The 144179-nt window shown below is 34.1% G+C and overlaps 4 protein-coding genes and 4 long non-coding RNA genes across 12 annotated transcripts in view; 6 read left to right on the top strand and 2 right to left on the bottom strand.

Annotated features, from left to right (window-relative positions):
- The first annotated feature begins 11662 nt into the window (after positions 1 to 11662).
- Positions 11663 to 12914, top strand: LOC140016430 (uncharacterized). Its single transcript, XM_072069943.1, has 2 exons — positions 11663 to 12067; positions 12849 to 12914. Exons 1-2 carry the CDS (start codon positions 11663 to 11665, stop codon positions 12912 to 12914), a joined length of 471 nt encoding a protein of 156 aa, XP_071926044.1.
- An 18681-nt stretch (positions 12915 to 31595) lies between these two features.
- On the top strand, positions 31596 to 32502 carry LOC113715836 (uncharacterized). Its single transcript, XR_011823408.1, has 2 exons — positions 31596 to 31971; positions 32063 to 32502. It is a non-coding gene; the product is annotated as an uncharacterized lncRNA (long non-coding RNA).
- A 148-nt stretch (positions 32503 to 32650) lies between these two features.
- On the bottom strand, positions 32651 to 36322 carry LOC140016709 (uncharacterized). Of its 3 annotated transcripts, none has more exons than XM_072070299.1 (3): positions 33668 to 36322; positions 33489 to 33560; positions 32651 to 33078 (listed from the first exon to the last, which is right to left on the bottom strand). In XM_072070299.1, exons 1-3 carry the CDS (start codon positions 34133 to 34135, stop codon positions 32833 to 32835), a joined length of 786 nt encoding a protein of 261 aa, XP_071926400.1. In that variant the 5' UTR covers positions 34136 to 36322; the 3' UTR covers positions 32651 to 32832. The 3 variants fall into 2 exon arrangements, 1 of the variants encoding a protein (XP_071926400.1); XR_011822913.1 differs by having other exon boundaries at positions 33353 to 33560.
- A 233-nt stretch (positions 36323 to 36555) lies between these two features.
- Positions 36556 to 39861, bottom strand: LOC140016710 (uncharacterized). The gene is made up of 3 exons (XR_011822914.1): positions 39554 to 39861; positions 37286 to 37345; positions 36556 to 36693 (listed from the first exon to the last, which is right to left on the bottom strand). It is a non-coding gene; the product is annotated as an uncharacterized lncRNA (long non-coding RNA).
- A 17867-nt stretch (positions 39862 to 57728) lies between these two features.
- LOC140016368 (uncharacterized) lies at positions 57729 to 64999 on the top strand. Its single transcript, XR_011822752.1, has 2 exons — positions 57729 to 57868; positions 64957 to 64999. It is a non-coding gene; the product is annotated as an uncharacterized lncRNA (long non-coding RNA).
- Positions 65000 to 68675: 3676 nt separating this feature from the next.
- Positions 68676 to 70945, top strand: LOC140016367 (uncharacterized). Its single transcript, XR_011822751.1, has 2 exons — positions 68676 to 69029; positions 70572 to 70945. It is a non-coding gene; the product is annotated as an uncharacterized lncRNA (long non-coding RNA).
- Positions 70946 to 76185: 5240 nt separating this feature from the next.
- Positions 76186 to 104719, top strand: LOC113715712 (TATA-binding protein-associated factor BTAF1-like). 2 transcript variants are annotated; one of them, XM_027240002.2, is made up of 29 exons: positions 76186 to 76321; positions 77019 to 77232; positions 77481 to 77575; positions 80112 to 80329; positions 80439 to 80493; positions 82893 to 82974; positions 84695 to 85026; positions 88048 to 88156; positions 88235 to 88838; positions 89178 to 89310; positions 89407 to 89475; positions 91589 to 91800; positions 92132 to 92372; positions 92545 to 92715; positions 95245 to 95673; positions 95794 to 96228; positions 96343 to 96462; positions 96548 to 97030; positions 97642 to 98180; positions 100357 to 100849; positions 100936 to 101004; positions 101832 to 101936; positions 102061 to 102285; positions 102359 to 102622; positions 102747 to 102796; positions 102989 to 103098; positions 103187 to 103269; positions 103848 to 104057; positions 104179 to 104719. In XM_027240002.2, exons 2-29 carry the CDS (start codon positions 77181 to 77183, stop codon positions 104347 to 104349), a joined length of 6159 nt encoding a protein of 2052 aa, XP_027095803.1. In that variant the 5' UTR covers positions 76186 to 76321; positions 77019 to 77180; the 3' UTR covers positions 104350 to 104719. The 2 variants fall into 2 exon arrangements, with proteins under 2 accessions (XP_027095803.1, XP_027095804.1); XM_027240003.2 differs by having other exon boundaries at positions 88051 to 88156.
- Positions 104720 to 143027: 38308 nt separating this feature from the next.
- The window catches only part of LOC113716848 (aspartate--tRNA ligase 2, cytoplasmic-like), a 4758-nt gene continuing 3606 nt past the window's right edge, over positions 143028 to 144179 (top strand). Inside the window, exons 1-2 of one of the 2 annotated variants that reach the window (XM_072070582.1) lie at positions 143028 to 143817; positions 144089 to 144179. The exon at positions 144089 to 144179 is cut by the window's right edge and continues 20 nt beyond it. In XM_072070582.1, coding sequence (XP_071926683.1) covers positions 143308 to 143817; positions 144089 to 144179 — 601 coding nt within the window. In that variant the 5' untranslated portion in view covers positions 143028 to 143307. The remainder of the gene's footprint in view (positions 143818 to 144088) is intronic. The other variant, XM_027241354.2, reaches the window with a different exon arrangement.

Consider the following 144179-nt stretch of genomic DNA (forward strand, 5'->3'; position numbering starts at 1 on the left):
ACATAATATGTGACGACCCCACCTCCCCCTAAGGCGTACCAAAGGGTTCGGCGGACCGCTTGCCCAACTCTCGCCAGGACTCACTCACTATCTCAATCGAGTCATGTACACACATCCATGAATCATAAATAATATCCGCAATTCAAGCTTATAATTTACATTGACAGAAATCGAAGTACAAAGCCTCAATACACCAAACTAGTTCAAAACGTATACAATCCAAGTACAACATGTTCCATTCGAGGAATAGCGCGAGTACAAGACCAAAAGTCAAAAGTCAAAACAAAAGGCTACGCTAGTCTTTTACAAGTCTCACGCGTCACTCGTACCCCCTGTAAGGAAAACAAATAGCGTGGTGTGAGCTAAAAGCCCAGTGAGGTTCCAAATAGCAAATTGACCATTATTTATAAGTACTAGTTTTCGATATAGCAAAGTAACGAGCATGAAGAGTTCATAAAAGTGAGCAATAACACTTCAAGTAGCAATCTCAAAATGAGCGAGTGTAAAAGTTTTCAGAAGAAACAATAATCCAATAAATAATAATCATTCCAAAGCATAAGGATACGGATGGCTCTCAGGAGCCAACTTCCATTCATCATCAGAGCTTGATCACATAGTAGTTGACACTCCGTCAACTTTCAAGTAAAGGAGCCAATCCAGTAGAACACCACTTACACTACTCTCCGTCCACCATTCACACCCCCTACTGGACCCAAAATCCTCAATAAACACGGGTGGTAATACTCGAGTATACCAATTAGTCGAGGAGATATCACTCCACTCGACAAAGCAAGAGACCCAGGGCTCGTTACCCAACCGACCAAGCCCCTGCCGGCTCGACTAGAGTAACTTGCCACAGGGTTTCTGGAATTCCAGGAAGTGCGCGCATCATAACAAGTATGTCAAGTCAATTGCAACAATAAACAAGTATATATCATGTAAGGGCAAGTGCGATAAAGTACACTCTTGCCCTAACAATTCACGCATGTGGCATGTAATCATATTGGCACGTATCAAGTACAAGTATCAAGTTCAATTCAGTATTTGAAAGCACTCACCAAAAGATATAGTGCTTTTACTGGTCACTTTCAGGTTATACTCCGAGTTCGGAGTCCAAATCTGCGATAAAACTCAATTTGAGAACTTTGAAACATGACTAGAGTTCGAAACTTAGACGTTTCGTTCAATAAGAATCAAGAAATTGAAATTCACTCGGACAGTAGTCGTGAAACACTTGCTCGCCTTTTTAAACAGTAAAACTTTGTAATATTTATACTTGAAATTGTCTTGCGAGTTGAAAGTACAAGGAAAACATACTTCGAGCAATCATTATTTCATTTCTCAAGGGTACAAGTTCGTCCAAGTCCTAACGTATAACACTCAAGAAACATAGTGGCCAAGGTTCTCGCTAGTTCAAGTAATAAGTACTTAACCTTCACTCAAGTCGCTAATATAGTTTTCTAGTCCTCGAGTAAAAATTCGGGCAGCATGCCCTTTGTGTTTACCTAATTTTCCAGCCTTTTAGGCTTCATTGTTTTTCTCAAACACAGCCTAACATTATACATATCAGCAATTCATGTCAAGAGCCGTTCCATAGGCTCACAATATCATAATAACAAGAATCGTATTAAGTACAAGTGCAGAAATTCAATTTAGTTCAAAACAGATTTGACGTACAAATGCGGAAATAACATATCCGAGGCTACGCTTATCGGATTAAAACGAAACCTATGCCGTTTCGAAGCTAAGACACAGAGATACAATATTCATGAAGGTCACTTAGTCCAGTTCCTAATGTAACTTAGTCAAATTCTCGAATTACTAAACCAGAAACCAATTCGTCGGCTGTTTAAACGCAGAACACTGTAATGAACATAACTCAGTGTACACAAGTCCGAATTAGGTGTTCTTAGATGTATTTTAAAGCCAATTCAGAATACTACAACTTTCATGTTTTGACAAAAAGCTAAATCAGAAGGGATCCTAGTCAAAAAATGTGATAAACTGGACTTAACTGATCACACGGACTGCTTAGGAAATACTTAAAATAGTAAGGGTATTTTGGACTTTTCACATCCTACGTTGCTCCGATTGAGCTGAAATTTTGTAGGCACCTATAAAATGCCATTATCTACAACTTTGCTTCTTTGACCTAAGGCCAATTCGGCCTCTATCATACAGATACAAATTCGGACAGAATGTTGAGCAAAATTTCCAGATTCTGAAATTTTGAGTTTCTAATGCAACTTTCCTTAATTTCTTGGTCCAATCACTACCAAAACACCTTATACAACCTCAATTGCAACATATAAGCATTATACAACAATTTGGGCAGAATTTTCACAAGCCCTAGTTCATCAAATAAATTGGGGAAAAACCTCTAAAACATGCTAATCATCCATGATTCCACCACTATAATCAAACTACTAAACTTAATTTAACAAAATTGAAAGCAAAACTTAGAGAGATAAGCTCTCTTACCTTGAATAGAGGTCACAAAGAGTAGCCCAAGCTTCCTCCTTCCAAAAACTTACCACAAATCACCACCTAGTCACTCAAGAACAAGTTTAATCGGTTTACTTTGTTTATTTTCTCACTAAGTTGTTGGATTTGAAGATGAAATGAAGAAATTTCTCTCTTGTCCTTCCCCTCTCTCTCTCTCAGCTCCTTGGCAGAAATATGAAGAGAAATGGAGCTTAGTTGCCTTATAATAAAGCAAGAGGATTAGGACTAATGGTGTCCACAAATTGGGCAAACACTTGGACTAATCTTGGCCACAAAATTTTCTCTTTCTTTCCCCTTGCATATGAACCACAATTTCGGTCAAGCTTGCTGCCAAGAGAGAAGATATTTTGCTCAAGTTCAATAAATTTGTTTGGTAAGCAAAAATGGTGGTCAAGTGGTGCGTTCAAACGGTAGTGCGCGGGACCCGCCGGTTCGCGCCGTTTTTCTTAAAACTCACGTACTAGGGTTTTTACTTCCCATTCACTAACCTTATATCATTGCTACTACTCACATATTATTTCTCACTTAAAAGTCACTTTTAATCACCCAATTTGGTCCTTGCTCCGTACCGAAAATTCATCCGGCGGAAAATCGCGAAAACCCTAATTTTGCTCCAAACTTGAAACCGAAAAATAAAACCCTACTTTCTAGATTCATTTGCACTTATTATGGAATAATTGGATAGTAGGGCTTTAATAAATGATAATTTTCAACTAAAAGGAAATTTTTTAAGAAAACATGAGGAATTTTTTCAATTCCAGTAATTAAAATTAGGGTTTCAATTAAAATAGGTGAGATTTAGGAAAACCGGTTAGTCACAAGTAAACTAGGGTTTTTGACTAAAAAATTAGGGTTTCTAGTCTTTTAAAACAAAATAAGGTTTTAAATCAAACCCCAAAGAAATACACTTTAATATTTTCTTCACAAACAACCTCCTAATATTCGGGATGTTACAATCTCCCCTCCTTAAAAGAATTTCGTTCTCGAAATTCATACATGCACTTCGAATAACGTAGGGTATTTTCCTTATATATTCGTTTCCGGCTCTCAGGTCGCACTATAGCCAAAACTTAGTTAAACAATAGAAATTACGAATCGTACCTTCTACTATCTCTGTTGGTTCAGGTACTGCCTGTTGGTTCAAGGCATACGCTCTAGCCGGCACTCTTGGCTTAGTTCCTCCTACACTTGCTTGTTCAGGGTTTAGGCGTGATCTACGGGGATAGGTTGCAAGTTGGTGCTCGGTGCTACCACACCATAAACATTTTCCCGCTTTTCGCCAACAATCACTCTCCACATGATTGGCCTTCCCACAGTACCCACAAGATACTTGAGGGGCTGAGGTCTGACCTCCTTGTGAGGTACCTCTTGCTTGGCCCCAGCCACGCGAAGCTCCTCTTGGAGTACTTTCCTTAACCGTCCTTGAAATTTTCTCACTACCATCTTCTCGACCTAACTTAGAAGGTGACATATCTAAATCACTTTGTCCTTGCCTTTGACTTCCACCAGGCGCACCTCTCCTTTTTGCATGGAAAGCTCTCACTTGTGCCCTAGCAGTCTCTATCCTCAAGGCTTTCTCCAGAACCTCTGTGAATGTATTAATTTGGACCGCCGCTAAGGCTTCTTGTAACTCCACGTTCAGTCCTTGTATGAACCTCCGTACTTTTCTTTGTTCTGTAGCTATCAGTTCGGGAGCAAATTTGGACAACTTTGTAAACTGAGTCTCATACTCAGTTACACTCAACATCCCCTGACGGAGTTTAATGAATTCGTCCTCTCTCTTCTCCTGGACGATGGGTGGAAGGTTTTTTTCGTTGAAATCCCGTACAAAGTTTAGCCAAGTCCATGCAGTTCCTTCTCTCTCCTACTTGACCCTCACTACATTCCACCAGGCCCTAGCTGGCCCCTCGAACTGAAATACAGCGAATTGGACTTGTCTCTCCTCCGTATAGTTTAGGGCAGCAAAAATATTTATCATGGCCTCCAGCCATTTCTCAGCCTCATACGGGTCTGGCCCTCCTAAAAACTTGGGTGGGGAGAACTTTTGGAATCTCTCCAAAGCTCTATCCTGCCCCATATCGGGGTCCCGAGATTGGTTTACAGGGGCTTGACCCTGTTGTTCCACTAAACGGGCCAGAATATTAGTCATTTGCTGGATAGCAGTTGCCACTTGATCTCCCCCTGTAGCTTGGGGTTCAGGTTGTGGCTCAACCGTTGCCTCTCTTTCCTCTCTCGATTCTCGTACCGGTTCCTGGGCTTGTCTACCCCCACGGCTACGACTAGGACCGCGTCCTCGATTAGTTCCCCTAGCTTGACTTCTTCTACCCTCCATGGTTCGTAGCGAATCAACTATAACAATATAACCAACTAATCAATAATAGAATATAGCCACTAAGTAACTATATAAATATCAACAGCACAAAACAGAATAATGCAAATCATAAACCCCTCTAAATCATAAAACAAGGCAATACAACACATTCGATCAAAACAAGTCACATAACTTATAGACCATTAACCCTAGGTATCGCTCAGGCACTACACTTAATCAAGGCTCGAAACACGTGAATAAGAAGGATCCCAAATCCCATGAATATTTTCAATATTTTTCAAGTCCAGACTACTCGCATTCCCTGTGCCTTTGTTTTCACCATCCAAACTTATCCGAATATTACACGAGATCTCAACTGATCGTAAAGATGTCACTCTTTGGTATTCGGGGACAAGAATCCGAAAATATGATAATTCACCACTCAAGCTGGCCAGGCTCAAGAGCAAATCACCCGTATTAGAGATTCCTACCCAACATACATATCTAAGGTTCCCAACAATAGACAATTGTTCCATACTTAACAAGTCAATCCCCACAGTCCGAGAACCCTCTCCCGGCACGAGCTCAATAGGAGCTCTGATACCATCTGTGACGACCCCACCTCCCCCTAAGGCGTACCAAAGGGTTCGGCGGACCGCCTGCCCAACTCTCGCCAGGACTCACTCACTATTTCAATCGAGTCATGTACACACATCCATGAATCATAAATAATATCCGCAATTCAAGCTTATAATTTACATTGACAGAAATCGAAGTACAAAGCCTCAATACACCAAACTAGTTCAAAACGTATACAATCCAAGTACAACATGTTCCATTCGAGGAATAGCGCGAGTACAAGACCAAAAGTCAAAAGTCAAAACAAAAGGCTACGCTAGTCTTTTACAAGTCTCACGCGTCACTCGTACTCCCTGTAAGGAAAACAAATAGCGTGGTGTGAGCTAAAAGCCCAGTGAGGTTCCAAATAGCAAATTGACCATTATTTATAAGTACTAGTTTTCGATATAGCAAAGTAACGAGCATGAAGAGTTCATAAAAGTGAGCAATAACACTTCAAGTAGCAATCTCAAAATGAGCGAGTGTAAAAGTTTTCAGAAGAAACAATAATCCAATAAACAATAATCATTCCAAAGCATAAGGATACGGATGGCTCTCAGGAGCCAACTTCCATTCATCATCAGAGCTTGATCACATAGTAGTTGACACTCCGTCAACTTTCAAGTAAAGGAGCCAATCCAGTAGAACACCACTTACACTACTCTACGTCCACCATTCACACCCCCTACTGGGCCCAAAATTCTCAATAAACACGGGTGGTAATACTCGAGTATACCAATTAGTCGAGGAGATATCACTCCACTCGACAAAGCAAGAGACCCAGGGCTCGTTACCCAACCGACCAAGCCCCTGCCGGCTCGACTAGAGTAACTTGCCACAGGGTTTCTGGAATTCCAGGAAGTGCGCGCATCATAACAAGTATGTCAAGTCAATTGCAACAATAAACAAGTATATATCATGTAAGGGCAAGTGCGATAAAGTACACTCTTGCCCTAACAATTCACGCATGTGGCATGTAATCATATTGGCACGTATCAAGTACAAGTATCAAGTTCAATTCAGTATTTGAAAGCACTCACCAAAAGATATAGTGCTTTTACTGGTCACTTTCAGGTTATACTCCGAGTTCGGAGTCCAAATCTGCGATAAAACTCAATTTGAGAACTTTGAAACATGACTAGAGTTCGAAACTTAGACGTTTCGTTCAATAAGAATCAAGAAATTGAAATTCACTCGGACAGTAGTCGTGAAACACTTGCTCGCCTTTTTAAACAGTAAAACTTTGTAATATTTATACTTGAAATTGTCTTGCGAGTTGAAAGTACAAGGAAAACATACTTCGAGCAATCATTATTTCATTTCTCAAGGGTACAAGTTCGTCCAAGTCCTAACGTATAACACTCAAGAAACATAGTGGCCAAGGTTCTCGCTAGTTCAAGTAATAAGTACTTAACCTTCACTCAAGTCGCTAATATAGTTTTCTAGTCCTCGAGTAAAAATTCGGGCAGCATGCCCTTTGTGTTTACCTAATTTTCCAGCCTTTTAGGCTTCATTGTTTTTCTCAAACACAACCCAACATTATACATATCAGCAATTCATGTCAAGAGCCGTTCCATAGGCTCACAATATCATAATAACAAGAATCGTATTAAGTACAAGTGCAGAAATTCAATTTAGTTCAAAACAGATTTGACGTACAAATGCGGAAATAACATATCCGAGGCTACGCTTATCGGATTAAAACGAAACCTATGCCGTTTCGAAGCTAAGACACAGAGCTACAATATTCATGAAGGTCACTTAGTCCAGTTCCTAATGTAACTTAGTCAAATTCTCGAATTACTAAACCAGAAACCAATTCGTCGGCTGTTTAAACGCAGAACACTGTAATGAACATAACTCAGTATACACAAGTCCGAATTAGGTGTTCTTAGATGTATTTTAAAGCCAATTCAGAATACTACAACTTTCATGTTTTGACAAAAAGCTAAATCAGAAGGGATCCTAGTAAAAAAATGTGATAAACTGGACTTAACTGATCACACGGACTGCTTAGGAAATACTTAAAACAGTAAGGGTATTTTGGACTTTTCACATCCTACGTTGCTCCGATTGAGCTGAAATTTTGTAGGCACCTATAAAATGCCATTCTCTACAACTTGTCTTCTTTGACCTAAGGCCAATTCGGCCTCTATCATACAGATACAAATTCGGACAGAATGTTGAGCAAAATTTCCAGATTTTGAAATTTTGAGTTTCTAATGCAACTTTCCTTAATTTCTTGGTCCAATCACTACCAAAACACCTTATACAACCTCAATTGCAACATATAAGCATTATACAACAATTTGGGCAGAATTTCCACAAGCCCTAGTTCATCAAATAAATTGGGGAAAAACCTCTAAAACATGCTAATCATCCATGATTCCACCACTATAATCAAACTACTAAACTTAATTTAACAAAATTGAAAGCAAAACTTAGAGAGATAAGCTCTCTTACCTTGAATAGAGGTCACAAAGAGTAGCCCAAGCTTCCTCCTTCCAAAAACTTACCACAAATCACCACCTAGTCACTCAAGAACAAGTTTAATCGGTTTACTTTGTTTATTTTCTCACTAAGTTGTTGGATTTGAAGATGAAATGAAGAAATTTCTCTCTTGTCCTTCCCCTCTCTCTCTCTCAGCTCCTTGGCAGAAACATGAAGAGAAATGGAGCTTAGTTGCCTTATAATAAAGCAAGAGGATTAGGACTAATGGTGTCCACAAATTGGGCAAACACTTGGACTAATCTTGGCCACAAAATTTTCTCTTTCTTTCCCCTTGCATATGAACCACAATTTCGGTCAAGCTTGCTGCCAAGAGAGAAGATATTTTACTCAAGTTCAATAAATTTGTTTGGTAAGCAAAAATGGTGGTCAAGTGGTGCGTTCAAACGGTAGTGCGCGGGACCCGCCGGTTCGTGCCGTTTTTCTTAAAACTCACGTACTAGGGTTTTTACTTCCCATTCACTAACCTTATATCAATGCTACTACTCACATATTATTTCTCACTTAAAAGTCACTTTTAATCACCCAATTTGGTCCTTGCTCCGTACCGAAAATTCATCCGGCGGAAAATCGCGAAAACCCTAATTTTGCTCCAAACTTGAAACCGAAGAATAAAACCCTACTTTCTAGATTCATTTGCACTTATTATGGAATAATTGGATAGTAGGGCTTTAATAAATGATAATTTTCAACTAAAAGGAAATTTTTTAAGAAAACGTGAGGAATTTTTCCAATTCCAGTAATTAAAATTAGGGTTTCAATTAAAATAGGAGAGATTTAGGAAAACCGGTTAGTCACAAGTAAACTAGGGTTTTTGACTAAAAAATTAGGGTTTCTAGTCTTTTAAAACAAAATAAGGTTTTAAATCAAACCCCAAAGAAATACACTTTAATATTTTCTTCACAAACAACCTCCTAATATTCAGGATATTACATAATATATTTTACAGGTTTTAATTTGTTGCACTTGTCCTATGTAGGCATCTGGGCCTGCCCAGGTTTAATTCACCCATCCATTCCCTTGAATCAAGAGACACTTCATCTTGGACATTTCCAGATGAGGTAATTGATGAAATCACTTCATCTGTTTCTCAACTCGAAATAGCCGATATCTCAATAAAAGATATGACTTGTGATTGATGAATTGATGTGACTACCAGCTACCTTATTACTTAGACCTGCATCTAACACCGCTACTCTAGGCTGTCTCATGATGTCTGACAATAGGCAGACCTCATCATTCCATTCACAGACCTCTCCACTATAAATACCCATTCATCACTCACAAATGAGATACGCAATCTCACTCATGCATTCAACTCCCGAACTACTTCTACCTTTAGCATCGAAGTGAGACCAGAGGACAAAGCCCCAACCACTTGGTATTTTACAGGTGAGTTCGTTTATTGATAACTTCGACTCATCCGCCAAGAACTCGCCTCGTCAATTGGCCTCGTTTGTAAAAATGACTTTATTTTTCTTAATCATGATACCTACCTGATCCAAAAGTAGAAGAGCTTCTCAGAGTGACACCGAGGCAGATGCAAATAACCATGGAACTGATTAACAAGTTGAGGAATAGAGACAAGATCCTAGATCCACGAATAAAGAGGCACTCACCAAAATGGTCAAGTTTATGGTCGAGAATCCCAATATCTTTGAAGATTTGGAGCGATACTTTAAGAGGAAGGGAAAGAGAAGGCCGAATAATCCAAATTGAAGCCTGTCGCCTCCCCCGAGATTTTGTGAGAGGAAGAATTAGATAGCCATCATCTAAGATGAAACTACTCCCAGCGTACTCCTTCAAAACCTACCTCTAAATTGGTGTCTATCTTCAAAGTCTTTTTTCAAGTTCTATTCGGAATGCGAGTAGAAAGCATGTCGAAGCACCATGCTGGGTTCACTACTGACTATATGAAGACTCCACCCTTCACCGATAAGATAAACGACAATTTAGTTTCTCCAAACTTTAAACTCCCCATCTTACAACCTTATGATGAATGAGGTGACGATGAGAATTATATTCAAACCTTCATCTCGGCTTTTCGTTTGTATTGTGTACTCGATTGGATCATATGCCGAGCCTTTCCAGTCTTTCTTCAAAGTATTGCCCGAAAATGGTTCTGAAGTCTAAAATCTAGGAGCATATCTCTTTGGAAGAATGAATGGATAGATTTGTGGATAGATTCGTCTCGTTTCATCCAATAATCAAGATGTCGACACATTTGATGAGCATACATCAAGCACCTGATGAATCGTTGCGCTCATACCTTCAGAGGTAGAATGCAGAAAATTTTCAAATTCTTGACTCAGATGAGCAAGTAACCATCGCGGCTTTCACCAATGGGTTGAGAGTTGGGATCTTCAATACCAAAGTATATTAGAAATATCCTCAAACCTTATGCAAACTTTGGAAAAGAGTTGACAAAGGTATCCAAGGAGTTCGATAGAATAGCTAAAGGAAAGTCCCCAATTGCTGAGACTGAACTGACACCTCGCACCACAACTCAATCACATATACTTGCTATTATGGAGCAACATAACCTAGACAGATCTCCATCTAAGATAATTAGGAAGAGAGAGGACAGGAATGCGAATCTCTTTTGTGCCTATCATATTGATATTGGATACAAGACTAAGAATTGTAATGATTTGAATAAGAAAATTCAGAACTCCTAAAACAAGGTTATTTCAAGCAATACGCCAAGAATGGAGCAAAACATCAAGAAAAGACGCGATCAAAGGGAATATGACAAGTCCTCAAGATTATAGGCCTAACGTAATTGATGTAATTGACACTATCTTTGGTGAACCAACTAATAAGGATAGCCAAAATTTTAGGAAGAGAAAATATCGACAATCTGATTCAGACCATGGAGCCGAGTTTCCATCTTACCCAAGTGGTTACTTATGGTCCAAATGACCTAGTGCCAACAACATCAAGTAATCACGAAATATTGGTCATTGATGAACGCATCGATAATTTTATCATTAAAAAGCATATATTGATTCCGAAAATTCGGTAGACGTCTTATATTACCAAACTTTCAAAAGATTGCAATTGAAAAACAAACAGTTAGCCCCAATTCAAGCTCTCTTAGTTGGGTTAGATGAACATGTCATCTATCCTGAAGATATTATTGAAAATCTAGAATATCTTTTCTGTACGGCTATAAATTCTATGTATATCTCATGATTTCTACTATATTTTAGAATAGAATAATTCACTCCTAATGTATTTTTAGGATAGAATAAATTAGTTCCTAATTTTTAGGAGATTACAGATTTCATAGAATTGACAATTGTTAAATTCCATTTGTATAAATATTGTATAGAGTCTAGAACAAAATAGATAACAGAACAATTCAGTTTTCTTTTTGTTCATGGTATCAGAGTTTTTGCTCTTGGGACCTCTTCTTGTCAGTCTTCATTGCTGAGTGCTTTCTTCTTTTCAAGTCTTTATTGCCAAGTGCAATTTCCAGCCTTCATTACTGATTTTTTCGTTAGGTTTTCATTACCAATTTTTTTTGAAACCTCCAACATATCTAAAACTAAAACATCAGAAATCAACTCCAATACCAAATCAGAAGAGACCTCAAATATTTCACAAATATGGGATTTGCAGAGTATCCAGGCAGCTTACAGGCTCAACAAAAAAAACTATTTGAAGTGGTCACAATTTGTTCAAACATTTCTCAAAGGAAAAGGCAAAATCAGCCACATGTTTGGAACAAGACCGAAAAAGGAAGATCCTAAATTCGCTGCTTGGGATGAAAAGGGTTCTATGGTCATGTCATGGCTGTGGAACTCCATGTCACCTAAAATAAGCGATATTTGCATGTTCTTACCAATAGCTAAAGATACATGGACTACTATTCGACGGACATATTCAAAGGCAGGAGATGATGCCCTAATCTATGAGATCAAAACAAAAACCTTAGCCACTAAACAAGGCAACCTTTCTGTTGTTCAATATGCCAATCTTCTGCAAAATATATGGCAGGAACTGGACCAATATCGGTGCGTTCAGATGTTGTGTAGTGAATATGCAGATACCTTGAAAAACTTTATCGAAAAGAATATAGTTTATGACTTTCTTGCAGGTCTGAATATGGAATTTGATCAGGTCAGAGTCCAGATATTAGGGAAGAAAAAATTATCATCTCTGAATGAGACAATATCATTAATCCGAGCTGAAAAGAATAGGCGAGAAGTCATGTTGGAGTCTAAAATATTAGAAGGCTCGGCAATGATTTCTTTAAAGTCAAACAATAAGGAAGCAAAGATAGATAATGGATGTACAGAGTCAAAGAAAGACACAATTTTGTACACATACTGCAAAAAACCACGCCATACGCGAGATGATTGCTTCAAACTCCATGGGAAGAAACAAGTCCTTAGTTGTAAAGAAGGATTCAAAGGAGAAAAACCCTACTTAACTGATGGAGAAGATCAAATCTAAAAAAAATTCAACCAGGCTGGTATAGGGGATTTCAAGAAAGAAGAAATTGAAAAGTTAAGAAACCTTCTAAATTCCCTTGAAAAGTCCTCTAGTATGTGTTCATTAGCTCAATCAGGTACGTACCTTAACTCTTATGCTTTAAGTGCCTCAAGCATGTCTTCTCTAGCCTCTTGGGTCATCGACTCAGGAGTTTCTGACCATATGACTCACAGCCTAATCAGATTTAGAACATACAACGCATGTCCTGGTAATAGAAAAATTACTGTTGCGGATGGATCACCTATAACTGTTGCGGGCCTGGGGGATAGTAAATCTATCAAATTCGTTGTCCCTAAATAATGTGTTGCATGTCCCAAAATTATCCTCCAATCTCATATCCATCCATCAAATTACCAAAGATCTGAACTATCAAGTAACTTTCTATTCTACTCATTGTGTTTTTCAGGATTTGGTTACGGGGAGGACGATTGGGCTTGTTAAGGTGAATGATAGGCTTTATTACCTTGAGTAACTGAGTGGCTACAAAAAGAACAATAATCAGTTATCCCCCACCTGCTCCTCAAATAATAAATTTGAAATTTGGTTTCATCATTTCCGTCTTGGTCATCCATCTTTTATTTTACTTAAAAGCATGTTTGCTTCACTTTTTAAGAATGAAGATGTTAGTAGTTTTCATTGTGTTACATGTGAAATTGCTAAATATGTGAGAACCCGAAAATTTTTATATTTTCTAGACACTATTTTATTTTCTTGTCTACAATTTTATACTTTCTTTCAATATATTAACTTTATATACATTTTTATAAGTGAATATAGTTTTTCAAATTATTTTTCTAGTATGAGTCGGTTCATATTAAGTTTGAAGTGTATTATAGACATGGGACCCGCTAGTGCGGTAAGTGCGATAAAATTTTAGTGATTAGGTGATTTTTGTGTAAAAAGATATTATTTTACAATGTATTAGGAGATAATTAGAGGTTAGTTAGATAGATGAACCATTTGTAGACCAAATGATGAGATTAAACTTAAGAAAGGCCAAGTGTCATGATGCCATTGGATGTTGGACTTTTGACCGAGACTTTCTTACTTTACTAAAACCAAAATTTGACCAAAATTCCTCTCATTTTTCTTCATGCTTGGCCGGCCATTTGAGAGAAAAACCAAGAAAGGAAAACTTCATTTCCAACTTCCAAAATTGCTTGAATCTTGAGTTTTGGCCAATAACTTTGCAAACTACTCCATACAAGCATCCACTAAGGTAGAAGGTGGTATTGGTGGAATTAATTTGGGAGAAAGAAATCTAAGCTACCATTTTTCTTGAGGTTAGAAGGTAAATTTGCTAAGAAATCCCTCTTTACATCTAAAACTAGGATATTTGTGGTTTAGGGTTATAATATTTGTGATTTTATGAGAAATATTGTGGTTTGAGGTAATGATATAGAAATTTTCAGTTTTTATGATGAAATTTCTGCTCACATGTAATGATTGAGGGTTGGCCATGTTTTGCTAGTTTGCTATATGAAAGATTGAAGGATTATGGAGTAGATTAACTTGCCTAAAGAAATTTTCAACTTATGTACTTAAATTTCAGATTTAGGGTTTCGAATTTGACCTTGAAGATGGTTGATGTTGGAGCTATTAATTGGCTTTATATTAAGGGTGTTATGGCCCTAAAAGAGTGTGTTTAATGACTTGTAATTTGTATGTGCAATTGAGATGAAATTGGTGGTTGTTTGTAGGAGGGAAAAATAGAGATTTTAGAGGGAGGTGCTATTGAAATTTTTTCGCATGAACCCTTGAACAGTCTTGGAAAATCTGCTATATCTTGAGGTAAAAAAGTCAAAATTGAGTTCTGTTTCTTGTGTTTGAAACTAGATTCAGAGCAGTTTTTACCGTCCAAATTTCATGATTTTTTTTAATTCCTATGAATATCTGTGATTTTTCAAAGTTAACTGAAATTGCATACCTGTTGTGTCTTTTGCTGGATGAAGTGACAACTTGAGACTCGAATATGACTGACTTGTGTTCTAAATCTTACCATAGTGTCTTCTGGAAAGTTGTCAATCCTTGAATCTATTTTCAATGGTATAAATTTTATCAATTTTGGACTTAAGAAACTTGAGATATGATTTTTCAAATAGTGTTGTGCAAAACTGGAAAATTCTGTTTTCCTAGAATTAGTCTTACTTTCATTTTCCACTTCAAATTTGGAAATGGTGAACCATTGTAGGTAGGGTTTTGGGGAGAGGTGAAGGGTTTTGAGATCGTTCATGTCCCTAGGACCAATTATTACCTTTTCACTCAAAAATCACATTTTATCTCTTTGCATTTGTAGTTCATTTGAATAGGCATATGACTCGTAGTCGAGCCTCACTTGTACATTTCGTTTACTAGGTTTTGGATGTGGAAATCTCAATTGTTTTACCTTGGTTATTTTTAGGGTTTTACGGTGATCAAAACCCTATTTTGGGTGAAAACTTATGAAGTTATTTTTGCTTGAACTGGTGTGTGTACCACTCCCCTGAATTGTTGCTTAATTGGGTCATCTGTACTTGAAATCTGTGATATGAATGGCTATGAACTTTGTTTATTCTAAATGAGACAAGAGTGTATTTTATCACACTCGTTCTCTGGCCTATGTGACTGTTTACTGTATAAACTGGAATCTGTTACTTGTACCTGTTATGAGATTGAATCAGTTACCTGTGCCTGTTATAATGTCATTTGGAAATGTATCCAATGACCTTCCTGTTAAACCTGAGCTCAACCTCATGGGAAGTTAATTGAATCGAACCCATAAGGGCTTGGTCGAGAAAATTGACAATCCGTGGGTGCTTGTTCCTGGGAAATCTATGGGTATTGGAGACTCTGAATTTCCGGTATACTCGAGTATTACCATTCCTGTTTCTGTTGAGGTGTTCGGACCCGGTAAGGGGTATGTTTGATGGACAGAATTTGGTGTTAAGTGATGCTGTATTGAACTAGTTACTTTACTTGAAAGTTGACGGAGTGTCAACTACTACTTGATCAAGATATGGTACTGCAACAGGAATCTGGATCTTGAAAGCCACCTGTATCCTTCCTATTTGAATCACTACGTTTAATTGCTTTACTTTATATCTGGAATGTGTATCTGATTGATTAAACGTGAAATGTCATGATTCTTGACTACTAGTATTTTGGTACCTCATTGAGCGTAAGTTCACCCTCTTCCCGTTATCTTTGTTTTTCTTGCAGGGGCAAACTGTGAAATCATGATTTTTGGAAGAAAGGGTCGAATTAGTGTAAATATTCTTTTGTTAAGTTCCTTTGTAATAGAAAAATCCTAATTGTATTTTGATCTAATATCACATTTTGACTTGTAAAGTTCCAACGTGTGTTTAAAAGTGTTTATTCATGTCTCTTTTGTGTATTTGTTAGTGAATGTACGTTCGATGGATTTATATGAACTTTACATATATCCGTTGGTGATTCAAACGAGTGTGGGATTTGATTAAGAAAAGAAAAATTTTGGCAAAAAATTGTTCGCCGAATCCGGCCGTATATCCAGCCAGTTCTTGGCCGGATACTTAGCCTGGCCAGATATATGGCCGGATTGGCAGGGGAAGTTGAAACAAAAATTGGTTTCGCTACTGCCTTGAACCCGGCCGGATTGTGACGTTGACCACTTTTCGTTTCGTTTTTGGTTCTGTCTTCCTTTTCATTAAAGTGTTTAATCGATGTCCCATTTCACCATATGGTTTGGTAAGTTATATTTTGGCCTGGTGGTCTCCGATTGTTTATTTTCTTTTGATTTTATCGTGCGTTATGCAGGGTTTGTGTGATTTGTTTTCGTTGTCCCGGCGAGAGTTGGACAGGCGGTTCGCCGAACCTTTTGGTTCGCTTTAGGGGAAGGTGAGGCTGTCACAAAACATCATAGACTATAATTTTCATTGAGTAATACAAGATCTACTAGACCTTTTTCTTTGATACATATTGATATTTAGGGGTCTTGTAGAGTTTATAGTATTTTTAAAGCAAAATGATTTGTCATATTCATTGATAATTGTACTAGAACTACTTGGTTATTTCTTATGAAAGAAAAATCAGAAGTAAGCAATATTTTTCCAATGTTTTATAAAATGATTTGTGCACAATTTGGAAGTTTGATTAAAAAAGTAAGATCTGACAATATAAAAGACTATTTTAATCAAATTTTCTCATCTTTTTTCCAAAAGGGGGGTATAATACATGAGTCATCTTGTGTAGACACACCCCAACAAAATAAAATTGCTGAATGAAAAAATAGACATTTACTCAATATGACTCGAGCAATTTTGTTTCAACATAAAGTTTCAAAAACCTTTTGGGGGTGGCTATTTTAACTGCTGCACATTTGATAAATAGAGTACCTTCCAAAGTGTTAAATAATCAGAGTCTCATTGCTGCTCTTTCTATTTTTTACCCTGATTTTAATGTCTTTTGCACATGGTCACCAAAAGTGTTTGGTTGTGTTGCTTTTGTACATGTTCATGCACACCAAAGAGGGAAACTTGATCCAAGAGCTTTAAAATGTATTTTTGTGGAATACTCAAATACAAAGAAAGGATACAAGTGTTATCATCTACCTTCAAAAATATTTTTACCTCCATAGATGTCACATTTGTTGAAAATGAACCTTACTCTCAAAGTAACAATCCTCATCTCCGTGGAGAGAGTTCTTGGGAAGATAAGGAATTTCTTCTTGATTATCAAAGTCCTACACTAAACTTGAAGTCTTTCAAACCTAACCATACACCAAATTTCAAAGAAGAACATGCTAGCAGTGAACCTGAATCTAAATTTGAAGTTGAACATGCCAGTAAAGAAATTGAACCTGATCTTGGAGCTGAGAGAAAAACTGGTTTAAATCCAACTACACCACTCAAGATCTACTCAAGGAAGAAAGTTCATATTTCTGAACCTGTGCAAATCCAAGACTCTGAACCGCAATCAAGTACTGAAAATTCTGTTCTTTTGTATGTTCAATCTGACTCTGCCCCTTGTGAATTTAATGATTTAGACCTGCCTATTGCTGTTCGAAAAGGAATACGAGAATGTACTAAGCATCCAATCTCAAATTTCATGTCTTTCCATAGACTCTCTCCACAACATAAAATTTTTCTTACCACCATCAACTCCATTTCAATCCCACAAACACTACAAGAGGCACTTAGAAATAAGAACTGATTACAAGCTATGAAAGAGGAGATGAATGCCCTATAAGACTTGGGAAATTATAAACATACCTAAAGGAAAGAAAACAGTTGGGTGTAAATGGGTGTTTAATTTGAAATATAGAGCTGATGGTTCATTAGAAAGGCATAAAGCTCGGTTGGTCGCAAAAGAATATACACAGACATATGGGATAGATTACCAAGAGACCTTTGTATCTGTTGCAAAAATGAATATTGTGCATGTTCTTTTGTCTTTAGCCGCTAACTTTGAATAGTGTTTACAACAATTTGATGTTAACAATGTGTTCTTACATGGGGATTTAGAAGAAGAGATGTACATGGAACGTCCACCGGGTTTTAATGAAATGTTTTTTGAAAAGAAAGTGTGTGGGTTAAAGAAAACCTTATATGGATTAAAATAATCGTCAAGGGCTTGGTTCGGAAGATTTACTAAAGTGATACTAGCAATGCAATACAAACAAAATTAAGGAGATCATACCTTGTTCATAAAACATTTAAAAGGAGGTGTTACAGCTCTACTTGTATATGTAGATGACACCATCATCACCAGAAATGATTCAATTGAAAGAGAAACACTCAAAAAGTGCTTAGCAAAAGAATTTGAAATTAAAGAACTAGAGAGCCTAAAGTATTTTTTAGGCATTGAGCCAGCATACTCAAGTAAAGACATCTTTATTTCCCAACAAAAGTATGTCTTAGATTTGTTTAAACAAACAGACAATCTTGGATGCAAGGCAGCAAGCACACCCATTGAGCCCAATTTGAGATTGAATGGAGAGAAGGACGATAGCACAGTAGATAAGGCAAGATATCAGCGGTTGGTTGGAAAACTGATATACTTGTCCCATACAAGGTCGGACATAGCATTTGCCGCAAGTGTAATAAGCCAATATATACATGATCCGAGAGAGAAACACTTGCAGGCTGTCAACAGAATTCTATCCTACATCAAAGGAACATTGGGTAGAGGAATTTTGTTCAAGAAAAATAAAGAATTGCTCATAGAGGCATATACTGATGCTGATTATGCAGGTTCTATAGTAGATCGTAAATCAATTTCATGATATTGTACATTTCTTGGTGGGAACCTAGTGACATGGAGGAGTAAGAAGCAATCGATTGTTGCAAGATCAAGTGCTGAAACAGAGTTTAAAGTTATGGCTCATGAAATTCGTGAATTGCTATGACTCAAAATAATACTTAATGACCTTATAATCAAGTGGGAAGAACCTATGAAACTCTATTGCCACAACAAGTCTGCCATCAGTATTGCACACAATCCAGTGCAATATGATCGCACAAAGCACATCAAAATAGAAAAACATTTTATTGAAGAAAAGCTAGACAGTGGCATGATTTACACTCCATATGTAGCATCAAATAATCAATTGGCAGATGTCTTAACTAGGGGAATACCAACTTTCAACTTTGAAGACATTACATGCAAGATGGGAATGGAAAATATCTATTCACCATCTTAAGGGGGAGTGTTAAAAATATAGAATATCTTTTCTGTATAACTATAAATTCTATTATCTCATGATTTCTGCTCTATTTTAGGATAGAATAATTTACTCCTAATGTATTTTAAGATAGAATAAATTAGCTCCTAATTTTTAGGAGATTATAGATTTCATGGAATTGACAAAAGTCAAATTCCATTTATATAAATGTTTTATAGAGCCTAGAACAAAATAGATAACAGAACAATTCATTTTTCTTTTTGTTCAAGTATGATCACTTTGACAATGACCGTGGGAATGTACCCTCTATGTCAAACTATTCCTGTCAACTTTATCATAATAAAGACAGATATCTCGTACAACATATTTCTTAATCGACCCACATTAAATGTTCTACATACAATCTTTTCTATTTTTTCAATTATCATTGGCCGAGGTACCTTGTAGCCAGTCACATTAACCCATTACTCGCCGAGACCAGATTATAGAAAATCACATGTGTTATCCATTAATGCGATTGAATCTTAAAAAATTGGAAAGCTAAAGAGGTTAGAGATCTAAGATGAGGTAGAAGACATCACATTAGATTTTGAACAACCTGAGTGAACTGTTCGGGTCAGAGTGATTCTATTTTCTTCTATTCAAGAAGCGCTGATAGAATTTCTCAATTAGTTTGAGGACGTTTTTGCTTGGACGATTGAAAAAGTTATCGATATCCCACACAATTTGATGATATACAAGATTGATGTAGATTCACGGGTATGAAACAAAAGAGAGGATATTTGGTTTGGAACGAGTCCAAGCTGTTCTGAAAAAGTTAGATAAACTTCTTCCAACCCGAATGATAAAGAAAGTTCAATGTTCGATTTGACTGTCTAATCCTGTAATGGTCAAAAAAGACGGCGGTGAATGGCGCATTTGTGTAAATTTTACTAATATTAATAAAGTTTATGCAAAAGACTGTTACCCATTACCGAGAATAGATGCTCTGATCAATTCGACTATGGGACATGAGATCCTCTGTTTCCTATAAGATTTAAGGGTTACTATCAAATTAGGATGAATGAAGAAGATCAAGAGAAAATAACCTTTATTACTGATCGAGATGTTTATTGTTATACTACTATACCCTTCAAATTGAAGAATGCTTGAACCACTTATCAACACCTTGTTAATCAGGTCTTTCAAAGACAAATCGGGTGTAATACAGAAGGCTATGTGAATGACATTTTAATAAAGAGTAGGACTTCTGACGTCTTCCTCTCGGACATATAAAAATTTTTTGAGATATTGCGAGAAACTCGGATAATGCTTAATCCCAAAAATTGTGTATTTAGAGTCACATCGAGAAAGTTTTTGCCTACTTAATATCCAGGCGAGACATCGACTCTAATCTTAATAAAGTTAAGACGATTTAACAAATGGTTACCTCGAGTAATATTCGAGATGTGCAAAAGTTGACAGAGTGATTAGCTATACTAAACTAATTTCTCTTCAGATCCATCCAAAGAAAAACGCATTTCTTTAAGGTGTTAAGAAAGGCTGACAAGTTTGCATGGGATGAGAAATACTAGCAAGCTTTCGAATAGATGAAGAACTGCCTTCATCATTTGCTGACGCTCATCTGAGATTAGGAAAAACCTTTTATTTATATATTGCCACGACTGATGAGACTGTCAATGCAGTATTCATATAACAAGATGCGATTGGGTAATGGCCAGTGTATTCTATTAGTAAGGTTTTATGTGGTCCTGAAAGTCGATATCTACACTTTGAGAAACTGGTGTTAAGTTTGGTTCATGTAGCCCAACGATTAAAACCATACTTTCTGGTTCATCAAATTATCATTAGAAACGACAAGCCGATCCTACAAATTCTGGCTTGGCCAGAAGTCTCGGGATGATTAACTAAATGGGCCATTGTAACTCAGAAAGTACGATATCACCTACGAGCCCCGAACAACAATAAAAATACAAGTGCTGACTAATTTCTTGGCTAAACTCATCCCTGGTGTGAGCAAAGACACTTCAAAAAGCACAAAACCGTCACCAATTTGATCCCTCTAGGTCGATGGTTCGTCTGACAACGAGGGTAGTGAAAATAGTCTATTTCTTGTAAGGTTAGATAGATGCTAGTGTTCTTATATGCTGTGTTTCAGTTTCTCTACTTCTAATAACGAGATTGAATATGAGGCACAGATCGCCCGTTTCTGATTGGCTCGAGAATTGGGAGCTCTCCGAGTTCTAATTTACAGTGATCTCAATTAGTAGTCCAGCAGGTTACAAGTCAATATGAAATCCAAGAAGAAAATATGAAGAAATATCTATCTCAAGTGCAACAACTAGTCGAGCATTTCGAGTCGTTTAAGATTTAGAAGATACCCCACTTCTAGCATAAACAAACTGATGCTCTCTTTTGACTAGCGTCCATTTCATTCTTCCAATTGAATAAGATAGTTCTAGAGAAAATCCTTACCGAGCCGAATCACAGATTGGAGGGCGTCTGCTCGGTCCATCAAGGAGAAACTTGGATGGATCTCATACTCAAGTTCCTTGGTTAAGGAATTCTCCCCAAAGATCGATCTAAAGTTAGGAAGGTATAGCGTAGATCAGCGGTACACCCTGCACAACAAATCGTTATACAAGAGATCTTATCTTGGACCATAGTTGAGATGCATTACTGTTGAGTAGGAAAAGCAAGTGCTCAAGGACATCTACAAAAGACTATGTGGAGCCCATATAAGGACTCGAATATTAGTCAAGAAAGCCCTTCTTCTCAGATACTTTTGACCAACGTTTCAACGGGATTCTCAACTCCTAGTATTAAGCTATTTCTTGTACCAATTTCATGCCCATGTACACTATCAACCAACCAATCCGATGGTTCCCATCATGTCCCCTTGGCCATTTGAACAATGAGGTACAGATATAGTTAGACATTTTTTATGAGCACCCAAAAACTACTTTTACTTTGTGATCGCAATTAGAACTGCAAATAAATCAAACTATTTGCAAGCAACTCAAATTTGGTCAACATCAAGTTTGAGTCGAACTCGAGGTGATCAAGTCGAATTTGAGCTCGAATGCGTGCTTAAAGATATTAAATTCATTAGCTCGCGAACTGATTTGATTATACATATATTTTTTTAATTTTAATAGTAAAATTACATATATATCCCTAATATTTTATTATTTATTAAGAAAAATTATGATTTTATTTATTTTTTAAAAAATAAAAATAATTAATTTTTTATTTTCTTAAGTTTGAACTTTACATTGAGAGTTCATTGAGTTCAAATTCGAATTGAGTTTCATAAAATTAAGTTGAGACTCATCTCGATCAGGTCAAAATTCGACTCGATTCACCTCATTTGCACCCTTAGTCACAATTGATTACTTTATTAAGTAGGTAGACACAAACTCATTAACTAGCATAGCTGGTCGAGCCATTCAAAATTCTTTTGAAAAAATATTGTCTATAGGTTCGAAATGTCGAGAATTGTCATCTTAGACAATAAAATCAATTTGCTAATAACCCTTTCAAGAAGTGATGCGAGAATCTCGATATTAAACAGCATTTCACTTTAGTTGGTCACTCCCAAACCAACAAACAACTCAAAAATTTTAACTGTACACTCTTACACAGAATCAAAACATTAGGGGTGGGTGCGGCTCGGGTACCCACCCCATTCACCATTTGGCTGACTCGACCCGCACCTTGCGAGTCAGCCATTTTCTGACCCTTATCCGCCCGTATATTGGGTCGGTCATTTTCTGACCCTTACTCGTCCCGCATATCAGAGGGTACTTAATTATAGGGTATCTACTGAGATAGGGTTGGGTCAGCGGGTACCCGCCCTGTCCCATTTATCATTTAATTTTTTTAAAAAAATAATTTATACCAATTTAATTTTATATTTTAAACATTCATTTACGATTTAATAAATTTTTTTTCTGAAAAAAAGGTTTCCCACCAAGAAACAAGCATATGAAAAGAATATAAGATAAAGGAAAAAATTAAAAGAATTCAAAATCAATAAAAGTTTGAAATAAGTAGCACAATTTTAAATATATATGTTTCACATTAATTAAACTTTTTTCTATAAAATATAAAATTATGACATCTACAAATGAATCTTGTAAATAAACTATAGTCTCTCATATTTGTAATGCAATTTGTTCAATAAAATTACTTATTTAGTTCTATTATAGTGTGTATATAAAAATAAAATATATATATATGTGGGGCGGATCGGGTACTCACGGATTTTTAATTATGTGATTCTAACCCGCCCCACATCTTAGCATCTTAGCGGATACCCGACCCTCTTTTGACTCGATCAAATAATAAAAATCGGATATCCTAATTTTCGGATCGGATATGATGGGTTTCGGGTTAGCTGATAATTTTGTCCACCCCTACAAAACATAGTTTCACCAAGCTAGCACAGCTTGGGTTGATGAGCTACCAAATGTGCTTTGGGTTTATTGCACTATACTAAGATCTACCACTCATGAAATACTATTCTCTTTGATTTACGGAGGTGAAACTATAGTTCCTAATGAATTTATCACTCCAAATCTCATGATGACAACTTATGTGATTGAGACGCATAATGAGGTGTAACAGCCCCACTTTCCCCAAAGGCGAACCAAAGGGGTTAGCAGACTGCCTGCCCAACTCTCGCCAGGACTACGGATCAGTTTACGTCGATCTATTACGTTCCGAAACATGCTAAAGCGCGCCAACAAGTCAAAATCACAAAATAAAAAAAAACGAAAATCGAAGCCGAAGATGAACAGTACCGGCCACTTCAGAATCCAGATACTAGGCCGAGAGTAGCCAAAATTTTTTCTTCTCCGTTGGAAATGCGTATCGCTCCGAAATCCAACCAAACATATATAAACATTAAAATTCAACATTTACAAGCCAAAACGGCATACCAAAATATCCAAAAGTTCATACATGTGCAACTAGCCAATTACAAGCCAACCATTGGTTGAAACCAAACACTTAGGGTTTTCACCCTCAAGGAGTTATTCAAAATATACATTTACATGAGCTCAACTTGCTAGTACAACCTTTCCAAAAGTGATCATTTCCTGTAAGGAAAACAAATGGAACGGAATGAGCTTAAACCCAGTGAGTTACTACCGCATAAGCAACAAAGATCACATAAGCATAATCTTTCATTTCAAGTACACAATTAAGAAGTAAAACAAGTCGGTAAAAGGATACGGACGGCTCTCAAGAGCCCATTTCCACGCTTACATTCTTGATCCAATCTCATTCACCCTCCGTCAATGTTTAAGAATACCCGACCGTAGACCTCACTTCACTCCATTCCTTCCACCAAACATACCCCAACCGGGCCCGCACTCCAATCAGTAACTTTTGGTAATACTCGAGTATACTGGAATCAAGAGTCTCATTACTACAAGATTCCCCAGTACAGTCCCCGTGGCATGACAATTTTCACGATCAAACCCTCGCCGGCTCGATCCAATTGACTACCAAACGGGGTTGAGCTCAGTGATACAGTAAAGCCGTTGGACATTCGTCCAAACGACACCAAATCAGTTTCCATGAATGGAATTCAGTATCTCATATAACAAGTGCAGTATTTCAGTAAAACAGTAAGCAGTCATGAATGAAATCACAAGGGGGTGAGGGCGGTCAAGTACACCCTCACCTCAATCACTTCCAATAGCCAAATAAGCCTTCAAGGCATCAATTTCACATATAACAAAGCCACATTGTAACATTTAAGTGAGTAGTATACTCACCAATCAATTAAGTGCTATTTCATGCACTTCCGTCAGGAGAATGTCGTGAACCACCGTCACGCCCTAGAACACGTAAGCAAGTACAATGAGACTCGATAACGAGTCATAAAGAAATGTCAATCACAACCCCAATAGGGTTTCATATGCATTTTAAGCATAAAAGCAAACCAGAAAATCAGGAAATGTAACTCATTTGGTTCCAACAACAAAAACAGTTTTGACCTCCTAATGCGGTAATGGCACAAAATGCGCTACGCTTATCGGATGGGGGTGTAAGACCCACCGTTTCGAAGCTATGAAACAGGGTTACAACAATGTAGAAGGCCACTCAGTCCAAATCCTAGCACAACTAGGTCAAATATGCCAAATACTACACCAGAACCACCAAAAACAGGTTTACAAATCACCCAATGCTGTAATGAACACAACTCAGTCTATACAAGTCCAAATGCCGAAATCCGAAAGGCATATATTAGCTAAGACATCCAGCTACATTTCATCAGAAGACACCAACTTCAAAATCCAAACCAATTCCAGTCAAAACAAACGATTACAAGCGCAGTTTTCACATTCTGAGCAACCCAGATCAGCAATAGTAAAATCGACATATATCACTCTACACTAATCTAAATAACCTGAAATTTTGCAGGCACTTCAAACTCATCAATACCTACAACTTTCATGTTTTGAGCAAAGTCCAATTCGGCCTCTAACCCTATGATCTAAAACCGGACAGAATTAGGGATTTTCAAACCCTAACTTTTCACAATGAACCTCAAACACAAAATTAGTTGCATTTATCCACATTTCACACCCACTAGAGTCATTATAGGCCATTGCCAACCATCATAAACAACCACACCATCATAATCCAATTAAACCAGAAAATCATCAATAAAATAGAAACTTCACCAAATCACTTCAAACCAAGATAAAAATCAGAAATTTCAGCACTTGAATCACTAATAAGCATAACTTAAGCATCATTAGGTGTAGTAGGGTGTTTCAAGCCTCACTTACCAAGAAACAAGAGAGAGGAAGATGTTGGTCACCTTAGCTCTTCCAAAAAGCTTCACTAATGCACTCACTACCACTAAAAGGAAAGATTGTATGGAACAAAAACTAACTTAAACACTTGATTTGGTGAATTTGGACTAGTTGGAAGCTTGAAAGTTGATGGAGTTCTCTTCCTTGTGGAGCTTGAGAGGGCCGGCTATGGTGAAGAAAGAATGAGGAAATTTTAATGAATTTTGAAGATATTTAACATTTGGTCTAAAAAAAGTCAAAAATGTGAATAGTAAACCATAAAGTCCAACCAACCACAAAGTGACACGTGGCACTCCATTAATGCATGTCAATCCTTTTCTTTTCCTCTCACATCAATCATTTCACACACTCTACTTATCTATTAACACCCGATAAATTTTACACAGTATCCGGAATTTAACCTAATTGGCCGAATTTTTCCGAACTTTTCGCACTAGTGGGTCCCACGTCCAATATATATTCTTAATTTTCTAAAAATTCTTCAATACTAGAAAAATCATCTAAAAACTATAATTACGCATAAAATCTACCAGAAAAATATTTCTGAGCCAGAAAATGCAGAAAACATGTCTTTAAAGGAAATAAAACCCTAGGAAAATGATTAGGATTTTTACGGGTTCTCATAGAAGTGACAAACGGATTTAAACTTATTGAAAAAAGAGAGAGAAGCAGATGCATTGAAAAATGCCTTGTACAACAACATCCTAATTCATTACTACAATATTCGGGTTAAAAATTTTCATTTTAAACCAAGTGATCTAATCCTTTTAAAAATTCAATTAGCCGATCTGAACTCCAGGAGAAGTTAATTCCTCAATTGGAAAGACGTTATCGTATAATTAAAACTAATCTTAATAGCTATTATAAATTGGCTTACTGAGATATCACACTTATACCTCAGACATGGCATGTCGAGAATTTTAAGTTGTGTTATCTTTGGTGATTAAACGTGAATATTGATTTATTTTTAACAAACTTGTCTGTCAAAAATAAGGAGGACAGGGAGGCTAAGTATAGAATGAATAGTTCAAACGAAAAACAAAAGAGTTGATATTGTAAATGAAAAATTACATGGATCAAAGCACAAAAATTCGGAATGATTGAAGTACATAAAATTGAGATCATAGACACCTCTAAGTGTCTCCCGTCTCAGTTGCATCATCTCTCCCCGCCATCTCAGCACCTCCTGTGCCCTCGGTGTCTCTCTAAACCTCTTTATTCCTTTCCACACCCTCGAGCTCTTCCTATAGTTCAAACTCGGCAAGCTATTGATTGAATTATTCCTTCACCTCAACCAGGTTCATTCCCTCTTGCATGCTCACCACCATGCGATCACACAGTTCTATGGCATCTTCATTATAGTTATTACTAGTTTTGATTTTTTTAACTTCTTCCTCCAACAGCAAAGGTTCAACCTGGTTGATAGTCGTGGTAAAGTTGAACATAAAGTTTGGCATCTTGAGCTTGTCGAGATCTTTATTGAATCCCTCGAATTTTAGGAATGCTTCCACTATCGAGACCTGTGTCTTTTCAAGAGCCACCTTGTGAGCCGATCTCTCTTCTTGGATCCTCTTCTGCTCTTCTTCAAAGAATTGGTCTCGGCAATAGCGTGGTCCCTCTTTTGAAGATCACCTTCTCTAAAAATGCCACCTTCTTTTGAAGATCAGCCGTAGATTGGTGAGTATTGAGTAGAAGACCGTAATGCTTGATCAGCTGGGGAAACTACTAAGGAGACCCGACAATGGATAGGTGGTTCGTCAACTAAAAGAGCATTAACTACTTTGCATACTCCACATTTTGAGGTAACACTGAGTGTATGAGCAATTTCTGAGACGGACCCAGACTTGACACCTATCATTAATATTAAGCCTCTAGTCTTGGCAATATTACTCGCCGGAGTGTCGAACCTCGGAACTCGTAGGCCTCAGTAGGGGGACCAAGTACCTATTCTATAGAGAGGCCCCCACAATCACTGAAGGATGAGGAGGAAGGGTCTTTCCTCTCCCATGACCAGCCGAGGCTATAGTTATACCTCAGCTAGTCACCCTTTCATGGATTATGGGTTAGCCGAGATTCTTCCTCGACAATTACCACAAAAGGCTGCTGCGATGCCGAGCTGCTCCTTTATTTCCTTCCAACTTTTCGGGGGTTGGCTATGGCCTTGCATTTTTGCTTCTTGGCAACGCTATCGGTTCCTGAGGTGATTAAATCATATACTTTCATGACTACATATAAGAGATGAATTATTATTCAATAATCAAGATATTCAAAATACTACTCAATGAAATAGAAATTATAAGTTTTCTTGAGTTTAAAAGAGTAATAGGGAGATTTGTTGGGGTTGATAAGAGCTCGACTGATGCCTCCGTCAACCAGAACCATCTTGAAAAAAAAAACTAACTGTTTATCTTGAGATCTGACCCTTTAATTTTCCTGAAATTTATCTCTTCCACGAGCCCAGGAGAGGGGTCAGTAGGAGTGCTATGTGGTCTCCACCAAAACCCCTTTGGAAAATTTTTGGCCAAAACAACGACAAAGTTATTCCTCCACCTCTTAATAAAGTTGGGGGCATCTATCACCTACTTCTCAACATGTCGAGAGTGGGTCTCGAAGTAGAACCATCTCTTTTTGTTTCCACTATTCTTAATTGTATAGAACCTTCAAAAGAGCTTGATAGTGGGAACCATTCCCTATTCTCGGCAAAGCATTTTTAACCCCACTAGAGTTAATGGTGTTTGGAGTAAACTGAGTGATCTGAGTTCCCCAATACCTAAGATTATCTCGGAGAAATCTGGTGGTTGGCATCCTTAAGCCAGCTTCTAACTGCTCAACGTAGATTGTCATTTGACCCTCAGGAGGAAGAGCTGCTGACTGGTGCGTCTCGACTTACTGTATGTCGTAACCTCGGCCTACTGTATGTAAAATAATGTATTAGCATATGGAGTTTGTTAAATTTATTTTCTTCAAGTTTTCATGATAAAGAAAGTAATGTAGGTCTTATTTTGTTAGATTACCATTTTATTACTTTCTTAAGATTGGTTAAACATAAATAGAAGTATTACTAGTGATTGAATCACACCTCATGTGTGTACAAACAATAAACTAGTTATTTGTAAAAATTGTTTTCATAGAAATTGGTTATACACTGTGAAAATTAATTTGTTAAAGAACTTTATGAAAATAAAATCTTATAGATTAATAGATTCTGGTTGTTAGCTACGAATGTGGATAATTACTAACATAATTTAAACTTTTTTATAAAAGATAAATAAGATATGTTTGTAATATGGTTGGACTATTTATCCTTTATTAAAAGGGTAAAACAATCATTCAAAAAGTAATAAAAAGTTGCCCCATAAAAGGGACCACGCTTGATATATGTATTAAGATTTTTATTTTTAAAAAAGATAATTTTTAAATATAATTGAACCATTTTAACCTTTATTGTATAGATTAAAAAATGTAGTTGATAAAGTAACCAAAAAGCTAACACTATTACTCCTTGTTTGGTATGCAAGAATGCTCGGAATGGAAAGGCCTTTCCATCCAGGATACATTTTCATCCAGAATAGCAGGAAAAATTGTATTGTTTTGGGGTTTGGTAGACAAGTCAAAATGGAATGTTTACTCAATTTCCAATATTTGGTATAACCGATATTTACATGTTAGAATAGAATATACTAAAATTTAATTTTAACTTAGTTGCCCTAATTAGTTTATAGGACATAATATATCTTATTACTTTTTTTTTATTTGTTATATAATTGTATTTGTCCATGAAATTTTGATATTTTTACTTTCAAAATAAATGAGGATTGCTATGAAAATTCTTTAATTGTAACACTTGATTTATTTTAATGTATAAATTTTTAAGTTAAAATTTTGCATTTACTAGCAATAGAATTAGTAACATAAAATATAAATTACATGAAATCAAAAATTTATAATTTACTTTTAATCTATTTTCAATTTTGATGTGATTCAAGAAAAAAATTCTTGCACAATTGTTTAAAAGTTAAAGAATAAAGTATCTTAAAACATTTGTTTCCTTGTATAAAAGAAAAAATTATTTTAAATGCAATGAAAATTATTTATTATGAAAAATTACATTCAAACATTAATTGAGCTTACAAATAGTCTAAGATATCATGATGCAATATAATGATTTATAAAGATAAATTTGACATCTTACTTTAGGCATTCTAAAACGAAAGTGTAAGGGCGTTTCCTAAGTTTTTTTTTTTTAAAAAAAAATGGGATTCCAATAAAAAGTTAAAATGAGCATTTTAGGGAAAAAAATGGTTTTCCCATTTAAATGAACCATACCAAATGCAGGAATGAAATGTACAAGTTAAAAAGACCTTTTCATTTTAGGCCATTCCTACATACCACGAGCGGCAAAAATATTTTATCCTCCCATTTCTCTCTCTACTTAAAACTTCCGAACAAAAGAAATGTCATCTTTTTCTCACCCTTTTTCTTTTCTCCATTTCTCTCAATCCTAACAATGAGTTTGTTTGGATAGGAGATTATTTGAAATATTTATTTAAAATAATTATTGTAACACTTTTTGTTATGTGATGTATGTGAGATAAAAAGATGATTAAAAACTGTATTTTTAATGTAAGCAGAAATTTTTTTTTTTCAAATCTTCCTATCCAAACAAACTCAATGTCTTAGAAATTAAACAGTAGCATTATTCAAGAAATAATTTATGAGTAAGTATCAACAAGTGAACTATTAAGAAATTAACCATGTGGGAAAAAATATTTTGTTTTTATGTTAGGTCTTTGTTTTTTCTTTTTAAGCAAAAAATATCTTATTTTTGTTATTCTTTTAATTTTCTTTTTAAGCAAAAAATATGTCATTTTTTATTAATCAAATTTTGTTTTATCTTTTCTTTTGGTGCTAAATCAATCCATGGTAGGTTAAGGTGTTAAGAGTAAGAAGATCACAGGCCAAGGCCCAAGAACGCCAAAGCCCCTGTGGAAAACGAATCATGTTTGTCTCCAAACATCCGTCCAACATATATTTCTTTCCATGTATTTAGCAGTGTTTCTAGTTAAATGAGAAAATGGCAAATAATTATCTTTTTAACTTATTTTTCTATAAACAACTAACCTTTCAATTCTGTGATGTGAAAATACTTATTTTGATAAATTATCATTTGTTGTATTTTTACTCCATGTTACTAAATCGTATTGAGTTTAGGGAAAATATCTCTTGTAGTAACGTTTTTAGACTTTCTAAGTTTCTATTTTTTCTATCACTTGGAGGCCAATTATAAAGTAACTTTATTGGATCACATTCTTATACTTTGCATCATTTTTTGACCATTTGTGTCTAATGTTCAAGTTAACCTTTTATGTTTATGGCCTTAGATTGAAAGCTTCACTAAATGCAATATTATGTCAAATTACTGATCTATACATAGCATGGGAAAAATACCGGTTTTCGTCCCCAAACTTTGGACACAAGACACATTTCGTCCCTCATCTTTCGGGCATGACACATCTGGTGTCTGAATTAAGAATTTTAGACCAAATGTCATCCTCAAACGGCAATTTATCCACCATTTAACGAAACAGGTCACGTGAGATTCACGTACCGTTAAAGCTTCTGTCCGAAAGAACCCAGGTGGAAAAGGACGTTGTCTCCACTTTCCTTGTCCAAAACCGAATCTGAGCTCACACTGTCTCTACAAGTTCACTTTCCCCTTTCCCTTGCCTTTCACTTTCCCTTTTCCTTTCACTTCAACGACTTCCTCTGCAAATTTCCAAGTCTAAGCTCAAGCTCCATCTGAAAATTTTGCCGAGAGCAAATCCCCTCTTCCAAATCAAATTCTGCCAAGAAATAAAGTAGAAACTTGCATAAAGCAACACCCAGCATTGTGGCTGTATTTCCCTAAAATGAGATCTAGAAATCTTGAGTCATCATCATCATCGTTATTAAATAGCAACGCCCGGCTGTGTGGTTGTGGATTGCGGCCAAAAATGGCAACATATTGGCGGGATGATAATCCAGGGAGACAATTTTATGGTTGCTCAAGATGGCCAGTAAGAAATTTTTTAGTTTTGTTCCTATTTCAACTCAAATTGAATTGTGACTGTGCTTTTCTGATGTTTATAAATGGGATTACATTTGTAGAGACCTGACAGGTGTAAATATTTTGAATGGCATGATGAACCAATTTGTACAAGAGGAAGGAATATTATACCGGGTTTGCTGAGAAGGGTGAATCGGATGGAAGAAACAATTGCAAAAAGCCGTAGAAGGGAAAAAATTTTGATTGTGGTCATCATACTGTTGGCTATGCTGCTGATTATATCTGTCACTGTAAAAAGGACTGGGCATGCAATGGAGCAAAAATTAGTACTAAGCTTGGAGTGAGCTATTCCATTGAAGCTATTAAATCTAGTTCATTTCAGTGTTTGTACAATTTTGATTGGATTACCAGCAGCAGTAGTAGTATTGACTGGTTGTTGCAAATGGTGGCATGTTTTAACTTAACTTACCGAGTGAGAATATAGGATTAGGTCTTGATCCTTTGTATCTTTCTTGTTTATGTGGAATGTTGAGCTTCTATATACCTCTTTTGTTTATGTAGCATTAGTTTGGTAATTTGGTTGTTCTTTTTCTTGTTTCGACTACAAATAATCTGTCAATAAGATTGGTTTGAAGATAAAGAAATGTACCAATCACTTGAATATGGACAAGACAAATTTTTTCACCAGACAATTTCCATTAATAAAGTACCAAAACCATGTGTTCACATCGTAGCACTAATTCTGAGGACAACAAACAAAAAAGTGACCACACCAAAATATGATGTCTACTTCAAAAAAGGACCATTGTCAACCTCAGTCCATAATCTACATCAAAACAAAAAAAACCATCTAAGGCTCTACTATCAATATTTATAGTACTTTGTTTTTCCTTTTCATTCTTGAAGAACCAACAACTCTTTTGGTAGCAGCAGCAGCAGCAACTTCCCTGTGGACAGATTTGGTCTTGACAGGCATCTGTACATGCTCTTTCTCTTTTGTTCCATGTACTGGTTGACTGTATTTAACTTGAGCTCTTTTTAGACCGAAAACTTCATACAAATCATGAGAAGTTGGGGCTGAACTTGTAACAGCAACATCTTCTAAATGGTTAGTCTCCTGAGAGGTTAAATGTATTAAAGAACATGTATTAAATTTCTTTCAATCAGGATAAATGACATAAAGAACTTCTTTACATATGGGAAACAACTAGATATAAATAAATTACAAAGAAAAAATCTGTATTGGCACCACCAGAAATGGTATGTGGATAACAAATAAGTGACTAGATCATATAGAAAGGACTTAAGACTCTAAAAGGAAACCCCTCAATGAAGGCAGATGCAATGAACAGAAATTACTCCAATATATAATGAACATCAACAGAAATTACTCCAATATATAATGAACGGTTGGCCATGTGTGGACAAAAACAAATTCCCTGTTACTTTTCATTAGATAGTGCCTGCCTCAACATCAACTTTGCTATGATAAACTTTGCTGCTGTGGTGAGCATGTACAGTACTCACAGTTGAAGTTGCAAGTTTTGTTACATCATGCATTGATCCATCTTGAACTCTACTTTCTGCATGTGAACTTTTCTGCAAAGTAAGAAAAACAACTCAAAGTAATTTAATTTTTATAGACTACTGAATAGAAGGAGATAAAATGAAACTTTAACATCAAAACAATTGTATACAAGACTTACTGCTAGCTTGGTAGACTTATTATTTGGATTCTTGTCGAATATTTGGGGAGTACATGTAACCAGAATCTCAGTGCAATTAACTTCATCGTAGTCTCCACTGTCAACTTCATCAGATCTTGTATTGTAGGCAGCTTCTTTGCTCTTTATACCAGATCCTGAGGCATTGTTTTCATCCTTTTTAAGCTTACAAGATCTCACGTTGTGGCCTTGTTGCAGACAGTATTTGCACCTTATTACCTGCCCCACTCTACTCATTTTCTTGGCCTTTTTTTCCTTTGCTTGTTGTTCCTCATCAGCAGTCCTTCTCCTTTGTTTTTTTGGTCTTCCAGCTATTTTACCATATAAAGGGGGTTTTGGACCATCAACATCAGTCTTCTCCCAATTTCCTTCCCCATTCATTGGACAAATAGCTCCTTCATAGCTCTTTAGGTATGTTTCAACTGTATACCAGCTGGATACATATAACATGGGATCCTTTAGAGCTAACCAAAGTGCAGCAATTGCATGGGGACAAGGAATTCCTGTCAGCTCCCATCTCCTACATGAACAAGTTTGCTCTTTAATGTTCACAGCATAATGATCACCATATGGACAGGAAACTTCATACAAATCATCGTTTGACTTGAAAGGAAAACATTATGTTGCCTTATCCATTCTCTTTTGTACTCTCTCAATGATTCTAGGACAATACATATACTCTTTCCATTTTTGTCTTGCAATGTCTCTATTCTGCTGCATTCGTTGCATCATATACAACCTTAATAATTCCATCATTTCAATGATTGGCTTCTCTCTAGCATCCAAAATCTTGCCATTGAAACATTCACAAATATTATTCAATAGCATATCACATTTCGAATGGGTGCTAAAGTGAGCTCTACTCCATTGAGATGGTGGTTTATCATCAAACCACTTGGCAGCATCCAAGTCAATTGCTGCCATTTCTTCCATTTTCCTAACAAATTCTGCTGGTGTAGTTGCCTTTGCAGCAGCCCACAATGCTCTCCTTAAAGCTTCCCCTTTGAACCCAGCAGTAGAAAAGTTGCTGTGTAAGTGCTTTACACAAAACCTATGAGCTGCATTTGGAAAAACATGAATACAAGCCTGATCTAGTCCCTTTTGCTTGTCACTCATGATTGTCCATTCATAATCTCTTTCAATTTTCAAATCTTCTTTGAGTAACTTGAAGAACCATGTCCATGATTCCTTGTTTTCACCCTCAACTACAGCATATGCAATAGGAAAAATGCCATTATTACCATCTAGTCCAACAGCAATCAATAGAACACCCCCTGCTATTCCTTTCAAAAATGTGCTATCTACCCCAATCAACGTCCTACACCCAACCAAAAATCCTTGTTTCACTCCATGAAAACACATGTAAAGTCTTTGGAATCTTTGTTGCCCTTTTGAAGTGCCATCCACAGTCTTTAATATGATAGAACTACCAGGATTAGATTTCTGAATTTCATGCATGTACGGTCCTAACTTGCTGTATTGGTCACTTTCACTACCATGAATAATGTCCAAAGCCTTTTTTCTAGCCCTATATGTTTGTTTTTTTTTGTGAAGGAGCATTTGTTTTCCTTCATCACTGTTTTTCTAAAATGCTCCACATCTACCTTAGGATTGGATCTAAACTCCTCACAATACTTTCTACCAACCCAACCAGAATTTACAAGTGGATTTTGATATGTAAAGCCACATTTGTGAGTGTCCTCAAATGTCCTAATTTGCACACTTCCTTCTCCATCAAATTTTCTAGCATAAATATGCCAATTGCAGCCTTCACTTCTACATTTTGCCCTCAATCTAACCAAATCCTGCTTCACAAATTTACAAGGCCTCCCCTGTCTTACACTGTAGTTTGTAATAGCTAACTTGCACTCTTTGATGGTACTAAAAAACATCTTTAATTTCAATTTTGGATTATCCATGTCATTGGGATTGAACACAACACACCTATTACTACCATTTTCATCATCAGACCCATGCAAACTCTCAAAATCTGATTCAGAGTCAGGGGCTACATCATTATCCTCAGACTGAACCAAATTAGCTTCAACCTGTCCTTGTTTTGCCAAATTAGTTTTCAATTCCTTATAGTATGAGACTCCAAACCATTCAGCATTTGTATCTATGTTATCGTTGACATCAGTATCATCTTCTTCACTTTGATTATAATCAGAATCTACTGCTGAGAAGAAGGACTCATTGGCTGAATCAGAATCACTGTTATCATTTCCTCTCTCTTCATGATCATGTTTACCATCTTTACCACTAGCAGGACTGTGACGACCCCATCTTCCCCTAAGGCAAACCAGAGGGGTCGACGGACCGCCTGCCCAGCTCTCGCCAGGACTACGGGTCACAAATATTCGAATCGCGTTTAAATTATAAAGGAAAATTCAACAAAGTGAACGATTTATCCCATTAACTTGTTCTTATAACCATAATATCATCATGCAAAAAAGTATAGCGCTCGAGCACTTCAAACGGACAAGAAAATGAAAAACAAAAAAATTTGCCGCGGATGAACAGTGACCTGCTGCGTCACTATCCGGCCAGAATCTGGCCGGATATCCGGCCGGATTCTTGGCCGGATATGAGGCAGTAGCCAAACTCAAAAATTTTCCAAATCCCATGTCAATCCGGCCGGAAATCCGGCCGGAAGTTGGCCGGATTGCTCTGGCCGGATTGTGGCCAGAAGCAAAAGTCGAAATTTTTTTTCTTCTTCCCCTGCATATCTGGCCTTGTATCCGGCCAGAAACTGGCCGGATTCTGGGCAGAGTTTTTGCCAAAATTCTTTCTTCCTTCGTTTGCATCCGGTACTCACACAGACACACCAAATACGTAATGCAGTTTATCCAAGACTTGATAAATCCATATATACAAGAGAAAGGTTCAATTTACACTTCAAAAGTGCTTGGATTCATATACATCAAAGGTCAAGTTTCCGAGGAGCTTTTCAAAATAGTTACTTAACTAGCTCTACTCATTTCAAAACTTGGGGTCCAACGGTGCTCCTGTAAGGAAAACAAAATAACGGGGGTGAGCTTACGCTCGTGAGGTACCAATTTCACAAGTAAGTCATACAATCCAACGAACCCACATAAATGTTTTATGAACTCAACCATGTACAAAAGGATACAGTCGGCCCTCAAGGGCCGTTTTCCGATTTCCATACTTGATCATACCCGTTGACACTCCGTCAACCATTGAAGACAACCAAGAACCGTAGACACCTCTTCTCACCATTTCCTTCCACCATTCACCCCCTATTCGGGCCCGCACACCTCATAGTTTCAAAAGGTAATACTCGAGTATACCACAAGGTCGAGGAGTTAACACTCCACTCGCCTATTAGTGACCCAAAGGCTCGTTAACGAATCGCCCAAGCCCTTGCCGGCTCGACTCGAATAACAGTCTAAGGGAATGAGCTCAATTTTCACAGGAATAATAGGGCATAGCCCTAGCAATTATCAACCCATATACACATGAAATTCAACAGTTCAACAGTAACAGTAATGCACATAAGTGGTCAAGAGCGATAAAGTACACCCTTGACCTATTCAAATCACATAGCAAGTACATTCAACCATTGTATGGTACACTCACCAAGCAATCGAGTAAATCACAAGTTCGAGTCAGGAGTAGGTCCCGGTCCACCGATACGACCTAAAACAAGCAAGCAAACATATTTGAGACTCAATCACGAGTCAACGTACAAGATTACTTACTAATACAAGTTACTCAAAAATAACAAGTAGAACAACGAAGGTGTGGAATGTGAACAAACTCCCCAATACTTCCATTTCTATTCCTTTCCTTCTCAATTCAAGACCACCCATAATTCTAACCAATTGGGCGGCATCTCCCCTTAATATCTTCACTTTTCCACCATAACCAACAACACCCAACTTATAGATATACACCTATGAGTCATAAAGTAGTCCATTCACCTCATTTGAACCACAATACCATCAAATACACATCAATTGCTAGCATGAAAACCATACATGTAAAAGCCCCAATTTCACCAAACCCTAAACCGAAATTTTTCTCACAAATGTTGAAATCTTCTACAATTAACCACCATTAACATATCTAGGCTCCAAATCATGCAATAAAATACCATCACAACCTAGCTAACCATGAGAAATCATATAAAACAGAAAATTCCTTAATAAATGGGAAAATTGACACAACTCAAGTATAAATCATGAAATACTCCATAAAATGGCCTCTTTAACTACTAACCTCTACTAATTTCACATTACCACTAACAAAGAGACAAGTTCTCAACTACTCACCTTACAAGTACTAGAAACAAGATGACTTAGTGTTTCTCCTTGCAACCAACTCCACCAAGCTCTTCAACCCTTCCTAGCAATTGGGTTTTATGGAGGAATTTGAGAAATTAATGGTTGGATTTCAAGATTTTGGTAAGAAATGAAGAACCAAAGTTGGGAACTTTTCTCTCTTTTCTCCCTATGATGGCCGGCCAAGAAGATGCAAAATGAAGAAGAAATTTGGTAAAATTTTGATTTAGTAAAGGTGTAAGACTTAGTCAAAATTCAACCTCCAATAAAAATGTGACATGTGGCCTTCAAGCTTATCCCTTTCTTTTGTCTTACAACCCTTAATTATACTAACTAACATCTAATTAACTCATAACACTAGGTAATAAAGCTTCCGTATATAAAATTTCCAAAAACTACATTTAACTGTACCGATCCTCTTAGTGGGTCCCGCAACCACTGTACACCCTTACTAGCACAGAATATAACCTAAACCCAGAAAATGATGCAAAATTCATATTTTCTCATAAAATTTCCCAGAAAACCCACATATAAAAGAAAACCCTAAAATTAGGCCCAAAAGCCCAAAATAAAGGCTTGGAAAATAAGAAAATTTTCGGGGTCTCACAAGGACCTTCTTCATTCTTATCAACCTTATAAGCATCATTGCCAAGTTGTTGAACCAAAATTTCATGAAATGAGATTTCAAGGTACAAGATAACTTCCCTAATTGAACCACCAGTCTTTAGAATATATCCATGCAATTCTCTACTATTGTCTATCCTTTTAAAGCTATTATTCTCCCAACCATAGTACACTTTGTGACCAAACACACCAGCATCCTCAGTCAATCTATTCATTTCAAAAATACTCAAGCCTATACTCTCAACATAATCCAGGACACATACATCTCCACCCTTATAATGCGGTTGGGGAGTGTAAAATATCAACCCTCCACAATGACATTTTAGTGTAATCAGTGAGCTACCTTTTTCTGATAGTTAAAAAAAAGAATATATCAAATACTGAATAAGCAACCAAACCATTACTTTTATATTTTAACAATATTGGATAAACTTATTATTATAAGCTTAACAATAATTTGAGGACAGCAAAGTGCAATAATTTGGGGACCATAGATTTATAATTCAAACACATATGTTCTAACCATTACAAAAATTAATCTTTTCAAACAATGTCGACTAAACAATAATAAGATTTACACCTGTAAAATAGACATCAAGGACCCTATGTATCATATTAAAAAAAAAAGTTCAAACTTTGTAGTTGGACCTAGCATTAACAATAATATATCACAATGAACCAGCTATGTAGCTACTGGGCAAAGGATAACCGTACTCGAGTATCACTTCATTTGGAATAAACAATGGATCCATGAGATTTGTTTTTACTTTCGGCCGCCTAATTCAAACAATGCTGCTAGTATTTTCAGCTAAAAAAAACAATAATAATATATCACAAACACCCATGTGAAGGACCACATCTACATGGCTTGCCACTAAAAGGTCAACATTTTCATTATTAATACTTTAATCAACAAATTATTAAACCCTGGACAACTTACCATAATTTGGTGGGGCACAATCGTTCAACTCCTTCTTTCGCACCGACATATTTTTTCGCTCTGCTACTTAGTGGATGCCAGCGGGTCAGCTTCTTCTTCTTCGATCTTCGATAATTTTTTGGAATGCGCTTTTGAAAGTGTAAAAATTGAAAGGCAAAGGAAAGGGGAAAAGGGTTTTACACAAATATAAGCGAGCTTGTAGAGAGAGAGAGTTCAGATTTGGAAAGGAAAAGGTAAAGTGGAGACAACGTCCTTTTCCACCTGGGTTCTTTCGGACAGGAGCTTTAACGGTACGTGAATCTCACGTGTCCGGTTTCGTTAAATGGTGGATAAATTGCCGTTTGAGGATAACATTTAATCTAAAATTCTTAATTCAGACACCAGATGTGTCATGCCCGAAAGATGAGGGACGAAATGTGTCTTGTGTCCAAAGTTTGGGGACGAAAACCGGTATTTTTCCCATAGCATGAGCACTTGTTTAGTGAGTGAAAGAATGTTGCTTCATAAATCAAAAAACTTCAGTGCTTTAAAATGTTTGTTGTTGACAATGACTTCAATTATTGTGTAAGTCATTGCAAAATTTCTGTTGTGGTTTCGAAAAGATATAATTACAAAGAAAATCCTCAAGCTTGGAAAATAGTTTAGAAGAAAATGTTTAAATATCGAATCAGCACATGCCAAATAATACTCATTCTTTAAATTGTGCTTGTAAGAAAAATTCAATAATTATTCATAAAAAGTAGAATTATGTATCATTCAACACTTACCGAATTCGACACTAAAGATAGACACTATTATGGAAAGTAAATTTTATTCAAGATATAGGTCTACTGGTTTTTGTTTTTTTTCACTTTAGTTGAGTCAGAATATACTAACATACACACACATTTTAGTGTCGTAATGATATATAACAGCAGTCATTAATACACTAGTTGTCAAGAGAATATTGACACAACTTTGGTAGTATCGGCCATTTATCAATTACTACAATATATTGCAAAAAAAATTTACTCCTTTTATCCTTTGGGATTTTCAATATTTTAAGTCCTAATTTTTCATTTCTCAGTATTATAAGAATTGTGAAACGCAAAAAGAATAAATGAGTATGAGTATAATTTTTGGAATATAGGCAAAGGTTCTATCTATTTACAGTATGGATATTTGACTCTTTTTTTGAATATTTGTCCTTGACACACTACTAGGAACATTTTTGAGGATTTTATCTTGTTAGAAGTTACTACTTAAAATGCAATAGAATTTGCAGACCTCAAGACCATCATAATTATACTCCTTTAAAGTTTTGTGATTAAGAAAGAAATAATTTAGTCAAATTAAATTGGGAGCTAGTGAAAGCAGATATTACTTTAAAAAAAGAAAAGAAAATGAAAAATGGGAGTTACATTTTGTTCTTTTTTATGTGTATACATAATAACAGATTTCTTTTGTATAACTACCAATTTCTTTACTAAAAGACCTCATCAGACGATGACCATTTTAGATAAGCGCTCCCGTTTCTACTGAATTAAGCAATGGAAAAGGAAAAAAGAATGCAATTTCATTTTGCTTTTCAATTATCAAGGGTCATGGATAATTTATACAATTACTATGATAGGAAAACTACATGTCTGTATCCTTCTTGTCCAAAAATTTTATTTTTCTTTTGAAAACCAAAGACCCTTTTTAGGTTTTCATGTTTCTTGTTCTCTTAATTGGGTCTAAATACAGCTGCTAGTTGATATAATACTAAAGCAGCATTGGCAATCAACTTATGTACATCTTTTAGGTCAAAGGATAAGTTAAAGTTTGTCAAAAAACATAAGGAAATAGTATAAAAGGTGCAAGGCAAGGCAAGGCAAATTCTAAGGAAATAATTAAACGTGGTAGCTTAATTATGTAGTTATACACTTAATAAACCCTTTGAGACTAATATGAATAAATACCCAAGTATCTTATCACATACCATTAGTACATCTTATGTAAAAATAATTTTCTCCTCACCTTAATTTTAGCTTAAATGTAGGCCTGTCAATTGGACCATCTGAGTCGGGCTTTCATAAGTTCAGATTCAACTCATTTAATTTGTAACACTTTCGAACTTCGGATCATGAAATTCAGGTTAATAAATATGATGATCATACTCAACTCACAAAATATTCGGGTTTTGAGCCTTATTTGGACTTAACCCAAGTTCACTTATTGTTCCTCAATTTCTTAACATAATTACTGTAACTATTGAGTTGTAAAACTATTTTAATATTCACAGGACTACAACATTAAACTAATTATGAACAAATAATAGTTTTTAAAAAGTACATAAATCAAGAATTTTTCAACGACATTTATATCTAATTCGTTCAAAAAACATGAAAAATAGTAATAAAACATGCTGTCATAAGCCACATCTTCAAAAGTTGGAATTTCTTCATAGCTTTGTGACTTGAATTTAAACATGCTTGATGACTTGTGTTTCTAGACTAAAAAGAAATCAATCAATATTATGCTAATACAAAAATATATACAACCAATAAGAAAAATTAGAGGTTCAGTTATGCATTACCAATATTGACTCTCATGAAAGCTAGTAGAAAAGTCTTCAAATGTATTTTTGTGTTCTATAATTTGTACATATTTAGTATTTAGTGATAATATATTTGGATATATAATTATATATAACATCAAAATATAAATATTATATATATATATATTATTTGTCATCACATGTATAGGTAATTTAATAGTCGGGTCTATATCAGGTTTAAGCCTAATAAGGCCCTAACTCGATTCACACTAAATTCGAGCATAATTTTTAGGTTCAATCTCAAACCGGCTCACTGAAAAGTTGGGTTAATCGAGCTTTTATTGGGTCGAACGAGCAGAGCTCGGACTGGCTCAGGCCCATTGACAATCCTACTCAAGCGTTATCCAACTTTTGTCCATACTCGACAAGTAAAATAAAAGAAACACAAAACAAAGGATAGAGAAAAGGTCAAAAGTTATAGAGTTCTCCTCTTTCTAACTCAATTGAGGAAAGAAAGAAAGAAAGAAAAGCTTAAAAACTTTTCCCTCATTAAAAATAAAGCTATTTTCATTGCTCAAAAACATCTTTTTTTCCCTTCTTAATACTCTTTTACACTTCTCTTCCATGGAGGGAGAAGGAATGAGTAGAAATTTCCTTTATGCAAATAAATACCAAAGGAATCATCACCTTCCCTTTTCCATTCTTAACCCAAAGCCGCACACCTTACCCATATATAGAACTTTATGGGATCAAAAATATTTTTCTCAACCTAAAACTCTGACCAATTTGAAGAACAAAGCAACTCTTGTTCCAATAAATCCTTATTTTATTTCATCTTCATCAAGTAGTCGTGCAATCCATGGCCATCTAGGAGAAGAAGGAGGGCTATTCCCATGGCCAACTACTCTACCTCCTTCTCATGACACAAATAGATTTATCAATGGGGTGGTTTTCTTCAATGAAGAAAGTACTCCAAACTTAAGTCAAGAAAGGAATCTCAAAGGTGGGTTTGGAGAGGAAGAAAATGTGGCATCGAGAATACCTAGAGGAACAGGAAGGAGAGAAAAAGGTGGCTTTTCTGTTGCTTTAATCAAAGGCCTATGGACTGAAGAGGAAGACAAGTAAAATCATGGAATACCCCTTTAGTCTCTTTTGTTTTTATTGTTACTTTTATCTATTCCCTTTCTATGGCAACGGCGCGGGGTTGGGGTGGGGGACCCCTCCCCCATCCCCTGCCCCGGTGCCTACAAACTCCCCCCGCCCCCACCCCATCCCTCGTCCCCCACTCCCCCCGCCCCGCCCCGTTTCTCCCGCGGGTGCCCCCGTGGAGCTAATAAAAATTTGTTATATAATTTTATTATGGTTAAATTTTAGCAAATAATCAAGTACTAAAATATCAACATATCATCAAATTATTATTTATTGTAATTTTACAATTGAAACTTATAAAAAAATCAAACAAAAATTATGTGAATATAATCCAACATGATAAAATAAATATAACTAAAGTAGTCAAGTTTTCACTTTTGACACAAATACAATCACCAATTTATTATTGTGATTGTGCTTTTTTTAAGAAAAAATATTATTGTATTAAGTGTAATTAGGGATTTAGTATAAATGTATTAGTAAATTTAGTATAACCAATTAATAATTTGTATTAGTACACATATATAATTATTAGTATAATTAATAATATCAATTGTATTATATATACTAATAGACATTATATAATACATATAACTAATAATATCATTATCATAAGTTTGTAACTAATTAAATTATATATTATATATATAATTATATACACATATATTTTATATATTTATTTTTTTAAAGCAGGTGGCACGGCGGGGGATGAGCGGGGGGAAAAAAATTCCCCCTGCTCCCGCCCCACCCCCAGCCCCAACCCCAAAAAAAATTCGTCCCCCACAGGGCGGGTGCCCGTGGTCACCCGCCCCCATTGCCATCCCTAGATCTTTATCTTATTTATAACATGCAAAATTAGTTTTATGCTGAAAGCATTGGTTAATTTGTTAGCTTCCTAATTTCCTTTTTTGTTGTTATGCAGTACACTAAGAAGGCTAGTGAAGCATTTTGGAGTGAAAAAATGGGCAGAGAAAATGGTGGGAAGGACTGGTAAGCAATGCCGAGAGAGATGGCATAACCATTTGCGACCCAATATTAAGGTTTTTTTCTACTTACATATTTTATACCTTTTTATCATTTTTTAGAGCCATCTTTTGTCACTTGATAGCTAAAACTTGATTTTCCATGATGTTTGATATTATCTTGGTCCCTTAGTCGTTCTTTCACATGATTCGATTGTTTATTTTCCATCTTCTGCCTTTCCTTTGCCAAGTAAGGTTCATAATTTTAATAGAAAGCAGTAATGGATCTAAGAACTTGGATTCTCTGTAGATTTGGTGCTAAATATTTTCCAAGGTTTGTCTATGAGAACCCCCCCCCCCAAATTTTGATTATGTTATTTTTCTACTTTCTTTTTTCTTTTTTGGAAAAATAATATTCTCCCAATTTCCTTATAAGTAGATTTACAAATTAAAATTTTGATTAATGATGTTTCCAAAACAAACGTAATTATTTGTTCAATTTTTGGATATTGTTTACATCTTTATCATCTATCACTCACATTTAGTATGTACAATAATTCATCATCAATATTATAGTTTGGGGTTTTGCTTGAAATCAAGACTATAAACATACATATGGCCAGTTGTTGGGGTCCAAGATTTTTGCTTTTTTTTCAATCTATAGGGATAGCATCATTTGTCTTTGAAATATGATTTTTTTATGTAAATAAATGTATATAGTTTTCTACCATTATTTTTCTTTTGGGATTTTCTTAATTTTTTAAATCAGCATTTTAACATGTTAACTTGCTAGGGAGGTATATTCTATTGCATTTTGTCATATTTGTCACCTTTCTGATATTGTTCGAGCCCATATTTCATGTGATAGGCGAAACTCTTTTTTGACAAAGGAATCATGATTTGTTATGAAAGATTTTTGTCTATGACAAAGGAATCATGATTTTTTTAATGCAATATTGATTTTTTCTTATAATATTTCTACACTTGTACTAGTCTAATGTTCAACATTTGTTGTTCGTAAATATTTATCTCATTTTAGAAGGACACTTGGAGTCCGGAGGAAGAGAGACTGTTGGTGGAAACTCATATGCAGGTTGGAAATAGATGGGCAGAAATTGCCAAAAGAATTCCAGGAAGGGCCGTGAACTCCATAAAGAATCACTGGAATACCACAAAAAGAAGACAAAATTCAAGGGGAAAGGTCAAGAAACCGAAAGGGGTGCAGAATGAAAGAAATCAGTCAACTATTTTGCAAGAGTATATCAAAAGTACTTATTCCAATAATAATTCCTTAACCACCATTAGCGTAGACCTCAGCTCTACCATCGTGATACCAACCAATAGTGCAACCACTTGCCCAACTTTTCCCAATTCCATCATATCAGAGGACCCCTCATCAACTCATTTCAATCTGCTTTATCCAGAATTATCTCAATCCACCTCTGATGATTCCCTTTTCTATCTCACTCAACACTCTTATGATGATGAGATAAACTTTATGCAAAACTTACTTGGAAACAATAATCTCAACGCCTCCTTAGTTAGTGAGAATGATAAAGGAAAGGCTCCTCTAGACATTGGGATCGATCCAAAAGGCAAGTGTTCTATTTCGTTTAACCCTTTTAGATATAGCAGCTCTAATGATAATAATCAGAATTTTGATAAAAATTGGAATTATGGGCTTTATTCATCTTATATTGAATAAAACTTGTTGACCAAATCCTTTTTAGGTGATCAAGAGAATAATCAATCTGCACATATAATGGATGAAGGTAATGCCTTAACTGCTCCTCCTGAGATCTACCCCAGCAACATGAACATGAAGACAATAACAATGGATCAAACCAGTCCTTCATCAAGAAAGGAGGTTGACTTGTAGAGATGGTCTCAAATTCACAATTTTCTCGCAAGAATGTTGCTAATAGCTTTGTGTTCTAATATTGATTTAGTGAAGTGATACTCAGTTTTTAGTTTCCTAAAGAACTTTTGGAGTTTTACAAGCTTTTAACTAATAATTAGAACCAAAATTTGAGCACCTCTAGTTTAGTTCTAATTTCGGTTAGAATTGGCATATTCTGGGTAATTTGCTCAAGAGTTGTCAAAAAAATTGTGACTAGTGGCAATTATGTTTTATTATATGAATGATTTTCTTGTTTTTATTCTTGAATCTTGTAATATTTTGCTCTCTAGGTGTTAGTTTTGTGGTTTCAGTTACATGCATGGGCATTATCTTTTTTTTCTTGAATCAGTGTATCCTTCTTTTATATTTTTCAATTTTCTATTGTTTCTGCCATCCTACTTTCTCAAATGGCTAGTGTCCTTCTCTGGGTTCTAGTTGATAAAAGTTTTGTTTCCCTATAAAATAGAAAAGTACAATACTAAAGAATGTTCCGCAATCATCCATTAATCCTTGCATTCTGCAAAGTATTGTTTGTATGGTGATGAAAGCATCAGTAAAGTCAAAGACAAAAAATACTTACTATTTTTTTTGTGTCTCAACATAGTTCCATCATGTTGTGATACTAGAATGGACTACAAAAAAGGACACTTCTAATAATGGTAGATTAGTACTACAAGTGTTATTAGATACTTTGTGATGGTTTGCTACAAAAACCAATGTCTATTCTTAGGATTATTAAAATTTTGAATCTTTTTTAAAATTAATATAAACAGTCTTAAATGGTTAATTTTAACTATATATTATCATCATTACTATAATGATAGTTAATGATTTCTCAATAATTTGGACGATGGCAGTTTGAATATCAAACCTTTGTCGACGTAAAAAAATTGATAGGCTAACAAATGTGTTAATTAGCTCCCATCTCAAAATACTAATCAATTCGTTCCACGAATAATGGTGAAACTCAAAAAGCTTTTTTCAACCTATTTTGATAGCAATGGGAGAAAATACATTTGTGTCAACTTGTTTTAGGATAAATAAAATTCTAAAACTTTTGAAAATTAATACTAATAGTAGTAAATGGTTAATTTTAGCAGTATATTATTACCATTACTTTAACAATAATTAACAATTTCTCAATAATTAAAATGATGTTATATTGAATGCCAAAGCTTCATAGACATAAAAAAATTTTGGTAGCATAATAAATTAATCAACACTATCTCTTAAAAAAAATAATTTTGGTCCACCAACAATATTGAAATTCAAAAAACTTTAGTCACTTATTTTCATTACAAAGAGTGATAACGCATTTTTATTTACCAATTTGCAAAAACTCATGGTCACTTTTTAGGATTTGAAACTTTTGAAAATTAATATTAATGGTCTTAGATGGTTAAATTTAATGATGTATTATCTTTATACTTTAAAGATAATCAATGAATTCTCAAAATTTAGAATAGTGTCATCTTGTATGTCAAAGATTCCTTGAGATGAAAAAATTTAAAAGTATAATAAATGCGTTAATCAGCACCATCTCAGAAAATTAATTGGCAGGACCCATTAATGATGTTCAAATTCAAAACATTTTGGTGCACTTATTTTCATATGCAAGGAGGGAAAATACATTTCTATCAACCATTTATAACAAAAATAAATTTTTTATTTCAAATAAATAAAATTATGTGGTGATTACTTTCATGATAATTAATGACTTCTCGACAATTAGAATGATGTCATTTCAAACTTAAAAATTCATAGACATGAAAAAAATTAGTAGCATAGCATAATAAATGTGTTAACTAATGTCATTTCAAAGAATTAATCGACTAACTCCATGAATGATATTGAAATTTAAAAAGTTTTGGCACAATTTATTTTCATAGCAATAAGGAAAAAGTACAATTCTATCAACTATTCTGCAACAAAAATAAGAAATTTTATTCAGAATATATAAATTTAAGAAATTTTTTAATATTAATATTAAAGGTTTTAAACAATTAAGTTTAACGGTTCATTATCATGATCACGTCAATGATGACTAATAACTTCTCACCAATTAGGACAATATCATTTCGAATGCCAAAAAATCATTGACATAGAAAAGTGATAGCATAATAAATGTGTTATTCAATGCCATCTTCAAAAATTTATCGACATGGTCCACCAGTGATGTTTAAATTCAAAATGTTTGGCACAGTTATTTTCATAGTGAGGAGGGAAAGTACATTCTATTAACCATTTTCAACAAAAATGAGGATTCTTTATTAAGATAAATAAAATTTTAAAATTTTTTAAAGTTAATATTAATGGCTTTGATGGTTAAATTTTATGGTATAGTGTCATCATTACTTTAACTATAATTAATGACATCTTGACAAGTAGGGTTATGTCACGTCAAAGATTGACATGATAAAAATTAATAGTATATAAATGTGTTAATTAATAACATCTAAAAAATTAATTGACTAAATCCTCTAATAATATTTAAGTTGAAAAACTTTTGGTGAACTTATTTTCATAGCAAGAAGATAATACATTTCTTACAAGAATCATTAAAGTTATTTATTCAATCATTTTGCAACAAAAACAAGATCTGTTTTTAGGATAATAAAATTTTGAAACTCTATAAAATTATTGTTAATAGTTATAAAGAATTAGGTTTAACACCACGTTATTGTAACTATTTCATGATAATTTTTTGATTTCTCGATATCTAGAATGATGTTATCTCGATTGTCAAAGTTTTGTTTACTTGAAAAAGATTTGATAATATAATAAACGTGTTAATCATTCACATATCAAAAAATTAATTGATTGGCTCCCTAAAAATATCAATATTCAGAAAGTTTAATTTGCACTTATTTCAAGATAAGAAAATATAATAAGTTTTTTATGAAAAATTTGAGATTAATTTTTCAATCATTACCTTTTGAACTAGTTATTTAATTAAGAAAATTAAACTTAGTACATGACCAAGAATTTTAGTACTAGTGTTGATCTGTGCCCTCTTTTGCTTCTCAACAATCTTGTTTGGATTCAAAAAAGTAAATGAGATAGTCAAAGATAGGTTATTTTGCCCAAGGATACAAACCTTTTCTAGCGTGAATGTTTTGAGTTAGTTCTCAGATAAAGTTAAATGGCAGTTGGACAAAAACTTCCCAAATTTCCATAAGAAAAATAGCAAGAAAGGATAAGGGTGCCAAATTTCCTATGGTTTCTTTAGCTCCTATTTGGTTTTCCTTTTAATAAGGTTTTTTGAGTGTATTTTTGCAATTTTTTATAGTTTAAATTGTCACATGCCATTCTTTTCTTGGAAGAAAGACAATTCATTATCGCTTTTTTCTCCTCCCCATGCCAAGCATCATGCAACCTTGTCTTTTTCGGTGCACACAAATAATGAGTTGTATATATAAATGTAACGGTTTCTTTTCACTTTTCTTGATAATAAGCAGCTTTTCATTTTATGTTCTTGCATTTGACTTGCTCATTATGGGTAAAAGTTGGCTAACGCTTGAGGAAAATTTAAGGCAATGAGAAAATAGTTTTCACGTAAGATGCAGTGCTGATATATAATAGGATATTGGGATTTATATTCATATTAGTCTTAAAAAATTTATTAGATGCATAATTACACAATTTTTTTAACTCTAAAAGATGCATAATTACGCAATTAAGATGCCACAGTTTATTGTTTCCTTAGTATTTACCTTGCCTTGCATTTTTCATGTTATTATGATATATTTTTGGAGAATGTTAACTTACCATTTGGCTTCAAAGATTTAAGTAAGTCAATTGTCAATATGGTTTAACTATTAAGGCAAGTATCAGGTTGAACAATGACTGTATTTAGACATCATTAAGAGAACAAGAAACATGAAAACCTAAAAGGGATATTTGATTTTTAAAGCACAAATAAAATTTTTTGGCAATTGGGAAATATAAATGTAGTTTTTCTCTCATATTAATTAAATAAATTACCCTTGATAATTGGTGATTGAAAAGAAAAATGAAATTGCATTCATTTCTCTTTTCTGCTATTACCTAATTCAATAGAAAATGGATTTATTATCTATATTGGTCATCATTTGATAAGGTATTTTAGTAAAAATAAAGTGGTAGCTATGTAAAAAGAAATGTCTTATTATGGATATACATTTAAAAAAACGAACAAAATGTAATTCTCGTTCTTCTTTTTCTTTTCCTTTTTTCTTGTTTGAAAGTAATCTTTGCCTTTCCTATATCAAACTTTAATTTGGCTAAATTACTTCTTTCCTAATCACAAATTTTAAAGGAGTATAATTATCATCGTATGGAGTCTGCAAATTCCATTACATTTCGAGTACTAACTTCTAGCAAGGTAAAATGATTGAAAACATTTTTACCAGTGTTCAAGGACAAATATCCATAAAACAAAAAGGATGAATATCCATACCTTAGATAAAGAGAACCTTTACCTATATACTTCAAAAATTGTACTCATATTCATTTATTCTTTTTTAGTTCCACAATTCTTATAATTCTAGGAGATGAAAAATTAAGACTAGAATACTGAAAATTCAAAAGGATAAAAGGAGTAAAATTTTTTTAGTAATATGTTGTGCTTATTGACAAATAGCCTATAGTATTAAAGTTGTATTAATATTCTCTTGACAAATTGAATATAAAAAAGTGCTATTACACAATGTTTGCAACACTAAAATATGTGTGCATATAATATATTCTGACTCAATTAAAGCAAAAGGAAAAACCAATATACCTTGTATTTTAAAAAAATTCACTTTCCATAATTGAATCTATTTTAAGTGTCGAATTCGATATATGTTGAGCATATTTCTACTTTTATACATAATTGTTGAATTTTTTTTCTTATGATTACAATTGAAAGAATGAGTATTACCAGACATGTGCCCATTCAGCATTTAAACATTTCCTTCTAAATTATTTTTCATACTTGTGGATTCTTTTCTAATTTTATCTTTTTGAAACCAAAAAAATTTTAAAAAATACTTGCTATAATTTACACATTAATTGAAGTTATTGTCAACATTAAACATTTCAAATTTTAGTCGTTTTTTGCTATATGAAACAATATTCTTCCACTTACTGGATAAGTATTCATGTAATGTATAGATAAGTAATTTGACATAATATTGTGTTAAATAAAGTTTCTGATTTCAGGTTGCAAACATAAAAAAGTTAATTTGAGCATTAGACACAAGCAAATTGGTCAAAGAATGATGCGAAGTATATATAAGAACGTGATCCAAAAAATTTCTTAATAATTGGCTATTAGGCCTCCAAGTGATAGAAAAACTAAAAAAAATTAGAAGGTGTAAGAACATAACCGTAAGAGATATTTTGTCTAAACTCAATACCATTTAGTAATATGGAATTTTGTGAAAGTGCCACAAATGATAAATTATCAAAATAAATATTTTCATGTCAAAAAATCAAAAGGTTAATTGTCTAAAGAAAAATAAGTTAAAAAGACAATTATTTGCCATGACATCATTTAATTGGAAACACTACAAAATAAAGGAAAACGTAAGAAAGATATGTTGGACAGATATCTTAAGGTAAGTGTGATTAATTTTTCAAAATTGCTGATTACATTCATCTATTCAATAGGGCTTGACATCTTTTGACTTTGGGCCATGATCTCCTCACTCCTAACGTCCAACCAACTAGAGACTAGATTAGCACCAAAAGAAATGATGAAAATAATGAATTTATTAAAAAAAATGACATATTTTTTGCTTAAAAGGAAAAACAAAAGAAATAACAAAAATAAGATATTTCTACTTTATAAGAAAAACAAAAGAACTAATTAGCACAAAAAGAATAGAGAAAAATCATTGATATATAAAAAATAAGATGTTTTTGCTTAAAAAATAACAAAAAATAAGATATTTCTACTTCAAAAGAAAAACAAAATAATAAACATACCAATAAAAAATTTTCCCCACATGCTTAATTTCTTAACACGTCAACCGTTGATAATTACTTGTAAATTATTTCCTAAATAATGTGACTGTCTAATTTCTAAAAATTAGTTAGGATTGAGAAATAGAGAGAAAAGAAGAGAAAGAGGAGACTTTTCTCTTAGTTGAAAATTTTAAGTGGAGAGAAAAGAAAGGGAATAGAGAAATGCGAAGGAATAGTCTTATGGAAATTTTCTCTCCAAAAGTGAAGAGAAATAGAAGAAAAGTGTTCTAATAGCATTAAAAAGACTTGAATTGCCATATTTCTTATTACAATAAACATCGACACTATTGAAACTGGGGGTAGCTAAATAAAATATATACACTTATACAATGTTCCATCCGATTACTCCCAAATAGTATGAATGGGAATTGCAATCCTTTTTCCTCTTTCTTAAGTTTTCTCCTTTTCTTTTATCTCCTCTTCTAAACTCCCAAACTAGGCCTAAGATAGTTATTTCTTTCCTTCAATGTTATTTTCATTGGCGGATTACATTTGTACCTTTAGCATTTAGCATGTAAGATGATGTTATAGAGAACTAGTATATTAGTATCTTTCTTCATGGTTCCTATTGAAGTTAAAGTTTAGTGTTACTAAAATTTAATTTATTTTTCTTTTGTTAGCTTGGAAGAAGTTAATAAATGTTTATTAATTTGTCAATTAAATGCATTTGCTATGTACTAGTAAGTTTTTAATGTTGTAAATTAAAGTTTTTCTTACTGAATATTTACTTAAAGATTTTTTTATGTTGATGCCATTTATTTGTGGATCATGACACATGAATTGACCATCATTTGCTAGCCTCTATTTCGAACTCAATTTTTTTTGGTGTGTCATTTAAACTAGGTTGAAATCAGTCACATCAACAAGTGACCTATTTCAACCTATTTTTTTTTCTTTTAATAACTCCAACTTCTTGATGTAGGAGAAACTCTATAGATTTCGAAGGTTTTCACCTTCTTTTGGCCTTGTAAAGTATCACGACATCTTTACCCTGATAAAAAATATTTCAACAAATAAACATAAAAATTTGTATCAAGTTATTTTCAATGCATCAAACAAAATAATAGATTGAAAATTTTAGCAAATTAGATTGACAATAGAGTGACCAAATGCTTTATTGAAGAAATTGCGAAGAGTGACCGGAACCTTAAAGTTATTATTCTAGCAATAGAAATAGGAAACTTGTTTAAGGAACCAACCACACTGCAATTAAAGTGTAAAAAGTGTGATAAGTTAATTGTAACATCAATATCTTAGACAAATCTCAAACAGTGTCAGGACAGGAGAAGGCAGAAAGCTTAAGCAATATTTGATTTTCTTTTGAAATATATATCAACAATCACTCCAAGATAACTTTATATAAATACCTGTAAGTGGTAGCACTTGTTTAATTTAAAAACCATATGGAGTTGAAATTAATGACAAGTTCAAGTAACCCACTAACTATCACAACAACCCAAAATATATATTGGCATCTTTATTATGTCAGTATAACAATTAAAACAAAGTTAAATTAAGATTAAATGTAAACTATCATTAAGTACATAATCCCATTCATTGAAATGCAAATCAACAAGACTGCAAATTGTAAAGATAATAAATTGTTCAGCAACACCATTGAAGCTTTATTAAGTGATCTAGATTTTGTTAGTTGTTTAGCTTTATCCATAATCAATCATAGAGTGAGTTGCACCACGAAATTAGACAAAATTTAAGGGAAAAGCATTGGAGGATGCTTCAAGTTTTCAATGATATTTCAGAATTTGTAAATTGGTTTCCCTATTTGATGTGTTAAGAAGTGTACTGAGTAACTTGCAGCTAAAATGCAATTCAATGTTTGCCATGCATAAAAGTCTTGGCATCAAATGAAAGATCTATTATTCCTCTACTTATAGAAAATATAATCTATAATGGAAAAAAAGGAACCCATCAAAGATTTTAACTGTGAACCACATTTCTCTCTTCTACCTTGCTCCATAATCTCCCTGACAATTTTAGAGAGAATGGGTTGAGAAAGAATCATATTGTAGAGATTCAAATAAGCGGTTCGAAAGACAAAAATAGTATCAAAAGGAAAAAGGTTAATATATATGTAGAATAATCAATTTTTCCATCAAAATAAAAATCAAACATGTAGTTGAACAGTTAAAATTTATGTGAAAGGTCAAAACAGATATATAAGAACTTCTAATTTTTCTTATATATTCAGGTCAATGAAATTTATATGCTATAGATTCAGATGAGCAGTTTAAAAGATGAGAATAATAACAAAAGTAGAAAGACATCTACTTATGTAGAATATTAAAATTTTCCAACAAATCAAAAATCAAACATTTCATAAAAGTAGCTAAAATTTATGTGAGAGGTCAAAACAAATAAACTTCCAATTTTTCTTATACATTTAGGTCGATGGAATTTTAATTGCAACCTTAAACAAAAGACTCGATTAATTTTTATGCTAGATTTAACATATTTTCATTTGATAATAGAACTCTTAAAGAAGTGGAAAGAAAATTGTTTTCTAGGTTCAACCAAGCAAAGCTACTATAAAGCATGAACTAAGAATGAGTTGAAAAAATGCATGAACTAAGAATGACGTAATAAGCTGGCTTGTACTTGATTACTTTACTAAGAATAATTACATGAACTAGTGTGTTTTTTTTTAGGGGTGTCCCGCAAGGAGTCGATCCCGCAGACTATTCCTCACCCTCCACAACAACTTGCTAGTAGCAAGGTTCGAATCAGGGACCTAAGGTTCCATCTTCAGCAACCTCAACCGCCAGACCAAGCCCTGGAGGGCAAACTAGTGTGTTTATTATTAAACTTTTGTATTAAATTACATTACTTCTTGCTGTTTATTTTTCTAATAAATAAATTTTGTGTTACTCTTAATACTTTGAGAGTAATTTGTATTTTACGTCAATTTACTTCTTAAGGCCAATTTTTTGTTGTAAATTCTTATTTTCTTCATTTATATGTAGACCAACCTTCCGTTTTATTGCAGAAACATTCCTTTAAACTTTTAGGTTTTTATTTGAAAAGTTTTGAAACATGATTCGCTTATGGACTTATTATCCTCCATTTAGATTGTGAAGGTAATTATCTACATTTTGTATTTTATTTAATTCCTTTTGTAAATATTTTGTTGTCTTTATATACTTATGAGTAATTTTTTTTGACATGCAATAAAGAATTTTTAGAATTTGAATTATTAAAATTTAGAAATGAATTCTTAATCATAATGGAATCATTTGATTTATTTTTTATGTTTGGGTGATAAGATACATTACCTAATTTGAATCATATAGTATAGTTTACAGATTTTATTTTAATCAAAACTATTTTCACAATTTGAATCTTTTCACTTTTGTGTATGTATTTATGCAAACATCTTTTTTTTCCTTCCAAGAAATTCAAATAATTTGCGATGCATCAATGTATTGCAACAATTTTGGCTGTATGCTACTAAAGGCACCTAAACAAATTCTATGTTTTTGGGCATATGCATTGTTGATGGTAGTGATCATGTTGTCATTTTGCACAGTTTGACTTGAAAACAAAGTAATATACTATGTACTAAACAATTGTTTATTGCTTTTCTAAAGGTTTATGCATTAATAAATTAAAGCTAATAAATAAAGGTAAATAATGTAAATGAAATGAAAAAGATTTAAGATCAATTTCAAAATAGTGCTAAAAAAGAAACAAAAAAAAAAAGAAGAAAGGAATTGAATGAACAGTCAATTAACATGGCTTTCAATTAAAAAAAATTCATTAGTCAATTTTTGTTAATTTTGATTCATCTTTTTTCTACAATTATATAGATATAAAAAATAGGAAAAATTACCAATCGTCCCTCACATATTAGCGATGAGAAAATTTCGTCTCTCAAAATCAAAATGAGCGATTTTAGTCCCTAACAAATAAAAAACATTCACTTTTAATTCTTGGCCATCTTTTCGATAGAATTTTGGCCGAAATTAGCCACGTGCACATCATGTGATTAAATTTTAAAGGATAAATCTAGTAACTCAATTAACTATTGATCCAAAAATTAAAAAAAAAAAAAAAAACATATGCACCACTTATTCCCTTCCACTACCACCCTCACCCCATTCCCACTTCCTTTCATCAGAATTACCACCCTTGAATCCTCATTGCAATCCCTTCTTTTCCCCTACTCATCTTCTTTCCTTTCTTCCTCTCTCTCTTTTCTCTACCACTACCCATCCCCTTTTCCCTCTCATTACCACTTCTCATCCTTTCCTTATTCAAATAAAATTTACATATTCATACACTATTGAAACAATCTACTATAGCTTTTTTTTTTTAGGAAAATTCAATAGAAATAATGCTTAATTAAATAAGTAGTAATCTAGTAGAACTGTAGCTTTGTTGGTTGAGCTTGTGCAACAATATAACAAAGACCCAAATTTTCTTCCCTAAAGTTTTGCTCAACACAGTTATATAGCCTTGCCCCAACTTGAAATTGACCAAAAAATAGAATGAAAACAAAAACTTCAAAATGAGGCCTCATCTAGTTTCTATAGATCTACTCGCATCCACTAGCAATTTATTCACCCTTCTTGTTGTGCTTCCTTGCATTCCTCTAGTTCTTCAAGAACCTGGGATCCATCCCTTTGGTGGAAAGTGTGGCAGTGCTTTCTAGACTTCTTGATGCCATTTTTCTGAGCCTTATAAGACTACGTATGAGCATTGGAGTGGATAAGTCAACGTCATCTGGTTATGAGCATTGGAGTGGATAAGGTAACATCATCACTGGTGGAATAAGTCTTGTGTTAAGGGATTCAAGTCATGTTTGCTACCTTGCAATAGAGATTTCAAAAATACTCATTACTTTAGCTTCCCACCCGTAGACACCAAAATTTTAATGTTTATTTAATTCAATTTTAAATTTATTCTTTTATTTTTATTTTATTTTATTATTATTTATTATTATTTTCATTATTTTATTTAAAGTTGCAAAATAATAATTGATGTTTGTTTTTATTTTGGTACATTAAGATTCACCATTTTCTTTTCGTTTTAAAACATTTTTTGCACTAAATTTCAAAAAAAGAAAATTCTTAATAAAAATTCATTTTTATCTTTTTCAAACTCAGTTTTTGCTAAGTGAAATGACATTTTGTAAAGCAATTAGAAATTAACATTTATTTATCATAAATTGGTTTTGAAAAAGAAAAATACAAAACAAAAAAATAATATGAGGCACACATGCAATAGGGCCAAGTGGGGTGCATGCAAAAGAAACAAGTGTCCCTATTTTTTTTTTGGACACCACAACAAAGGGAGGGGGTATGTGGCAAAACACTTGGAGGTTTAGGAAAATTTGAAAAAAAAACAACAAGAAAAAGGGGAAAGGCTTGGCGGCTGGTGGGAGAGGGAAAAAGGGAGGAAACCAAGCAAGAAAGGGCTGCAGGAAAACTAGAGAAAAATGCAAGAAAGAAACAAGAGAAAGCGGAGGCCGAGAGAGGATTTTTTCAGCAAAAGAGAGAACTGAACAAAAAAAAAAAAAAGGAACTGAGAGAAGGAAAAAGAGAGGGTTTCTGAGGGGAAGAGATAGAGAGGAACCAAGAGTGAGAGAAAGAGGGAGAGAGTGGAGAGTATATCTTTGGTTTATCTTCTTCCAGCCATAACCAAGAGAGTGGGAAAGAAAACAAGGAGGAAGAAGAGGGAAATCTGGTGCTATTCTTCGAGGAACAGAGGGACAAAAAGCTACCGTCACTTCACTGGAATCCACTGTCAACGCCGACAACCATCACTGGAAGAGCAGTGTAATGATTTCTGTCTCCTTTCTTACCTTTAATTCTTGTTAGTAAACATCTGCAAATGAGAGTTGTTGGTCTGTTGGTTCCTCACCCCTTGCTTCTAGTAAAAATTTCTCATGTTTCTCTGATGTTTATCTATGTTAGGATATAATTTCTATTGTTGATGGGGGGAGTTTGTTTGGGTCTGCTATTGCGCAATTAATGGAGTCAGTTTAACCTCACTAATACATCCGACATGTTTAAGGCTGCGACGTAAATTTAAGCCAAGGAAATCAGTCCGGTGAAATTCAGCGTGTATGTGAAAAGAGAACCCATGAGTGCAACCGGAAAGTTGAGAGAGACAGTCTATTTGCTGCTGTTTCCTTGCACTTTTTCTGCATTTTTATAGTCCCAAGTTACTTCATTTTTGCTGTTTACTTGCATTTTTAGGTATGGCAGCGTCTGATGGTTCTTTCTTTGACTATCATTTATCCCTAGAACACCATTTCCTCCTCCTAAAAGCGAGGAACTTGTCTGATGCTTGGTTTTGGCTGTATGATGTGTGCATGAGTTTGAAAACAACATCTTGGTTCCTCCCTGTTTTATGGCATGATAGCGCCAATCCATACAGAAATTCTGTTTTGATAACCTGCTATGCTTAGGGACAAAAGCCATTAGATTTCTTTCATGCGTGAAACAAGAGGGAAGAGAATCATGAGTTTTGGGGTTTATTGTCTAGTGCTTTTTTTCTGATTCGAGTCTCTGGTTGCTTTGTTTTCTGGAAATTTTGGGTCAAAGTTTAGCAAATGTTCAGGTCACTTTGTTGCCTTTTGTGTCTAGAAACTTGTTGAATCTTTCCTCTCTCCCTCGTCTCAAGTTCTCGCATATTATGGTTGAATAAGTTAGGATTTGCTTGAGTCACTTTGCATGAATATGTTTCGGCTGAATGAAAACAAGTTGTAGAAAGAATGGTGGCTGGGAAATTGAAGAAGCATAAGCTTGTTCGAAGCTTTGCATGAGAAACTTTCAAAAATTACACCTTAACCCCTTAATGTTTATCTATTTGTGTTATGGTCCAAAAATTTTTCTATTTGAACCAATTTTACCCTTTCTTGACTTCATGCTTTTTTTTCCATGTTTTATGGTTCATTGGGTAGATTAATTCTGGAATTTAGGATAGTTAGAGTTAAATATTATTACTTAATTTTTCTTTGTTTGAATTTTGTAAAAAAATAGTTTAGACTTGGGTAATGTTTTTGTTTGGAGTTTAGTGAGAGGGGTTTTGATTTATGTTTGTGATTTTTATTATTTGGATTTGGTAGGTTTCATCTTAAGCCCTTAATTTTAAGTTATTTCATTTTAGACCCCTAATATTTGTAATAATAATGATTTGACCTCTCAAATTTCTTTAATTCTTTCAATTGGGTTCTTGTTTGTCTTAATTTGTTGAATATGAGTTGTTTACCTTCATTAGAATGCCTTGATTGATTCAATTTCGTGTTTATTTCTATTTTTTGTGATTGTTTGTTAATTAAAGTGATGCCTTGACCTTTTTCTTTGTTTTGGAGAGTAAATAAGAAAATTTTATTTCATTAGATCACCAATTCAAGGGAGGTACACTCTACTCCTTTGTTTTAATTTTACTTGATCCTATGTTCTCCTATGTGACTTTATGTATGTAATTTCATGTTTTTTTAATGTTTTTTATTTCGTCTATTTAGTTATTCATTTCATTTGTTCTAATTTTATATATTCATTTTAATTTAATTTTTGGTTATTGGAGAGGCATTAAATGCCAAATTGTAATATAGCCTTTTATTTTATTTCATTTCATTCTCTCCCCTTTTATATTGTAGTTAGGGTCCCCAAATGTAATAGTTAGATCTTTGTTCGCTTTATTTACTTTGTGTGTCTTGCATGCTTGTGTGTTTACGTGTTACTCGCTTTCTTAGGAACTCGCATCTAGATATCATGCTTATGTGCTACGTGCTATATGTGATTTATGTGTTTATTTACTTTTATTATATTTTATATGATTTATTTTGTTATAATAAATGCATGACGTCACCACACTAGTCCAACGCTAGTTGTGACCATTTTTTTTTCGATTCCACACTAGTCCAATGCTAATCGTGACCATCTTTTCCGATTTCTCACTAATCCAATACTAGTGAGAACTTATAAATATGGGTTAGTATAACGCTAGACTCTTAAAAATCATCCACGCGCTAAATCATATTTGTGTGACAATCACTACATTTTCATGCATATTTTCTACTTTGTAGCGTTTTTTTTCATTTTGCATGACATTTCCCTTATATATATATATATATATATATATATATATATATATCCCTTATCTCAGTCCCACTATATGTATATTTCTATCCCATATTTTCCCTATATGCATATTTCTTATCCTTATGTGTGAAATATGACATATAGACTTGCATTATATTTAAGAATTAGAATTAGATTAGATCATTTGCTTGATTAGATAGGAAAAATATCCCTCGAATATAGGATATGGACGAGTATGACCTTTTAGCCTTAGCACATTCGTATTCCCTCTATAAAAGGGAAAATCTAGTTGTGAATATTAGTTCCCCGCACCCTTTATGATGCATTCCTTTAGGTCATGTATATTTGTATATTATTATTTTCTTTTCTTAGAATCTCATATTTTTGTATATTCGTAACCTCTTCAAAGAGTCACTCTTGGGCATCACAATTAATGTGATTTGCACTAATTAAGTTTTGAAGAGATAATCCGACCCCCCGATATCCTTGTAGGTTTAGGTTTTGCATCCATATAGTGACATCCAAATGCGATAAATTCTTAGATTAAAATAAGAAAATTTTTGACTAAATCACGCAACTAGCCTTGATTAGGTTAAAAGGGTGCTTCTAATTTTATTCTTGCCTTTTCTTTTTTTAAATGTGACTACCGACCTCTTTTTTATTGATTTTCACAGACTTAGAGTCGTTTAAAAAGGGTTTTCTCTACTTTTTCTTTAAAAAATTCATTTTAGGTGACTTGATACACCTTAACTCAATACCAAGTGTCAACTCCTATTTTTCATTAAAAATCCTTTTTAAACTATTATTTTTGAGTCAAAATCGTCGCATTTTTTAATCCCATTTAGGCCTATTTCTTTCTTTATTTTCTAAAAATCAAAAACTCATTTTTTAAATAAAAAATTAATCAAAAAGTCATTTTTTGTAAAACCTGTAATTTTACTCATTATTTTTCATTTAAAAATGGTGCGCAACAACTTGGCGACTCCACTGGGGACTTAGAGAGTCCGATTATTTGATTTAATCAATCTTTTTTTTCTTTTAACCTTTTTATATATCAATTTGGAAGTTTAGAGTTGCGTTTTTCCTTTTTTAGGGTTTTCTTGCATTTAACACGCGCAATTATCTCGATATCCGTGTATATGAATAATATGCTTATCTATTTCATTTACTTATGTTTAATCGCACTTGCATCTTAAGGGAGGGGGGTAGCCACTCTAGAACCTTCACCCGCATTTAATGGTATTCAATCTCTCCTTTCAATAGAGGTATTTCATACGTGCATACGTTTTACTTTTATAATCCCTCATTTCGTTTTACTTTTAGTGGTTGTCACACCATTCTACCTCGTTGGGGTTAGAATAGATCCACTTAGACATGTTGCCATGGCACGACGTGCGCGTAACAATGTCCGAGAGATCACTCGAACCACCGACTCTTAGACTTTGGAATTGATGACCCTTCGCCTTTGGTCTGAAGGTTTGGGGGTCTGAAGTTTTATCGAGTCTAGATGCATTAGTATGCCCAACCTCATGCATTCATATTAGAGATCGCCTAGAATAGAGTCAGTCTTACCCTAATTAGGAACACTAGGCATGAAAGGAGGGATTCTACCTTTCTTTCCTTACTTCTCTTTCTTTTTGCCTTCTGTATCATCTAATTGCTTGACGTGTTATGTGTTATTTGTTGAACTAACATTTCATTTGCATTCACAAATATTAGAAAATTAGAGTTCTGGCGTGGTACTCTTTTAGAGCCTACCTTCTTAAATAGGTTCTGTCACGTTTAAACTTTGATTCATTGCATTTGTAGTCTAATAATTGCATATCATTTTAGACTTACCCCAGCATATAAAGGGGTCCTTTTTAGGTCATGTTTCATATTTAATCACTTTGATAAGGTGGCATCATACATAAACCATAAAGGGAATCTCATATTAGGAATAATCCACCCTTTTGTCTCGGATACTTAATTCAAAGAGACTTGCACGTTTATATTTTTGTAGCATCCAGAGGGGTAGTGCACAAGGTAAGATAGAATCCGATCATTTTCATAGAGAGATCTTTTGTACATTAGAATATGAGCCTCTAATACTCTTTTTTTTTGGCCCATTTTATTGAATTCGTAAAATTTTTTGCAAAAAGGATCTTAAATTGAATAAATTCATAAATGACTCCTCATTATTGAGACAATAAATGAATCAAAGCCAAAATTTTGATTGTAGAAGGCTCATAGCCTAATGTGTTGGCACCAAAAGTGTCAAATTAGGGTTTTTATCGATTAGGTGAGCCAACCCATTTTAGCAAATCATCAATTTCATTCAACCCATTTGACCAATTAGGGTTTCAATGTCAAATTTCAAATTGGGAAATCTAGTCGATTTTGAGAAAATCATCCATTGCATCCAGTCATTTGGGGTTTTGATCCATATTTCACTAAGAAAATTTGTCAACAAATTTCAATCTCTCCGATAGAAAGTTCTTCAAGATCAAATCGGTGTGTTTTTACAAATTATTGTGTCAATCAAAACAATCAATCCATTCGGACTTTACCCTTGTTCTATCAGGCTAAAAATCTCCCGTAGTTCAATTTGCTAAAATTTTCAAATCAAATGGCAATAAGTTGATCAGATCCATCAGGCATTGTATAGTGCCTACCCTGAAGGATTGCATTTTCCTACTAGACCAACCCTTGGCGTAAAAAAGGTCTCCCAATAGGGCATGCATGCGAATTATCTCAATATATACTAACTCGCGTCTTTTTCTTTTTCTTTCTTTTCTTGCTTTGCCAATAGCCGGTAAATAGATGATGCTAAATAGGATTTTCTAAAATGTCAGACGTTTTTCAAATATAGCTACAAGAAAAAAATCCATCGTCATACGATCTTGCAGTCGAGCTTTGAGAAATCGTGTAAATATGAGCGCACATCGGAATCATCTGATAGATCGACACGGCACCTCCAACAGATGCTGTAAATTTGGGAGCTCAATTGAGCGAGATGTTACACAAATTAAATGAATTGAGCGTGAAGATGATGGTCTAAAGGCGCATGATTGACCAATTGGTTGTTAGTAGTGGTGGTGTCCAGCATGATCCCTTGTCTATTGGCCAACTTGAAATAGAACACCAGCCACCTCCTTTATTCCATACCCAAGTTGCTTTCGTGTCATCTTTTGCAAATATGCCCGAAGAGACTTTCACCTATTCCGTTTCCATTTTTTCATATACTTACCCCATAACATTCAAATTAACCCAGCTAGCATTCAAATGTCTCGAAATTACCCGCCAAATATGTCAATTGACTCTCAAGTACCTCATCACATCACCACTGAGCCATTCATATTGGATACTACTATGCAAGAGAAGGTGAAAATGGGTGAATCCTCCGCCCCAATGGACAAAAATCTGTTGAAAAGATTGAATAAATTTGATGAATTCATGAGGAAAAGCCAAGGAATGAGCAAGTCTGGAGGTTTAGACTATGATGAACTATGTCTTTTTCTAGATATGCAATTGCCTTTGGGTTTTGAAACACCCAAATTTAGTAAATATGATGGAACTGGCAATCCCAAGACGCATCTTAGACTATTTGCAAACAAGTTGGGAAAGTCAATAGGTGATGAAAGTTTGCCTATACGTTTATTCCCAGAGAGTTTAGAGGGAGATGCTCTAAACTGGTATTCTAATTTGAAGCCTGAAGAAATCAGAACATGGTTGGATTTATCAACCGCCTTCGTGAGACAATACAAGTACAATTGTGAACTTGCTCTCACAAAAACTACGCTTGAAGGCAATAAAAGGAAACCATCTGAAAATCATAAGACATATGCCAAGCGATGGCGAAGACTGGCAGCTAAGATGGAACCTCTGATGACCGAAGAGAAAATTGTCTGTACTTTCATTAAAACTCACGACCCACCATATTTTGAGGAGATTTTTCGCATGATCGGGTGTTCATTTGCAGCAATTATTAATAAGTTGGAGGAGTATGATGAATATGTCAAAGCAAGAAAAATCGTTAATGTATCGGCTTTAAAATTACAGTTGGACGCCTTGTAAGGTCAGAATAATAACAGAAGGGAACCTCAACTCAAGAAGAAAGAAGAGAAAACTGCTTTTGAGTGGGACCAAGGACCGTCTTCAAGACCTAGGTTCCAACGTTACCACACATATTCATCTCACTACCCAAACCAAGGCCATGTTTACTATACTACTGTAAATCACTCTCGCCATTGATCAAACTATGCAAGCCTACCTACAATGCTCTTCCCAATATCTCAATCCAACCCTCAAATTTGACTTCGTCTACCTTATAATTCCAGACCTGCTCCAAGACATGATCGAACCAGGAGATATAATGTTAAAAAAAAAAAAAAAGAACAAGGACCGAGCACAAGTACGAATCCTTTTCCTGAATACAAGGGCACCATCACAGCATTTATCCCCAATGAAGAAATTTGAAAATCCTGAAAGAGTCTGAATTAGTGAGATTCCTCCCTCTTGAAGAGAAGTTTAAATAAATTTGGGGAATTGTTTTGGTTAAAATCAATGAAAAATCGTTCATATGTGTGTCTTTTATTTAACTATATTTTTTGTAAATAGTTTTCAATCAAGTGATTTTTGAAAACACGTTTCGTTTATCAAGTAACATGATATTAAGTTTGATTTTTTTTCTTGAAATGTAATAAAATGTACAGTTTTATATGTACTATGACTTACACATTCTTTTCAGATGGTACAAAATAAAACTCCCTGACCCTTTGGATATTACAATTCTGAAATTTGATGGTTGTAATCTTGATACCGCATGAATGTAGGAATAGCGAGAAAGTATCCGAACATACTTCAAAGATATTCAAAGGAGGAACTCAAACCGAATAGGGATCAAGATGAAGGAAATAAAATTAGTGGTCACTTGAATAAAAAGCAGAAAAAGGAAGTTGATGGAAAGCAGTGTCAAGAACAATAATCTTTATTTGATGAGAAGCAACCAAATGCAGTCAAAAGGAGCGACTTGTGCTTACAATAAAAGGGTCAAATCGTGATTATTCAAAAAAGAGACAGCATGACTAGTCGAAAAAGAGACAAAATGTTGAGGCAACTATTATCGGTACAGGATTGGAAAGGATTTGTTGTCAAAAAAAAAGAAGAAAAGAGGGAAAAAAAAGAAAAAAGAAGAGTATTGTCCGGCGGATCACTTATGTTTCATAAATATGAATAAATAGGAGTCTTCCTCAATCAATTAATTCAGATACATGGAAGAATTTCGTATTAATGAAAGTTTCCTTTCAGAGTTAATGTAAGGAACGGAATAAAAGTCAGACCCTTTTCTTTTTCAATCAAACATTTTATCCCTAGTTACTTCTTTTGAACTTTCAGAATGATCATTTAACCCCTAAGAATCGCAAACCCCATACTAGGACAATTTTGAATTTTAACAAAAGAAAACTAGAAAAGAAAGGAAAAACTTCAAAAGATGATAGGATGGCAGAAGGCCGAAAGAAAAGAAATGAAAGAAAAGAGAATCTCGATTAAGCATAAATTGGGGCAAATTTTGAAAATTTCAAAGGAATGGTAGAAGGCCGAAAAAAAGGAAAATGAAAGAGAAGAGAATTTCAGTTGAAAATAAATTGGGGCAAGTTTTAGTTTAACCCTAAAATAGGGTTGATGCAACAATGCAATTTCAAATCATTTAAACCACTTTTGAAATCTGCTTTCAAGACTTAACTTTTCTAAGCACCCCACCTGACCCCATTACAAAAATCGAAAGTCCTGACTTCTATTCTTTATAATATCTCTATCAAGAAATTTTCTAATTAATTGGCAAATGATGTTCATATACTGATACCAGAAAATTTTTTAGATGTATTTTTGAATTGATTAGGTGTGAGGGACACTACTCATTATGTGAAAATCCGCAATGACGCCTTTAAAAGAGAAAAGGAGAAAGAGAAAAGAAAATCAAGAAGGAAAATAGGAAAAAAGAGAAAGAAAAAGGAAAAACAAAAGGATGGAGAATAATCTTGGTGAAAACCAGAAATGACGCTAAGGTAGGGTTGCACAAAGAAAACAAAGGTGACTCAGTTCATTGGAATTCCTTTTCACATTGTGATTTTTCTGCTAGCATTGAATTTCAGACGGACGATATCCAAAGGGTCAAACGGGCCACTTTGTTAAAGGCCAAAGCATTTTAGTCATCAACATAGATTGCTGGATTTGTAATTCATTTCTCTAAAGCCATCTTTTTCTTTCAATGCAAGTCGATGGTTATTTTTTTCATTATTTTGATTTTTGACATTTTTATATAAAAATTCTTTGGGTGTTGCATAGTTGCATTTGTCTCATTAAATTTTATCAGATGATAATTTTCTCAATTTATCGAAAGGTACATATGTAAAAGTTTTCATGTTAAGTTAGCATTGAAAACTAAGGCAACTGGGATGCAATTTGCGGTGCAAGGTTGGGTTTTGCAGCATCGAGAAAAAAATATCAAAATATTCATATTTATACGTTTCTCGAAAGCCGGATGGATCGAATGGTGGTGGCATTATTTTGATTGTTTCACATAGCAAAACTGAAAAAAATTATTTTTGTAATAAAGTCATGAAATATCGCCCAACAATTAAATATTCAGGGTTCAAATAGAAGAGGAAGTGATAATCAAAACCTTAAGGAGGAGCAACACTGCCATAATATAAAATAAATGATTGGTTGTACAAAAATTGATTCAAATTGGGGCAATTTTTGAAAAGATTTTTCAGGTAAGTATTCAAGAACTTTTTCATACAATAACGTGTCTTTTATCTCCGTTAGCATCGGATTTAACCCACTAACATGTCTTCTATCACCGTTAGCATCGGGTCCAATCCACTAATATGTCTTTTATATCCGTTAGTATCGGATCCAACCCACTAACGTGTCTTTTATATCCGTTAGCATTGAGTCCAACCCACTTACGTGTCTTTTATATCCGTTAGTATCGGGTCAAACCCACTAACATAGCTTGTATCACTGTTAGCATCGAGTTTATCTTACTAACGTGTTTTTCTGTCACCGTTAGCATCGAGTTTATCTCACTAATGTGTTTTTCTTTCACCGTTAGTATCGAGTATATCTCACTAACGTGTGTCGTGTTTTTCTTATCATCGTTAGAATAGAGTTTATCTCACTAACGTGTTTTTTCTTTCACTATTAGTATCGAATATATCTCACTAACGTGTGTTGTGCTTTTTTATCACTGTTAGCATTAAGTTTACCTTACTAACATATTTTTTTCTTTCACCGTTAGTATTGAGTTTTTTTCACCAATGTGTGCTGTGTTTTTTTATCACCGTCAGCATCGAGTATATCTCACTAAAATATGTCATATTTTTTTATCATCGTTAGCATCGAGTTTATCTCACTAACGTATTTTTTCTTTCACCATTAGCATCGAATATATCTTACTAACGTGTGTTTTATTTTTCTATCACTGTTAGCATTGAATTTACCTCACTAACGTGTTTTTTCTTTCATCGTTAGCATCGAGTTTTTCTCACTAACATGTGCTGTGTTTTTCTATCACCGTTAGCATCGAGTTTATTTCACTAACGTGTTTTTTCTATCATCATTAGTATCGAATTTATTTTACTAACATATTTTTTCTATTATCGTTAGTAGCGAGCTTATCTCACTAACGTGATTTTTTATTATTGTTAGTATCAGATTCATCCCACTAACGTGTCTTCCTACTTCCGTTAGGTTTGGATTTTATCCCATTTACGATATTTTATTTTGAAACATTTTGAACTAATCACTTTGTTTTGCATGACAATAAGTGTGTTGAACTAATCACTTTATTTTGCATGACAATAAATGTGTTGGACTAATCCCTTTGTGTTGTTTGATTTAGTTCGCCATTGGAATAACGCAAGTAAGTATTTTGGTGTCTACGCCTTTGTCTTGAGTTTTCTCGAAACTCAGACAAAGAGGGGCAAGTTATAGATACCAAAATTTTAATGTTTATTTAATTCAATTTTAACTTTATTCTTTTATTTTTATTTTATTTTATTATTATTTATTCTTGTTTTCATTATTTTATTTAAGGTAGCAAAATAGTAATTGATGTATGTTTTTATTTTGGTACATTAAGACTCATCATTTTCTTTTCTTTTTAAAACATTTTTTGCACTAAATTTCAGAAAAAAATTTCTTAATAAAAATCCATTTTTATCTTTTTCAAACTCAGTTTTTGCTAAGTGAAATGACATTTTGTAAGGTAATTAAAAATTAGCATTTATTTATCATAAATTGGTTTTGAAAAAAAAATACAAAATCAAAAAATAATATGAGGCACACATGCAATAGGGCCAACTGGGGTACATGCAAAAGGGACAAGTGTCCCTATTTTTCTTTGGACACCACAACAAAGAAAGGGGATAGGTGGCAAGACATTTGAAAGTTTAGGAAAATTTGAAAAAAAAAACAACAAGAAAAAGGGGAAAGGCTTGGCGGCTGGTGGGGGGGAAAAAGGGAGGAAACCAAGCAAGAAAAGGCTACGAGGAAACTAGAGAAAAAGGCAAGAAAGAAACAAGAGAAAGGAGAGGCCGAGAGAGAATTTTTTCAGCTAAAGAGAGAACTGAACAAAAAAAAAGGGAACCGAGAGAAGGAAAAAGAGAGGGTTTCGGAGGGGAAGGGAGAGAGAGGAACCAAGAGTGAGAGAAAGAGGGAAAGAATGGAAAGTATATCTCTGGTTTTCCTCCTTCCAGCCATAACCGAGAAAGTAGGAAAGAGAACAAGGAGGAAAAAGAGAGAAATCTGGTGCTATTCTTCGAGAAGCAGAGGGACAAGAAGGTACCGCCACTTCACTGGAATCACCATCATCGCCGACAACCATCACTAGAAGAGCACAGTAATGATTTCTGTCTCCCTTCTTACCTTTAATTATTGTTAGCAAACATCTGGAAATGAGAGTTGTTGGCCTGTTGGTTCCTCACCTCTTGCTTCTAGTAAAAATTTCTTATTTTTCTCTGATGTTTATCTATGTTAAGATATAATTTTTGTTGGTGATGGGGGGCTTTGTTGGGGTATGCTATTGTGCAATTAATGGAGTCGATTTAATCTCACTAATACATCTGACATGTTTAAGGCTGCGACGTAAATTTAAGCCAAGGAAATCAGCCCGGTGAAATTCAGTGTGTATGTGAGAAGAGAACCCATGAGTGTAGCCGGAAAGTTGAGAGAGACAGTCTATTTGCTACTGTTTCCTTGCACTTTTTCTACGTTTTTACAGTCCCAAGTTAATTCATTTTTGCTGTTTACTTGCATTTTTAGGTATGACAGCATCTGATGGTTCTTTCTTTGCCTATCATTTTGTCCCTAGAACATTATTTCCTCCTCCTAAAAGTGAGGAACTTGTCTAATGTTTGGTGTTGGCTGTATGCTGTGTGCATGAGTTTGTATACAACGTCTTGGTTCCTCTCTGTTTTATGGCATGATAGCGCCAATCCATACAGAAATTCAGTTTTGATAACTTGCTATGCTTAGGGACAAAAGTCATTAGCTTTCTTTTCATGCGTGAAACAAGAGGGAAGAGAATCATGAGTTTTGGGGCTTATTGTCTGGTGCATTTTTTCTGATTCGGGTCTTTGGTTGCTTTGTTTTCTGAAAATTTTGGGTCAAAGTTTAGCAAATGTTCAGGCCACTTTGTTGCTTTTTGTGTCCAAAAGCTTGTTAAATCTTTCCTCTCTCTCTTGTCTCAAGTTCTCGCATTTTGCGGTTGAATAAGTTAGGATTTGCTTGAGTCACTTTGCATGAATATGTTTCAGCTAAATGATAACAAGTTGTAGAGAGAATGGTGGCTAGGAAATTGCAGAAGCATAAGCTTGTTCGAAGCTTTGCATGAGAAACTTTCAAAAATTACACCTTAACCCCTTAATGTTTATCTATTTATATTATGGCCCAAAACTTTTCTAATTGAATCAGTTTTACCCTTTCTTGACTTCATGCTTTTTTTTCCCATGTTTTATGGTTCATTGGGTAGATTAATTCTGGAATTTAGAATAGTTAGAGTTAAATATTATTACTTAATTTTTCTTTGTTTAAATTTTGTAAAAAAATAGTTTAGACTTGGGTAATATTTTTGTTTGGGGTTTAGTGAAAGGGGTTTTCGTTTATATTTGTGATTTTTATCATTTGGATTTGGTAGGTTTCATCTTAAGCCCTTAATTTTAAGTTATTTCATTTTAGATCCCTAATATTTGTAATAATAATGATTTGACCTCTCAAACTTCTTTAATTCTTTCAATTGGGTCCTTGTTTATTTTAATTTGTTGAATATGGGTTGTTTACCTTCATTTGAATGCCTTGATTGATTCAATTTCGTGTTTATTTCCATTTTTTGTGATTATTTGTTAATTAAAGTGATACCTTGACCTTTTTCTTTGTTTTGCAGGGTAAATAAGAAAATTTGCCTTCAAGGGAGGTACACTCTACTTCTTTATTTTAATTTTACTTGATCCTATGTGCTCTTATATAATTTTATGTGTGTAATTGCATGTTTTGTTTTGAATGTTTTTATTTCGTCTATTTACTTATTCATTTCATTTGTTTTAATTTTGTATATTCATTTTAATTTAATTTTTGGTTATTGGAGAGGCATTAAATGCCAAATTGTAATAGTTATGTTATCATTTCATTTCATTTCATCCTCTCCCCTTTTAGATTATAGTCAGAGCCCCCAAATGTAATAGTTAGGTCTTTGTTCGCTTTATTTACTTTGTGTATCTTGCATGTTTGTGTGTTTACATGTTACTCACTTTCTTAGGATCTCGCATCTAAATATCATGCTTATGTGCTACGTGCTATATGTGATTTATGTGTTTATTTGCTTTTATTATGTTTTATATGATTTATTTGATTATAATAAATGCATGACGTCACCGCACTAGTCCAACGCTAGTTGTGACTCTTTTTTTTCAATTCCACACTAGTCCAACGCTAGTTGTGACCCTTTTGTCCGATTTTTCACTAATCCAATGCTAGTGAGAACTTATAGACATGGATTAGTCCAATGCTAGATCCTTAGAAATCATCCACGCGCTAGATCATGTTTGTGTGACAATCACTACATTTTCATGCATATTTTTTACTTTTAGGGTTTTTTTTAAATTTTGCATGACATTTTCCTTATATGTATATCTCTTATCCCATATTCCCACTATATGTATGTCCCTTATTCCATATTTCTCTTATATGCATATTCCTTATCCTTATGTGTGAAACATGACATATAGACTTGCATTCCATTTAAAAATTAGAACTAAGTTAGATCATTTGCTTGATTAGATAGGAGAAATATCCCTCGAATATGGGATATGAACGAGATGATTTTTTAGTCTTAGCACGCTCGTATTCCCTCTATAAAAGAGAAAATCTAGTCGTGAATCTTAGTTCCCCGCACCCATTATGATGCATTTTTTTAGGTCATGTATATCTGTATATTATTATTTTCTTTTCTTAGAGTCTCATATTTTTGCATATTCGTGACCTCTTCAAAGAGTCACTCTTGGGCATCACAATTAATGTGATTTACATCAATTAAGTTTTGAAGAGATATTCCGATCCCCCGATATCCTCAAAGGTTTAGGTTTTGCATCCATATAATGACATCCAAATGCGATGAATTCTTAGGTTAAAATAAGAAAATTTTTGACTAAATCACGCAACTAACATTGACTAAGTTAAAAGGGTGTCTTGGATTTTATCCTTACCTTCCCTTTTTTCAAATGTGACTCCCAACCCTTTTTCTCTTGATTTTCGCAGACTTAGAGTCGTTTAAAAAGAGTTTTCTCTATTTTTTCTTTAAAAAATTCATTTTAGGTGACTTGATACACCTTAACTCAATACCAAGTGGCAACTCCTATTTTTCATTAAAAATCCTTTTTAAACTATTATTTTTGGGTCAAAATCGTCACACTTTTTAGTCCCATTTAGGCTCATTTCTTTCTTTATTTTCTAAAAATCAAAAAACTCATTTTTCAAATAAAAAAATTAATCAAAAAATTCATTTTTTGTAAAACCTGTAATTTTACTCATTATTTTTCATTTAAAAATGGGGCACGACACCACCAGCCATAGGTTTTGAAATTTTCAGTTAGTTTAATTTGAGGGGGGTAAGAGTAGAGCCCATCAGGAGCATCACCAATAGGAGGTGAATAAGAACCAGAAGGGAGCAGGAATGGGCCATAGATCAAATTAGGGTTGTAAGGATTTTGGGGATTAGAAGAAGGAGAAGAAGATAAGGGTTTGAGACAACAGTAGGAGAGGATAGTGAAGAGTGATTTGCTATTTTTTTAAAAATTAATCATGTGATGTGCATGACTAATTCCGGCAAAAATTCGAATAGAAAAGTGATCATGGACCAAAATTAATCATTTTTATTTGTTAGGAACTAAAATTATTCATTTTCATTCTGAGGGACTAAATTTTCTTATCAATGATATATGAGGGACAATTGGTGCTATTTTCTCTAAATAGTAGGACAAATTTTAACGCAATCAAACATGTGCAATGCACATGATCTTTCCTAGTGTTTCCAAAATATGTAAGTGACATACCTAGATTTGCTTGTGTTATGCAAATGTGGTTATATGTTTGAAATTAAAGTTTTGATTAGAGATATATTTGTCTTAATTTTGTCTTCTGTGAGTTGGGAGTTCCTTGAAATTAACTTTGTTTGCTTCACTAAAGGAATAAGATTTTAGAAATGCGAGATCAAGGCATAGTAGATGTGTTTATTGTTAATGAATTAAAGTAGCAAGAGAATGCAATTATTGTGTGAAGAGAAGGAAATTATGAGGAAAAGTATTCATTATCAAACATTTGAAGGACTAGAATTATTTTTTATGATGTTCAAACTTTGAATTTCAAGGTAGAAAATGTATTAAAAGCCGAATCTTCCTTTTATGTTGCAATTTGAAGGAAAAGTTTAATGTTGATTTAACTTAGTTTGTAACACTAACAACAATTATCATGTGTAACATACTTGGACCATGACTAGTTCAGTTGAAATACTAGACATTCTTATTATTTGCTATCAAGTTACCAAAAAATTTTAGCCAATCATATACTTTTTAATAGTGGACAAATAATTTCTAAACAAGTATTATTGTCTCGACTTTACAATTTTGTATCAAATGCTAATAATTTCGACTTAATCTTTATATGAATTATGACTAATATTCCTGTAATTAAAATTTACAACTTAAGACATGTTGGAATTTAATTTGAAAGCTTTTGAAGTTTTATGAATAATGTAAACAATATCCAAAATGTAATCAATTTATATAAACCCTTTCTAAGAGAAATATGTAAAACAAAATATCAAATATATAAATAGCATGAATTTTTTTTATCCTCCTATCTCTCCCATGCCCTCCCAATGCACAATTTACCCTCCTACCGCTCCTATGCCCTTCCTACACCCAACTACTGAGAATAGGATTTGAACACTGAATCTAGTAGTGACAAGAATTCTAACAGTCCTTCCTTAGTTACTAGATAGGTAGCATAACTAAACACTAAAAATTCAGCAAAAATAAAATACAAATATTTTATTTTATGTCATTAGGACCAGAACAAACCAAGAACTTCAAAATAAGAGATGAAAGTACTGACCTAAAGAAAATGAGATTTTACAATAGCAAATTTCCCATGACATAAGAACCAACTAGCAATTATCCTAACATTAGATGAGAAAACATAAACTCAAAATTAACAAAATAAATGAAAATTTTTGAAAATGTATAGTAAGGCTGCTCGGGGAAGAAAGAACCTACTGCAAAAGAAAAGAGCAAAATCAATGACCAAATCCAAAATTCCTACAAAAAAAAGAAAGAAAAAAAAAAGCTATATAGCAAGTAAATGACTCATAGACCATGATGTTGAAATGACAACAGTATGAGCAAAAGGTGAAATAAGTAGAATATGAGGTTTGTAACTTCCTAGTCAAATGGCTGCAAAAAATTTTTGAATGTTGAATTGGATTATATACATTTATATCCTCGCAATTAGAAAGAAAAGGAAATAATTGACCACAATCAGCCTATAAGGGTGTAAATGAGCTTTCTAAGTATAATTTTGGAAGACTCCTAGAGACAAAACTTATTATAAAATGTATTACATATCTAAACACACCAAATATTAAATCAATTGTATTGCCAATGAATTGTAGTAATTGAAAAAAAGAATTTCTCCAATTTGGAAGTGATCAACAACTAAAACTATATACATATAAATGGATTAGATTAGAGTTAAAAATACATATATACTAAATTGAGGGAGGGCTAGGGAAGCGTTGGGTGGTTTGAAGGGAAAAAGTGTAAGTGAATGGTTTCGAATTAGAACCCTCGTACTCACACTAAAAAAAAAATTAAAAAAAAAACCAAACTGAATGGTCCATCTTAGTGATAAAGGGTTACACACTAAATAAACTCCAAAACCAGCTCTTGTAGCATTTGTACCAAAAGTTTCAATATTAGATCATGTGGGCTGCTAAATTGTCAAAATCTATACCTTGAGAAAAAGACAGAAAAAATCTTTACCTTAGAGCAAAAGTACTTTTTTGGTTTTATATCCTAACTATACATATAAGAAGCACTTGCACTTTTTATTGTTCACCAACTTTCATCCTATCACTTGTGCTTTGAAAGCTTGTACATGATTTCATATGATTACTTTCATTGTTTCGAACACTTGTTGGATGTGCCATGGATCAGAGGCCACGGAAATTGTTCAGTGCATGTGCTACTATTTTTCACTAATTTACTTTGCTGCCCTCTTTAGATCCTTTCTTTTAGTCTGCAGGCAGTTTATCATTGGTTTTTTAGTCATTTCCATTGGATTTGATTGGTAGTTAATTACTAGACACCATAGTGGATTGTGAAATTATTCTTTTGCCCAGACAGGTGGTATTTTTAATGCATAGCTTTATGGTGAATTTGTGTCTTTTAGTAATTTCATATGAGATTATGGTGGATTAGCTTTTGGAAACCATAATTTGTACCCATCACAATAGGTCTTGTCTGCTGCCTTAGTAGTCTATGCTTTTGCATGAGTTATTTTCTTCTATTCGGATCATCATCTCATAGTTGCTTTGCTGGTCTCTGGAACTTTGTCCTGTTGGTATGGTATATTCTTTTTTTTTATTGCATATTTTGCTGTTTGTTTCTCAACATATTTTGTTGGTCTTGGGCTAAATTTTATAATGTAGTTTTTGCGCTATGTTATCATTTACTGTTTGTTTGGTTTTCACTCCTTTTGTAGTTTTTTTTTGAGTTTGGTTGTTTTGAAATTTTTTGTATCCTTTATACTTCACTATGTGCATATGAAGAAACCATATGAACAAACTATAGAAATGTACACTTCTACTTCTGACACTTAGACCAAAGAGTTTTACTACTACAAATTCTTCACAGGCACCACCGCCCGTGCATCCCGTTGGAGTCCCTACTAGTGTGTGTATGTGTGTATATATATGTATATATAGGTAGGATTTTTCTATTTTTTTTACCTCACCCAAGTCAATTTTATATGGCCCACCCACTAATCAAAACCCATCTAGGAACCCTATTTACCATCCTCCAATAAACTCTTAGACTTCGTTTGGGAGTTGAGGATTTGGACAGAAAAGAAAGGGAAAGAAGAGAAAGTTTAGTTTTTCTTTGTTTGTTAGTTTTAAGTAAGAAAGAAAAGAAAGGAAATGAGAAAATTTAGAAGGATGAATAGTAGCTAAAACTTTTCCTCCCAAATTGGACGGAAATGGAAAGAAACTTTGAAAAAACTTGTTAAAATTTTTAAAATACCTATTTTGTCCTTAAAATGATCTGGAACAAATATTTAATGACTTTCATATCCAAAACCATTTCACTAATTTTCAAAACTCCCAAATAACATAACAATTCCTTCTCTTCTCTTATAACCTAAGTTTTTCCTTCTTTAGTTTCCTATCCTAAGCTCCCAATCTATGCCCTAAGCCCACTGGCCCAATCCCAATAGCCCCTTGCCCACTTGTCGCACCTAGAGTCCAACCCAACTGCTACCTCCCCAATTCTTCTCCAACAAAACGTCCACTCTCCTGAGCGATAACTTTCTCCTTCGTTCTATCGAGGGTTTTTGTGGAGACAATTTGGCCTGAAAAAATTGGTATGCAGATTAATTTTTCTTTGTTTTTTGGTGTATTTTAATTTAGCATTGATAATTTTGTCCAATGGATTTTGCTTGTCGATTTTTCTGGGATGTTTTCGGGGAATTTTCATTGTATTTTCGTTAATTCTAACAAAGCAGAAACTTTCGTTGATTTGGTCCTGATTTGAACGACTTAGACGATTCAGGTGTTGTGTGACCCACTGAGTTGGCACACCGCGAATCGTCTGAGTCGGATGCAGCCAAGTTCCCATGACAGCTCGTCCGAGCTAGCTCTTACTCAGACTGGTTTTGGAACCATGGTTTTGTTGGTGTTTGGTAGGAGATTATTTAGAAAAGAATATTATAGTTTTAGAAGAACGTTTATTGAAAGCATTTTTCTGGGAAAATTTTATTCACACAATGAAAATAGACATAGATACAAATGTTAATTTGTGGATAAGAATTTCTTGCTTAATATGCTGAAGAATTTTTGTTGTTTATCATCATATGAATCTAAAATTTGTTTTAGATTCTTGTAATCATTACGTGAGCTACACAGCAGTCACATTTTTTTTTTTTTGGTTTTTAGTTGATACAAAATATTAATTTGTGATGGTGGAGATGTGGTTTAGTTTATGCAACGTGATTTTTTTTTTCTGGGAAAAATGATAGTGTGATTGGTTTTTTTTTTTTTTGTGATAAATTGCTCAATTAGGTAATTTATTGGCGGTGCTGGTAAAATGTTGTTGGTGGCATGAGTGACGTGCAAATGGTTGAAATAAATTCCCAATGTTGTCCGTGGTTCGCCGGGTATTGTTTACTATTATTGAGAATTTAATTGAAGTTATGATTGAGGTTAAAGAATTGGAGAACGAATATGGCTCAGCAACAATCATCACGTCTTCACCGTCTGCTTACTTTGTTGGACAGTATCCTATGGTTCATTTTCTGCTGAATAATGCTTGGTCTACGTTTACATTGAATGCAAGATATTATGTGTTTATCAAGTCTGTCTTGCTGATATCAACTTGTGGATGCATTTGATTTTAATTCTGGGCTGGCATTCTTAGGTGTATTTTTCTTTGGCTCTGCTTTATTTGATCTTAAAATAAAAAAAAAATTCAATATGGGTTTCCATTGGCTATTTGGGATCTGTGTTTCTTTAACAAATTTTAAGCGGGCTCGACCCAAGCGACGAGGTTTACTGCAGCTAAGCAAATTGGGGAAATTGCAAAATCACATCCACAGGACCTGATCCCTCTGTTGAGTAAGGTACGTATTTGATTTTCAAAGTTCATATGCTTTTTCAAAGCTAGTCATGCTACTTTTTCCTTATCATTCATCACCATATTTTTTTTCTTTTTAGTATCATCTTTTTGCATCTTATGTGTTTTCAAAATATTCTTTTAAATGGATTATAGATATTTTGGTTATGCTTTTGTGCCTTGTTATATTTCTTGCCCTGGAAGCAAGTGACTTATGAATGTAGTGATTTGACAATTTTTTGCTTCAATCGTGCAAGTATCAGTTTTTCGTATGGAAATATCCTTCTTGAATTTTTGGACGCCTTTGTCAGTTGAATAAATGGAGCCCCTTGTAGCATAAGCTTTATTTATGGCAAGGCACTTGACATCTGACCATATTTCAAGCAAAGAAATCCTTTTGCCTGGTTAGCTTCATAGCACATACAAATCAGTAGCCCCCATTTCAAACAACATTGTACTGTAAAGTTGATACATCTAGAATTGATATTTGTGGCAGTAGGCACAAGTACTTGAAGGGGTCTTTCATGTCGCTTCGTAATTTTCCAGTTTGCCTCAGAATAGGTTATCAATGGTTGCATACACATTATACGTATAAGCAAGTGGAAGAATTTGGTTTGGAGTAATGGTTGTTAAGCTTAATAAGAAAGAGAGGAAAGTATGGTGAGGTATACTGTTATCACAGTTTGCAATAGTTGGATTTTTGAAGAGGAATAAATAAAGATTTTAGGTGTGCTCAAAGATGTAAATTGTCATTTGGAAACTGTTCAGCAGAGCTCCTCGGAGCTGTAGCCTGCTGCAGAATTGTCTACCTGTGACTCCTGATTTTTTTTTTTTAACAAACTCACTCAAGTATAATCTGATACCCAAGAGTTGTATTTCCAGTAAAAAAGTTGTTTAGTAAAATAAGATTTGTGTTGTCTTAGTATGCAAGCCTCCTGGATATAAACTTATACCGAAAAACCCCAAAAGACAACAAAGCTTTGTCACCAAAGGGAGTTATGTTCCATAGGGATTTCACAAAAGTTAGGCACTGCTTTTTTGTTTAAGGAAGGGAAACATGAAGACATGATAACTTATTGAGAAAGTAAAGGAACACGTGCGGAAGTGGCATTCATGTTCCTTGTTTCCATATACATTGAAGTGTAAGAAGGAAATGTAAACAGATTTTTTGAAGAGGAGAAACGAAAAACAAAAAACAAAAATGAAAAGGAAAGGTATAGATATGAATCAAAAAAGAAAGGAAATGCTAGATACATCATTTGGACGTACGAAGGGAAAAAGTTAAAGCGACCTTGTGTCTTTGGCCATTGATTTAAGAAAATAGTAAACCAGAAACATTATCAATTTAATTTGAAATATATTTTCTGCCTCCCCCTGCTCTTTTTGTTTTCTAAATAAATGCAAAAATTTCCTTGAAATGTTGTTCTAAATAAATTTTTGAAACCATAGGTAAGTAGTCATCCATTTTTACAGCAAAAGAATCCCTCAACAGTTTTCTCCTGTGATATGCCCTGTACAATTGGTTTATCTTTTAGATCATACGTTATACAAGCTTGATTCAGGCGGCTTTTCTTTTTGAATGTTCAATTTATTTCAAGCAAAAAATTTGTTTTATACATTATAGGACAGTACATCTATGCCCTTTTTTTTCCTACCATTTGCTTCCACATTTTAAAAGGAAACATAAGCTGAACTTCAAAGCTTAAGAATTCCTATATTCCCTTCCTTTTCCCCCTCCTTTGTTAAAAGAAACTTGAAACACACAAGTTACCTTGTGGTTCTCCTTTCCTTCTCGGTTCCCTGTTTTCAGAGGTGTGTTTAAACAAACTAATTTCAAATGAAAATTTTTCTTATGTGTAACTACATGTTTTTGGTAGTAAAAGCAGTGATACTCATGAAGCTGAAAATCTAGTGCTCTTTTGCTATTGACTTGTGAATACAGATGATAATTTTATTGTTTGTTTTTACAAGCAATTGTTGTAACACTATCTATTCAATTGAAAGTAAGGTATGCGCTATATATGTTGAGGTTAAGTTATTTTATGTTACAGGTATTAACATAAATAATTCAGTTTCTTTCTTGATTGAGGTGTTATGGGCAAAGCTTGACAATTGTTCTTGTTTATTGGATGAAGGGATTATAGTCAAATTTCGATTGTTTTCTTAATATGTTGAGGTTTGAATCTAAAATTTCCTCAATCTGGATTCTTTTTTAAGGTCATTATCTTATGCAAATTTTCAGCTAGCTAAATTTCATCTGAAGTTTGAAATTTGTCAATAATCAACAGCTAAAATTAACAGAGCATTTTTAATTATTCATTTACATTTTGGTTTCTTTCTGAAGGTAAAAATTGTAAAAATTACTCGAATGATACTGAATAAGTGTCTCGGAACTTAAATATGCCTGTTTTGTACCTTGACTTTGTAGTTGCTATCTTTATGGAGCCATTCTGTTGTTCATTTTCTCTTTCTTATGGAGTGAAGATAGTTACTTCTTTCACCAAAATAACTCATTCAATTTGGTAATGCTCGAATATGTGTAGGTTTCTCAATATCTTTGTAGCAAAAGGTGGGATACTAGGGTTGCTGCTGCTCATGCCATTGGAGCAATTGCTGAGAATGTTAAACACACATCTTTGACTGACATAAATTCATGCCTTGAGATGAAGATATCAAAGTTGGGGGTTTCTTGTCCTGTTGGCGATGTGCTAGCATGGGCTTACTGTTACCCTAAATTTGTAGCAAATGCTTCATTTAGAAGGTCATTGTCTTACCATAGTTTTTCCTTGTTATGCCTATCTTTTATTTGGTTGTTATAGTTTTCAAGCCATTTCAATGCAATTAAGAAAGAAAAATTGCACTTTTTGCAGTTTTGATCTGAACAAAGTATTGGAGTTTGGAGCTCTATTGGCATCTGGGGGGCAGGTACTTTTAAAATTGTTTTCCCATACCTTGCATTTCTGTATTTGGAGTCAAACACGACCATGGTTGTGATGACTTACAATTACTTTGCATTCCTCTGTTTTGTAGAACAAATTGATGTGCCATTGTTCCTCATTGGCTTTTCAAAAGCATAAACGCCTGGGAAACAAGTTTACCATGAGAAAGATACTTAGCTTAGCTGTTAAAAAAAAAAGCTAAAACAGTACATATGCTATTTTTGTTTCATCGTTACACTAGTGGGCCTTATTTTCCTCGGAGCTATAGGGACTCCGCATGATGGGTCTAGTTGAAACTGGAATATTTTAATATTAAAAACTTATACATATGACTTCTTATTTTCTGATGAACAACAATAGACAAACTGTGTCATAAAACTGTCAACTTATGATTGTTGTACCTTTAGTTGGGTTTGATAGGCATTTTAATAGTGTCATGTTATCCTGTGAAATATCAATGGTCAAATCTGGTTTCTTCTTCACCTTTTCTTGTTCAGTCAAGTATGAACAGGAGAGGAGAGGTGGGAGCCATTTGTATTCATTAGAAGTTCCAAAGAAAAATACATCCTTGTTCTGAATACATGATTTAGGGGCTGGTTGATAAAAGGGTTTTGGAATCAAGAATTGGAATCACTACCATAATTGTTGCTTGGCGAAGAGGCATGGGGATTGAAAAGTTGGAATGAAATCTAGAAATCTGGTGACTCTCCATTGCTAACCATATTGTGAGCTTTTGGTTGATTACCAAAGTTGACTTCCAAATGAAACACAAAAATTTTTTAAAAAAAGCAGCAATTTCTTCTCTCCCAGATATCTTCTGCTTTGGTACTTATCTGTCCACCTTTCTGTATCTCCACTGCCATCTCTCCCTCACCATCCCTCCCTTATAATACACCACCATATTCCACCTTCTTCATTGCCACTGACATCTGCCACCTCCTTGCTTGCTCATCTTGCGCTCCCATCAAGCAGCAAGGAAGTGCCGTTAAAAGCATGACTAGCAGCAAAAATTTCGATCTAGTTACGGCAGTTGACAAGACTTCTGGTGATGAGGTTTGGGGGTGATTTTGACCGTAAAAAGTATTTACCCCTTCTCGAGCCGAAGAAGATGATGAACATTCTGTCATTTTGGATATCTAGTTTCAATTTACATCTATCTTTGATAGGAAAATCTGAAAATCTTTGGGTTAAATATGATTTCAGGAGGTTAAAGTAGTAATTAGGTCTGAATTTCTCTCAAGTTTGAAAGTTGATTGGTGGTGGTCAAGGAAGAAACGTTGTCTGTCAATGGCCAAAGCGGGTGGAATGTGCAGGAAGGGGGAAAAAGGGGGGAAAAAGAGGAAAAACTGTTAAAAATATAATATCTTATTCTGATACCCAAACCTAAAATGATTTTCCCAAGAAATAAATATTGTAATGATAACTTAAGGCTATACCCATGCTAATTATTTGTGTATGATACCAATTCCAATTCCAATTCTAATTCCAATTCCAATTCCAGAGCATGAACCAGGCACCCCTTAAATCTTCATATTTTATTACAAAAAGAAGTAGCTCCTGAAAAGGAATAGGACACTCTAGTTAGTTTAATATTTCCTTAACTTGAAATATTTGAGTATAAGACTAGGCATGATGTTAAGTGTACAAGACCTAGTGACATGGATTCCAGAACAGGTACCAAATTTTATCATGAACGCTTGTTCCATACATTTTAAAGTATGGGGAACTCCAGTCTGTGTTGTACTGGTATTTTTGTGTCAGTGGCCTGTCCTTTGTAGCTTTTGCCAATTTTTGGAGCATAAATCATGCAGGTGGTTAGTTTTGCTTTTGGAAGTCGTGCCATTTCTTTTCTGCCATGTACAATAGATAGTTGTACCCGGGGGGGGGTCTCTTTCTCAGCCTGCTTCGGCAATACTCTTTATGGATCCAAGTTGAATTAAACTTGTATTAAGAACTTTTACATTGAAAATATTGCTAAAAGGAAAATTTACTACTAGAAAACGAGAGGGAACATTGTTTGTTTTGGAATTGAGATGTGATTGGTTTTATTTATTTATTGTCTATATGTTTTACCATATTCATCCATTGCACCATTACTTTGTGGAGCGGGAAAATGACTTCTATCATCTATAACTTGACATCATGCTCATGGTATTCATTGTGTCATGTCCTGATCCTGGTCATAACAGGTTTCGCCCCTTTTATGATCTAACTTGACATGCATACTTTCGAATTGAGATGTGATTGGTCTCAATCTTCTATAACTAGACTGGGTGCTCATAGCTGTTCTTACAACTTGGAAGAGATAGCACCAATATGGGTGCACTTGCTTCTTGTGCTGATTTTGACCTCCTAATCTGAATTTCCATTTTCACATGATTTCAGGAGTATGATATTGGGAGTGAGAGTGGCAAGAATCCAAGAGAGCGATTGGCTCGACAGAAACAAAATCTTCGGCGTCGTCTTGGTGAGTTTGCAGATATAATTTCTCTTGTTAAATCTGTGTTCTGAATTAGTATTGTTGCTTGTTTATTTATTGCATTTTCTAGGCCACAACTAATGACTTTGAGATAGTACCACTTTTGAATCTCTATGGTGATGTCAGACTTTGGCAGCTTGATGCCTAGTGTGAGTTTATGCTACTCTTTCTGAAGAAAGCTTCATTTCAAGTTAAGCGGTTCTGCAGTTCTACTGTTGACCAAAAAGCACTCCAAAATATATCGATAGATGTCATATATTCTCTCTTTTGGTATCGCTCCTAACCACAGTAGCACAAGGGAATAGTGATGGCTCAGTTGGATTTTGCTATGTTCAGGCTTTGTACATTGTTGAGTTATTTGTACATGAATATTTCCTGAAATGGTACTTAGTCATCTGTGACTAGGCAACAATTGTAATGGCCAACTTTGATGCATGAGCAAGATACAAAAACACACTAGAAGTAAGCCACAGGTTTTTTAACTAAAGAAATGAAAAGGAAAGAGGTATAGTACACGGTCCAACAGAAGCATGTTTATACATTTGTACATTCCCTTGTGCATGGACGTTCATATTTCTTCAAATGGTGCTGGGAACTTGTGTATTATTATGAAAATAGCTTTAAACCTATCAGGGTGCAGAAAATTGTTCTCTGTTGAAAACGTAACTGAAGAGAACTGAGCCAAAGAAAATAGAGACTTGGGATGAATGAAAGTTGTTACGTGGAGAAACAAATGAAGAATTATAATCTTTGACTTTTTTTTTTTGGTTGGTGGGAGGGGTTGGGACTTTATTGGTGTGGGTAATGGGCTCCTTTTTTAACCTGCACCCGTGATGGGAAATATGCATATTGTCCTGAGGGATGATTTGAACCCAACTGTGGAAAATAGGAGATCTAGGACATGGGAAACCATGTAAATGAGGCGTTGCTAAGGCTTGAATATATTTGACTGGAAAGATGAACCATCTAAACCAATAGTTGAGCCACTAAGTAGGTTTTGTGAGGCCGACTAACTAATGAAACATAGAGGCTATTATTGGTGCATGCAGCAATAGCTTGTAGCTGTTGTGGCTTCTTTTGTGACATATAACACTATAGGTTGGTTATTTTATGAAACTACTTCCTAGAATGTGTCCAAGTACAGTTAGTTTGGTACTCCTTAATGTTCTCTTATGGAATGACTCAGATGGACAGGTGCGCTTAAGAGTTTGTCAAATTACTATGGACTATTAGCTCACTCTCCATACAAATTTGATTTCAATATTGCATTAGGAGGTGGTGACTTGGGGGTGGGTGGGTTTAATACCGATACTTCATTGTAGATTGGATTTGTACCCTTTCTGCAGCACTTTAATGCAAGTGATTGTTTTGAATCTTTTACTAGCAGTTATGTATTGAACTCCTATTGCTTCTTGATTCAAGATGGAAGTCAATTGATCCATTAATTCATTGTTGGTCAAAAGATTGCTACAGGTTGACATTATTAATGATCTCTGAACCAAACAAGTTGAAATGCAGAATTTTGTCCATGTGCAATGTTTTATGATGTTCATTTTCGATTGGTTTCTCTGTTGTTTCAAGTAAATGCTAGAAACTACTGTTTAATGGTAATGCATTCTGGTTATCATTCAGTTTTGTGCTGTCTTTGGTATTTATTCACTGTTTTTTCTAGAATGATTTTCACAAACTGACTATTATTCATCTGCAGGTTTAGATGTATGCGAGCAGTTCATGGATGTTGGTGACATGATAAGAGATGAAGACCTGCTGGTGCAAAAGTTTCACTCCATTGGCAATGGTCTTGCCCCTCAATATAGGTCTATGTCCAATTTCCAGCAATTTGTGGCAAACATGGTCCCTGGTGTTAAATCTAGGAGGCCAAGTGCAAGGGAACTGAATCTCCTAAAACGCAAAGCAAAAATAAGTTCCAAAGACCAATCAAAAGCATGGTCTAAGGATGGAAATGCTGAGGTCCAACCACAAGAGCTGGATATGGCATCGCCAAAAGGCCCTTATCGTGACATCGTGAGCTTGAACAAGGTAGAAACAATATATTCTTCTCATCTATTCATATCTTCTATGCATCTAGGCAACTGGTTTTTTAGGTACTCTTGATGTGTGGTTGTACATATATGGTTCTCATGCTTTGTTTTCACGTTACGTTAAGTGAAGATCTTCTTCGATATCTTTCCTTGAGAAAATAGGCAAACTTTTGCTACCTACATTTCCTGTTAGCTTTCTGCATATATGTAAGTCTTAATGTTTTCGCTTCTTATGTATTGGATCCAAAGTCCTATTAGCCCGTTAGCTCAATTACTGGAAGTAGACTCTTTTAACTTCTTGTTCAAATACCAAAATCCCCACAAAGAACTTCTGTAATTTGCAAGAGGCATGATAAAATACTGTCCAAAACACTCTTATTGCCATGCGAATAATTGAATTCAAATTTTACTAACTAGTTTATCTCAGCTAGGGGTTCTAGGGGTGTACATATGGAAGGGAGTTATTGGTGTCTGGTGGGAATGCTTGGCTGCAATATGGTGGGAGAAAGAGGGCTGAAGTTTACAGAGTGGAGGTAGTTTCAAGAGGCAAGTTTGGGAGCTGGTAAGAGGTTAGTTGTATTAGCAGGTGGGGGAGAGCTGGGATAATGCTTTAATCCCACGTTGAGTTTGCAGGAATAGCCTAGAATGGAAAGGCCTTTCCAACTTATCTATTCCATTCTCATGTTTTGTATGGATCTTTTAAGTTGGAAAGCCTGTCCCTTTGAAAGTTCATTCCAACTTCTTCCTAGAAACTCGATTCCTTGACAAAACCTAGGGTTTCGATTCCTTGACAAAACCTAGGGTTTCGATTCCTTGACAAAACCTACCTTTCCAGCTTTGTTCTGGAAAGGCCATAATTTTTTTTTTCTTTTTTTGGGGGGGTGGTCAAGTTTTATCCTAACTTGGGTGATTCAATTAATAATTGAATGTAATTCGTTTTAATAACAAGCAGTTTTAGTTAGATTTCAAATAAATGTATTTTTTTCTGCTATGACAATAAATGTTTAAGACACTGCACTTTATTTTTAGATATTGTGGAAATGTGTATGAATTTAATTAAATTTCACATAGATAATTTAAAAGATAATGATAAATTGGGAACATGGATGTTTGACTTTATTACTTTTTTCTACAGTGATTTATTTTGCTAATAAATACAAAAATTTTATATTGTAGACTTACTTAGATATAACAATCAAATTATTGCAATAAGAACAACCAAGTTCCTTGTAGGTACACAAATAAAAGCGTAGCACAAAGAAAGAGAACAGAGGTAGAGACATGTTATGTTCTACAAAGAATCCTGGGCAATTAAGTGAATCTTGTACAAATTTTATTGCTTTGTGACATCTAAATATTCAGCATTCCAAACATTGGAACAGGAATGCACATTCAGTTTTGACTTGGTTACCAAATAGTGGAATGACAATTGTTTTTCCTGCCCATTCTATGTGGAAGGGTGTTCTGGGTGGAAAGACGTTTCCATTTTGAGTTATTCCTGCGTACCAAACGCGGGTAAGGTGTCTAGCTGGAGGGTACAATTTTCTCCTCTGTGAATGTGGTTCTTACGTTTATAGTTAATATCAGAATCCATGATCCTCTAGTGGTCTCAGGTCATCCTCATACCCTCTTCATACCAACCCGTTGCATTAAAACTTCTACTTAGTCTATGCTTGTTTTCTCATTGTTTAGAATGTTCTTTGAAGCAATAGAGGAGGGGACGGAGGGAGGGTTGTAGGCAGTGGCGGTGGTGGACGGGGGTAGGGAGGGAGGGTTGAGGGTCGGTAGGGGTAGTAGTGGGGCTAAGAGGCAGGGGTGGGTTGGAAGAAGCAGGTGTGGTAGAATTGGGTTTTTTTTTTTTTTTTGGGGTTTTTGGTGTTTATCTTGGGGTATTGCTGTAGATTTTGTGTGTAAAACAAATGTTTTTTGTTAAAAGGGGATCCAAGCACACCAAGTTTGCTGGGATTTTCCATTTGCTGAATGTATCAAAATTTCATTATGTGTTCAAGAATCCTGTTAGTCAATTGAAGCTAGAAAATTAACTATGGAAAGGATAATGTTTAGCATGGATACAGTTAAGAAATTTTGAACATTGAAAATTTAGCTCGCTATGTTGTATGCTGAAGCTGAAACTTCTCTTGTTTATTCTTTCTTTTTTCACTTAGAATAACTAAGAATAACATGCATAACTGTAGAATAACAAAGAATAGTATGGGATTTTCATAGGATTTGTGAAGGCTTCCTGAGCTCGAGCTTGCTTTGTGCCTTTAACTACTATCATATTTGTCAGTCTCATTACTATATCTTTTGAATAAATTAGAACAATAAATGCAACTTGGAACAAATTTGAAAATGTCAGTTGAAGACCAGAAAATAACTTTTTCCAATATAATGAACTTTTTGCGGGAAATATATCTGCTGGATGAAAATTCTATCTTCCAATTGCTAGCTTTCTTCCAACTTTTCCTGGAAGATGCCTCTACTGTATTAAAAAAATATTAGGTTGGCTCCCCATCATCTGCAGTTTTCCATGCAGTCAGATCTTTCAAATTCAACTTTAGACCTGAAATAGCCTGAAACAATTTGAGATTCCCTTCAAGTTTTGCTTCTTTCCCATTACAGTAGAATATTGCCTCATCTGTGCAATAACAAAGATTCTTGAATTCCTTTCTTGTGTCTAGAGGGAATAGGGTCATTTGATTGTGTACTATAGTTCTGTGTTCATAAATGAAATTCTCTTTTCATATTATTTACTGTGTCCTTATATGGATCAATGAAGAAAGCATCCAGCAAGCAATATCTTCAGTAAGTAGGAAGATGGTGCACTTTCTATGAGATTAGGAATATCAGTTAGCTTCTTAAATGATTCCTGTGTAGGTGAACCTTTTGTGCTTCTCTCTCTGAAATATTGAAGTTTTTCCTCCCATTGTTAAAAAAGTGCAGTCTCGTTCAATTGGTTTATTATTTTTTCTTTGGTGAGCTTTTAATTGCTTTTATCTGAAAGCATATTTTGCTGCAGCAGTTTGCAGATGCTGTTTCTGATGATGATAACTTTGATAGTGATGGTGATGGCAGTTGGCCTTTTCAAAGTTTTGTTGAACAGCTGCTAGTTGATATGTTTGATCCTGGTAAAGCACTCATACTTTAGTAGTTCAAACTTTTGCAAAATTTTTTACTTAACAATATTATCTTGTTTTATTTCTCAGTCTGGGAGGTCCGTCATGGAAGTGTTATGGCTTTGAGAGAAATATTAACCCATCAGGGTGCCAGTGCTGGAGTTATCATGAATGACCTGAACTTTGATAGTGCCCTGAGTTCTAGTTTCAATGATGTGGGTGAAGAAAACACAACTAAGAGGGAGAGACAGATTGATCTGAATATGCAAATCTTGTTTGAAGAGTCCCAACCTGTTTTGAAGAGACCAAAGCTTGAAGGTGCATCATCTCTTCTGACAGACACGATTGTTGATTCCACCAAAGATGATAATCTTGGTATTCATGTAAAAGTTGAAGCCCCTGGATGGGATTTGCCTATGGGGCATGCAAATGGTGAAGTTGTTAGTTCTGATAAGGTGGAGGTGGGGCATCAATCTCACCTTAGTAGTGCATCAGATCCTAATAGTTATATGTCAAGTGCAAAGATCTGCTCTGAGGATAAGGGGTCCATGGAAAAAGCAGATCTATTTAAAGATCTTCCTAACAATCCTGAGCTGCTGAACGTGCTTAAAGTGGCTAGGCATTCTTGGGTTACAAATTGTGAATTTCTTCAACATTGTACAATCCGATTCTTGTGTGTCTTGTCACTGGACCGGTATGATCCTCTTTTTTGCATGAGATTTTAGTACAAGGATTTAGCTTTCTATAGGAGATAGGAGCCTCTACCTAGAGGTAGAAAAGACTAAATGGCATTAATTTAGGAAATGAAGAGTAATATTTGAAATTGCTAGTATACTAGCAAATGCTTCTTGTACTTTCTACTGCTGAACATAGACTTACTTGGCTTTTACAAGGTTTGTTAAGTGTTACGTTTGGTAATTTTTGTTTTTGTTTGGTGATGACTCGTTATTTTACTGTTTATGCATTTTGTGCTTTTAAAATATCCTCAAGCAGTTTCGATGCGCATCTTAACTTTTTCATTTGTCTTCTACAGTTTTGGAGACTATGTGTCTGATCAGGTAGTTGCTCCTGTTCGGGAAACCTGTGCACAGGCTCTGGGTGCTGTCCTCAAGTATATGCACCCATCGTTAGTCCATGAAACTTTAAATATCTTGCTTCAGATGCAGGTAAGTATCTAGTGGAACTTGTTTTGGTAGGGATCTTTTTTTGTAAATATTCTTCCTTTTAACAACCAATTTAATTAGCGCTCCCGTTTCTTTCAGCGTAGACCAGAGTGGGAAATTCGTCATGGAAGTCTTTTGGGAATAAAATATCTGGTTGCTGTGCGCCAGGTGAAATTTGTTCTGTTGAATAGTGTTTGTTAGATAACAGTTGTTGCTGACATATGCACCTCATTTTTTGGGTCATGTCTGCACAAGTTTCTGGATTTTTGTATGTGATATAGGAAGCTTTGGTTGTACGAATTAAGATGCTTTAGCTAATTTGAAAGTTTCTAGAATTTTGTCTTTGTATAACATTTATCTATTCACTACATCTTGTAAAGAATAGGAGAATGAGATTATTCAGTGCAAATACCTTGATGTAGTGGGGTTATTTCACCATGTTGGTTAGTACTCTTTTCTTCATATGATAATGGCGCTCCAAAATTTGACTTCTTTGCTGTGTCTCTTCTTGTTTTACCTGGGAAGATCTTTTTATAGACAGAGGGAGAAGTTTCTTTTTTCTTTTGGATAATCATGCATTTTATAATTTTCAGGAATCAAGCTTTGTTTCAAAAGAAACAATTGACTCTTTTGAGTTCCTCTGCCTTTGAGGAATCAATGAACTTTGTTTTGGTTTCCACCCCATTTTTAACTTATTTGCGCTTCTAGTACCATAAAGATTTTTTTTTTGGGGGGGGGGTGTTGGTGGTGAAATGTTGCATGAAACTTTGAGGTGAATGCAGAATCCTTGTTCTGATGTTCTCATCAATTAAAAGTTTAATTACTTCTTTTCGATCTACCTTTCTGGTTGATGGCCTTTGATACTTCCTCCTTGTTAATGAGTACGGGCATGCAGAAAATTAGTTATTATCCATGTTTTCTTTTTCCCTGATTTGGTTACTTCTCTATATCAACAATGATGCATGAAGTAAGTCTGGACTACTATGTGCCCTCAGAAATGTTCATATTAGTCAGTGAGCCAGAGAGGTTAGAAGTCTCTTTTGCTTTTGTGGTGATTCGTCAATTCAGCTTACCAAAGGTTTTAGCGGAAAGCTCATTTGAACATCTGCCCTTTGCTTTGACTTTTTGTAAGATTTCCATGGGCCTGCTTCTGTAGTCTGCAGCTTTTTACTCTGGCACTATCTTTTTAAGAATTCAAGTGCCAATTTGTGGCATTAACATTGAGTAGATCTCATATATAGGAAGATATGAGATGAGTATAAAAATTGAGTAGGGATTGCTTCTAGTGTGTGTTCTTTGCCTTGCTTAAGCTTTCCATATCATCATAGAAGAGGAGACCAGTAAATTATGTCCTTATAGATCTCTTGTGGCTTCAAAACATGCTTCAAAAAGAAGAGCTAACTGGCCAATTTGTCTTTCTTCCTACGTTTGGTGTGATGGAATCAAAATTTCCTTTTTCAAGTAATATTACGATATAAATAGATTGTGGAAGATGGGGAAGCACATATGCAGATTGATGTACATGTATTCCTGAAAAGTTGTGGATTTCCTTTCTTTCCCCTCATCTTGATTTTTAAGGCACCTGTATACCCACCATGTTAACATTTTTGTTGAATTGAAAATCCTTGTATAAGAAAGGGTTTCATTTGCTCTTGTTAATGGAAAATCTGGCCCACTTCTTGTGTGCTCTTGTGATAATAGACGTCTCTGGCTGATATTTTTCCACATAAACTGCATTTTGTTGTTGTATTCTTTACAATTGCTCCAGGAACTTAGATGGAAGATTGTTATGCTAAAAATTTCGTTATTGATTTCCTTGATCATTACCAAGGAGGAACTAAGAGATATGCAGTTAGAGTGGAAATCTCCTAAAACAATGAAACATTATGGGATATAAAATGCATTCATATTGATGTAAATGAAATTTATATGCTTGAAAGGACAGAATTTCTTGTTTTATTTCTTTTGAGTATTTGTTAATCTCGCTATACTTGGTCCTTTATGAGGCCAGAATATCTTGAGAGAGTTAGTGTTGTTCAGAAGCCAAGGGCTCTTGCTATTTGGTCAAGTACTGATGAAACACAAGTGTTTTGTGCTCTTCTGATAGCTAATTCATTTTTTTGATTTGCTGTTTTGTCTGCTTGATTAGGACCTTGATTTTGTAATCTCCACATTCTTTTCTTGAGTTTGAAGACTTTAGATGATATTCTGGTGCATTTATGAAGTATAGTATTTAGTGTCAGCTATTCTATCCAAGTAACTATCCTTCTGTTGGCTCCAGGAAATGCTAAGCGATTTGCTTGGTTTGGTTCTCCCTGCCTGTACAGCTGGGCTTGAGGATCCTGATGATGATGTAAGAGCTGTGGCTGCAGATGCCTTGCTACCTACTGCAGCTGCTATTGTTTTTCTAAAGGGCCAAACTTTGCATTCCATACTTATGCTACTCTGGGATATATTGCTTGATCTGGACGACTTAAGCCCATCTACTAGCAGGTAGTTCATGATGTTGGTATGATCATACGTCATCTTGCATTTCAATCTTAATGACCCGTTGATTCTTTTTTTTTTTTTTGCCTCGTTGATTCAAGTAGTTTAATAAAGTTTTATCTATGCTTTTGTTGCAACCATTGCTATTATGTTGTTTTTGAATATCATGATTGCGCCAGATGTACAAGATTAGGAGGCTGATTGTTAGGCTCTTATTTCATTGATTCATCGATGCATCTTTTTTGGTTTAGACCAAATACTTTGATGTTTTTCAAATTAATGGTCTACATATCTTTCAAGTTAATGGACATAATTTGATGTTTGTTTTACATTGCAGTGTCATGAATCTCTTGGCAGAGATATACACTCAAGAGCATATGAATCCAAAGTCACTTGGAACTGTCACATCCTGTGAAAAACAGGAATTTGATCTCAATAAAATTGGTCGCCTAGATGACTTGGGAGAAGAAATAAATTATCTTGAAAATCCTTATATGTTATCAACATTAGCTCCAAGGTTGTGGCCATTTATGAGACACAGCATCACCTCAGTCCGCCATTCAGCCATTCGAACTTTGGTAATTTCTGTTTTTTGTGCTTTCTTTTAGCATTTTCTGCATGTGAAGGTGCTTATATCTGTTGAATGAAATGCAGAGATTTTATTTTCCTTTTCAATCTTTCTGGTGACAAATTCTTGCAGTGAACCTTTTATCACAATCAAAATGTTAAATCACTGGAGTTCATGTGCAGGAGCGTTTGCTTGAAGCTGGTTTTAAGAAGAGTATTGCTGAGTCATCTTGCTCGTTTTGGCCTTCTTTTATTCTTGGAGATACACTAAGGATAGTTTTCCAGAACTTGCTGCTTGAATCAAACGAGGAAATTTTGCTTTGCACTGAGAGAGTTTGGAAGCTCCTCCTTCAGGTGGTACTTAGACTTGTACAACCTTATTGCCTTCTTTACACATTTGTGTTAAATGGTGTTTTTTTTTTCTGTTTTTTTGTTGTTGTTTGGGGGGGGGGGGGAAGAGAGAGTGAGTGAGAGAGAGAGGGTACCATGTGGAGGAGCTAGGGATGATGGATAAGGATTAAGCAGGGAAAGGGCAAGGAGGAGGCCTCCAAGTTGGGGCAGTAGATAGAGGGAGAAAGGAGAATAGAAGTGTGGTAAGAGGGGGGAGGCTGTATATGGCTTTGTAGAATGGGTGACTGGTGACTGCAGGGGAAGGAGGGGGAGGACAGAGGGAAGAGAAAGGTGGCAAGGTAGCAGGAAGGGGCTCACTTAGAAAAATGGCAAGGATGTTGGGAGATGATGCATTTCTGTCTTTTCTTCTTTTTTTCTTTTCCTTTGTTCTTTAATTGCCTTATCAACTATTGTATTATTTGGGTAACTATGTCGTTTAACTATAGCTTTTATTCAAAAAATAATTTAATTGCTATACTTTAGAAAGCATGTACATGTGGAGCATTTTTGTATGTTCTGTATCATTTATTGACAATGATGGAGTTCATGGAAAGAGAGGGGAGGCTAGATAGCAGAATGGGACTCACTTAAAAAATGGCAAGGATGTTGGGAGGCGCTTCATGTGTTCTTCTTTTTTCTTTTCCCTTTCTTCTTTCATTGCCTTATTAACTCTATTATTTGGGTAAATATGCCATTTATCAATAGCTCCTTTCTAAAAATAATGTTTTTAATTACTATACCTTAGAAAGCATGAATGCTTTGAGTGTTCTTGTATGTTCTGTATCAATTTCCTGACGATGATGGAGTTCGGGGGTTCTTTTGGTATGTGCAATTCTGAGGAATAATGCTGGACAAAAACCTTGGAAATGTGAATGTAGTTAAACAGATTTTATATTTGAATGCATGCAAATGGAGGAATAGAACTCTCTAAGGCTGTTTCCTTTGCAAGGGTGTTTTCTTTTCCTATTTTCCATTTCCTCTTGTTGGTGCAACAAACCATTCTTTGTTTGTGGAAATTACCAGTAACCCTTCATTTTTTTTACCCCATATGCATTAGAGTAAAAAGAAAAGTTATAACATCCAATTTAACAGTGTCTTGCAGTCTTGTACCTAAAAAGTGAGTGATCTAATGATATAATTATTTTTGTGTCTTATTCTCTGCTACTCTCTCTTAATCTTGGCTGACCAACCTCCTCCATTTCCTTTCTTCTTCCATGCCTACCTGCAACTCTTTCCTGCCCTTTCTCTGCGTAAACAAAGTACAAGTATCGCAATTCATTTCTTAGCATTACATTTTTTGATAAAGACTGCAATAGAGCAAAGAACTCGAGAGCACACGTCCGTAAAAAAAAAATTCTAACTGGGCTGCTAAATAGGATTCTTGGGCTGGTTGGGCAGCATAACCATGGATTGCTTTCACAGAGATTTGCTTTTCAAATTTTCTTGCTCTAGGTTTGACTAAAACAATCAACGGATGTAAGTGGTACAGATGTTTTTGTAAAACTACTTGGACAGATTTACTATTGTAAATACTAGTGGTTGTGCTGTAATAAATTGTTTTAAATTTTTTGCTTCTGCCTTACAAATGGATAAGATGAAAAATGGTAAATAATAATTGAGGGAGAAGATGAAGTGGTGCATTGTATCTTTTGGCTAGTGATATAATCACCTGAGAAATCAATGGCCATCATCAGCAAGCTGATCTCCCTACAAATCAATGTGTTACTTGAGCGATAACTTTATGGTTCTGCAGATGTGTGAGCAAAAGGGAGGAGAAGCATCTCAAATGCGTTTTTTCTTTATGGGATTAAATTAGTCTTTGTGCAAAGAAAGTTTATTTAATAATGTTTTCCATCCATCTTATCGTTTACTCTAAAGCACATGGGAGTAAATGGTGGGGTTTTAAACTACATAGTGTTTATGGTTTGCAACGCGTTACAACATGGCGTTTATTGTTTTTGAACAAATGACAATTACTTCCTTGCAGATTTGCAATTTTTGTTGTTTTTCTTTTCTTCAGATGAATTTCATCTAATATCTGCCATAAGAAGGATACTTTTGTTTGTCCTTATTGCTTCGAACAATTAATGTTTATGAAGGTATAGGCATCCAGATCTGATTTAGGGACACAAATTTGTATCAATTCTCTAGATTTATGTCGTCATGGACTTAGTTTCAGAGAAATAGAATTGTTAGTTCCTTCTTACACAAGTTTACACTTACGACTTTATTTTGACTTTTGGAATGTAGGATCTTATGGATATGCACATACATATATATGTATTTGTGGTATTCTTTTAACGTACCCCAGTTTTATATAATTTCTTTTTCCCTGGCGAATTTTTTGATCTTAATAGCTACTTCTCTGGTTAAAAGAGTAAATTATGACAATGTTAGCTAATTTCTCTCCAAAGTTTTTGCTCCTTTCTCTATACTAATATGCTTCCCTCTGCTCCTTTTTTCTGCATAAATTACATGTTCAATCAATATCAGTGCCCTGTGGAGGACTTGGTTGGTGTTGTAGAGTTGTACTTCTCTTCTTGGATAGAGCTGGCAACTACTCCATATGGTTCACCACTGGATGCCACGAAAATGTTTTGGCCTGTAGCGCTTCCTCGTAAGAGTCATTTCAGAGCTGCAGCTAAGATGAGAGCTGTTAGGCTTGAAAATGACTCTTATAAGAACACGCGCTTGGATGTTCCAGACAGTGCTATTTCACAGGATAAAGTTGGAGATCCTTCTTTCTCTAGCCCTGCTAAGATAGTTGTTGGTGCTGATGAAGACATTTCGGTCACTCATACACGGGTTGTTACAGCAACTGCATTGGGCATTTTAGCTTCTAAGTTGCATGTGACAACCTTGGGATTTGTCATTGATCCATTGTGGAAGGCACTGAACTCTAAATCTGGTGTTCAGCGGCAGGTACAAGTCAGTTCATTCAAATAGGAAATGCTAACCGTCCATTGTCATTTTTCTTTGTCCTTCCTCTTTGATGTGTAGTGATTGGTCTGCATGTTACCTTGAAAATAATTTGAATATCAGGTGGCAGCGATGGTGCTCATATCTTGGTTCCAGGAGTTGAAAATGAAGGATGTTTCTGTGTCTTCTGAAGTTGGTCCTTCAACTTTGATTGGTTTCAGGAATTGGTTGTTAGATTTGTTAGCTTGCACCAATCCAGCATTCCCGACAAAGGATACACTTCTTCCTTATGCTGAACTTTCAAGAACATATGCTAAAATGCGGAATGAGGCTTCTCAACTACACCGTATCACTGAGGCATCTGGCATGTTTCATGATCTGTTGGCTTCAACCAAGTTGGATCTAGAAAATTTGACTGCAGATGATGCAATTAATTTTGCATCAAAACTGCCTTCTCCATCTAGTGCTGAAGCATACACTGAAAGGGATGCTTTTGACGAACTGGAATCGTTAAAACAAAGACTTTTAACAACATCAGGATATCTGAAATGTGTTCAGGTATATTTAATAGATGATTTGAAATCAATGGCATTTATTATCTGCGAATGCTTTATGTTTTTCCTTTTCATCTCTGTGGATGGTTTGGTTTTTTATTTCTACTAAAATATGCAGGGTAATTTGCACATCACTGTCTCTGCTTTACTAGCTGGGGCAGTTGTCTGGATGTCAGAGCTTCCTGCAAGACTCAACCCAGTTATATTACCTTTGATGGCTTCCATTAAAAGGGAGCAGGTAATATTCACAAGGGATCATGTGTTTTGTGAAAGAAATACTTCAATTTGTTTCTTACTTATTTTCATGCTGCAATTATTTGCAGGAGGAAGTGTTGCAAAGTAAGGCTGCTGAAGCCCTTGCTGAACTTATTTCTGGTTGCATCCCACGCAAGCCTGGACCCAATGACAAGTTAATTAAAAATCTTTGTGGTTTGGCCTGTTCGGATCCTTGTGAGACACCTCTAGCTGCTGTCCTTAGTTCCATTGAGATAGTTGAAGAGCAAGAATTCCCGTCTTCTGGAAGCACTTGCAGTAGACAGAAATCAAAAGTTCATATACTTGCCCCTGGTGAAGACCGATCAAAGGCTGAGGGCTTCATCAGCCGCCGTGGTTCAGAACTAGCACTCAAATTTTTGTGCCAGAAGTTTGGTGGTTCATTGTTTGACAAACTCCCAAAGCTTTGGGATTGCCTTGTGGAAGTCCTTAAGCCTGGTAATCTTGATGGGTTGACTCCAGAAGAAGAAAAGTTTATTGATGAAGCTATTGATTCAGTTGCAGATTCGCAAGTCTTGATAAATAATATTCAGGTGATGACCTTGTTTAGTCTTTGATAAATTATTAATGGCATAATTTGAAAGTATGCCCATGCCCTCTGTTTTACTTTATCAAGCATCATTAAATTCTTCCACATTCTATGCAACCAGTGCCTATTTGATTGGAAAATAGTTTGTCCCAGAAAAGGGAAATCTATTGTCCACTAGCTACCCTCTATTCAAGCTTCAAAGACTCGGAAATTAGTGTCTTTGAGACTCCAAAGATTCATAGAGTTAAAAGATGGTACATGATGACCACTATTAACTATTGTTATTTGAGTTCTGATATTAATAAATTTTTGGACAACTTGAATGTGGGCAATAAAATGTGTTGGTGGTTTTATACTTTGACAAAGTAGAAAAAATGTTGATAAATAAGCTATCGACAACCTCCTCTGTTTAAAAAAGTAATACTTCTTGTATTAACTATACAGATAATTTACCTCCGTTACTAATTTATGCTTTAGTTGGAATCTGGGCCTCCTTTCTACTGTGTGAAGCCTAGCCAGTTGCCACAGAAAACTGGAATAAATACTTATTTTTCCTACCTAGTCTTTTTTAGTTTCATACTTCATAGTTCATTCCTTCATCTATTTGTATTGCAGGTGGTTCGATCTCTTGCACCAATGTTGGATTGGACATTGAGACCAAAGCTGCTCACACTTCTTCCATGCATATTTAAATGTGTTCGTCATTCTCATGTTGCTGTTAGGCTAGCTGCGTCAAGATGTGTGATGACTATGGCCAAATCAATGACCTCAGATGTCATGGGTTCTGTAATAGAACATGTCATTCCTATGTTGAGTGACATGTCATCTGTTCATGCTAGACAGGGTGCTGGCATGCTTGTTAGCTTGCTTGTTCAGGGACTTGGTGTGGAGTTGGTTCCTTATGCTCCTTTATTGGTGGTTCCACTACTGAGGTGTATGAGTGACATTGATCATTCTGTCAGACAGAGTGTAACACATAGTTTTGCTGCCCTTGTGCCTCTTCTTCCACTTGCACGTGGTGTTCCCCTACCTTCTGGCCTTAGTGAACGTTTATCTAGAAGTAAAGAAGATGCACAATTTTTGGAGCAACTGGTTGACAATTCTCACATTGATGATTACAAGCTCTCAACTGAACTGAGAGTTAATTTAAGGAGGTAAGCCAGGCTAAGTGCTTTGTATACTAGCTTTCTTATGTTCAAGGTTGGAAATTTCTCATCACATCTTGGTTTATCATTTGGTTGCCTTTAGCTCTGATACCAATTGCCGCAGGATTAAGGCAACTTAGGTGGAAGCAGGAGATTAAGGAAAATTGCTTTGATTCATGAGCAGAAGTTATGTTTTCTTAGCGATCTCACTAGACCAAAATGGATTGACTACCCATCAAGTTCAATAGTATCCAAATTCAAATTCAGTAGGTTTTAATCTGGTGAAGTCATAACTTGAAAGACTGATTGTTGATTACTTTCTTCAAAGTAATCAACAATCAGAAGACGATGTGGTCTAGTACTAGCTTGAACTTCAGAGTTAGTATGTTCACGGGCATCGTAATAAGAAATAGATCCTGGTCCACCTCCAGGCTGTGTCCCCATGGACCCAAAAAGGGTGAGGGGACACTGCACTTTAAGGTAGCGACTGACTGACCCCCAGAGAGATGATAGAGAAACACAGTGTGTGATCCTTGTGTAAGGGTACCAAATGAGGATGGCTCGGGGAGTCATCCTAGTGGAGGGAGAGACCCTAGCCACTGACAATACATTCCTTTCAGCAAGCAGCTTCAGGCGAAATGTGACAACAGCCATCCACTGAAAAGACAAATGGGTAGGTAGTGCTAGATGTCGGCTACTTGAGATAGGAGTGAATAGAATGCCAGGAAAAAGCAGTAGAAATCTGCTTAGGGGGCTAATAAGCACAAATCATTGGAAGTTCTATTGGAAGAACTTGAAGGAATAGATAATTGTCTTGGATGTCAAAAATTGAATTAGTGTACAAGCTAGACCTGAATAGTCAAGGTATGAGATAAAATCTTAATCTACTCAACGTCTCATCCTAATTCTCTAGTTTATTGAATACCATACTCAGCCTTTATCCTTATCCTACACCTGCTGCAGTATTTATCCTGCATCATTTTGTCATCTCATACTTAAGTACAAAGATGATGTCCTCTATGTAATGTAGGAATCAAGAGAAATTGGCTTTTACCCCCTTTTTTTAGACATCCAACTTGAAAGGATGTCCTTTGATTCATTGGCATGCCAATTAAGTTAATGGCCGAGTAATAGGTTCTACAAGGGTGAGCTCCTTTTTCAGGGCCTTGAATGTTTTGTGCTTTCTAGAGTATCCTTGCCCATGAAATACTTGTTACCGCATGTCTTGCTTCTTTCCATAAGGTCTCCTGTATGAGCGTTCTCTCTTATGAGCAACTCAGGAATCATTGCAGCTATTTAAATAGCATAGCTTGAGGGAATCCGTCACTTAATTGTTGCAACAACTTAAATAGCATGGGTCAGATTAACCATGGGTGATAGCTGCCGATTAAACCTGTTAAATCCTTCATGAAACTGAAATACCCACATTTAAATGGCTTAAAGAAACTTGAAGCTAACTTTTGTTGAACTGAAAACTTAGCACATCAGATAAAAACACTCCATTAGGGTATAGAATTAAGAGAGAGAGAGAGAGAGAGATTGATTGATTGATTTCAACTATGATTCAACAATCCCTGGCAATAAATATACATGCCACTTGGAATAAAAACATCGCTACAAAGAGTACTAGCCTTATGGGCTGACTGTACATATCCATTGTATTTAACTCTCAGATCAAAGTGCACTGGATCAGTTTCTCAGCATTTCAAACTAATGAGCACTAATTAGTAAAGAACCTTTGTCCTTCCATTACAGTTTCAATCATCTCTAGTCCAGAATATAACCTTTTGAATCAATAATCTTAAATTTTAGCTTGAAAAATCACCAGGGATAAACTATGTTGGTAAGTGCATCTTTTGCAAAGTCTTCTCATTCTCTGCATGTAGCTAATGTGCTTCTTTCTCACAAGCAATTGGATGTTTTAAATAGCTCTAGTTTGATGGTTAATACATGATGTTATTCCTAGGTTGAGTAATACATCACCCACTTGGTTAAGTTGCATAATGATAGTATACCATGTATATTTTGAAATCCTTGAGGCAGAGTGTGTCGACTCATTAGCTGTCCTTATGATTTATCAAGTGACTCAATTTACTGTACTTGTGCTCTCGTTTAGTGTAATACACATGTATCCAACAAAGTATTAGTGATTTTGAGCACTGATTCCCGTGTTTTCTGCTTCTAGGTATCAACAAGAAGGCATAAATTGGTTGGCTTTTTTAAAGCGCTTTAACCTTCATGGGGTTTTGTGTGATGATATGGGCCTTGGTAAGACCCTCCAAGCATCAGCGATTGTGGCATCTGATATTGCAGAGCATTCTCATGCAAACAAAACTGAGCAGCTTCCACCATCAGTTATAATATGTCCTTCAACACTAGTTGCACACTGGGTCTATGAGATAGAGAAGTTTATTGATACTTCTCTACTGACTACCCTTCAGTATATAGGTTCAGCTCAAGATCGTATATCTCTCCGTTCTGAATTTGACAACCATAATATCATTGTGACATCATATGATGTTGTCCGCAAAGATATTGATTATCTTGGGCAGGTTTTTTGGAACTACTGTATTCTGGATGAGGGACACATCATAAAGAATTCAAAGTCTAAAGTTACAGCTGCTGTGAAACAATTGAAGGCCCAGCACCGCCTCATACTCAGTGGAACACCCATCCAGGTTACCCTTCATGCAGATCATATTATGCTCATTAATAAAGTTTTGCTTTTTGTTTTTATCTTACAATTGCCTACCTCAAATTGCAGAACAACGTTTTGGACCTGTGGTCACTTTTTGACTTTCTCATGCCAGGATTTCTTGGAACAGAAAGACAAGTATGTGAGCATAACCCAATTTGAAACATCTTGATGTTCTTTATGTTTTGGTATTCTGAATTGACCTGTTTGAAAGAGTGCTATATTTTTAGTTGGCGGAGCTGTGTTTTCTTCTTTAATGTGCTAGAAAAGTTTACCAGGAAAAGTTTGTGTGCAGCATACCTTGTTTCTTGTACTGATTCTGCTTTTATCTGCTTCTTGGATTGGTGTGATTGGAACATGTGAAGTTCATAAATAATTTGAGTGCATATTGAAGGAGATTATGGGTCAGATGTTCATGTTGTGTCATTAGAATTTTCTTTATTTCCAGATTGATGGATCTTATTTGCAAGCAATATGCAACTTGGAGAGTTGAGAATGATGTTATAGGTTTCCCTTGAAGGCCTGAGCATCTTTCTTTCGAAACATTTTGTATATGGGGTTTACTGCTTTTCTGTTCTAATCGAAGTATTTGCTTATGAAATTAGAAAAAGGAATGAGTAGTTGACTTAATTAAGTCAGAAAAGTAGGGCATTGGTTATTCAGCACAAAACAAGGATGATAACTGGGGATTAAAAGACTCTTCAAATCATTATTGAGTCTATTTAACGCTGTCAGTTACCCTTCTCTTTTGAATGTTGGGGATATTCTTTCAAATAAACGTCTATACAAATCTGCCATTTTTTTCTGTCTTGGCTTGTCTTAAAACTTTCTCATTGCTGTGTCATAGGCAGCAAGGGTTTAGAGATGGTGTCAACTTTGTTTCCAGATTATTGGGGTGTTATGTGTACTATTTTATTTCTGAACTGCATTTTATTTACAAGTCTCGTGCTATTGCCGTGTTATAGTTTCAAGCTACTTATGGGAAACCGCTGCTAGCAGCCAGGGATCCTAAATGTTCTTCAAAGGATGCTGAGGCAGGTGCACTAGCCATGGAAGCATTGCATAAGCAGGTACGATTTTTTGGCTTTATTGTCGTTTTTTAAGGTATTTGATGAACAAAAAAGAAGGGTTTTGATGAGCTTTTCCTAATAGTATTATGGATCACTTGTTTGCTGAAGGATGGCTTTTTGACAGGTCATGCCTTTTCTGCTACGCCGAACAAAAGATGAAGTCTTGTCTGATTTGCCTGAAAAAATAATTCAGGATAGATACTGTGACTTGAGTCCTCTGCAGCTAAGACTTTATGAACAATTCTCTGGTTCACACGTAAAACAAGAAATCTCAAGTATTGTGAAGCTGAATGAGTTAGATGCTGGAGAAGGAAATCCTTCAACCAAAACATCATCCCATGTTTTCCAGGTAATTCAGAGGCATTCTTTACCATTTCATTCCAGTACTGTGGCCTGATGTCTATCCTTGTGCAATTTTTCAGGCACTTCAGTACTTGCTAAAACTTTGCAGCCATCCATTGCTTGTTGTTGGGGAAAAGGTTCCAGAAACAGTCTCAACTGTTTTGTCGGACCTCTTCCCTGGTAAAGCTGATTACATCTCTGAACTTCATAATCTCCAACACTCTCCCAAACTTATAGCCCTACAAGAGATTCTGGAAGAGTGTGGAATAGGAATTGAGGCTTCAAGTTCTGAAGGTTCCATTGCTGTAGGGCAACACAGGGTTCTGATATTTGCACAGCATAAAGTAATCTTTCCTCTATCTTTTGGCAACTTATTTGCAAGTTTCTTTATGAACAACTTATATTATCTATTCATGGTAACATCTGTCTATCCTGTCTTCTGGGATGTAATTGTGACTGCTGATGCAGGCTTTTCTGGATCTAATAGAGAGAGATCTGTTCCACGTTCATATGAAAAAGTGAGTCTTCTCCTCATTAAGCTATTTAATTGTCAAACAAAGGCTCTAATGATGGAGGCTTTCGTCAGAAATCATCATCATCCTTTGATGCTTGTGAAGCTTATTTCCTATAGCTTTGTAGCATCTCTTTGTTTCATCAAGGTTGCACTGTTGTAATTGCTTGTCTCAACCAACTTGCTTGCCTTTAAACAGTGTTGCATACTTGCGACTTGATGGCTCTGTTGAACCAGAGAAACGTTTTGAGATTGTAAAAGCCTTCAACTCAGACCCTACTATTGATGCGTTGCTTCTTACAACACATGGTGGGATTCTAAAATTTTGGTCTTTGTTAAAGATACAAGTTGGTTTGGATTCTTTGCAGTTAAGTGATAAATGGTCACTCTTTTGCAGTTGGTGGGCTGGGATTGAACCTGACATCAGCTGACACCCTTGTATTTATGGAACATGACTGGAATCCCATGCGAGATCATCAGGTACATACACTCCAATAAAGTTTTTTGTGGAGCATCCTTGGCATTGATTGCTATACCTGAACTTGTTTTTGGTAAAAAAAAACCTAAAAAGAAATAGAGGAATTACCAGTGGCACGAAAGGGTTTCTATGTTTAATATGGATATCTCTTTTTTTTTATTTCTCAAGTGGAGGAAATAAATACTCTGACAATCAGAGAAACTAGTAGGTCGCCTACTTGATAGATGAAAGCTTTGCTGCAGTTTTAAGTTATTAATCATGAAGGTTCGCCTTTTCATTGCCTGATTAGACCTACCTTTTAACCTTTATTGTTGGAACATGTCAGAATTTACTGTATTGTCATCTAGTTTCGTCTAAGATTTTCAATTTAGCTTGCATCAACTTGTCTGAACTGAGTTCTCACTTGCTGTGTCTTGCATACCCTCTATTTCCTCCAAACTAGCAGCATCCTTCCTGCAATATGGAAACTACAAATAAGTTCTGCTTGACCTGATAAAGAAATTTTGAGAGATGTATTCAAGATGATGCCAAACCTACTTTTCTTGTCAAAGTAAATGTTTCCCTACTTGTACGCTTGCAGGCAATGGATAGGGCACACAGGCTGGGACAAAAGAAAGTAGTCAATGTCCATCGTCTTATCATGCGAGGAACATTGGAAGAAAAAGTCATGAGCCTCCAAAGGTTCAAAGTCTCTGTTGCCAATGCAGTCATCAATGCAGATAATGCCAGTCTCAAAACAATGAATACCGATCAGTTGCTTGACCTATTTACTCCAGCGGAGAATGGAAAGGTAAAACTTTGAATTCTTTTCTGAGTTGTATTAATGTTATTTCATGCAAAAGTGTCATTTTATAATTAAGGCATCCCTTTGACCCTCTTTACCTTGTGAACAATGCATCTCAAATATACAGGGACCTAGGATATCACGGACTTCTACTGAGAATTTGGATGGTGAAACCAAATTACCAGGTAGCAGCAGGGGACTCAAAAAAATCCTTGGCGGACTAGAGGAGCTTTGGGATCAGTCTCAATATACTGAAGAATATGACCTAAGCCAGTTTTTGGCAAAGTTAAATGGCTGAGTTTTGTTTGCAGCCCCTACGCTTTGGGAAATTTTGAAGCAGGTGGATTAGTCGATTGTGTGTCTCAGTAATGCCAAAGGGTTAGGAGTTCATAGCAGAACATGTACAGAATGTATATTCTTGTGATATCCATTGATTTTGACAATTTGAGAGAACTCAGTTCTCTCTTCATGTCTCTTCCTTTACCTTTTGTGCACATTTTATTCGGGGAAGGGCATCGAGAAGGTCCGGTAGTTAGTTGCATTGAGTTTGGCCAGACAGAGACTAATCAATCTCGTAGAGGGAGAATTGTAAAATTTTGAGATATTTGTACATATTGATTTTTTTGTCATAAGGGAGTTTTTCTAATTGCGATAGCAATTCTCTAAAACTCTCTAATTGCGTGTAGTCTTCCTTGGTCGCGAGACTGGGCGTGAATTATGTCTGTTTTTACGGTATATGGGCATCACATTTAACTATGGTCAATCTAATTGTACCTGGCTTGAGGTTCAGTCAAATTATGAATCAGACCCTGTATATGGTCAACTAACAAATTGACCCTTCAAGCTCACAAATGTATGGCTTAAAGAGACCTGCTGTTGTTCAACACTTCCAACTGTTGGTCGACTTCTATTTTCTTAGAGACCTCCGTTAAGTCAACAACAAAAACATGCAACCACCAAAATCTTTTAATTGACTCTTTCATTCATTTACTTTATAAAATCCTAATAATGAATACAACCAAATCGATGGCCATCATTTGCTTTTCTTTCAAGCCACAGGCCTAAACCCATACTAATTGCTCCATATGCTGTCAGAAAAAAAAACACTTTTAAACTCCAAATTCAAGGAATGCAATGAAAATAGAGAGAGAGAGAGAGAGAGAGAGAGAGAGAGAGAGAGAGTGTGTGTGTGAGAGAGAGAGAGAGAGAGAGGGAGAGAGAGAGAGAGATAAATGAGGTATTCTCTTCCAACTCCATTATCACTAAACAAGTTTCATTACTCGGGCATAATTATATGATAACCGGTCCATCTGCTTATGAAAATGCCACCTAAGTTGTCGAAGATTACGCTATAACCGATCTGTGTTATTATTCATAAAGCAACTGACACTTTTAGCATACTTAAAATATATTACGAATCAATGGAAAGAAAAAGGAACAAAGATAATTGGTATTTGAAAAACAATATTACGAGTTCTCTATCGATATCAGCTCAATTCTTGTGTAATAGGAATTGAAGAATAGCTGGTGTTTCTTTCATAAAATTTTGTCTACTAAAAAAAGATTAGAATGTGTTTGAATTTTGTATCAATTGTAGCATTCATGTTATAATTTAGACAAATGTTAGGGAGGTAAATGTAAACTCAACTTGCAAAAAGTGTGCTTTAAAGCTTTTAGACTTTTTTGTCCGCTTAAATTTACTTAATTGCACATCTATTAAGAATGATAAAGGACTACGGGTGATATCGATTCGACTCTCGAGTTAAAGTACAAGATACAGAAAGCTACAAAGATTGAAAGAGGAATTCTATCAAATTTAAAAAAGAATATTTTATTAATTATTTCTATTATTTAATTTTTCTCTTTTAAAATTCCTCGCCTACAATCTTGACAGAAAAGTTTTGATCTAATTAAAAGTAGGGTGTTTCCTACTCTAGCAAGGATTTTCTCGGTCACTAATAATAAATTTATCTTTTTCTTATATTAAAATTATTTTTCAATTTCTTTGGGCATGTTCAGATTCAAAAGATCCCTTTTGCTCTAAATAATTTGATACTTGGATGGGTACTTTCAAATGCAGAATAAACTCAGAAACCTTCCAAAATTAATCTATAATTTTAACATATGACATGAGATAAACTGATTAATACAAGAATCTTTTAACAAGTTTTTGTTACTAGATCGTCCCCTTTTATTAACAAGATAACATAAAGTTCTAAATTAAATTAAATATAATAATATATAACAAAGTGATGGAATTAAAATTCACACATGATGTTAGCTTGTGCTGGAGGTTTGTGAAAATTTTAATTAAGATACAAATACTACTACTAGATTATAGTATTGGTAATTTCTACAATCTGAGAAGTGTCTTCAATTGACCTACAAGAGACTAAGAGGCTCTTGAACTTCTAATTGTGGATTATTTTGCTTTGTCGTGTTTGCCTGATGTAGTTATGATGTTGATGCCTCGCCAGTCGCCTCTGGTTCTCTCAATTTTTCTCAGGACTTGCTCTTCCATCCTCATTTTTGGATTCTTTTACATACACTAACAATTCTTATTACTTGCTTGTGTAAGGTCCGAAGACAACCTAAGAGCGGGGATGAATTAGATTGATTATAAAGCTAATTAAGTTATGGGCATTTTTTTGTTTGATATAAAATTTACCCTATTTTCTAAATAATCACACAATGAATCAATCAATGAATGAACAAAATCACTTGAGAGAAGTAGAAGATATAAGCAATTTAAAGACCACAAGATAATAATAAGTAAATAGGAAGAAAGGAATTGCAAACCAATTGACTACCAAACTCCTCTTGAGTTTGAAAATCAATTCAAACAAACTTCTTTAAGTTGATGAAATACAACCAATCTTGTGTACAAAGGAAGGCTTACTTTCTCCTTGTCCCAAGCTCCACTCGGCCAAGTTAGGAAGTTTTACTATCCCTCAGAATAACCCTCACAGAGTTACACTATTGAAGTATTCACTCACAAATGAAAAGTTTACAATGAACTTCACACCACCAAAACTACAAATCTTCCTTGGAGAGTGTTTTCTTACTAAAACTACTCTATATCTTTTGTATTTTCAGTGTGCAAAAGTTATTTGAAATTTCGGATCATACTCTATTTATATGAGACCAAAAAAGTGATTCATTAATGCTTCCAATGGATAAAAGGCAGTTGAAAAGTCAACTAGCCGTTGGAAGAATCGGACGTCCTGTACTTCCGAAACTTACATCCGAAAATAGGTAGAGAGTTTGAAAAATCTTTTTCAATTCTTTCGGATGTTCGGTACCTCTAATGCTTGCGTCCGAAAGCAGACAGTGAATTAGAAGGAATTTCTTAATTCTTTCGGACGTCTGGTGATGGAGTTCTTTATGCGTCTGAAATTCTGTATTGATTATCGGACGTTCGGTGTTGTCTTCACGAGCGTCCGACAGTTTTCAACTTCCTTTATCTCTTTCAATGCTCTTGTTTTTTAAATCAGGTTGCTTCATATCTGAAAGAATTTTTTTTTGAAGAGATATTAGTATCATCCAATTGTTTTGTAAAATCAAAAGATAGGGACCAAGATCAACATTTTTTCCCTTTTTGATGATGACAAAATAATGAATGGAAAGAAAGAAAAAAAAATGAGCATAAACTCCCCCTCACTCATCGCTTTCAAAACCATATAGAACTAATCTCATAGCATCTCCCCCTTACACATATCAGAATAACTTTCCCTTACATATTGCATCCCTCAACAAAATTCAAAACATCAAAATAATTATCAAAATAAATCATCATTAGATCAGCATTATTCTTTTCTCCCTCTTTTTGTCATCATAAAAATTCAGTAATATTCAAAAACAAAAATAGCAGAAAATTCAGTAATATTAACTAAATTCCACTAATCATTCAAAAAATATTAAAGAAAACTCAATTCAGAGCATCATAAACATCAAAAGAAAATTACAAAAGAATATTGAAAATGCATCCTAATATGAAGTGCAAATGACCTTAGAGTACCTAAAGTGTGATTACAAAATTTCGAAAAGTTACAACATTTAAATTTCGAACCATCGTCATTTCTAATTTTAACAATATTTAAACCAAACAGATTTTGAACTTTTACAAATAGGGAAATGAAATTTTTTGAAAGTATCATCTTTGTGAGCAAGAAAAATCACCCATGTGTATTTAGAATAATCATCAATAATAACTAAGTAATATCTCTTATCACTCAAACTAGCAATTTGTGTAGGATTAAACAAATTAAAATGTAAAAACTCCAATGGTCTTGAAGTAGAAACACATTTTTTGGGTATAAAAGAGACTTTAATTTTTTTTTAAATTTGACAAGTATCACAGATTTTATCGTTTTCAAACTTAATTTTTGACAAAACTATAACAAGATTCTTTTTAAAAATTTTTTTTTAACAAATTCATGTTGAAATGACAAACTCTTCTATGCCACAACCAAAGATTTTCATTTGAAACTTTAAGATATTGCAGGTTAGAGGAAATAATATTTTCAAGAGTCACAACATAGATGTCATTGAATCTTTTTCCTTTAAAAATAATATTAAATTTTGAATCAAGAACTAAGCGCTCATGCTTCTTGAATAAAACAACAAGTTATGACTTAAATTGTCAATCAAAAGAATATTATGAACAAAAATCTCACTAATCTTTCCAGTATCTCCTATTCCAATTGTTTTAGTTTTCATATCATCTCCAAATATCACTATACCACTAAACTATTGCTTGAGATTGATGAATTGTGATGGATCACTGGTCATGTGTTTTGAACATTCACTGTCTATGAACCACTTTGATTCCTTAATAATGTTCACCGGATTCACCTACTCAAGAGTTCAAAAACTAATATTTGGTACCATTTAATTTTTGGGTCCTTGAGAGTTAGTATCAAGTCTAACTATCCACATGTATTTCATGTCTCTTCTCATGTTCTTCCTCACATAACAATTACTTTTCATGGGATCTTTTTGACAATAAAACTACATATAACCAATTAGTTATTTACATAAATAGGTTTAATAAATCTTACTTGTTTTCTCTTATAAACATCAAAATCATTTACACCAGAATTTATCTTCTTCTCATAAGTGCCAAGATGAGATTTTGTTGCATTTCCTTGAAAGCAGTTTTGTTTCTTATTTTCGAGAAACTCATTTAAATTATCCATTCTTCTTTTCCGATCACATTGTTCCTCTTTGAATATTTCACAAAATCTTGTTGTTCTATCAAACTTATTTTGTAAATCAATTTCATTCTTTTTCAATAAATCATTTTTGGTTTTCAACTTCTTGTTTTCTTCAAAAATGCATGTATTATCCTGAAAAAGAAAGTCAATTTTATGTTTTAATTCCTTATTTCTAGCATAAGATTCTTTCAAACTATCAAGCAGTTTTTCAATGAAAGATTTAGTTTCATCATTACTTTCAAATTGAAGGTTAGAAGTTGTTATCTCATTATCTCCAATAGCTATAAAAGCCAATTGAGCAGATTCTTCTTTTTCTTCAATTTCACCATCGGAGTTGCACTAATTTTATGTGAATTGGAAGTTATTGAATCTTGATTTTCTTTCAACTTTCCTTTCTTTTTTCTTCTTCATTGGACACTCATTCATGTAGTGTCTAAGTTGGTCGCATTCATAGCATTTGTCACCTTATTTTTTGTTGACCTCTTGCTTTTCTTTGTTTCTTGCAATGTTGAATTGATTTGAAAACGAATTGCTAGATCCTCCTTTTATGAATCTACTTTTGTTGAGAATTCTTTTGAAACTTTTTGTGATGAGAGTAAGATCATTATCATCAACATCCATAACTTCTCCATCTAATGAAACCGAGTCATCTTCATCTTGAGATGCTTTTAGAGCAATGCTCCTTCTTATCTTTGCATCTTTTTCTTCTTGTACTTTAGTCTTAAGTTTCAACTCATAAGAAGTTAAAGAGTTTATAAGATATTCAATGGGCATTGAATTCAAATCTTTTGCCTCTTCGATAGCAGTTACCTTACTCTTCCAATCTTTAGATAAAACATTCAAGATTTTTTCTATTTTTCTCTTCTAATGAGTATTCCTTTTTCAGAACTTTTAAATTCTTGATAAGGTTGTTAAATCTATAATATATTTTATCAAGATTTTCATGAGGTTCTATCTTAAATGACTCATATTTGGTAACTAAGATAGATTTCTTTTGCTCTCTAACATTCTCATTATTTTCATGAATTTCTCTCAGTTTGTCCCAAATTTCTTTAGCTGATTTACAACCTTTGATTCTAATAGATTCATTTGAGTCTAAAACACTATATAGTACATTCATAGGTTTTGCATTTAAAGTGAGGTGGGTTCTATTATTACCAATCAATTCATTTCTAATTTTTAGTTTTGGTCTATGAGTATCTTCATCTATTATAGAGGTATCATATGGACCTTCATTAATAATAAATCACAATTCAATAGCAATCGATTGCAAGAAGATGATGATTCTTTCCTTCCAACTCACATAATTTGACCCATTAAATGTAGGAGGTCTAGTGATAAATTGTCCTTAAAAAAACATGACATTGTTGATTGTTATCTTTACTTCTAAACCGCTTAAACTTAATCTCTATAAGACCAAGTTCTAATACCAATTGTTAGGCTTGAAGACAACTTAAGAGGGGGGTGAATTAGGTTGATTTAAAGTTAATCAAGTTATGGGCACTTTTTTGCTTGATATGAAATTTATCCTCTTTTCTAAGTGATCACACAATGAATCAATCAATGGATGAACAAAATCACTTGAGAGAAGTAGAAAATATAAGCAATTTAAAGATCACAAGATAATAATAAGTAAATAAGAAAAAAAGAATTGTAAACCAATTGACTACCAAACTTCTTTTGAGCTTGAAGATCAATTCAACTAAGTTTCTTCAAATTGATGAAATACAATCAATGTTGTGTACAAAGGAAGGCTCACTTCTTCCTTGCCCCAACCTCCACTCGGTCAAGTTAAGAAGTTTTACTATCCCTCAGAACAACTCTCACAGAGCTACACTATTGAAGTATTCACTCACAAATGAAAAGCTTACAATGAATTTCACACCACCAAAACTACAAATCTTCCTTGGAGAGTGTTTTCTTACTAAAACTACTCTATATCTTTTGTATTTTCAGTGTGCAAAAGTTATTTGAAGTTTCTGATCATACTCTATTTATATGAGACCAAGAAAGTGATTCATTAATGCTTCCAACGGATAAAAGGCAGCTGAAGAGTCAACTAGCCGTTGGAAGAATCGGACGTCCGGTACTTCCGAAACTTACATCCGAAAATAGGTAGAGAGTTTGAAAAATCTTTTTCAATTCTTTCGGATGTTCGGTACCTCTAATGCTTGCATCTGAAAGCAGACAGTGAGTTAGAAGGAATTTCTTAATTCTTTCGGACGTCCGGTAATGGAGTTTTTCATGCATCCAAAGTTCTGCATTGATTATCGGACGCCTGATGTTGTCTTCATGAACGTCCGCACAGCTTTCAACTTTCCTTATCTCTTTCAATGCTCTTGTTCTTTGAATCAGTTTGCTTCATATCTGAAAGAATTTCTTTTTGAAGGGATATTCTTATCATCTAATTGTTTTATAAACATCAAAAGATAGGGACCAAGATCAACAGCTTGAATTATTACTTCTTTCTATTCTCAATAAGGTTTTGTATTGCAAGCTAAATCAAAATTATAATTAGGGTGAAATACTTGTCTAGACTTTAGATGCTATATTTCCTTCCTACTGAAGTGAAGCCTAAGTCATCCAATATTGAATCCTGCCAAATTCATTTGTGACTCTAGTTGAAGACTTTTTATTGACATCTTTATTTTCTTTTGGGCCCATGGGCCATACATGATGTCTTGACTACTAGTCCACTTATCTACTTTTTGAAAGACATTATTAAGTATTGAATATTCTTTTTGATTGTCATTTTTTTTTTACAGTTCAAGCATGTTTTCTAGATTTTCCATTCTCTCATCATCAACAATGTCTTCTAATTTTTGTTCCCGTTGTTGTAATTTTCGTCCATGTATAGATCTTGAATTTCCTAATAAATTTCTCAAAAATTTTATATCAGAAAATTTACACCCACGATAGAATTTCTGAAAGTCATCTTCTAGTGCAATTAGAGGCTACTAAACCCAAGTTTCATTTTCTTCAATTCTATCATATGTTAGCTGTTGTGCTCTCCAATAGCCCATTTGTTTATCAATTGTGAGATTTTTGCAAACCCAAAAATAAATTTTGAAGATTATTATTGGTCTGCTTCTCCGTTCATCCAACGTAATATGATGTTGAGTCGGGGTAGCATGCTTCTTGGATAAATTCAATGTCTTTATTAAATATAGTGGCTTTTACATATTTACACTAATCTTGGAAGAAAAAAGAATTGACTGCATATGTTAATTTTCTCCCAAATTGATCTATTTACTTTGAATAAAAAAAGATTAAAGGTGTCAAAATGAGTGATTCAAATGAGTTATGATGGGTCATAATTGAGTAATAAATATAATTGGGTCAACCCATTTAACGAGTGTGTGGTATGCATATAAAAATTAGCTCAATCTACATTCAAATTTTGCATTTATAAATTTTTAAATAACCCACACGCGATTTTCTACAAATATACAGGTCGAAATTGAGTATAGGGTATTAAGAGTCGAATCCACAAGGAAGAATGGATAACTACTGGCACTACTAAAACTCCTCTATTATTAGATAACCAGCAAATTAAAGGAAATAAAATTATGCCAAACCAAGCAAGAAAATAGCAAATGAAAATTCTTTAGGTTATGATATCCCTAATTACTCATGTAAGTGCAATTTTTATTTTAAAATTGAATGGATACCCATTTAATAAATGGATATAGGTATACCTAATTACCCATTTATGAGTCACTTAAAATTCTACTTATTTTTTTTTCTATTTTTTGCATGTTATTTGGCAAGAAATAAAGGTATTTTATTGTTCTTAGATTGGTAAAAAACTTAAATTTATTTACTTAATACTCACTAAAAGTTGAGTTTAAATGCATAATTATTTTTTAAATGGGTATAAATGGATAAACCGAGTTAACTCGCTACCTACCAATTAAATGGGTTTAATTGAGTACCCATTTAAATCTATTCAAAATTAATTGGCGGGTTTGAACGGGTTATTGATGGGCAGGTTTGGGTGGGCCGACATAATTGGATTATGATTGACACGTCTAAAAAAGATTAGTATATTTTGTGAGATCTTGTGAGAGTGATGCTTTGTCTTTCCATGTCTAATTCTATTGGCTAATATATGTCTAAATATATTGAAACTCTACAAATGCTATAAGTTAAGTAGCATTTACAATTTTCTTTATCTAATGAAAGCACCTAGCATAGAGTAATATTTCTTGGACAAGTACTATGACTCCCATACTATGACTCTCAAGTGAACAATATTCCCTATGGATAAAATCTCTTGTAGGAATTCTTGAATTGTGATCATCTTTTTGATCTCACTATTTTAGGACTTGGAGATGATCAATTTTTGGATTTCGAAAGGAAGTGATGCAAAAGTTTTTTGTCAGAAGAAGAAAAATCAAGCATAGTAAGCGAACCAAGTATGCTCGCAAGTAACTGGATGCTCGACTCAATTTTATCAAGTTCGAGTTCGAGCTCGAGCTACATGAGTAGTCAATCAAGTTGAGTTCAAACTCTAAAATTATAGACTTGAGTACTTGCGAGCTAATCAAGTGTCTATATTAAATATATAGTATATATTTTTTAATTTATAAAACTACAAGGTTGTGTAGGTATAGGAAGTGGAGTGTACAAACCGAATAGATTAACTTTTGATTTGGCATGATGACAAACTCCACAACGTTCTACCATGCGTTCGACATCCCTTCTCATATGCGACCAATCGAAGTGTTCCTACAAAACAGCTAGAGTGTTGACGACACCAAAGTGTCTCATTAGTCCACCTCTATGTGATTCCTTAATTAGTAAGTCACGTATCGAACCATGAGGAATTCATAACTTATTAAGCTAAAACAAATAACCATCATGCACATAAAACTTGCCTTGGGTAGCTGTGGTACATGATTTGTAGATCTCTCCAAAGTCAACATCATTAGGATACAATTCTTTCATCAACTCAAAGCCAAGTAACTTAGCATCTAAAGCGGTTAGTAAAGAGTGTCTACGTGATAAAGGACCAGTGACAACATTAGTTTTACCTATGTATTTGATGACATATGGAAACACCTCAATGAAGTCAACCCAATGAGCATGTCTCTTGCTCCGCTTAGTTTGTCCTTTCAAATGTTTTAGAGATTCATGATCAGTGTTGATGATGAACTCCTTAGCTCTCAAATAATGTTTCCAAGTCTCTAATGCTCAAACTAGGTCGTATAACTTCTTGTCATATGTCAAATAATTAAGAGCAGCCCCGTTTAGCTTTTCACTGAAATAGGCAATTGGCCTTCCTCCTTGCATCAACACGGCTCTCACTCAAACACCTGATGCATCACATTCAATTTCAAAAGTTAAATCAAAGTTAGGCAATGCTAAAAGTGGTGCATGTGTGAGTTTGTGTTTGATCAACTGGAAAGTCTTATCTTGTTCATCTCCCCAAGTAAACTTTCCATCCTTCTTAAGCATTGTTGTCAAAGGGTTAGCAATTGTGCTAAAATTCTTGACAAATCTCCTATAGAAACTTGCCAAACCATGGAAACTCTGCACGTCTCTAATAGACTTAAGAGTCGGCCAGCTTTCTATAGCTCTGATCTTGTCTTCATCAACATGTATATCCCGTTCACTAATTACATATCCTAAGAACACAAGACGGTTAGTACAAAAATTGCACTTTTTAAGATTAGCAAACAACCTTTCCCATCTTAGCACTTCAAAAATAGTTTTGAGATGTTCAACATGTTCCTTTTGACTCTTACTATAGATCAAAATGTCATCAAAATAAACTACACCAAATTTACCCAAGAAAGGTCTTAAAACATGGTTCATCAATCTCATAAATGTGCTTGGCGCATTAGTGAGTCCAAAGGGCATGACTAACCATTCATATAAAACCATGCTTAGTCTTAAAAGTAGTTTTACACTCATCAGCCTTTTTCATTCTAATTTAGTAGTATCTACTTTTAAGATCAATTTTGGTGAAAAAAATTGCACCATGCAGTTCGTCTAACATATCATCTAACTTAGGAATAGGATGACGATACTTTACCGTTATAGCATTGACTGCTCGACAGTCGATGTATATTCTCCATCCACCATCTTTCTTAGGAACAAGGACAACCGGTACAACACGTGGACTGAGGCTTTCTTGCAACCATTCTTTCCTTAGCAATTTGACCACTTTCCTTTGCAATTCCTTAGTCTCGTCAGGTTCTATTCAATAGGCAGGCTTGTTGGGTAAAGGTTCTCTAAAAACCAAGTTGACCTAATGTTCGATGCCCCATAGAGGTGATAGTCCATCCGGTATTTCCTTAGGAAAAATATCTTGGAATTCCTATGAAATAGATGAAATGCTAGCGGTTAAGTACTAGTAGATTCATTAGAAACATCCAACTCTCCCTTGTACACAAGTACAAGCAAAGGTTGGTTACACCCTAGAGCTTTTCTCACATCATTGGTTTTCACTAGAATATTGTGTTTTCTTTCTTTCTTTCCTCCTTTGGTAGAGCTCTCAAGTGTCTTTTTCCCCTCACCATTCTCAGCCTCTCTCTCTTTTTCTCTCTCTCTTTGTTTCTCCTCTCACAATCTATCTCATATTCCTTTTGTAGCCTTACTTGATCCTCATAAACTTGCCTAGGGGTAAGGGAAACTAATTTTTCTATTAGAATGCATAAAGGAATGTTTCAAAGTTGACAATTTTATCAAATTGTCAAGAACATCCCAAAAGCACGTGACTAGCTTACATTGGTACTACATTACATAATACTTACATAGTATTTCATCTTCATATTTACCAATGTGAAATGGTACCTTCACTTGCCTATACACATGTACATCACCACCTTCATTGAGCCATTGTAGTTGGTATGGCTTGGGATGTTTTGTAATGGGAAGTGCCAACCTTTCAACCGTGAGCAAACTAGCAGCATTAGCACAGCTTTCACTATCAATAATCAAACTGTACAACTTATTTTTGATATGACAGCGAGTGTAGAATAGATTATCCCATTGCATGTCCTCTCCATCCTTGGCTTCTATAGCTAGTTCTTTTCGAACAACCAAATAACCCACTTCCTCATTCATAGGCATTTCTTCTTCCTCCCCTTCTTCTAGGGCTGTGCATCAAAATCGAAATCGGTAAATTGGAAATTTGAAATCAGAATTTTTCAAAATTTTGACATGAATTTTTTCGACCGAATTCGATTTCGAAATGGCCAATTCCGATTTTGAATTCAATGCCGAATTGAATTCGATATTCGGTGAATTTCAAATTCACCGAATTCAAACCTGTTCCCTTTTTTTCTTGTTCAAAAACGCAAAAACCTGTTCAAATTTAATGACTTCCCCAGGAGCAGTCCCCTTGGATTCCATAAGTCGGCTGTTTCTCTTACTCAAATTCAAGAGGAAAGGATAAAGGATGAAGCTGATAATATAACAATTAGGCTACACTCAAACCATTTCTAGTCACAATAGCACTCCCAAGCGCGGAGCATCAAAGAAAGAAACTGCTATAAAGAAATTAACAAAGGCCCTATTTCCTTTGAGGTTCTGAGAAACTAAGGCCGCATCCCCCTATTTTACTTATCAAGAGGGACAAGACTTCCAACTACTGAAAAGATGGCATTTTTACTAACAGGACCTAAACCAAAATGGTAAAAAAGGATGGTGGTGGTGTACAATGAGGAGAGAGAGACAGATCTAGAGAGGGGTAAGGTAGGAGACTACATCGGATAATACAGAGGAAGTAGTTACTTTTTATTTCTTTTTTCTTTTGTTTTTTCTTTGTGGGGGTGGGAGTAGTTGTTCAAGGGCAATTGGGATTTCTACCAGGGCTTCCAAAGTAAAAGTAATGGCCCCAATCCCCATTGCTGCCAGTCTGGACATCATAGCAGTTGGACTGCTCAATAAAGATGCCAAGACCTTTGGGAGCCTTGAGATTGTTGGAGCTATCAATCTCTTGAACATTCCTGAAATAGCTTGCTTTGTCCTTGAAGATGAAGGCTGATGATGGCTTGAAGATAAAGAGTGAAGATGGCGTGAAGATGTCTGTCGGGCTTGAAGATGAAGGCTGATGATGACTGTCGGGCTTGAAGTTGGCATGAAGATGAAGGTGAAACCGAGAGTGAGAGAGAGTAAGCTGAGGAAGTAGGAAAGCTGGGGTCTTAAATCTCGATTGACGACTGGCAAGCGGTGGAGGCGGAGGAAGGAAGGTGAGACAGTGATCTTGAGTTGAGAGATGATGAGGAAGAGGTGAAAGAGTTAACAGATTAGGTTTTGCAATTTCAATTTGCACTTTTGCTTTTTTGTTTTTTGTTAATTGTTAGATGTATCAGTAGTTATTAACTTATTATGTTAAATAATATATATTATATATGTATTGTTAAAAAATATTATATTATATATAAATATTATTATTCAAATTCGAAATCATAGTTCCGATTTCGAATTTCTATTTCGAATTCCCCAATTTGAAATCGGTAATTCCGATTTCAAAAATTATATTTTCGAATTCGACCCGATTTCGACCAATTCAAAATCGGAATTACCGAATTCCATTCCAAATTACTAAAATTCCGAATTCAATTTGAAATCGGTTGGTAAATCGAAATTTTTTGACTTTTCACACCCCTACCCTCTTCAATTAAAGATGGCATGCACTTATACTTAGCTTCATCATCCGTTACTACTTCCCCACTGGATCTTAGGATCATGGCACATTGGTTTGCACATTGAGATGCTATACGACCAACTCCATGACACTTGAAGCATTTGTTGTCCCAGTTGCGCGGTTTAAGAGCTTCTTGGCTAGTCTTAGTTTTGGGTTTAGGTGGTGGTTTTGGAGCATTGGATCTGGGGTTTAAGGGCTCAGAAGGGTCCGTGGATTTATCCTCCCTCCTCAGCTGAAAATTTCACCAATTTTCAACTGGGTAGTTAGTGTTTAGGCGAGTATTAGCCTTTCTCTTAAGGCATCTTTCCATTTTCACAGCTTTATCTAACATCTCGTTCATATCCATGTAATGTTGGAGTTCAACAAATTTAGCAATTTCGGGTCTCATGGCATTCAAAAATCTTGCCATTGTCACTTCCAAGTCTTCTTGCACGTCAGCCCTCATCATGGCCATCTCCATCTCTTGATAGTAATATTCCATTGACAAGTTCCCTTGAGCGAGCGTTCATAGCTGATGGTGTAAATCATGATAGTAATAATTAGGTATAAACCTTTTCCTCATCAACCCTCGCAATTCATACCAAATTTCCACTTCATGTTCATGATTTTGTTTCCTACTTAAACGCAATTGATCCCAACAAATCATGGCGTAATTAGTGAATTCAATTGCTGCAAGTTTTACTTTTTGCTCCTCCGTGTAGTTGTTGCATTCGAAAATCATCTCTATCTTCCTCTCCCATTCCAAATAAGCTTCTGGATCAAATTTTCCTTGAAATGAAGGAATTTTTAGCTTTATTCCCTCTCCTATAGTTGTTTCGGGTAGCCCTAGGCCATCTTTTCTCCTCCTCAAATTCATCATTAGATGCTTCAGTTTCATCCCTATTATCCCTTCCACAGCTTGATCCACTTCTATTGCGGGAGTTCTCAAGGTGATCTATCCATTCATGCAACAACTCAAGTTCCAACCTCATCAATCACTGAAACTCACTCATCATGGCTTCCATAGAAAGTTTAGGGTCAGTAATGTATGATTCCTCTCCGTTCAACATGTTAAGGAAACTTGTAGAAAGAGTAAGCAAAGAGACAAGTATATATTTCCTCACACACTCCCTTGGTATTTATTCTCAACGCTCGTGTTTTCACTTAATCACTCTAATGGGCTCACAATCAGGTTCTAATGGTTGTTACTTGATGTCATTGAATAAACTAGAGCTTTCCTCTAGGTAAATTTCAACGCGCCAGTCACAAACACCAAATTGTAGCAATTAGAGATTTGGACATAGTAACAAAACGTGAACAATGATGCTGTCAGGATAGATTGGAAAATTTTCAGAATCTTGAACACTAAGGCTTTGTTTGGATTACATTTTTCTGGACTTTTTGTAAAAAAATTTATTGTAGCGATTTGATATATGTGGAATAAAAAAGTGATTGAAAAATATGTCCACTAAAAACGTAGAAATTTTTCTTTGAAAATTGCAATCCAAACACACCCTAAGTATGCTGGAAATTTCGTGTGAATTTTCCAGAAATTTAGACTCAAGAATCAAATCAACAAATTTGTAAATAGGTTCGGGTTTCCCTAGTTTGCAAAGTCGATATTGCTTGAACTTGGAGTGATCAAAATTTTCTGGTTTGCTATTCGTTTCCTTGTTAACCAAGGATTTGTGAGATGGTTAGTTGGTTTCCAAGTGGAATTTGGTCAAGAGAAATCAGTTATAGCAGTCACATAACTAAATCTAATTTTAATTTTGAAGCCTAGTTATGTGTGGCTTTTTCTTTTCACACTTGCACACGTCTTTTTTTTTTTTTCCTTATTTCCAAAACTGAATTTCAGGTTTGTTGCTAGTAGATTCAAGAACAAATCAAGGCTATTTTTTTTCACCTAGCCTCGGTTTCTAGGTTTTTGCTCAAGAATTGGTTTTGATTTCAAGAAGATGGCAAATTCGTTCAAGATTCCCAAAACCACCAATAAAGATTTCAAGAACTTTAAGAATTCCAAACTTTTGTTTTATAAAACTCAAGAAAATTTCAGACAGCAAGGAATTTCTTCAAGAAACTTCCACGACTTCAAGAATCAAGTACAAACAACTTTTGCGAATCAAGAAACAACTCAAGACTCGATGAAATCCTAATCAAGAACTCAACTTCTTGAAGAAACCCTAGGTAAGTACTTCGGATTTCACAAGAAAGACTCGAATAGATTTAAAGCAAAAAGACACATGACTATTTTTTTGATAATACTCAAAATTAGAAAACAAGATACGAATTAAGGAACAACAAAAATAGCAAATACTTAACGGCACAAGGGAAAAGAATAACACTCGACGTAGAAAACTTAAGGACGACTAAATAATCCTAGGAATTAAACAAGAACAAAGAATATAATGTTGATACCTTGCAACTACTCTTGATACGAGTCTCGACCCTCCAAGAAAAAATTAAGAACAAGAATCACAATCTCGGATCTAGATTTAGGTACAACATTTGGGTTGGAAGTTCTTAACCAATCTTGGATCATTCAAGAAAGATTAAGATGGGTAGAACAAGGCCACAATCAAGTGTGTTGCTTAATTGATAAATCGATATTCACCTTAGGACAACTCTAAGATATTCAAAGATAGCTTTTACAAGCCAAATGATTTGTTTCACTTAAGAACTATTGTTGGAAAAATTCTCTCTCTAAAGTTGTTCTCTACAATGCATAAGTAAGGCTATTTATAGCCAAAAAATCTAAACTAACCCAAATCCGAATCGGACCTGGAATACATCACTTATTCCATAAACTACTATTCTAATGGCACAAATAGCTAATTTAGCTTGCCATTTATTGTTAATAACTAATAATCAAGTAATTAAGCAAAAACCTAGCAAATTGAATGAAAATAAGAAAACTACTAAAAATTGAACTGATGAGAAACCACGACTAGTTTCCCTGGCAGATTCTTCCACAGATTAGTGGTAGAATGCCAAACAAAGGAAAATGAAGATGAAACAAAGCTTCCAATTGGATCCACGACCCGATCCACAGACGAGTCCAGGCATGGATTCATCATGGCTCTTCTTTTTCTGCGTGAATCAATATGGTAACCCTCCTTTTCTCAGTTCCAACTCCTTCTGTGCGTTTGTCGGGTCCAACGTGATCTTGAACATCATGAAGTAAAGTCATCAGAGAGTTTTTAAACTTCTTAGCATGCGAACGAGTGATCGGACCAACCGGAACTTTGACAGGATCAACACTTGTAGAAACTTGGATCTCTTGGATAGGTTACGATCCTTCATCACCCAAGCTCAAGTACAGATCTATTCATAGTATTTGGGTTTCTATTTTTATATTTTGGGTAAAAATCTTCAAGAATTTGTTGTATTGTGGCTTTTGAAATTATAGATTTGGGTTTTCTCTACTCTCAAAAACATACAATTAGCTCGAAATCATTTAGATTTTGGTTCAATTCACTAGAAACTTGTATGAAATTGATTTTGGGAATAAGCTCGAATTCAAGCTTGAGTAATGCTAGAGTGGAGCTTTAGTCTATATTTAAAGGGCATCACGAGACTGGAGCTCAAGTATATAATAATTCAAATTTGACTCGACTTGATTACACCCATAATCAAGCACTTATTTTTTCTTTTTCTTCAAGACTGAAAGATAGTTCCTATGTTAATTTTTCTTTCTTTAAAAAGGAATTCACAACACTCGTCTTTTGACCAAGATCTAGTGGGGACATGATCTTTTGCCTTTAGCCAGTGGGATTGAAAGGTTTTGACTTTTTGTATTAATTGTTCTTTTCCTTAATTCAATTTTCTACATTTATCATTTAATAATTAAAATTTCTAGACATTGTTTCACAATGATCACAAAATTCTACTTTGCTAACAAGTTTTTCAGGAGAAGGGATGAGTTAGATGGTTTGGGAGGAGAAAGTATAAGTGGGAGATTCTAGGTTTTGAGCCCTCCCACTTATACTAAAAATAAACTAAAAAAAGGTTTTTTACCTTCTAAAATATCAAATCTTTCTCCATCTAGAGGAGTTCTAGCTATTCTACTTGCATACAAATTAATTCCCACATTTTTTCTCCATGCAGCTAATGCTTATTGAAAACTATAGAAACCTTTAAACCAAGGGTTTTGAAAATTTTTTATTTGATCTAAAACTTCTAACCGTTAAGGATATATTCCTGGATGATATCCTTGGAGTATAGCACAATAGATGAAAATTTTCTCTTGGGCTTTTTGTTCTATTTTTGAAAATAATGAGTTTATGTATGTAAACCTCTTACTACTTTCGTGGCACTACTGGCTATCATCTAATGCTACATTTGTTTAAAATGGTTTAAAATTGAGATTAGTTCCTTTGACATATTTGAAAGTGAAATTTGACCAAAGATAAAGTTCTTGCCTTCCATTTGCAGAATCATAACAAATAAAGTTAGCAGCTTTTCTGGATAGATAATTTGTTAAACTATTATCTTTACCTTTTATGTGCTCAAATGTTACTTTATAACCATTTCCTGCTATTGCATTCATGAAATTCTGCCATCTTTTACTACTTATATTTTTCTCATTAATTTTATTATAAAATTTTACTATCACTTTACAATCAGCTCTAACTGTAAATGATTTATTTAGGAATAATCTAAAAGTATTTAAAACATTAACTACTCCTAGAATTTTATAATCTAAACTAGCTAATCAAAATTCTTTATACTTTTTAGATGCATATTTACAAATTTTTCTTCACTTTACTACTATATTTATTGGGTATGGCCTAATAATATGGCTCCCCGACCTAATTCACTAGCATTTGTTTCTATTAGTGTAGTCACTTTCTAAATATAAATCTAATTTTGATAAATCTTTACATATTTCTTTTATCTTTCTAACTAACGCAGGCAACTTTCTTAGTTTAATGACAAAAAAAAATTTTATTTGGCTAATGTAGTTATTGGATTTGTGTTCTAAAACTAATGCTGTTGCATAGCTTGTGTGCGACAATGGTACAAAATTATTATTTTTTTTTTAATTTTTTTCAGCTCATCGTTGTCGCACATAAGCTGTGAATTTTTGCACCAGAACTTTTGTTTAAAAGACCAGAAAAAAAAGATGTGCCTTTGCCACCTCATGCAGCAACAAGGCACTATTTTAATATATATATATATATATATATATATATATAGTTGTCTTTTTTGCCTTACATGGAGTGTGCGGCAACAGAGAACAAGACAATTTTTTTTTTTAAAAGACCATTTCAGTTGCTGCACATTGATATGTGCGGCAACTATCACAAGTCAAACAAACTAGCTATTGGATGCAAACCATTGTTGTATCCAATGGCTAATTCTAACCATGACCATCTATATAAACCCGAGGCCTTGTTGCCAGTAACCCCCATCACACTCTCCTCTCACTTTCATTCATTCACCACATTTTCTCCCGAGGGTCTAGGACCAGAGGCAATCCTTTTACCAACTTGTTCACTCGTTCGATTGCCCTGATTATCGAAGCAGTTTGGGATATCGAGTACCGTGGAGTTGAAGTTCTTCTTGGGGTGAGGTTGCCGCACATCTAATTTGCAGAGACTCCAGTGAGTACTCTTTCTTTTAAGTTTTTTGTTTTGACAGTTGTTTAGTTACAATTTAATAGTTCTTTTATTATAGCTCATTTACTTTACTTTAAGTAATTATTTTATTACAATTAAGTATTTTATTGTTTAAGTGCAATTAGATAATAATACATGCAACTTATAAATTAATAAAATACACTTACACTTATATAAATTCATTATACACTACTTGGTATGTGTTTCATTATAATAATTTAAAGATTTGTTGATAGAGTATTTAGTTTAAATTTAGATATTAGTATATGCTACTACAGGTACAATCTTGTACTTACATTTCAAACACTCAACCATCTACGCTTCAATAACTTATTTTTCTATACCTTTGCTTTTTTTTTATTGCTTTCTAATTTAAGCTGTGGGCATGGGAACGAATGCCAACTATTCGTCCAACTTTTGTCATCCCTGTGGGTCTAGGGGATTACCCATGATGGGACAGATAGGCCACTAAGCATACCAAGATTCATACTTCAGAAAACTACTTGGCATATTATCGAGATAAGCTATTGAAGGGGAAATATGAGGTAATTAATTGAATCATGTATCATTTGACCTAAGTACATACACTTGTTCCGCATATGCCATCCAATTAACATATGTTTCTTTCTATTCCTTACATGTAGTTCATTTGGGAGCCATACACGGCTGATGTGCTAGCATCTCTATCTCTGTACTACGTACACCATCGATGCAAATATCTGATGAGCTAGGGTTCCATTGATTTTTTTGGCACATTGTAGAGATATATCTTCCTAATCAAGTGCTTCAACAGTTTGGAACGCTGCAGAAGATTTCAGAGCCACTTGAATCTTACACTTGGCTACACGAACTGGGTCGGTCAGGACACTTGAGGGCTGACTACCACTCCAGTTGGGTCCACTACTGGAAGGAATGAACGCACATCATCCATGATTGATGCATCTCCAATGGATTCGTACTTACCTGGGGCAGGCGATATATATGCATGGGTATACAGTACATACTGTTTGCTATATTACTCCAGTGATATAGCAGCCTCAGCATGACAGGCATCGTGGGGCTGCAAGCCGATATGATTATTTGGTAATGTTCCAACATTTTTCTTTTTTTTTTTTTTGGTTGGGTTTATTCAAAACTTTTTTCCTGGTCATCCCCAACTCAAAAAACTGATATCGTCAATTGCACGGATGGATACCGTTACGCAAATAGGATGGTCTGTAGTTCAAAGTCTTATAGAGTTGTCAAAGCAGGGTATGCATGCATCTCTTTAATCCATCCATGACGAGGCTTTTGGGTGCATGAACTACATTGGAAGGTACGCATAGTGGACTTGGCCCTACTGACTGGCAGGAAGCGGGTTAATCTATACATCACAATGTGCCAAATTAGGAGCCCAAGTGACCTGTCCCCAGTGAAAGATGGGACACGTTCAATCAAAGAGGCATGCATCACCAACAAGTCCAAGTGCCTTAAAATGAAAAGGCTACCCTAATTCCAAACGTTAGCGCTGCTCAGTTTTTGAGACTCATTGAACACAATTCCACTATTCTACTACTGTCTATTCCTTAGTTTATACATATGGTGGCCACAATCCATTTACCACTCCTATTGCAAGTACCAGTATTCAGTGCACTGACTCCCTTTTCTCCCATTGACCATTGGTGCACGTTTTGGAGATGACATTAATTTTAATTTCCTAACCAATTCTGCTGCAAATTTGTCCCCTACTCCTCAGATATTTGAGGGCCAAATAGCTAGTGGCAATAGGGCTAGTCTTTTTGTCCCACTATCACGTTTGGGATGCACCCAAACTCCTACTGCTACAAATTCGATTGATGATGATGAGCCACCACCCCTCCAACTTGATCTCGGTCTAAGATCTTTTCAAAAGCAGGCTCAGCAGCACATGCTATGCAAGAGAAGGCACAAGAAATTTGGTTGCTCAACCACCTCGATGGATAGGAGCAAAAGGGCCAAACATATGTAAACAGATAGTTATTATTCACCTTAGGCCAATTACAATAATCAATTTTTTATACATAAAGTCTTCGTGACATAATTTTTTTATGTGTTTATAATATTTGGGTTGTTAAAATACTTAGCTTTCATGACATAATTTTTCAACATGTTTATAATATTCGGGATGCTTAAAATATATAGGATTTTTATGACATAATTTTTTAAATATGTTAGACATATAAAATTTTTCTATGGAGAAATAAAATGGGTTAATAAAGAAAAAGAAGCAAATATTGCTCTTAACTTTGTTGTACAAAATGATAGGGTGCATTTTAGTGGGTTATTTTGCTAATATTTCATAATTATTTTGACTAAATATTGCACTATTTGGAGGATTCTACTTAGATTTTGTGTTTCGTGTTAATTGCAGAAATTGGTGGAAGAAATGTGCTAAAAATCAATAATATTCCAAAAGACTTTCTGATAGTTATGTGAGCACGCTGAAGTCACGTCCTAGGACTAGATTGTCGGGATCTCACATGCACGAGGGCAATTTTCAAAGAATTGTGGACTCCAAGTCCAAGGCTATGTTGGAATAGTTACTGCCTTTTGCTATTAGGTAGTTGAGTACTATTAGGAATCATTTTTTTTCTTGTTAGGATTTTGTGAGATTAGGAAAGTGGAGAAAAAACCGGGACTAGAGTGAGTTTCTTCTCTGGTGGTCCTGGCCGCAGTGTTTTGAAAACCGGACCGGACCGGACGGTTCGATCGGTTGAACCGCGAACCGGCCATGGCTCCGGTCCGGTTCAATGCCAGGTTTGACTTTGTCAAGAAACCGGTCAAAAACCGGTCGGACCGCGAAACCGTTGAACCGGATTTGAACCGGTTATTTCCTGTTTTTGAGTTTTCCTTTTTTTTTTTTTTTTTTTTTGTTGCAAAATGTAGTTATCAAGATTCAAACTCAAGACCTTTGTAATAGATGACCAATGTAGTAACCGTTGCACTATCACATCTTATTAGTTTTTTTTGATAACTTATTTATATAAAACAAACACTCATATTTCTTTTGTTCCATTTTTTTTTTTACAAAATATCATTCTTTCATGACTATTTCTTTTTAATCTTCAACACACACACACACACACACTCTCTCTCTCTCTCTATCATCTTTTCTTTTACCACTCATTTTTTAATCAAACCTCTTTATTTTTAATTTATTGATGTTTTCTTCCATATTTTAATTTTGTTTTTGTCCATTAAATTTTAAAAAGTTAAAAAAGAATTATTTTTCTTTAACCCAATTTATTTAATACCACAACCACTCACTTTTATCTCATTTTTTGTTTCTTATCAAATTTGCATTTCTATTTTCAATTCTCTTGATTTTCTTCGAACTCCAAACTTCCTTTTTTAAATTGTAAATTTAAATTCCAAAATGTAAATTAAAATTTAAGTTCACAATGTCTAAATTCTCATAGACGTGAATTTTGTATAATTTCAAATATTGTGATATTTTTAGATTATATTTAAGATTTTTTTGGTAGATATAATTGAAATTGAGATGAAATTTATTTGTTTTAACTTATAATTTAAAAAATTTATTTTCAAAAATCCAAGTTATTCAAAAATAGTAAACTTTTCATTATATAATGTATTAAATTATCCATTACATGTCTTATTTTGTGCACATATATATTTATATAAATTATTTTTTAAAAAATTCATTAAACCGAGGTTGAACCGGTTCGATCGATTGAACCTCGACCCTTTCACTTCACCGGTTCGATTAACGGTCCGGTTTTTAAAACATTGCCTGGCCGCAGGAAGGAGGCAATTGATTCACCTTTTTGGTGGCTAGAAATGCAGAGGAGAAAAGATTGTACTCTTGGTCTTTGACTTTTCTTGCCTTTCGGCAAAACTTGGAGAAAACCAACGAAAGCCACAATTGTTGACTTGTTCTAGTTTCTCTTTCTTTGACCGAAATTGTGAGACAAGATTTGACAGTTTTTCTCAATTCTCTTCGCATGGTCAGTTCTCCACTTATGGAGAACTAAAATCTTATCTCTAGTCGAGGGAACTGAAGATTTGGTTCGACAATAACTATGAGATCTAAATTATTTTAATTGCTTCTTTCGTTCATTGGTATTTGTATATTTTTTGCTTTTAATAGTTGTAGCTATTCTGTATGATTAGATAGTGCGCAATATTTGATTATTCACGTAGTTTACTTGCGAATTGAGGGTAGTTGAATCCGTAATTGTTTGATTACTTTCATCCTAGTGGCAACTAATATAATTGGATTTATGTCAGGGAAACATATAATTTAATTTAAATAAATTCTCGTAGCGTGTTTATTAATTAGAGTAGGGTTTCTCTAGTTTCTAATGCAATTGGGGAATTAAACCCTATGATCGTACCTAAGGTTATTCCTGAATTAGGGAAATAATCAACGGTTGTATCTTGACTATCGAAACAGTAAGGAGAGACTGACTGTCAGATTGTATCGGCTATTAAAAACGTGCTTATTAATGAATGTTAGGATTATATCTGAATCGATGATCAGTTGTTTGAATCCTTTCTGAAGTATACCTTTGGCTAGAATTTTCACAATTGTTTCTTTAAATAAATTATTTTTCGTAATTAATTTATTTAGTTAACTGTTCATTATCATTTAATTCTTAAACCCCCCGTTTGTCTTGATTTAAAAAGAAACGAACTTTTCCCCAGTTCCTGAGGAGACAACCCTACTTGTCACTGTCTACTAGTTAGTAAATTTTGTCATTTGATTAATTATGGTATATTAAATTAAGCAAACTCTTTGGAATCAGGGTGAATCAAGTAACCCATTGCACATCCAGAGTCTCTGCTTCAATACATAGAATTGATTATTGACTGTTTTTTGTGGTAGTTAGGTTCTTATTATTATTGCACAGACCCGACACTTGTCACTAAACTACTTAAACAACTTTTGCTGGATAAATTGAGATTACTATTTTACATTTACATGTACCTTTTTCAACTGAAATGGGCTCTTTTAAAATTTTCTTGCGTCTTTGCTGCCACACTCTCCCTGTGTGGCAACAGGGACATCTATACGAATATATATATATATATATATATATATATATATATATATATATATAAAGTGCCTTCTTGTGCAGCAACAGGCACACCTTTTTTTTTGTCTCTCAAGCAAAAATTATGGTGTAAAAATTTTTGTTATTTAGTCCTCGGTTGCTGCACAACTGGTGTGCGACAACGATGAATTGAAAAAAAATTTTAAAAAAAATAATTTTTCATCATTTTCGCTCACAAGTTATGCAGCAATGTTAGTTTTAAAATAGACAAGCCAATAACTGCATTTACCGGATAAATTTTTTTGTCATTAAACTAAGAAACTTGCCACTAATGTTATATCTTATTTATTAAAGTATTTTTGTCCTCCTGGCTTAGTTTTACCATACAATGGTCCTATAGTTTTTTCAAGTCCATACATTATACCATAATTTAATATTCCTAAAAAGGTTTGCAATTGTTTAGTTCTTCCATTTTATCTAGAAATTCTAATTTCTTTTTTATTATGTGATCCTAGAGTTTTGTTTTTCTTTTTCCGGTTTTCATTCCTAAAATTTCTATGTATTCTTTGGCTAACTCTATTTTCTTTTTACTAATAATTAATCAATTTCTTTAAAATTCATTGAATACTATAAATAAATGTTCATAGTGTTCATCTATATTTTTTACTAAAAACTAGAACGTCATCGATATATACTAAAACAAATGATATATATTTATTAAATATTCCATCCATCTTTCTTTGAAAAATCAAAAGATAGACTGAGTATTTTTTAATCTGAATGGCAAAACTATGCATTCAAACTGGCCTTCAGAACAAGTAAAGGTCATCTATGGAATAGATTCATCATCCATTTTTATCTACCAAAATCCAAATTTACAATCAAATTTTACTGAGTATTTTTGGTCCTTGTATACAATTTATTAATTGGTCTGGTATCTTATACTGGTTTTCATACAGGTATCTTATACTGATATCTTACACTGGTATTCATAGGTATTATCATTAAGTCTTTTGTAATTTATTTCCATTCTAGTTTTTCATCTTTTTATCTCATCATGATTTTTTACCATAAATGTTGTATTACGATGTCTATTACAACTGAATCTTATTACTCCTAAATATAATCATTCTTTTTTTTTGTATGCTAAACTCTTTTTTATCTTCAAGGCTATAATTGTGTTTAGCTATTTTAATAGTAAAATCTAGGTTTTTAATATCTAAAAGTGCTAGAAATTTATTTTATCCCAATATTTAATTGGATTTTCTCCTAAAACTTATTCTAATTAAATTGTCTACATCCTTTTTCTTATGTTTGGGTAATCTTTTATTATCTTCTATTAATTTGATTTTAAGTTTACAATCCAGTATGTTTTCTAAACTTATGTATTTTTCTACCTTATTTATTTGTAACTATTTTAGGAAATTATTATTATCTTTAAATTCTTCCAAATCTATCGAATTATCTTCTTTTGTTACATTATATTCAGAAAAATCAAAATTTTTGTAATCTAAGTTAAGGTTACTAAATTTACTAATTTTATAAAATCTTACCAGTGTCACGTCTCACGGGTAACTCTAATGCTAATTGATATATATATAGTAATCTATAAGAGTGAAAGAGACTCTTTTAAAGAATGTGATGAAATTAGTGGAAATAAACATTCCTCTTGATAATGATCGAATAAAATTTAAATGAATTATAATTTTATATTGGTGAGGGTGGTTACTTATCCAAATCTAAGGAAACAGGAATTTTCTCCAAATTGTTCATCAAATGTCTCGAAAGAGATTTGGACATTTCAAACACAATGATTATATCTAATAAGAGTTCTGTCCATTTGTTCACCTTGCATACTATAATTCAATTTATGCCTATGCGTTTCCAGTACTAAAGATATATCAATGTGAGATTTGGTACGTCCAATATCTATCATTCCAAATTCTTTTATGACATGGCTGTTTTCAACTTTTATTTGGCAAATGACAATAATTAAAGCGCTCTCAGGTATTATTGGGGTCTTTAAGATATTATTTTCAACTTCTACTTTGATTCCTTAGCATTCAGTTATTACTTGTTTCCTTTTTACTTTTTACTAGCTTTTCAAATTCTCTTTTCAAATTTTTATTTTCCAAGCTTAACTTTTCTAATTCTATTTCAAAAAGAAAATTTTCTTTTCCTTTTTCCCATTCTACTCTTTCTAGTAATAATTTCTTTTCTAATTCTACTTGTGTTTTATACATTTCTAATTCTAGTTTTAATTTTTAATTCTGCTTTTAAAATTTCTTTTTTGTTATACTATTCCCTTTCTTTAGGAATTTCTATTTGAAAATGTTCAAATATGCAATGCTCGCATATTTCTAAATAACTTTCAGAGCATCTAAATCTAATTTCTAAAGTTGGAAAATATTTACAATGATGCTAGGGTTGAGAAGAAAATCCTTTACCATATTCTCAATCATGTTGACAAGGTTATTTTTCTTCCATCATTTTACAAAATTCTAATTCTAATTTTTCTTCTAATTTATCAGAATCTTCTAAGTCTGTATCAGAAAAAGGGTATTCTTCATCCATACTTATGATGCTATATACCTCATTTTTCCTATAATTGCTGGCAATGTTTAAGGATTAGGCTTTCTACAAACATAGCAATTACATTTTTTTATTCCTAGGTTTTATGACATATCTATTAGATTTTCTACCCTTTTGGTAACTTTTGCTTTTTTTTTAATAAATTTTTCTTTTTATATTTATTTTTGTTATATTTATCAAACTTATCAAATCTTCCAAATTTTTTGTAATACATTTTTCTTCTTCTTTCTTCTCTATACTGTTAAGGAATATATATAACTTTTTTATAAAATCTATAACTTTGCTTTTAAGTGTTTTTTGTCTATATTTTTGAACATTTTTTTCTAAGATAATTGATTGTGAATATTACTTGAACTCCAACTCTTAGATTTTGTGGAAATTTTTATTTCCTCGCATTTGTTTTCTATTTCTCTTCCTAGATTTTCGAGTAATTTTCTAAGATGTCTATTTGCTATATCTTCATCAAATTCTCGTCCTATTTTTGAAGCTAAATTTAAATAGTCTTGACCAAATTCTTTTACATATATGTATATATATACATACATACATACTTACGTACACATACACAAATATTTCTAGAATTAGTTGTTCTAGTTGTATTATTGCAATATTTTATAAATTTGTATTTTTTTGCCTTACTAGAGTCAAATCCTAATAAAATCATTCTGATTTGTTAGAAAAATTTATTGGATTATTTCCTTAGCCTTTTAATCTTTCTAATTCTTCTGGCTATTTCTGCTTATATGCTAAATATAAATACAATGTGGTTTCTCCTAATAATGTTTTCAAATAGCTATACACATCATCTGTTTGATTATGATGATTGTGCCAAACTCTTATTGTATCTGCTTCCCATCTATTTAAAACTTTAGGCCATTGAGGATCTCAAGTTGCTACTGGTAACATTATCTATTGGTTATCTTTTTCAATGGGGTTTATATTTATATTCATATTTATCAAAAAGTTTTCCTAGGTTGAATGCGGTATTCTTCCTCCTAAATCAAAAGTTTTCAGTACTAGGCTGATTAAGATTTGTAAATTCTGTTCTAGATCTTTTATAACTAGTTGTTCTACTTTGTGGTGCTGCATTGCTACTACTTCCTTTTCCATTTCTAATTCCTTCTATTAATGCAACTTCTTTATTTGTTTTAAAAATCATGCATCTATTTTTTCTTCTATTATATCTTCTATATATATTATTATATTTTTTTTTATCTAGAATTCTATTACTTTTGTTTGTTACCATTATATTCTATCATTAATTTGTTATATCTATTGTCCAATATCCTATTCATATTTGAATAAGGAAATTCATTTTTGCTATTCACCATAATAATTTCTGTTTGTTTTAAATCGTTGTCATCTTGTTTGCTAGTACTACTCCCTATTTCATAACTTTAGTTTCCAAATCTTATACTTAAATTATTATTCAAATTTATTGTATACAATATTTTCTTCAACAGCTAATATATTACCTTTTATAAAATTTTCTATTTTCCATTCTGATCCTGCATTTATATTAGCAAAAAACTTTTTTGCAGGCATAGATTTAATTCCTTTACTACCTAATATTTTAATCATTTGATTTTCTTCTAGGCGTAATTAGTTTTTCTATTTTCACTAAATTTACTTAGAACTCCTATGCATATTTGTAAATTACTTTTTCCTTGTTTCAAATTATAATATCTACTTTTAATTTCTATTTTTATATTTTTAAAGAAATCTTTGCTTTTTACTAATTAATTTGGAGTCAAATATACTAATCCACCTTTATTATTCATTTCTAATTCAATAATTTTTAGTAAAGCTTGCTATATGTCTTTGTAAAATAATTATCATATAAAGTGACCAATGCCTTAGCTCCTAGATTTTCTCAGTGTAACCTTTTGATATTGACTACAATTATTTTTATATGGCACTGTCTACATTTTTTAGTAATAATTTGCCTATTGTTTTCAGTACTAGGTTGATTAAGATTTGTAAATTCTGTTCTAGATCTTTTATAACTAGTCATCCCACTTTGTAGTGCTGCATCGCTACTACTTCCTTTTTCATTTCTAATTCCTTCTATTAATGCAACTTCTTTATTTGTTTTAAAAATCACGCATCTATTTTTTCTTCTATTATATCTTCTATATATATATCATTATATTTTTTATCTAGAATTCTATTACTTTTGTTTGTTACCATTATATTCTATCATTAATTTGTTATATCTATTGTCTAATATCCTATTCATATTTGAATAAGTAAATTCATTTTTGTTATTCACCATAACAATTACTGTTTGTTTTAAATCGTTGTCATCTTGTTTGCTAGTACTACTCCCTATTTCATAACTTTAGTTTCCAAATCTTATACTTAAACTATTATTCAAATTTGTTGTATATAATATTTTCTTCAACGGCTAATATACTACCTTTTATGAAATTTTCTATTTTCCATTCTGATCCTGCATTTATATTAGCAAAAAACTTTTTAGTAGGCATAGATTTAATTCCTTTACTACCTAATATTTTAATCATTTGATTTTCTTCTAGGTGATAATTAGTTTTGCTATTTTCAATAAATTTACTTAGAACTCCTATGCTTATTTGTAAATTACTTTTTCCTTGTTTCAAATTATAATATCTACTTTTAATTTCTATTTTTATATTTTTAGAAAATCTTTGCTCTCTACTAATTAATTTGGAGTCAAATATACTAATCCACCTTTATTATTCATTTCTAATTCAATAATTTTTAGTAAAGCTTGCTATATGTCTTTGTAAAATAATTATCATATAAAGTGACCAATGCCTTAGCTCCTAGATTTTCTCTGTGTAACCTTTTGATATTGACTACAATTATTTTTATATGGCACTGTCTATATTTTTCCCTATTGTTTTCATTTTCAATTACATCTAATTTAACCATCTGATTCTCATGAATACAAGAAAGGAACCTTTCACTGTAATGTTGATATAAGGTAGATTTACTCAAAATATTTCCTTTTTGGTGTACCCAAGATGGTATTATTAATTCTATTTTATTATGTTTAAAATATTCTATTTGGGTTTCTACATCTATTAATTTTTCTGCCCTAACTACCTCATTTTTATTTTCACTGCTACTCATTACCCTAGCTATCGGGTTTATATTAACTTTACTTTGAGCAAAACTGAATTTAGGATGTTCCACAATTATAATATTGCTTACTAATTGGTCTTTTAAATTTTTGATTATTTATTTGGTCTTGATACTTATTAAGTCCTTCCGCATCTTTATGATATTTTTTGGGTTCTTTTAATGCTTCCATATATTCTAAATTATTCATTCGCCATATGTAATTTTTCTAATTTCTTCTATTTTAATCCAAATTTATTTGCAAATTTCTAGTTTCTGAACTTGCCCATTCACTTGATAAATTTGTTTATCTACCTATTGCAGGGAATTTTTTTCAAATCCTAAAGTTTTAGGTGCCTTGGGTTCTTATTTAATCAAATAGGTACTACAAAACCTTTCTTCAAAATTATTTATTTTAATATTTACTTGGTTAATTTGTTCTTTTATGTAATCTAATCTCTCTTCTATCCCTTTAATTAACTGGTTATTTTTATTATTGAAATCTATGATAATTTCGACAATATTTAATTTTTTTATCAAATTGTCTGACAGATATATAAATAAATCTAATAATGTATTATACAGTCTATCTTCACTATGAATTGTATGTCTATGTTTTCCTTCTACATTACAATCTAACTAGAAATTATCAACTAACAATTTTCTTTTTTTTTTAAACTCACTTATTTCCAATTCTATGTATTCTATCTTTTTCATAACTAACAAATTCTATTTGTTATCTAGCTAATCTTATTTTATCCTTCACTTCTTTCTTTTTCCTTAACAAGTCTACTATAGTATCTAAAGTTGCTAGTTTTATTAAAATATTTATGTTTTCTAATTGTGATTCTAAATTTTTAATCTCATCTTTTAGTTATAGTATTATTATCATATTGGATAACCAGGCCACTCTAATACCATGGACTGAGATCTTCTTCGCAAATTTTTTTTATATGAACACTAAAGGTACCTCTAGTAGGTGTCCGGAACTTTATTAGAGTTAGTAGTTATGGTCTAGGGTTGTTTAGGTATTTCATTGACTTATTTTGTCTTCAATTAATAATTTAATATAAATAATCAATTTTGTTGACCTTTGAATAGTTTCCAAACAACCTCAGGATTCCTGGCTCAATAATGTCTCTCGGATAGTGGATAACTAGACTAGTGTTAGGACATCATGCATGGCCAATGGACATATATATATATATACACACACATATATATATATATCAAAAAGAAGTTGTCGAAGTTGTCAATAGGAGCCATGGATTTGACAGAATTCAGTATTGGATGACTCATGTCATTCCAATAGGAATTAGGAGTGTGCAAAATCGAAAAATTCTGATTTACTGATCGAATTCGAATTGAATTTGGAATTTTCGAAATGGGTAATTTGAAATTCGGAATGAAAATTGGTTTTTTCGATTTTGAATTATGCGAAATTGGTTCCAATTCGATAATGAAGTTTTTGAAATCGAAAATCAAAATTGGTATTTGATTTCAAATTCATTCTATAATATTTATATATATAATATAATATTTTTTATAATATATGTAATATAAAATTTGTATTATATAACATAATAACAATACATCTAAAAAAAAAACTTCAAAAAAGGACAAAAAGAGCAAAACCTAATTCTATCCGAATTCGGTGAGAAGTTGTTTTACCAAAAAGAGTAAAATATGAGAAGTTGTTTAAAAAAAAAAGGAACAAAAAAAAGGCTTTCAAATTCGCTGAGATCGGAATTTGCTGAATTTCGAATTGAATTCGAAACCAAATTCGAAATCAGAATTGGTGAATTCTAAATTGAATTCGATCGGTAATTCTGGTACCAAAATTTTGAAAAATTCCGAATTCAAATTTTCGATTTATCGATTTCGAATTCGTTGCACACCTCAAACTGGAATAAAATATAGCATCCAAAATCCAAAACCTAGACAAGCATTCGGGAGTCACGGGATGATAATTTTGACTCAGCCTACAATACAAAACCTTATCAAGGATAGAAAGAAGCAATCATTCAAGCAAGTAATAGGAACAATTAACATTTGTAAAAGGATTAGATAGAATGGCAAATCCTGAGAGAGATTGAGAGAATTGGAGGTGACTGCCGATGCATTAGCATCATCACTTCATCAGGCAAACAAGATGAAGGAAAGCAACCCAAATTCCAACAATTAGAAATTCAAGAGCCTCTTATTTTGTTACAGGCCAATCTAAGACACGTCTTTTCTTAGATTGTAGAAATCACCAATACTATAATCCAATAGTAGTATTTGTATCTTAATTAGAATTTTTACAAATCTTCTGCCCAAGCTAGCATCATTTGTGAATTGTGCATTACTCTGTCATATATTATTATGTTTAATTAACTTTACGTTATCTAGTTAATAAAAATGGATGATCTAATAACAAAAACTTGTCTAAGGATTCTTCTATTAATCAGTTTATCTCAATTAATATGTTAAAATCATAGATTAATTTAGGAAGGCCTATGAGTCTATTCTGTGCCTAAAAGTACGCATCCAAGTATCAAACTATTTTGGGGAAAAGGGACCTTTTGAATCTAAACATGAAGAAATTAAGAAATAATTTTAATATACGAAAAAGATACATTTATTATTAGTGGCTGAAAAATTCCTTGCCTGAGTAGAAAAGCCCCTATTTTTATTAGATCAAAACTTATGTCAAGGTTATAGGCGAGGAACTTTAAAAGAAAAATAAAATAATAGAAATAATTAATAAAATATTCATTGTCAAATTTAATAGAATTCCTTTGTCAATTGCTATAGCTCTTTGTATATTATACTTTAGATCGAGACTTGAATCGATATCGCTCCTACAAAGAACCAAGTCTTGCCGTTCATCTTCCTTAATCCATCCTAACATAGAGTCTATCCTCTATTTAATGTCACTCTTGTGACCTTAACTTCTGCTTCTTAAGGGCTTTAAGGTGCCCTTTGTTGATTCAATTTATTTCTAAAAAGCAATTCAATAAACAACAATTAGTTGAACAACAAATTTCACTAAACATTACTAGGGGTGGCACCCGCGCTCGGCGTGTGAGTTGTAACCTGTGCAGGGGATGAAGCTGGTAAACGGAAATTGCAATCAATAGTGATGTAGTTGTAAGAATTGCTATTGTATAGTTTGCCTACTCAATTAAGTCAACCATGTAGGTGATTATGCAATTGAAATTGTGGACTTATTATTGCACAGCAAATTAATCGTCATATAGATGAAAAGAAAGAAAGAAAGAAAGGTTATTGCTATAAAAAAAGAAAGGTTAATCATTATAGCAACTATTGCAGATTGGATGAAAATCTATAACATAAATAAGTTGTGGTTATTGCAATAAGTCTACTTATAACACTGCTATCTTGAACAGCAAATGTACTAATGAGAAAACCTATTTGCTTTGTTCCTATTGCTTCTACTGAGGTTCTTTCATAGCAAAGTTTAGATGTAGAGCCTATATGTAAAAGTAACATTTTGCTGTAACATATATCCTATACATGAATTTATATTTTCTGCTAATTGTATTTGAATTTTGACAGATATGTTAACCTTTTTCATAGGTGGAAAATGTAGTAGCATTTTCCTTATGTTTCTGCATATCATCCTTTCCTTCAGATATTTTTACTTGTTCACTGTGTATTGTGTCTGCATTAATCACCACAGTTTGTAGTATTCAGTATATAATCTCCTTTTCAACATCCAACAATAATTGGATTACACAGTTTTTGTTAGTGGATTTTAGTAAGGTAACAAAGCTTTCTATCAACTGTAATACTTTTTAGTATCAGCAACTTATCATCCTTCATTGATGCAGATTTAGCGTCTATTTGTTTGGAAGGAAAATATTTTTCAGAAAATGTTTTCCTGAATTTCTATTGTTTGGTTGGGTTATTGCTTTGGGAAAATTTTTTCCTACCGAAAATATTTTACATTAGATGGTGTAAAAGGACTTCCCATATAAATGAGCTGAAGTTATTTTCCATGTCTGCCTACTAAGTAGTGAGACTATCCATTCAAACTCCCCCACCAGCCTTAAGATTTAGAACAAAATCCACCACTTATGCAATAGCCCACTAAAGATTTGTAGTCTCCATCTCCTCCCAAACATAGGGAAAAAAAATGGAAAAAGAAATTATTTTCCTCGATAAAATTTCCATAGTAGGCATTTTCCGTTGAAAATATTTTACATTGAATCAAACAAAGCCTTTATGGAAGAGGTAAGTCTATTTTGTTTTGATGCTTTGCGTTTATTATAAGCATCTCGTTGCTTCTGTCGAACTTTTTCTTTCTCTTCCACTGATAAGGCAGCATACTTTTCTCTAGCCTTTTAATTGTGAGCTTGTCTTTTACAATTAAGTTTATCAGTAGTTTTTGATATCCATCCTAAGTGCTAACACAAATAGAATAAACCTTTAAATTGTGACCATAGCTACTGCAATTCAACAGACACATAGCCATGCACATAATTTGGAAGAGAGGAAATAAGGCAAATTCCAAAGTCCAAATTGCAGTGGTCAGGTGCAATTTGCCATGGTCATTAACACACAAAAGAGAAGAACACACAAATTAAAAGGCAGTTAAAATAACAGCAAGTCATGCACACCAAAATAATGAGTTAATTGTAACTATTATATTTGATATAATATGTCAAGGACAGAAATGCTGTTGAAAAGTACCTTGATGACAAAGTTTCTGCAGTACAATTCTCTTCCTTCTTAATCTGCAAAACAGGGAAATTACAGAATAAAGTTACAAATATAGTTGGCCTTTCTAAATTGAACAATGAATTCACTAGTTCATTTAGATATTTGATATACACACATCTGGTATGTACATGGAAAAACACAGAGCAAAAACCTTGCCCATTTAGTTAAGCACCTCATGCAACCATACTTTGTGTTAACAACCCCTATTATTGTAGGTTCCAAAAAAAAAAAAAACTGCTCAGCAAATGCTTCAGAAAATCAAGAGAATTTCTATTTCAGTTCAGACATGCTTTCCAATGGGTCTCTCATCTTCCATCCATTACTATTGCATTAAATAACCCATAATTGCTTACTATAATCATCCAACTCTTTACCGCTCAATTGGTTTTGTGAAACTTCAGAAGAGACAAAGTCTGCAGTTAAACTTCCACTATCAAATAGAGAATTAATCGTGTTGTAAATGCATTCATGTTAGACTAATCATGTTAGACTAATCATGACTTGCTCAATTGGTTTTGTGTAACTGCATGCAACATAATCCCTCCAGCTCTTTTCGCAAGCTGACTTGCACAAGCTCCATTAAAAGACCTCTTTGCCTTAACTACAACACTAACGGCCACTTTCAAGAGTAAAAGCTGAAACATCAGCCCACTAAGGGTAAGATAGGCAAAGTGCACATCAATCTGCATATCATGCTGGTACTGAACCCTTACTTAGTTGTAAACTCCTGATGAATTGACTAACTTGCCCCTCAAAATGTCAAATGAAAATCACTCAACAGTCAAACACCAACTCCTTTTTATATATATATATAGGAAAACACATTGGTGGAGGGATAATCTCATCTTAATCACAAATTGAACAAAAAAGATCTAGAGAAAACAAAGTTGTGGAGAAAAAACAACCCCATTATAGCCAATTGGAGAAAATTTTCAAACAATCCCGCTGCAACCAATTGAAGAAAAATATTAATGCGATAGAAAGATTGGATGGTTTGAGGAAAAGGCTGGAAAGATAAAGAGAGAGTATAAGTGAGGATTTTTGAATTTAAACCTTCTCAGTCTTCCTACTTACACATAAAAAAAAAAAAAAAAAAGAAGAAGACATCACTGAACTATTGGATCAAGATGCCATATCGCTTTAGGGAGGGGAACATGTTTTTCCCTTCTTACCGCCACTTAGCACTTCAGTTGTCCTGTTTCCATTCCAATTTTTAAATTCATCAGCGCGAGGGAATATTGGTTACTAGAGGTACTTGAACTGTGCAAAGCACAGTTTGGGTCCCCTAAAATTTAGTCGAATGCGGACAAGGGTAGGGACGGTCATTCTGATGATCGTCCCTGAACAGTCAACGGCCAGATTTTGGCAAAAAAAAATGTGCAGTCCAGATTACAAATTGTACATCGATTTTCACAACGTATGTGGGGCTTGTAAATTTTTGTACTAAAGTTATACGTTGTGCAAACAAAGTTACGTCGTGTGCAATCAAAGTTACGCGCTATGTAAAATGACCAAAATGCCCGCTGTCTGTCGAATGCATAGCATCAAATTATTTTGACACACGATGAATGAATAGAAATATATGAGAAAAATTCAGCATCAAAGCAATTAAATTTGACAAATATTATTTGAACTCTCATTTGTGTTAATCATACTTTCGCTATAATTTTTATTGTATAGTTTTTGTTTATTGTAGGAACACAATTAACACAATATGGAGTATAAATAAAATTTTTCTCAAAATTTGTTGTGAAGAGAAATTCCATCTATGAAGTCAATCTCTCTATTTATTGTGATTTGAATAAAGATTTTTGAACCACTATTATGATGATACCCAAAAAGGAGAGAAACTTAATACACTATAAGTGCATTGGTGTATTAATAGTAGTATAGTTTTAGTTAAAACTAAATCAAAAGCAGTCGTAATACTTTTAGTATTTTAATAATGAGAAAAAGTTTAGGAAGCTACTAAAACATGGCACAATCTTCAACATCAATATAGCTTACTATAAACTTTGATATTTTTCTTTCTTTTGATAGAAGAATCCAGTTCATCTATTTAAATTCTGCCTAAAGGTGACAACATTATTCTGCAACTCCTTAATATAAATAGCAAGGTTAGATAAAAATTTGAATTGCCATGTTTCCTGGTCTACATATACAAATTAGAATTGAACTATTTTTTTATTGCAAAAACATCTTCCTAATCAAAATTGAAATTTCTAACAATTTTTTGTCAAGTCACACTCTAGGCCGAAAGCCTCAATTGTGACTTCCACCACCGACTGCAATCCTTGTATACCAACCCAATTCATACTACAACACTTGAGTAATTAAAAAACAAACAAAAATTAACTTTAGTTTAAATATATACAAAATCTTATTGGATCCTTCTATTAAATTTAATAGGCCATAAAATAATTGCAAAAAGAAAGAAATGGAGAAAAATGGAGGTACAAGAATGCCTAGTTAGATTTATCTTGGTGGAAACATCACATGATATATCTTTCTCCTAAACAAATACACAAAATTGTAGATAATTACAAAATGTAACCAAAAAACAAAGAAAAGGAAACAAAATGTGAAGTAAGAAATCAAATCATAGGAGAAGAAAATAAAAGAATGAATTTTTGTTCTATTATTCATAGAAAATGATCATTGGTATAAAATGAATTCTAAAATTTTTTTTACATATTTTAATATTTCACCTTTTATCCATGAAGAACTACCAAATAAAACATCATCCTATAAATTTAACAAACAAATGCTAGTAGGCTATAACATTATGATAAAAAAATAGAGCAAACATGAGAGATTAGAGATGAAGAAAAAAGGAAGAAAAGAAAATGTAAAATGAGATAAAAAAATAATAAAGATTTTTTTTGCTAAGTAGTTATCATCTTGACAAAAAAAAAAAAAAAAAAGAACACGGCAACAATCTTAGTTAGATTAGTTTTAAAAAATAAAAAATAAAAAATAAAAAAGATGAGGGATGACAATAGTTACTGCAAGAAGAAAAAGAAAAGATGGAGTTGTTTTCTCAAAGAGAAAAAATATTTTAATTCTTTAGCCCAATTGAATCAAAAAAGGGAAGGAAAAATTTAGGTAAAATAATTAAAGGTCCACTTGTCAAAAATATATACAATACATGTGTCAAAAAGATGATTAGCTACAGTAACTTGGCTTTCTTTTTATATACAAGATAGAAATATTTTGAGGTTTGACCTTGATTTGGTCAAATTATAAATTGAAATTTGTAATTTGACAAACCTCAAGTGGAAAATGTATTTAAGTCGCTTGATAATAGGGACGACAATGGGGGCGGGTGCCCGCGAGGGGCTCTCGGGACAAGGGTTGGGGCGGGGGGTGGGGCGGGGGCGGGGGGGAATTTTTTCCCCCCACTTAGAAACGGGGCAGGGGGCGGGGGAGTATACCCCCTCCCCATCCTCCGCCCCGCCCCGCCACCCGCAAAAAAAAAAAAAATATATATATATATATAAATATAAATATATATAATATGTAAGTTAATTAGTTATAAACTTATGATAATGATATTATTAGTTAGATGTATTGTATAATGTATATTAGTTTATGTAATATAATTGATATTATCAATTATATGAATTATTATACATGTCTACTAATATAATTTATTAATTAGTTATACTAAATTTACTAATACATTTATACTACATTTCTAATTACACTTAACAGAATAACACTTTTTTCTCAAAAAAAAAGTACAAACACAATAATGAATTAGTGATTGCATTTGTACTAAAAATGAAAATTTGACTATTTTAGTTATATTTATTTCATCATATTGGATTGTATTCAAATAACTTCTGTTTGATTGTTTTTATGAGTTTCAATTATAAAATTACAATGAATAATAATTTGATGATGTGTTGATATTTTAATACTTGATTATTTATTAAAATTTAATTATAATAAGATTATATAATAAAATTTTATTAATCCCGCGGAAAAAGTGAGGCAAGGCGGGGCGGGGGCTGGGTGGGGTGGGGGGAGCAGGAGGCGGGGAACGGGGCAGGGGACGGGGGGAACTAATAGGCAACGGGGAGGCCCCTCCCCCGCCCGAACCCCGCCTCGTTGCCATACCTACTTGATAACACCAAAGTGCCGCAGTTTGTGATATTTAGGGGAGACATATTATGCTTGCACAAACCTAAAGGACCTTTCTGCAATTATCATAAACTTGGGGTACAAGCGGCTGGCTTTCTTCTACCATTCCATTCGCAGAAAACCCGAAACCCTAAAAGTTCTCCGATCGCACATTTTTCTCTTTCACCGATAACTATGGCAGACGTATCTAAAGAAGGAGTAGAAGGGGCAATGGAGGAGGAGGAGGCGGCGGCCGGAAAGAAGCTCTCCAAGAAGGAAGCTGCCAAGCTCGAACGCCAGAGAAAGCGGCAGGAGCACGCGGCGGCGGCGGCTTTGTCGGCCGTCTCGATTGAGGAGGCCGATCCATTGGCTACCAATTACGGAGACGTGCCATTGATTGAGCTCCAGTCCAAGGCCGTGACGGGGCGGAAGTGGACCGAGGTGGCTGATTTGAATGAGGAATTGAAAGATCAGGTGGTCTTGATCCGAGGTAGGGCGCAAACCATTCGAGCCGTCGGGAAAAAAATGGCTTTTTTGGTGGTGAGGGAAAAGGGTTTTACTGTACAGTGTGTGTTGACGGTGACGCCGGATGTTGTCAGCGGGCAGATGGTGAAGTACGCCGCAGCATTGAGTAAGGAATCTATAATTGACGTCGAAGGCGTGATTTCAGTCCCTAAAGACCCCATTAAAGGCGCTTCTCAGCAGGTTTTGGTCTTATTAATCGTAATTTGGATGAGTAGAATGTGAAATTTTGTTAATTAAATAATATATTAGAATAAAGGGGATTTTTTTTTTAATTAGGTATCGTTGGAGGAAGTAACTTTCTCTTTTAAGATTAATTGGAATGTTTCTGCTAAAGTTGGATGAGTTAAGATTTTGTGGGTTTAGAATGAGGGGCTGAGTTGTGATGAGTAGCTGTTTCAGTCTTGTTTTCACCGTGGATGATTGTAACTTGTTATATTATCGCTCAATATAGGTGGAAGTACAAGTGAGGAAACTTTATTGCGTTAGCAAAGCTATCCCTATACTGCCTATAAATATTGAGGATGCTGCCAGAAGTGATGCTG

The sequence above is a fragment of the Coffea arabica genome, chromosome 11c (genome assembly GCF_036785885.1).
Source record: "Coffea arabica cultivar ET-39 chromosome 11c, Coffea Arabica ET-39 HiFi, whole genome shotgun sequence".
NCBI lineage: Eukaryota > Viridiplantae > Streptophyta > Magnoliopsida > Gentianales > Rubiaceae > Coffea > Coffea arabica.

Excerpts from the sequence above, each read along its gene's own strand:
- LOC140016430 (XM_072069943.1), top strand. The coding sequence starts at position 11,663 with ATGTTTGGAACAAGACCGAAAAAGGAAGATCCTAAATTCGCTGCTTGG. Across the intron at positions 12,068-12,848 it reads TGAATATGGAATTTGATCAG|GATTTGGTTACGGGGAGGAC; the intron begins GTCAGAGTCCAG and ends TGTGTTTTTCAG.
- LOC140016709 (XM_072070299.1), bottom strand. The coding sequence starts at position 34,135 with ATGTTATATGTATCCAGCTGGTATACAGTTGAAACATACCTAAAGAGC. Across the intron at positions 33,561-33,667 it reads ATAAGTCTACCAAGCTAGCA|AAAAGTTCACATGCAGAAAG; the intron begins GTAAGTCTTGTA and ends CTTACTTTGCAG. Across the intron at positions 33,079-33,488 it reads CAAAACTTGCAACTTCAACT|GAGACTAACCATTTAGAAGA; the intron begins GTGAGTACTGTA and ends TTAACCTCTCAG.
- LOC113715712 (XM_027240002.2), top strand. The coding sequence starts at position 77,181 with ATGGCTCAGCAACAATCATCACGTCTTCACCGTCTGCTTACTTTGTTG. Across the intron at positions 77,233-77,480 it reads TCTGCTTACTTTGTTGGACA|CGGGCTCGACCCAAGCGACG; the intron begins GTATCCTATGGT and ends ACAAATTTTAAG. Across the intron at positions 80,494-82,892 it reads TATTGGCATCTGGGGGGCAG|GAGTATGATATTGGGAGTGA; the intron begins GTACTTTTAAAA and ends ACATGATTTCAG.